Source organism: Megalops cyprinoides, chromosome 2 (assembly GCF_013368585.1).
Source record: "Megalops cyprinoides isolate fMegCyp1 chromosome 2, fMegCyp1.pri, whole genome shotgun sequence".
In the NCBI taxonomy this organism is placed as follows: domain Eukaryota; kingdom Metazoa; phylum Chordata; class Actinopteri; order Elopiformes; family Megalopidae; genus Megalops; species Megalops cyprinoides.
Genome location: NC_050584.1, coordinates 53,081,492 through 53,225,670, shown reverse-complemented (window position 1 = coordinate 53,225,670; position 144,179 = coordinate 53,081,492). Strand labels below are relative to the sequence as shown.

Sequence of the window (144,179 nt, the reverse complement as noted above, 5' to 3'; positions counted from 1 at the left end):
AAGCCAAACCATTCGTTAAAAATATTAGGATAACCACAACGAAATACTTCTATATTTCTATAAGCAAGAATCTGGCGGAAGTAGGCGAAGAAATACACCCGTTAAAATAAATGTGCGTGTAACTAACTCGTTACTTTCCTGGCTGTTAGTATTGAATATTCGTATTTTATCCATCAGGGTATCACAATTCACAACACTAAAAAGCCCCAAAGTGTATGAAAATCGGTGGTGGTTCGGAACATTTTTGACCACATTTTTTTTTTAATAAACCAAAGTGAATGGTAAACCTAGAGTAGTATTTTGCCCAGCTAATACTGTATATTCGGTTTCTTTCAAGCGCGCCGAGGGAACAAAAGCGTTTCATTTAAACTGTCCTTACCTCAGCAACGAATCCACTTTTTCACGTGGGGGAGCGGAGTCCTCGCCTACAAAATATATGTCGAGAAAGAAATTTTAAGCCGATAAACCCCGAGGTCCTATTGTTATCCACACGAGTTCAGAGCGCGCTATTGTGTGTCGTCCGAGAGCCCCGTGTGTAGTTACCTATCCCTTGCCAAGCCAACACAGAGCAAGATCTATCGTTCAGCTGTACGCCTGCACCGTATGGCCCTCTCTACCAGCTTTGGAGTCTTTTATTTAAACGGTTATAAAACGCTCCTCTCCATACGTCCCTGCTTCCACTTCTGAATTTCGGCTGAGCGAAATGAAACGCACGTCTCACGCGGTTAGGGTTGACAGCACATTTCTCCTCAACAGACCGGAGTTTGGCAACAGTTCGTATTTATTAGCGTTTGCCTTGTTTGATCTGATCCTTATCTGTTTTTTACAACAATAATTGCGAATATATTCGCTCATTTTAACCGATCGAGAAGCACATATATGACACCGCGAGTATCAGCCTGGCATTAATTCAAGTGTATTTTCTTCCAGCACCCAGACTCAGCCTCCGGTCTCTTTCAGTGCTTAAGCATCGCTCTAGCTTGCATTGTATGCTCTTTCTGTAAACGAAACCAGTCTGTTCGCTGTTTTGTAATCAAAATAAACAGATTTACGACGAGAGGGAGCTGGCAGGATCCCGCAAAGTAAATGCATGGCGCAAACTGAATGGCGAGATATTGATAGCAAATTGAGTTTAGACTATTTTTGTTGTAAAATATATATGTAGCCTATACAATAATTCCAGATGTATGTTAATATCTGTGTATGTAAGAAAGTCGACGTAGATTAAGAGAGAACCTCATATACACATGCATTCATAATGTTCATGAAATTGTAAAACACGAGTGAATAGTAGAAAGGCAACATACACGTAACATTTAGCTTGAAATGTGTCGTTTCGCTCTACAGAAAGTTCCATGTGATTTTTAGGGCACATTGATTCTGTAGACTTGCAGTAGCGAGTCCTGGGGTAACCTTTTGTTCAAGGAGGAGTCAGGAGACATGGTTCTAGTTCAGTCCCAATAGCAAGTGTTCTGAACGGAAGAGTTTACAAAGTTGTTCGTTCCACCTCCTAGGGGAATGTGCCATATACTTAAAATTGCAATAACACATTTGAAAACTGCTCTGTCATTGAGCAAATTATGTTGATGGAGATAGCCTACCAGGAAATCCTTTGCATTCATACTGGTTAATCTGTAAAACACACTCTCTGGATCATCACAATTTATTCACGCTGTGGTTTGGATACTGTCAACGCAGCATATACAAGCCTTAAAGGAATAACACAAACTTTGAGCAGACTTCGAGAGCTCAACACCTTGACATAAACTCAGTTCATAAACTGTAAAAGGTAACAGTTCCTTGACAGGTATTTAGAAGTGACAGAAAGATTTTACCACGTGTATCAACCCAGATAAAATACAGTTAAAATTGAATATATATATTAGTTGTTACACATTATCATTTCTACGTAAGAGAGGAGAATCGAAAGTGACTTGAGTTTATCATAAAACGTCATAATCATCCCCCTTGGTCCACAGGGAAACAATGTTGGCTAAGTCAAAAGCTGGGTGCTATCACAAAGTTCTTTATTTCGTCGTCTCAGTGTAGAAAACACACACTGAGATGACAAATTAAAGATTCTAATGAAACCTGACATGTGATGTAATATTGCATATGCGTATCCCATGGAGACTGGCACAGTCAGGCTGCGTGCACAGTTCACTTGAACGGCCGCATTCATCTGAGGTCCCACGAAGCATCTCGTGCTGAGGGATGGCAGACAGAGAGATGACTTAACAGTGGAGACGGAGTGTTTTGTCTCTGCCACTGCCAGATGTGCACGAAGTTTGTCCCAGTGCTGTAATCACCCAGGGTCAAACTCGCTGGCTGACACCAAGCATCGTCCCACTGTACGTGATTACTGTACATGCCCTTTTCCAAAGGACCGTCGCAATGGGTTATTGCCCACCCTAGGACCCTGATATCACTGGCTGATTAAGTCTAACAGAACTGTAAAGGAAATGTTTTGTTTTCCCTTCGCCCTGCATGTAGCCTGCCATCCGCATACTGTTATTAATGAGATTCCAGCTTCTCAGTGATGGCAGTAAATCTCAGCAGAGATGCTAATATAAAAATAGCTCCAGCATTAAACAATTGTCTTTTAGTCAAGAAAGACTTTTCAACTCATCTTTGATTTCTGCCACCCAAAAGACCATGTTTTATTATGTAATTGTTGTAGAGCTGCCATAAATCTTATCTTTTTTTTTACAGGCATTGCAAATGAGAGCAACCAACAAGGTATTATTGATCAAAAATATTTTGTATTAGTACTAAATTTAATATAATATTGGATTTGGGTAGTTTCCATGTTTAGTACAGAGTGTTCATGTGTGCTTGATAGAGTTGTTCTGTGTCTTTTGGCTTAAGTAAAAACTTGAATGATGTTTTCCAGTGCAAACAATTCCACAAATCTGAATGACGAGGTACTACATCTCCCCCCCCCCACAACCAGAACCAGAACCAGAACCAGTTTTATGTACCCTATAGAAAAATAGCAAAAACAACAAAAATATTGGAAACGTTGGTATACTCATTGGAAATGACACAGGGAAGTGAAGTTTCGGTCAACGAAAGAGAGGGAGAGAGAGAGAGCGAGAGAGCTGCATGGCATGAGCAGAAACAGAGAGACAAAATGATCTGATCATCTTTTTTAACTTAATGACCCTGATGATGTTGGCTATTATTTTGTTGATTTTTGCAGTCATCTCTCAGTGATTGGAATCGTTGATAAATTCTATATTTTGCGTCTTGTAGACCTACATTCTGAGTGCTCCGATTCCCTAAATTGTGCGTGGACACTCAGGTTTACTACTGGCTTCACCACTGCTGTGAAATAAATGTATTATCTGATTTTGAAACAGTAGTCTTGTGTTGTTGTTATTTAGCCTTTCAGAGGCTACTGCATGGTTAAATCAATGAATTTCATTAAACCTACCACCAGACCAATTGTAGGTGGTAACCTGGCAATCTGCCCCCAAATTTCATATTATGGCCATAACGCACAAACGCATGGAAAAGGTAAGGTGGGGAATTGTTCGCATCTAGTCAAAACGCCACTATATTGCCGCCCGCAGGATGAAAAAAAATGCAGAAATAGGCGTAGCAGGATGATAATCTACTGTTTTACTATATAAAAAGATTTGCCCCCTCGCCATTTTTAACTGCCCCCTCAGTCACTTCATCCTGGCGCCGGGCCTGCTACATCTGTGGTCCTTATAGATCAAATGTGATGCCATTTAAATTGAACCCGACTCATTGTTCTCCAATAGCTGTGATTCAAATGTCAGGTGCTGAAAGGATGACCAATTGACTGTAGACATTGTTCAATATGTCAGAAGCTCCAGATACAGTAAAATCAATTTTCATTTTTCTGGGAAATTGAGTAAAATTGACAGTCTTTGCCCTCAGATAAACTATTTTAGTGTTGAACTACTGCATTATGAATATATTTCCATATCCATATTCACAGGGCAAGGTTTCATGCCTTTAAAAAATAAAGGCTTATTTATTCCCTTTGGAAAATGTACTGTGTGAGAGTAGGTGCTTGCTGACAGTCTTGATTGTAAAAATGTCTTATAGGAAAAAAAAAATTGAATTTTCACTTCAGATGTGAACATTTCAATGCATGGGATATTAGGGTCACTGATGCCCTCTCCAGCATGCCCTCTCTCTGCATTTAGCCCTCATGTCCTTTACACAAACTTTGAGTGGCATAGATCCTTTCAGCTGATGCCATCTTCCCTACAAGTGCAACATTCACTTAGACTTTGGGAGTGGAATTCAGTGAGATTTTCTTCTGGTCTGAAGCTGTTGTTCTTCTGACAGACTGTAGCATGTATCACCATTGCCACATTCTCCAATCTGCATTAGATACAAAGTAATCTGCCTGACTTTGAAAAAATGAGCCATCCTGAGAAAGATTATATCCTCATGTCATGTCAGATGGCCACAGGGTTTTCATTGCACAATACCAATATTATTAAAATATCATGTCTGCCCATCACAGTTAATATTGTGCCAGAGAATCTTTTGATCTTTGTGAAAATAACCATATTCTACGTGATTACAACTCAAATTGGAAGACAGGCTGTGTTTTGTGGTAACAACTAGAGTTGTTATTGCTAGCCTGGGGTGAACTGTGTCTCTGTCTTCTTCGTTGTCCTGGAACATTGTGTTCCTTGTCAAAAGAAAGTGATAAGACCAGTGAAGTATATGAATTGTATATGAATCGCAAGACAATTAGGGGAGGCAGCAATCATTGGAGAAAGGGTAGATACACTAAAAACTGACAGTTTTCCACAATTCCCTTTGGTCAACCAGACTGCATGAAACAAAAAGGCAGCCTCGCTGATTGTATATTTTTCCATACATTTTGTCACAAAGTAGAGGCAGTGAGTTTTTTTTACTATCTCAGAAGCTAGAGGATCTGACAGCAGCCTATAACATAACTGCAATAGACCTGCTGTACACACAGGTGGTCAGTACTGTGTATTTCCTCCTTTTTCCTGTCTGAGTTTATGAGTCACTGTGTTTAGGTCAGAGGCTGAGAGGCTGTATGAAAGCCCCCAGGGATGCACTGTTCAGCACTGGATTTACTGCTTAAGTAACGCCGCTCTGATTAGGAAGCAAAGCCATCTGGTAGTCTGCGAGGGGAGACCACTGCCACCCACTCACACACATACACACACACACACACACACACACACACACACACACACTCACACAGAGACAAAGAGAGAGAGTGATCACACTCTAAGCCAAGAAGCTGCACATTGTTTCAGCTAAACCGTGACACAGCTTTTCCATTTGCACTAACCTACATTATTGACACAGTAATGCTTATAAATCCCCATTATCTGGCTTTGCAAAGAATTTTTTTATCCTGGGGGCCCTGCGTTGCAGGTGGCAGTCACTTAAATGTAATGAGCGAGTCTCTGTGAAGTTTTTTAAGACTTTGTGTATGCATGTGTTGCCAGCCAGTTTTGAGTCTGTGCAGGGTGCACCATCTGTCTTGCATGCTACGTCATGGTAAAGAGTAGACTTACCTGTCAAAATGAGGCTATTTTTCAAGCTGTTGCCTGGCAACAGTTTTTTGTGTTGGAGATACGTGGCTTAAACACTGGATACTTGCTTTAGTGCCCTTGCTCTCTTCACTTTGTCACACTTCATTAAACCATAGGCTGTTTTACCAGTCCGTACTGGAAGAACATCTCACCTACTGGGAGAGAGTGTGGGTGTGACAACTAATTTGTTGTCACCAAAATCCAAAACATGTATCATTGTCCCACAGGATATAATTACACGTCCTGTAAAATCAAGAGGGATTTTTCATAATCAAGGCCCTTGGGAGTGTCATCAACGTCCTCAGCAAACAAAAGCAGCTCCACCAGACACATACTGTCCACCAGCTCATTGTACAGTAAACTTTTAACATCTTATTCTATTTGAGCAGTAAATTATGGATTGTGTAAATAGGCAAAGCAGGTAATAGGTGCGAGTTCTGTGGACCTGCCTACACAAAGCACTGTCCATAGCTGAACAAGCCATTCACGCTGACCTTCAGACACATTCAGCATGTAATTGAATAGCTCTAAACCAGACATTACACAGGGTCACTTGTTCACCTCAATTATTCCAGTGCACAATCCTCACGCAAGGCCATGTGATTCTGTGGAGTCTGTCCTAATGTAATCTAATGCCTTCCTACATTTATGCACTCTCCCTGAAGTTAGATGAAATTTCATCACCTGCATCCCCTAACATCTAAATACAGTGATGGAAAAGGTGGAAATAGCCCTGCATGAGCTACAATATGCACAGAGCACATGCTTAGTGACAGAAAATATTGCATTGGGATTCTCTGAATGAGGCTTGTAGGTTCCCCTAAGACCCAGTACAATTGTTCTTGTCCAGGCTGCACACTGTACATTACAGGCTTTTATTTGTAATACTGGCCTCCATAAACAACACTTAAATGAGAAGCAATGTGTATGTCTGTTGCTGGGTCTGAAGCCTTAATGGGAGAATTTACGATTGTAATTACATGTCTGATATTCACATAAAGCATTGAGTCAGGCTCAGTTCTTATTATTAATTACAACAGCAGGAGATGATTAGATCAATGGATGAGAGCAATGAATGTTTGAAAGTTCCATTAGGGGATGCCGGGTAACAATTTTGCTTCATTAACAAGGGGAAGATTATAAAGAAATTGTCATTCATAAATTGCACATGAAGGCATCTATCTGAAAGCATGTATGTATGTTCACTTTCATAATGCCCTTAGAGAACTTCAGAAGAAATGACTCTACAAATGGTTTGAGCTCTTAATATCTTTGATTACTAAAGTGGATTGAGAACGAGACAATCTAATCTAAAAATAAAAATGGAACAGACAGCAATAATAAATTCCAATATCTTTGAAATTAATTTAGTTCAACTGGTAAGTGCCATCCTATCACTGTCGTGGAATACATCCTAGAGTTACTGTAGGCTATTGTTGCTCAATAGTATAAAAAGAGAACATTCAGTATATTACTGGCAATACACAAGTCAGGGTCCTTGCATCACCCAACACATGCATTCAATATTGCAACAACCCAGAGCACTCTGATTTTCACATTAAAAATCAAAGGGCCCTGTTTAACAGCTGAAAGTGGTTTCACAGTTGACTGAATGTATAACAAAGAACAACAAAAATGCTGTGAGACAGTGGCCCTGTCTGTGTCTGTTGCAAGTGTCTGAGTGTGAAGCCTGCCCTGGCAGATTTGTTTAAGAAATGGCACATCAGCTGTGAGACGCTCTGAAATATTTACTTGTTCCTGTGCAATTACTCTCTATGGGGATCCTCAGGGGATGTGGGACTGAACAGTTATAACACCAAGACCCCTGTGCCAGACGTCTCCTCACCCAAACTGAGAAAAATTACTGAGGGTCCTCCTGCTCTTCCCATGAATGTTTCACAGACTCATAAACACCACTTCTGGTGACATTTATTATAATGCCTTGAGCAATCCTGAGCCTCTATAGACAACTAAGTGTGCTATAGGAAGCATTGAGAGCTCAGTCATGCTGAGGCCCCATGGTGTAACTGCAGTTGTATACGGCATGTTGCACATAGTGCTGTACAGCGTTCTGTGATTCTTTTGCTTCCATTGTTTGCATGTGGTGAGAAAGACTGAAGAGTTAAGGAGACTTTTGAGAAATAATTATCATATAAAAATACAGCTTCTTTCCAGAGAATAACATCATGCCCACAGTGGACACGGCTACATGATGCACTGATTCATATCCATAGAAACCAAATCACATATCTTTCCTTTTGTTTCATGACCATGAAATTGTTGCTTGGTTCTCTGTTGTTTGGGAAGACTGTCAGTACAGAGTGGCCAAAGCTTTCCAGAATGCAGGAATGGGATTTATTATGCTATACTAAACTACAATAGTAACACCTTCATCTTCAGCTATTAGTGAGTCTCAAAATTCATTTGAAAACATATTGTGTAGAACTGTCTCATGTATATTACATGTTTTTAATTCTCTGTGAGGTAACCAATCCCACAGGCTAACGATGTGAATTAAACTGGTCTCAATAAACAGATAGTAGAAAGTGTCTAATTAATTTTCTCTTTGCAAAGAACATTTGTTAGAATAAGCTGATCTTTCCAAAACACCATTCTTTTGTTCTGTTCAACTGGGAGCCTTGTAATGAAAAAAAAACATATGTGAATAGATGAATGAATATCTACTAAATGGCTGAAACTTGAACCGGCAAGCTTAAATAAAATGCAGATACACTGTCAATACTATTTGAAATGCTATGTATTGTAATTGAAGATTGAATTAAGAATGCCCTAAAGCAATGTCTCCCAAAGCAGAACATATTCACTACTCTTCATATAATGGAGTATGGTGTGATATAATTACATAACTCCATATAATAATAATAGTAATAAAATCCATTATTTGTGAAAAATAGGACTTTGTTCATATATTACATTTTTTAGCATTTTTAAGTTCTTTAAGCAGAGGAAAATCAATATGTTGATTTTTTTTTTCTTTTATAGCATGTTTTTAGTACACAGTCAGGATTTAGACAGCAGGGATGCGTTTTCAAACAAGTCAATCACCATAATGAAGAACAAATTCTTCAAGTTTTTTTTATTTGCGCAAACATTGTTTGCACCACAGGATTTCAAAAAACGGATGTAAGGTGTCAAGTTGCCTTGACAGCGTTTAGCAGAAAACAACATAAACACAGGGTCGCTTGGAGACTTCCTGGAGAAAAGTGCAGTGTCATTAGGAACACAGCGGAGCCCATCATCTGTGATCTGAGAGGAGTTCCCGGGGGGGGGGGGGGGGGGCGGGGGGCTGAGCAGGTTCTTTCTGGAAGGACAGGAGCGGGTGTGAGTGGATGTGCAGACTGGAAATATAGATACAGCCTGCTCTGTAAACAGGATGCCACAGTCTACTCCTCTGTGACCATACTGTGTATTACCGTGATCCACTTTAATGTAATTCACCTTTGTTCTTTTCCCCCTTCATTGTGATGCAATTGCAAATGAAGATGATTTCATCGACACCAAATAATGGTCCAAAAAGAGATCAAAACCAATTTGCACTAAATTTGGCCAGCGTCACGGTAGTACTAACGTGTTGCCACTAAGCGAGCAGCAGTACCTATTGGTATTATTTTCAAGTGTTCAAAATAATAATAATAAACTTTATTCACATAGCACCTATCATGCACACAGCTCAAAAAGTTTTACAATCCAGACAGAAACAAATACCAAGACAGAAACAAAAGAAGAAATAACCACAATGAATTAAAATACAATAAAAAAACAATACAATGTGATAAGTCATTAAAAGCTAAGTCACAAAAATTAGTTTTCAAAAGTGACTTAAAAGCAGACAGACTTTTCCAGAGTATAAGTGCGTTGACTGAAAAAAAACAAGGTCTCCCTTTGTTTTAGGTTAGATTCTGGAATAATCAGGAGATCTTTGTTAACTGAACTCAGTTCTCCATTAGCAGAATAAGGAGTTAAATGTTCCTTAATATAACCAGGGGCCAGCTCATGTCTTGAAAATCACCATAAAACAGATGCATGAAAATTTACATAAAAATTTGCATTTGCATTTTTCAAACCCTACAAACTGAAACAGTGTAGATAGTTAGCATAGTGCCCTAAAAGGCCTTTGCCCTCCCACATAAAAACTTCATGTCCATATAAATCTGTATTCCAGAAACTCCACCTGTTTTTTTTTATATAAAACAAGATATTTATTGTATGTAAATACTGTATATATATATATGCTGCCATAGGGACTCGTGAAGAGCCCTTCTTACTTCCATTGATCACGCCAATAGACCCTCCAGTGCCCTGAGCTTCAGTCAAAGAGTAGGAGTGACAGACAAGCGTGTGCGTAGGGACTGACCCTCTGACTTAAGCCATCGGTTTCAGTGACAGATTGTAAGGGTCTGCCTCTGAGAGATGAGTGTCCCTGACCTGCCAGGCCTCTAACAGAGTCTGGTCATTCCACACTACACTGCAGATCCCCGTTGAAATAGAGACTGGTCTGTGCCTAAGAGCTACACACCTAGTAGGCACCTTGTCCTGGATCTGTGTAATCCAATCAGGTAAGCCCCTCACTTTCCTTCTTAGTACCACCAGTCTAATGCCCCTCAGAATATCCATGGATGTCATTACAAAATCATTAAGCCTTTGCAAATAAACATCTATACCCCACTCTCTGTGTAATATGTATAATTAATACCAGCGGCTAGGGGCTGGTAAATTGTTCCTTGCTTTAATGACCTGTCCTTCTCGCATGTTTCTGTGTTGCTTCTTCCAGACAAGCAGATGCTGGAGCTTCATGTAAACAACTTCTTGCACCTGCTGTGCAGATGACCTCTTTGACATCAGTGTTACTGTAAAACAAGAGATTACATTGCTATTCAGAACAAGGCGTGACATAGAATCGGTATCTCCGCAGAGATAGACCCTCCACAGAGGCTTTCATGGAATTAAGAAAGTTGACCAGACCAGGTTTGATGTAATGAACTAAAATGGGCTTTTAACAGCTTTTGCAGGCTGCCTATGTGAGACGCATCGTGAATCTTTTTTAAAACTCTCTAGTGATGGAAAAGACGTTTAATACTTTAATGGAAGTTTGTGGGAGAGGATAATGAGTGAAGATTAGGAAGCCCATCTGTCACCATGTGCTGAAGTTATTATCAGGGTTTCTGGATCTTCCATGTTGCATGACCGTGCACACAGAAAATGCAAGTGAACTAAGAAGGAAAGGAAATGGGCCTGTCTTGGCAGATACAAAGGCCTTTGAATAGATTTCAGTTTGCCTTGTCTGTTTAAAACAGTCAGCAACCCTTGTTTTTCTTTAGGGAGAGCTTTTTTTCATTGCAGTGAATTACAGATAAAGGCTGAAAGGAAGGAAACTGTAGACAGATGTACTGCAGTACTGCAGTATGTTGGCACTGCTCATGTTTATTGCCCATTTAGAAAAAAAGAGTGATTAAAAGCATAGAATATTTTTTTTCATCTGCTGTAGCACCACTGTGTACTTTTAACATACAGAGCTACGCATGAATTGAGAGTATGTGGAAAATAATAAAAAATGTTTTGTTTTTTTTAATACATAGCAGTTGTAACTCACGTTGTTCAAATGTTCAATGTCTACCTAGTGAACCTCATCCATAATGGTACAGATACCATTTATGTCCGATGTAAGAAAACCAAGAGGATAAACAGTCCTATCAGTGCCTGAGTGTCCTGCCAACAACCTCCTCATTCCCTCTGATTCACCTCAAAACTGCCGCCACTGCACTATTGATGGGGGCCTCGCCACCTCAGACAGCCCTGCCAGTGTAGTGATCTTCACGTGGCTGAGGGGGAACTCCCCTCCAGTCTCTCTCTCTCTCTCTCTCTCTCTCTCTTTCTCTCTCTTACACGTACGACTCAGCCCAGGTTGCGATAATTCGTACTCTCCAGCGGGAATCCCGGCCGCTCAGCCAGAAAGTGATGACTACTCTTGTTGAGTGATGCTCTCGGACTCTGTGCTGCCTGAATAATGCATTTATCTCCAGGTGAACACTCACTTTGGCACCATGCACAGTGAAGTTGATCTGATTGGGTTTTCTGAAGCAATGTTAAAGGGAGAATGAAGCACTAAATTTAACAAAAATAAAAAAACAAACTGCTTCAAGGGTACCAGGGACAGTGTGTTTCAGTATGACAAAGGAATTGTTAAATATAAAATGGCTGTTTTTTGGCGACTGGAAAAGCCCTGGTTATGCAATACTCATCTCTCTATTGAAGAATTTATACTCGCTTTGCGGAAAACAGTCCTCCCTCATGCATTATTGAATTGGCGCTCTGTTTTTATCCTTCTCCCTCAAATATTAAACAACAAGACTGACATTTTCCACCATGATAAATAATCTATCCCTAATATGTACATGTGTGCACATGTAGGTCTGCATATGAGCATTGACCCAGGAAAACTACAGCAGTTGAGTGAATGAGTCGACTGCACGCTGAATGTAGCTTTCAGAGGACTAACGTTTGGTCGGGTCAGGAAAGTCAGAGGAAACTGCATGTAGAACCCCACTTTGAGACTCACGCTGTTGAACTGGCCCCACGCTCATCCTGCCTCTGAGAATGAGCCGCGGCTCAGAGGATTAGCAGACTCACTGACACACTCTCTGTGTAGAGGTTACGTAACAGTCAGAGGCTCTCAGGGAGCCAGCTTTCTCTTATCAGCATGGGCTTTTCAGCAACATCTGGGGCCCTGTCTTCGTCTCTCAGTGGCCTGAAATATTGATGTGAGGCCCATCAGAAGTCAGTTCACATCAGCAGCACGAAGTATAAAACCAGCATGCATGTCCAAGAAGGGCTTCCTTTGGCCCATTGCCAAGCATGATATAAAATTATCTGGGTATTGTCTGCCCCGTTCAAGATTGCTGATAATTCATTCCCATACCTTTTAGCTGCTCCAGCACCACTTATCACAGAGAATGGCTACACTCAGCTGCACTTAACATACTCTCGTAAAGTCCCAAAATTTGATTTCATTTGAACTGTCCGTGAATTTGCTGCCGTGATTCAGCTCCAGCATGGGATCACTCTATTCTATGTATCATTTATCGTGGGAAGTGATCACGGCTTTACATAATTCTTTTTTGGTTTGTCATTTCAATTGTAATACTGATCACAGCTTAGATAACATATTGCAGGGTTTGGATGTGAAAATTAGTCTGTTGAATCAGCTAGTACCCCCAACCGGTGAGATGAGGGGTAGAGAGAGAGAAAGAGAGAATGTAAGAAAATGAGAGACAGACTTGCACCAGAGGGTGCATTACATTACATTTTCATCATTTAGCAGATGCTCTTATCCAGAGCAACCCACACGGGTTATAGTTTTTTGACATGTTATCCAATGATACAGCTGGATATTTTCTGAGGCAATTGTTTACATTTACATTTACATTTATTTATTTAGCAGACGCTTTTATCCAAAGCGACTTACAAAAGTGCATACAGTAAGTACAGCGACAGCGACAGTACGGGGACAGGATGTGCAGTTCCACAATGAGACAGTTCTCAGCTGAGAGCAAGGTCTGTTTGAGGACACAGTACTATCAGATTTGTACAATTACAGCCTATAGGGCAACTAATATGATACACTTTCAAACGGCAAACTTCAACAACTTCAGACGGCACAATGAGCGTCAGGGTAAAGGCGGCAACAAGAGACAAATTTAAAAGCACAATTTAAAAAGCACAGCGATTTACGACAGCACTGATGGGCGGGGGGGGGCAGCAATTGTGTGTTGGGTCAGTCCAGGTAGAGTCTGAAGAGGTGCGTCTTCAGGCCCCGTCTGAAGGAATGGGGTGAAGAAGCTGTCCGTAGCGAGACCGGGAGTTCGTTCCACCACTGGGGAGCGATTGTGAGCTAAGTACCTTGCCCAAGGGTCCAACAGCAGCGCCCCAGCAGAGAATTGAACCTGCAACCTTTCAGTTATGAGCCTTGCTCCTTATGCACTATGCTACACTGTTTTCACCACAGTGGAAGGCCATGGACCAGAGGGTGAACCGTATGAACTGCAGTTTTCAGCACAGTGGCAGGCCTGAATCAGTGAGTCATCCATAGTCTTCAATACAGTTACAAATGTTGAACCAGCAAGTGAACTGTATTTTTCAGCACGGCGGCAGAGGATAAAGGATAAGCCATCAATGATGAACTCAAGATTCCTGGAAACATGTTTTTGTTTTATCTATGTAAAAATCATCCTTGGCAGTTTAGTCATGTAAATAACGGTTTATGATTTATTGTTATTGCTTGAATAAATACAAAATCCATAGATTTTGCCAACAGCCATTGGCAGATACATATGCTTACTAATGGTAATAGCATTACATGAAACAAGATCACATAATATTGATTAAAATATATTAGATTTGATTCATACATACACAGGCATAACCAGAAAATTATCATAGCTTTCTACTCCACAAAAGAATAAACTCCCCTGTAAACACGAAATCTCCACGCACAACCCCACTTTCTCATTCACTCAAATTTAATAACAGTTCTTAGATAAACCCCACATCTGTACATGTACCGACTGATTGAATTACGCGAGCAGGCCATCTGATCCCTCAGGTTCAGCATTCCACTGGCGAGCCAGGTTATGATTACAGTCTGCTGTAACATCACACCGCCAGGGACGGCAACCTGCCGTCACGCTCCCCGACTCCAGCGTTAAGGCGCATGTTTGGAAAAGCCTCCCATGCTGTTTTTGCCTCTCTTAACGGCTGCCAGCTGCTGCGAAGGATTTCATTGGACGGCTGAATTAGATGAGCGTCTACACGGTGAGCAGCAGTCTCTCCATGCTCACGTGTTCCAAGGACCACCCCAGCACACAAGGCAACTCACAACCAGGAGTCTTTTGCAAAGCCTGCACAGAGCACTCTAGCACTTTGATGTTCAAGGTGCACCTTGCTGGGCAAAGCCTCAGGATTCAGAGGTCACGCGGCACGCAGTCAACAGCAAACATTTGTACCGTGGTGGGTACATTCAAGCCCCATCGATAGATTCGTCCTTGTATCCCTGCTTTGATATGTATGAATGGTACGGGTCCAAGGAGGTGCAATCTGTTCAGGCCTGCAAGCTTTCAAAATCCCACAAGCATGCTGAAAATGTAGAATGGAGTGCACAGATTTACGATTCTAAATTAGGGACAGTGAGCTGCATGTGAACAGGTGCATTGCTGAGTGATTGACATGTAAAGCAATGAATACTTTTGTGACTGAGCATTTTATTTCATCAAATTAAGGAGCAAACAGCAATTATAACCGCCACATAACAGCATGCTAGCGCAGCATAAATGCCTCCTTAAAACTGTCAAGATCAAAGACAAGAGGGAACACAAATACCAAAGATGATGGTTTTTCTGAAGAAGTGCAGACATGTTCCAGATATTCTTTTCTTACCTTTAGTTTCACCTGCAGCGAAAAAAAAGAGTAAAGAATGTGCCGGGTTGTCCAATATGAGAGAATAGAAACCAAAGGTGCAAGTGCACTGCTCCTCTGTTGATGGTGGACACAGTGTCACAGTAAGATTAGATCTTCTTCTCATGGATCAGAAACTTTGAGAAGTGCCTACAATGCCTGTGACAGGAACCAGAGGTGAATTATCTGTTATGACCTGTTTCTGTGGGATGTCTATTTCTGACAAAAGTAGTTCAGATCTCAGCAGTCTGCCTCCCCTGGGAGTGTGTTCTTGCAGACTCCGGTCCTGTACCATTAACGTCCTAACTTCCTACAGTGAACGATGCTCTAATTAGGGCTGCACCGATGCGTCACACGTTGCAACAAGCAGAAGGTCACGTCTAAGAACAGTACTGATCGCTAATGTGTCAGTTCACACCTGAGAACATAAGGGCAGAGCCCTAAGTAGGCCTAAGAGTCTGAAGTGGAGCATTAAAATTGGTGTAAACTTTTGAATTTTACCTGTGTCTGTTGGTGGAGATTCATACTGTCACGTCTTTAAAGATCTATTCCCATTGGCTTTTGGAAACGTTAACACTGGTTTAACCCTGGCTTTAAGTATACATCCTTAGCCTAATCATTTTAGAAACCATCCTGAAGAAAGTATTGCAAAGAAATATTAGTGCTTATAACCAATAATGTTTTTGAATGCTTCCATTTCATGTCTCCGAGAGCAGTTGATATTTGTTCTGAACAGGTCTGAGTCCTGAGCAAGGTCTCCGGTGCACATGGGACTCCAGAAATTATGCAACCAGGGCAACTAAACAAACCCTCAATATTATATGGACCGTCTACACACTGGGTAGCCAGGTCTTTGTTCTGTGCAGCATCATAAATTACTCTGGAACATGTACTGAGCTCTGGTGAATGTTGCCACACATTAACAGGAAACCTGGAAGGATTAATTCCCCCCCCGCAAAGAAAAAGAACAATAGAACACCATTTTGCTTTGCATTTCACTGTCCTCAGGGGTTATTTTGTTTTTTTCCCAAACAATTAAATGAATGGAATAAAGAGAACAATCATCTTAATCAATCCAAGCTGTGTCCATGTTGTAGTGGTCATTTCTACAGATGTATAAAACATTAAGGGACAGTAGGCTATAAATGCATACAGGTTTAGCTAGATTCATGAATTAATGAAAGGCCAGATTGTTCACAGGTTCTGGCTTAATTGGTATAATAATTAAGAATATGTGTTTCATAATTACTGAGACCTCAAAAAATGGTCACTCACCAAAAAGTCCTTGGAGAGGACACCATATGGTTACTTGCAATATTTTTTGCTCACAAATCACAAAAATGTGATAAACACTTACACTAATTATGCAATTACAACAGGAGTTTCATTTCTAAAAAAGTTTCACACCCCTGCTGGTTTGTAGACCCCTGCTGGTGGATTTCAAAGAAATAAAAAGGCCCACACACATAATTGGATCCAAGAGACACCTGAATAATATAACCAGTAATGTCTTTTTTAATGTTTTCACATTTTCTGTTATGGAAGACTCTTCAAAGCAGAGGAGAATTGATGATGATGCACAGCGCCCTCTACAGGCCATTAAAGTGTGTGAGGTAATTCAGTCTGCATTTCCAAATCATCGCAATAAACAGTAATACCTTTTAAAAATCATACTGAGGAAGTGACAGCTTTATCAATTAAACCTGACAAAATAATAAGGTAATTTATTAAAAACATCAATCTCACATTATTGATACTAGCTATTCTACCAGATCTTGTCTCCTTCTGTATGTAATCACCATCCTACAATTAATTGCATTAGTACTACTATATGATCCCTAGCTAATGTCCCTACATTTTCAGGTCAGAGAGGAGGTTATTTACTCAGTTAATTTCTCTCGCATTTCTTGTTGAGATAAACATCTGTTCTGACCCCACATAATGTAAATACTGTAGCTTCTCTCTTCACATCTGTTCCATCATGCTGGGAGGAGTTGTACTTAAGATCTATTTGCTTTTCATCCTGTGCCACAGTGAAGGTTAGCCTGTTGCTTCTGTATAATAATGTAAGTACTACTGGTCTACACATTACCAATCACCATTGCACAAATGTATTCAGTGAATATCAGTCAGATACAGTAAACACCATAGACACAACAATAGGACATGCACCCACTGCTGGAAAGGCTATTGGCTCATTCCTTCCTTTGGGCAAAGAGCAGCAGGACAAAGCCTGTTGAGGGCAACTCACGCTGAGGGATAAGGCCATTCAGGTTTAAAGTTTAATGTACTAGCTCAGCGTTTCCCAACCCTGCTCCTGAAGGCACACCGTCCTGCATATCTTCTATCTATCCCTGCTCTACCTACCTGACTGAACTCATCAGTGGCACTTTTGATTAGCTGAGCACACCTGATTTAGTCAAGCAGGAAGGATACATAGAAGATATGTAGGACAGTGTGCCTCCAGGAGCAGGGTTGGGAAACACGGTACTAGCTGACTGTGAGGAGAGAGAGAGAGGAACTCGTGAAAAAAAAATGTATTGACAGATAATGACATTCAGTTGTGAATTATTATTATCTACATTTACATTTAGCAGATGCTTTTTTCCAAAGCGACTTACATAGGTTACAGTTCTTTACAATGTTATCTATTTATACAGCTGGATATTTACTGAGGCAACTGTGGGTTAAGTACCTTACCCAAGGGTACAGCAGCAGTGTCACAGCAGGGATTGAACCAGCAACCTTTCAGGTACAAGTCCTGCTCCTTAACCACTATGGTGCACTGCCGCCCCAGCTTTACATAATACTATTAATAATACCCTTGGAAAGGATATTACAGTCCCCCCATTAACCCACTGACAGAAAACTATATATCACAGTTAATCACCAAAATGCAACTACAATGTCTTATGAAATAATATCTGGCAGCCTGTATTCCATTTTAGAAAGAATGTAATAAATAATGTTGATGAGAATATATTCTAACAAAAAGTCTGGCGTTTCAATCTTATTTGCTTTTTCATAGAATTTAAATTCTGTCAAATCAGGACTGTGCTTTTCATTTCTCTACTTGCTAGGATTGCATAGTCTTCAGATTGCATAAACCTTTGGCGGGATTTACAGTAATTCCATAAATAAAATATTAATATAATGTCATACAGTGTGAGTCTTATTTGCGCACAGCAATCTGACAATCAGCACTAAGACAGCTGCCTCAAGATTTAATCTCAACCTTTTCTCGCTGAAAATTCATTAAGTTAGCACACATCTGGGGATGATCTTCTCTTAGTATGATGCAGTACTATGGAGACCCTTTCTTTGCCATAATCATGTAGGCAGTGGGCAATTCTTTGAATGGATGCCCTTTTACTAAGAGAGGAGTGCAGTGTCAGCTGGACAGCTAAACACTGTTCATGAACATGTGTGCTCAAATTGCTATTTCCACTCCTGTTCTTATTTCTTGTGGTGTGTAAAGAAAACTTTTTCTCCTGTAGTTCTGTGTCGATTGTTCAAGCAGTTTTAAACCTCCGTTAAGAAAAAACCCACAAATGATAAATGTCCAAAAGGTGGCAGTGTTTGCTGGAAAATAGGTAACAGTTCAGAAAAGGAATTCCCACAAACCTGAACTAAAACTGAGGGGACACATTAGTTGAAATGTACACCACTAAAATGCATAGGACACAGGACTGCCAGAATCTCTGGAGTGCAGCCTGCCAGGGAAGCTGGCCAGAACCACTGTAGGATGGTGCCATGAGGCCCACGGGGAACTTTCTGGAGAAGGAAGAGTTCAGTTGGGGCCACAGGATGAAGGCCTTGGAGCCCTGGATCTAACAAACAAGGACATAAGAGCCAGGAGATTGGATGAGTTGATGTGGTTCATGACTGTAGGAAGAGTTTTTAACAATTTTTGGTATGTTATTGTTACTTTTTTCCTTTTTTCGTGCAATTCGGAATTGCCGATTGCAATAAAGTACGTCTGGCTCTTCACACACTCCCTACGCTGCCGCAGGTCACAAAAGCAAGGCAAATGCAAGTGCAATCCTCCAATACACCCAGTGGCAGACAGCAGCTATTTTCACACTGCAGTTCCCACAGTGCATCACAGGGGTGCAGGTGCCGACTGGAGGATGAGCACTACTCCATTGCTGTAGCTGAGGAACTTCACAGATGTGTAATGTGCTGTTAGAGGGTGCCACACTATGTTCTTTGAGTCACAATGTTACTCACCACCTGAAAAGCAGTAAAATGGACTATGAGACACATACCACAGCATGCAAACACTTACATCATCCTGACGTTAGAATTGTATTTCAAATGGAGGGTGTAACCTTGATTTTATTAAGGTTGGAGGTGTCCTAAAATCAATTCAGTGCATATGTTCCTAATGTGTTTAACAGTTAATTCAATGTTCTTCCTCAAGAACAAACTATTTATTGTGAGAGACTATGGTGATATTCAGCAATCTGTCCTTTTCTCAAAGTGTTGAATACGGTATATAATTCCTTCTGCGGGTTCTCTTTTGTTAGTGAAAAACAAGGCTGTCCCACATGTGCATCCTCATTCTTGTATCTTTATTCTATTCCACTGCAGTTTCCTTGATTGACTCTGCACTGCTTTCATTTCAAAAATTCTGCTTTAGAAAAAAAAAAACTGACAATCTCTGTCTAATCCCCGGAGATCAGCTTTGACTGGCAGACTACTGCTCTTGTGTCTTTCCATCTTCTCTCACAATTCTACATCACCTTCTTCTTCCTAGCTCCACAGTGGTGGAATAAACTGCCCAATAACCTAAGTGTAGTCAGTGTACTTATAATATAATATATAATTTCCTAATAATATATGATTGAGTGTCTCCAGTTCTCCTGTTTTTGTCAGTATTCATGCCTCAGTGCTCAACAGAATGCTGTTTATTTCACTAAGTGATGAGGCCTAATATTGCTTTGCCGGCAGTTAACTTACGGACTTATTTTTAAATGGACTGTTTGTATTTTTTAGCTCAGATTGTTCTGAATCTAGGTTTTGACATTTATTACAATGTTTTGTTTTTATTATAACTACACATAAATTAATATTTGCTCTGGATAAATCAACATAATTATAATATAAATACCCTTGATAGCAGAAACTCAATGTTCCCTAAAGGCATCAAACTAACAATTATTCGTCATTCAACTAGCAGTTGACACAAATACATTATGATTCATCACATGCAATACTGCAAAAGATCTTCTTGTGATCATGGCTGTGGTACATTTGTCTAAAAACTAAAGCTTACTGTCTCAAGAAATGTTTTTTTTTGTTTTGTTTTCTTTTGCTTGCTGTAAGCATGTGCCTCATCTCTGCCTCCTCACAAGGACAAACATTTCTTCTCAGAGGTGAGTCAGAGAGGCACCTTCTCTAATCCACTGGCATTGTACCGCATTGTCACTCGCATTATAAAGCCTTGTACTGAAAGGTTCAAAAGGTTCCACTCTGAAATTTCTTGATACAGGGACATCTTATTTTTTTTTACTACATTTTCTTTCATCTGTTCAATGCGACAGTATGCATCGGGAACATCGATAGAAAAGAATGCAACATTCAAAGTTGAAAATCCCCACGCGACATGTTGGCAATGAATGTTTTCTTCCTTGGCTAGTTCTCGCAAATGTTTTCTAACATATCGAAGCTATTGAAAATCTTGTCCAAACTGGACTAGTTTTGAAAAAAATGCCTGAAAAATCATCTACTGCCATGGAGCAGAGTTCAGGTAGAGATGATGAAACGGGAAGAATCTGTTTGTAAGAGAAATACAAATTAGCTTTCTGGTGCATCACCTGCGATTTTAAATAAAAGCAGCTTTAGACTTTTTCCTCTATCAATGAGTCAATAAAACCGGCAATAAATACTTTATTTTAACCACAAAAATATATATGCGAAATCTTTATGTACACTCATTCAATGTATTTATCAGAGGCACAGTGCAACATTTCTGTCATCAAAGCCACTTTTTAAATGTATCCTTGCCATTTTTGTTTTGCATTTATCGACTGATTTCAATACAAAATAGCACACACTGAAAATAGATGGCACATTTTTACGAACTATGTTTGCAAAGACATGATTGGTAAAACAGGAAAATACACATTCAGTTTTTTTAGGGTTTTTCTCCATGCGAAAGGTTTAGAAGCACATTTCCAACACAATCCGTGTCCAGCTAATAATGAGCATCATGCCTCCTACATGAACATTAGTGGGCTGCCATTAGCACCAGCAACACCCAAAATGTGCTTATCTTTCACAGACTGGTCTGCTAAAGTGCAGTCATTCGTTTGGATAAAGCCCCCCCTGTTGGCTTCATATACTTTTTTTCACAGCATAAAATTTCCATATGGGTCTTAAGATTTTTCATAAAGCGCACGAGAGCGACATTCCTTCATCTGAAATGCGCAAAGGTGGGATGTCAAGTATGGACAGGCCTTGTGTAGCCCTTCAGTCCAACAGCAGTTCGGATGGAAAGCTGGCATGTGACCGCCCCTGTGGGAGGGCTTTGTGGCAGCAGCATGATTGGCTCAGCGTGTGATGAGGGTCTGGCCTCAGAGCTGGAGGGTTTCCTCCTGATCTGTGGCTCGGTGGGGCTTCCTGGTCGCAGTTCGAAACTGTGGCATGTACAGCGGAGGGCTCTTTGCCGCTGTGTCAGTCCTGTCGCATACAGACTCCAGGCGGCCGAGCAGAGGGCTGCACTCCACAGGGAACTCCTCCCGCCCACCAGGGGTACGCCCCTGGACCTCACCTCTCAGGAACCTCGCTCCCGCCTCCTGCTCTTCCTCTCGCTCTTCGTCATCCTCTTCCTCGTCCTCTTCCTCGTCCTCGCCCTGTGAGGTCATCCCCAGGTAATACAGGTCTTTCTCTGTGCCCGTTCCGTCCAGGTCTTCGTCCTCCTGGTCCGAGGTTTCAGAGAACTCCTCGGCGGAGTTGTAGCAGCAGGAGTGGCGGGGGTCGGCCCCGTTGGAGGGTGGGTTCTCCAGCTCCCAGAGCCCCCCGGGGAAGGAGCCGGAGATGTCCGAGTTGTTGGCGGAGAAGTTGCCCTCGTCGGAGGAGCTGCTCAGGCTCCCTTGCTGCTTGTAGAGGAGACCCGGCTCCTCCGGGAGCAGCACCGTGGCGTAGCTGATCCTGGAGTGGGCCGAACCGTTCGGAGAGCCAGGGAGAGCGGGCGTCTCTGGGACCAGAGGCTCCTCTGTGTCCCTGCTAAGGGTGGGAGTGGGGGGCCTCTCCCCCTGCACAGCTCTGCTCAGGACACTGTCTCTCTCCTTGTTTTGCGCCAGAGGTCCTGCCTTTTCCACAATAACGGCCTCGGATATGTTCTCTGACTCCAGGAGAAGGGGGCAGGACAACAGTCGCTCGGGATGTCGGAAAAGGCTCTCAATGGTCTCTGCCTAAAAAAGTGCAAAGTGAGTCATAGTTAGAACTGTGTTGGTAACTAACCACTTCAGCTGATTAACATCTGCAATTATATTGTCATTAATGTGCACTATAATTAATGTTAACAATAAATTGCTAAATTAATAGTCCCAGCCCAATCTGAAAGCATCATGCTAAACTGAACTATAAATCAAACCTCAAAGTAAATTCTTACTTTTCATATAATTTAGCAAATAATGCAATAATGTGCACTTGGATACCAGTTACAAAGTGTTTTTCACGGTTACAAAATAGTTCAATGTTTAACAATAATATAATGATATAGGCACACTGCCTACTAAGCACCTTTCTACAAGGAACACTTATAATGCCAGCTAGAATTCTGCAGGACTTACATTTAAAATCATGTATGCTATTCAATATTGATCCTTCTTGAAGGCTGCAGCTGCTACCTGTATGTGTTTGCAGTGCCTTCATGATTTATGGAAGAACCACCTTCATAGTTTATTTATGCTACCATAGAAAAAAAATCATTTGCAATCACAATTCAACCTTTCCTGGGCTTTCTACACATCAACTTGTAAGTTTATTAAGTCACATCAAAATACTGAATCAGCTACGCTGAAGAAAAGCTTGTTAGTATGTAAATTTGATGATAATTTACTCCTGAGGTATACCCCTGCCACTGTCAGCATAATTACAATGATCTTCTTACGCCCTGTGTCCTCTGAGATTATCCATTTGGAAATGACATGTTCACTCCTATTCAGTTACAACTGGCAACTTGGAACTCTGACAGAACGCGTTTCCCCTATAAGCTGATCTTTTTGCCCAACAGCAAAAGAAATCTCACCTTCCTGAAATCGACCCCCTGAGCCCAGGAGCAGTTGTTGGGATTGGGGACATCCTTCCAGACCAGCTTCCGCATCCTGTGAGAAGTGAAGAACATGAGCATAGGAAGAATCACTCTCCCCACGGGCCACTTCGCTGTTCAAAACTTCATAAATGGGAGCATACCCTCCAGCTGTCCCCCTGTTGTCCGGATCCCCCAGCCCCTTCCCGCATGATTACAGAGGCCACTCACTGAATAATTGAAAACCCGCGACCTTTTGCTCTGTGAAAATGTCATGCCGAAACAGCTTCATACTGACAATCAATTTCTCGGTGAGAGGGAGATCAATATTAATCACCCGCTGCTAGAAGAGATCAACTTTGCTCTGCTAAATTTTTCACAAGATATAAACTAAGTGGTCATTAAGAGTACAAGAATGCTACAAGAACGTTAACTGACATCTGACATTTGACAAAATAAAACGCACCAAAATGTTTTACAGCTAGTCCATCTGTGCAGACAGTATAATCTGACATCATTTGGAAAAATAAAGTCAGGTAATTCTGAGTGTGGGAACCTATGACTCTCTCTTTTGTTGCAATAGCCTTGTCTCCTACACAAATGTGTCACAAACTTTTTTTTTTTTTTTTGCAGGGATATTATGCATAAGTTCTTAATCATTCAATGAAGAAATCTGTCATGGTTTTATACATACATTTTGAGCACTCAACTCATTTGTGAAAAAAATAAAGTTAGGTGACAAGCACAAATTTAGTTAGAATTCCTTGCCTTCAGGAGGGAGCCTTGCTTCAATACATCTTGTATTTATTTTCTCTAAACGACTGACAAACCAAGCATTTACAACTGCTTTCTTCAACTTTTCACTTACTTAAATAAAGCTGCTTATGTAATCATTGCTAATAAATATTTTCCTTCTGTACCAGATTTTCTTACCCTGATATGTATGTTTCATTTCAAAACGGTGTATTACCGTGTATCTACAAAGTGCATCATGCAGTTCTCCTAGCTTTACGACCACTGGAACACATTATGTTAAAACTCGCATTGAGAGAGATGTTGCAGAAAATACTCAAAACGACAAGAAAGAGCTCATACTGGTTCTGGGAGACGGCAAGTGTCACAAACAAGACCACTGACAGGAAGGTGATTATCAGCAGAAGCATGTAGGCTGCATGATCTCCCCTGGATCGCCCTCTGTCTTCTGGAAAAAAAAAAATCAACAACCAGATTTAGAAAACTAAACTTGAAAAGTGTTCCCCATCTGAAAAAAACGTTGTGTACGGGGCTTGCCTTTGGCGTACACGGGCTCCCCTTCTCCATCCTCAAATATTGGATACAAGATGAACTGGTATTCTTCAGAGGCAAAGAATGTTTCTGTGGACAGTTACAAACACATGTCAAACGAACCACAGACAATACTAGAAACAAACTGCATGTCTGATATTATATATTACATCACCCAAACAACAGGGCCCTAAACCACTACTGAATAAGTAATATTGGTGTATTTTATACCTTTGTTACTGTTGAAACACAACATTTTACATATTACACTCATTTCCACTAGAGGGAGCTCACTAAAAACTAACAACTCCTTGGTCCTTTCGGTTTCACCACAAGGCTAGGGGCTTCGAATGCTGTGCAAAAACATCCAAACACATAATTTCTATATGTACACTGTTTTCTCTTGGGAAAACTGTGTCATAACTGAGGCAAAAATAAAAATCAAATCTAAATGAGTCACCATATATGCTAGAGTCAATAACAAAACCACTGTTTTATTAATGGGGTTATGTCATATTTCTTGGGAGCCTGGTGGAAAAACAAAATTATGAACTGGAAACTTGCTCTCTCTGCCAATGCATGCCCATATAATGCAATCCCAACTTCCTCATCGGTGCAAACAGTTTTGTTTCACAGCTTGAAACAAAAGGGAATGACTTACACCACTTATTTGAAAACAACAAATGGTTACCCTTTGAAAAACTTCAATGAAAAATGGCCTAACTGACCAGAACTTTTTCAATACCTTCAAGAACACTTTTAAAACAAAAATGAATGTGAACTATACCAACACCTCTGCCTGAGAGACTGAAAGCAATTTAGAACTCAAAGAAATCTCCATCTCTAAATTATACTCACCACAGGCCCCAGAAGATAGCCACTCATCCATCTCTCAAACAAATAGGAAACAGATCTAGGCATTTACACTGATATACACTCTACCAAAAAAAGATCTTTTCAACATCCTCTAACTCCAAAGTCCAATTTTCCTAATATAAAGAAATCCACAGAGAACTCTTCCCTGGAAAAAAAAACAGTTCAAAATTGGATTTATGCACTGCAGATCTAAATCCCTGGGCATATATATATAGAGTCCCCATGGCTTCGCACAGCCAAACACCAATTCTGGAACTTGGTAATTGAAAAACTAGGTTGCATTTTGGGTCACAGCATTTTAACTCTTGCTTTATTGTCTAGGAGATCTATAGATCTTCCCTCCAACATGCACCGTTCATCTACATCTCACTGAAAAAAAGCTAAGAAGGTCATTTTGTCAAAGTGGAAAGACAGGGCCAATTTCCTAATGATTGTACCTTTGATAAGAACCTGCCACATTGCAATAACAGATAGTGTGAGATCAGAACAGGGTGGAACTATTCCCTGTAACCTGAAAGTACTTAACATGTTTTATTTGTATACAAGAGAGGTGATGCTAAGAATCCCAAAATGACTATACTCTCTCCACCTTTTTTTAACTTTTACTGTACCTCCATATTCAGCATATCTAATGTCACTGTAAACCAGCTTTTACTATGATTTCTCAAACAGACTCTCACGTCTTTTCCTCCCTTACTGTCCATGTTTAGACACTTATCTCATCCTTATCTTACTTTACCTTTCACTGTAACTATAATTACCTGTCTTCATAATTCTCACGTTTAACCCTCCGTCAGTTTCAATGTAATTTGGTGCTTTTTTGCCATAACAGGGCTGACATGTGCTAGTGGTCTCTGCTGTTTGGTACTGTAATGAAATCAAGCATGTTCATATTGTGTCAACAAAATCAAGGTCACTCTGTTGAGATGGCCACTGGATTAGACGTTACATATAGTATAGGGGCAGCAGTGTGGAGTAATTGTAAGGAGCAGGGCTCATAACTGAAAGGTTGCTGGTTTGATTCCCCTCTGACACTGCTGGTGTAACCTTTGGCAAGGTACTCAACCCAGAATTCCCTCAGTAAATATCCAGCTGTGTAAATGGATAAAACTGTAACAAATGTAAATTGTTATGTAAGTCACTCTGAGTAAGAGTGTCTGCTAAATGATAGTAATATAATGTAGTATATCAGACTTCACCACTGTCCCATCAATTGTAATAGAAGGGTTAATGATAAACAGCAGTAGAACACCTACAATGGCATGATTTCTCTTACTTAACATGGCAGCGGACATGGTGCGAATAAAGGCATACCGTGCAGATGAAAGGTGCGGTCGTTGGACGGGACTCGAACCCACTTCACTCTCTCGCTCTCCTTGTCCTTCCCTCTGCCCCTGCTCTGGCCTCTCCACTCGATGACAAATGACACCGGAGCAGAGCTGTTGGGGAACAGGCTCCAGGAGAGTGCCACACAACTGCTGTTTATCATCAGTGAGGTGAACGAGTGGACGGACTGAGCTGGACACAGGAGGAAAAAGGGACAGATTTACTGGAGGAAACCTACAGCAGGGGCAGCATCTTCGACTGGAAGAGTCAGGCAGCAGGTGATGAGCTGAAATCTAAACGTCTGTGTGCCTGCTACTAGGAAGAGAATGACACAAAATAAAGAGCTTTCTTCCCTTCTTTTTAGGCTAATTATAGATTTTTTTTCAACCAGCTAAAAAGGGCAGTTCTGCCTGCCAAACAACAAATAGCATCCATTTGGGGGGTTTGCCATTAATGAGTAATGATGGAAAAAGCAAAACAACCCCCCTACTTCACATCCTCCATCTCTCCACCTTGCAGAGGGAGATAGAGACTAATCCAAATACAGTGAAAGGGTGTTCAATTTGACCTACTTTTCCATGTCAGCACTGCTGTTCCCTAAAGCCAGACTGAACATGTATTTTACTTCTCCCTATGCGACCACTCTTGTTTGAATGGTTGTGCATTTTTGCAAGGATAATAAAATCAGTTATTATTAAAAATCCCCCTTCAATGTGGGAGATGATTCAACATATGCTGTTAAAATATTTTGTATTACGTTTGACCACCCTAACTCTGCAACCTCTCTTGTAATGATATATTTATCCATGATACTCTACTTTAAGTAGACAAATTAGTAACTTGTGTCATCACAATTCCAGTAGTCATACATCAGAAGTTATGTAAGAAACAGACACTATGAACATGAAAATGTCTGTCTATGTCAGCCATCATAAGGCACATTTTCTCATAACTTTGCATACTTTTGGAATACCTAATGAAGTTAGTCTTCACATAAAGGCAACTGGTCATCTACCACACATTCCCAGCTAACATGGGTCATGGGACACAAAAAGGATACCAGATAATGGATCTTTCACAGCTAAATGGGTTCAGATGTTTGGGACCAATAAATGTGTGTGATGAAAGGAAATATTGGTTTGGTTTGTTGATACAACTGATAGAAAATGTAAGTATTTTTAGAGAAAAAAGTGTGGATGTTTCTCATGCTAAATATATTTTGGAATAGATATTATTTTTTATGTAGTTCTCTGTTTCAACAGTAATTAATCAAACAGCTCACGTTTACTGCGTCTGTTCAGTATCATGTTGCTGTTCCTGGATGAAGTCCCAAGGGAATTTCTGGCCAGTACGGTGACAGTTTGGACATCTTTGTGCCAGGGGAAGGTGTAGGTGGAGACAAGGCCAACACTCTCTGACCACACAGCACCCCCCGAGGTCTGGTGCTGAACTACAAATCCCTCCACACAGCAGAAGTGCTCCTCTCTCTGTGCAGGCTAGAGAACAGAGGACATCTCTTCCAATGCACCATAAACACCTCATTACACAATGAATCATTGCAGTGTATTGTTTCTTGTTTTTTTCATAATATGCATTACTAGAAAGACATATCTACCATGAAGAGAAGAGTGACATTTGTCTGATTCAATCTGGCATGTTCCTGAAGCACTCTCCAGAAATCAGGTCCCCGCTCAGGTGCTGAAATCAGAAGCCTGACATTTAGTTTCACTCATGAATCTCCTAAAACCATCTGAAAAATATATGATATGGGTAATTACTTCTGGCACCCATCTAAATTCAGCTTAAAAATTAATATGTCAGCCTGAAGTACCATGAGAGATATGCTCAAAATATGCATTACTGTCAACTTTAAAAGCCAGCACCACTGTCAGAGCTGACAGTCTTTAACAGCCACAGCATATCATAATAATATGCACTTACCATTGGACCATTCATCTTTTGGCTATCTATCTCGTGGCTACACAAGCTAGACTATGATACTAAACCGTAAAAATGAAAAACTGTTTTGATATACACATCAGCCAAAAAAATTAAAATGTATATGCAGTTTATAAATATTGTATTAATTCACCTTTGACGTTCTGAATGGTGGTGTGGAAGGGGTTACTCCAGTCACTCCAGAACCCCGGTCCATTGAGGCGCTTGCAGCGTACCCAGATGACATAAACCGCACATGGATCCAGCCCTGGAACCACACACGACTGATTGAACACGGATCCAAGGACCTGAAAAAAAATCCCATGCGCTGTTCATCATGACATCTGCTTCACACCGCAAAAGAATAAGTAACACATTGATCGTCCAGCAATGGGTCAGCGCACCGAGAAGAAGCTGCAACAGTTACACAGTTACAACCAAGGATTCACTATCATAATAAAGCAGAGAATGTCTACAGAAAGTGCTGGCTTAATAGTGTGTTGCCCTCTAAAAATGACAGAGAAAATGTATCGGTTTTTGGTCTGCACCCCCCGCCAATTTGAGTACTTTTTGATTCCATTTTGTTCAATAAGGTTTTTTTCTGCAATTCATGCATATTGAGAGCCCTGCAGCATGACTGCAGTGGAACCTGTTTAGCTTGTGCACAATAAAAAAGGCACATCATTTTCTCTTCACCCACACAGCTGCGACCACCCAGAGAGACAGGCTACCTTGTGCTGTGTGCCATCCCTGTCCCCTGAGTAACGGACATCAAACTGGAGCTCATAGGCTGGCAGTTCAGGCCTTGTCCAGCGGATGCTCAAATTTCCATCTGGTAGGGTGACAGCGTCCAGGTCAAACGGAGGATGAGGCTTCACTGGAGAGAGTCCAGAGGGAAAGGATGAGATCACTGGTTACTAGGCGGTGACTCATTACTGTCCCTGGCACTATCCCTTAAAGGATTATGAAACAAGGACTTAACAGGAAATTAACAGGAATTAACATTTCTTATACAATTCTTACTCATGAATTCATAAAAATATTGCCTGAAGAGACGCCATGGTACACTGCACTAGACTCACCCAGGTCCATGGGCGTGACATAGATGGGGTGGGACTTGACTGCACCTTCCTCTTTCCTGAGCTCCACCCACATCTTGTAGCAGGAAGTCAGAAATAAAGGCTGCAGTGTGCAACTCTTTGAGCCCCGCCCTCCAACAGGACACTCCCTCACATCAGATATGTCTATATTCTCTTCTCTGTACACTGCTTCACAAGGAAGGTCATACCTTCTGTGAATACAGAGGCAATGTATTATTATTTCATACAACGTCCTGATATATATATATATATATATATATATATATATATATATATATAAAACATAGATATATATTTTTGGTAGCTTACCTGTAAAAGAACTTGATTGAAACCCATTGGCTGGCATTCCAGCTACAGGTCATGGCATTAAGGTCCCCGTTGGTCTCACAGGATATGTCAACATTAATATCTGTTCAAAAATTATTCACAATGTTTATGATGCCAGTCAGGATATGGTGATGGTTGATCTCAGAAAAGCACTTACAAAGCACACACAGCAAGCACACAAAGCACTTATCACAAAGCAGCTTACCCTTAATGTAAATCTGAGCATAGGGGTAACTGCACAGAGACTTCTCCCCTTTGCGCTGGCAGCAGTGCAGGATGTCGTATCCTCGTTGCCTGGATGGCTTGACGTTCAACAGAGAGACGCTGCTCACACGGTCATTGATAACGTTGTACTGGCTTTCCGGAACTTTCACGTTGTAGTTCAGCCACCACTCCACATTCTTAGCATTGTGGCTCCGGTTGTTAAAAACGCAGTAAATTGTCACATTCGACCCCGTGCTGGCAAATAATCTTTCGGGGAGATAACTCACTTCTGTAATAAACATAAAGCATAGACATACCAGGAAAAATGGCCGTCATTTCAAGGTTTATGAAGCGGAACAAGAATGAAATGAGCATTCAGAGAAGACAGCGAGTGATCCACAAGAAAACAGATGTGTAAAAAATGTTTTTTCTGGGCCTGACAGATTAACTGACAGTTCGAGCCTGAGGCTGTTTTGGTTTGCTTCCACTGGACTATCCTGCGGATTTCTAATTAGTTTCTATAGCAACTGGACACAAGGATCCCTAGAAAGCACTTAAATACATCCTGCATATGACAGAAAGTACACCATCAATAAACAGTGGCCAAGTCAACAGTTAAGATCATTTAAAATCATGGCAGATCAGTTAAAATATATTTCTTGTGGGCAGAACACATTCCCTGGCACTGCCCGCCCTCTGAATTAGTACACTGAAAAACATTTTTAAAATGCACAGCACTAGGCATGCAAGGCCACTGAAAATGGATGCTCGCATCTGTGGAAAGGGCCTTCACATCTGAATGACTTATGCCTCCACCTTCTGTTGTGATGACAAAGAGCGCATACAGAACACAGCACGGCTTTTGACTCACGCTGACCATCCAGAGGCAGCCCAATAGTTTTCTTACAACTGCAAGGTGATTCGCTGGCCATGTTATTGACCGCTAATGGCTTAAAGCCAGGAGTGATAAAAGGTAGCAACAGTAATTAAAAAAATAATAACAGTGATGAGGGGCTGGTAAGCCTCGTTTTCCATTCCTGATCTCCACGTGATGAGACCATCACTGAGCATGACTCAGTGAGAGGCAGACAGCCACCATTTCGCTGTGTGTGTTGTGGTAAGGAACGACCTTAGGGATCCCACCAGACACGCACATTAGCCATTGCGGGCGAAATTAAACATAGCAGGACACAGGCTCGTTCATTAAACTGTTGTTTTTGAAAGGACAATATCAATGAGCTGTGAAAATGGCTTGCCTTTCACCGCCATTTATGCTCCAACGCTGGGTACAGTATATGAGAAGAACAATGAATGAGAGGCAGTTCAAGAACAAGTGTTATGCAGGGCAGAAACCACTGAGTTCAACCTGTGCAGTGCCAAGGGAAAGCTTGGATGCCTGCAATGTGCTCATAATGAAAGGGCATCAGAAGAACAGAACACATACTGTGCCATTCACAGCACAACAAGTCTTAAGTGGCTTCTTCTTACAGCACTGGCTTAATTGCAGACCCATTATATAGCTGCTTGAGTGAAGACTCATAAACATACCTCTTTTAAGTCCTAAAGCTGAGCTGTTTTTACATGAACATATTAAAAGAGATGCATAATGGCGAACCCATGCTGCTGTATTAAGAGTAAATCACTGAAACATTATGCAGGTAGACACCCGACCCACATTTCCACATTAACATCATAATGGGGAAAAAATAACATGATGAGAACACAGAAAAAAAACTAACCAAACATCTCCATGCTCTCCAGTAAGAGCCACTTCTTTAACTCGGCACTCATATTCAAAGGGAAGTTTCAAAATACATAATTTATTTACTTTTCTAGTGCCATTAAGTACACTACAGCAGGGCTGTAAGCCAGTGGCCTCCTGCTTACCATGTAGGTAAACGTAGAGGGGCTGACTCCAGTTGCTCCAGAAGGCCTGCTCGCCCGGAGTCTTGCAGCGCACCTGTACAGTGTAGTTGAGCCCCACGCTGAGACCGCTCAGAGAGACCCTCTGTACTCCCACTGCACTCAGGTGCTGCGGAGACCAAAACACATGGATAGCATCAACTAGGACACGAAAGATGACAGACTGACGTGTGTCATTCCAGAGACTTACAACAGGTAGCAACAAACACTCTCTGTCATAGTCTTTAGCTTACTTAACAGCACGTAGGTTGTTTATAAGCCTGTATTGAAACAATTTCAAGTAAAAAGTGCTGTGGAGTTTACTTTTCCTTTCCTTTACTTTACTTTCCCATAACCAATGATGTAGAATTTTTTTTAGTTAGGTTAAGGAATGAAATTCAAATAACTGGAGCCAGACTTTACAATCTAATCATCTCATGGCAGCCTCCACTTCTCCCTTGTCACTTTCTAGGTCTTTCCTTGCATAGCCATTGTGTATGTGAGCACGGTGAGTATGTCTTACCACCCAGGAGTGGAGGGAGCTGTTGAGGGTTTGGCGGATTTCATAGACGAGGGGGCCGGGCACGGCCTGCGAATGGCTCCAGCTCAAAGTCAGCTCGCCGTCCGTGCTCATGCGGTACCGCAGGTTTGACGGGGGGGCCGGGCCCACTGGAGAACACGCAGTACAGCACACGTTGTGAAACAGCGGTGGGCGGCGCGCAGCAAACACAAGAGTCAGAGAACTCAACTTTTAAATTGATAATGTACCTGTTTTTGTGGTTAAAAAGCTTGCCAATTTTAGGATCATCTACCAGCAGCCCATTCCCTGTTTTTTTTTTTTTTTTTGCGTAATTGGGTTTAATGTGTGTCTGCGTTACCTTAGTGCACTTCAGGTTTACAGCAAAGAGACAGGGTTATATTAAATTATTTTGACTACAAAAAAGAATTAGCTTAAAACCTTTTTTGTTAACACTAAAATTATTTCATGCAATGGGCAGAAATGCAGAGCTAGGGTAGCTGAAATCGCAGCAAGAAGGAGACTGGTGGCTAATAGGTCGCTTTGTTTCAGCTGCCGTGAAAGTTACATCTTGCATCAATTGAAAATACGTCCAGGACGACAAGCAAATAAAGACATCTTCTATACTTGTAAATGACTGTTCACCATTGTTCACCATTGTACAATAACTGATATTACGCCTGCAACATTCAGTCAATTTATTTGTTTCAGCTTTTGTATGTATTGGAATGGTAGGTACGCTATCCACCAAGTTACAGGATTCGAGGTGATAGCCTATATTTATACAGTGCCGACGCTCTGTGGGGTTTCCTACAGATGTAACTATAATGATTCTGACTCATAACAAACATTCACTTATTTCAATGCCCAGAATTTGTGCACAGCCCTTTGTGTTTCTCACATCCATCAGATGACAGGCCAGGCCTTCTACTCAGTAAAATTCTAAACATGCCATGGTTACTGCTCGTTCTACCTCGCCTATTACTAATGCAAATATGTCATGTATTTATCAAGCTAAAGAGCTAGCTAACTGCCCAGGGTCAAAGTAAGGGGAAGAGAACAAATGTGGAAATGTGGACATTATGGAGACCGTTGCTTAAATCTTATGTTTCAGACAGACATACGTAGCTCTAGGGAGTTAAGCCATGACACAGTATTGTAATTCAGAAGCCAGATAGTTGGCTAATTTCACTTCCTGCCAATTATCAACCTCACCACCCCTGTGGGAAGTGTGAGCATACATATATGGTCTTCATGAAATTTCTAACGATGAGGGAACCATTCAAAGTATAATCTAAGATAATAAGTTCTAAGAGCACTGTAGTTTGCTAGCATGCTAATCAAAATAAGTAGAGTGTGAACATTCTACCTTGTGCACATTACTGCACATTCTACATTGCCTATTACTGATTAAAATCTGTCATGTATTTATCAAGCAACAGAGCTGCCCATGATCGACATAAATGAAAGACATCCCCATAAAAATACCTTCACAATACAAAACCTGCAAAGATCCTCTGGGTCTGCTAAAAGGTACTGATGATCTTTGATGTCCTTAATTTTTTTTTCAAATCTATGGTTTCATGTACTTATATCTCTACCAGCTAGCTTATGCCTTGGCTGGCCAGCTATTGAAACTTGGTCATGCATCACTTATAATATTGTTGACTCCTTATGTGGCTATTTGCTTGTGCTGTACTCTGCCTCACTTGTAAATTGATTTGGATAAAAGCGTTTGCTAAATGAGTAAATGTAAATGTAAATGATGTCAAATGATACAAAGTTGCATTAAACAATTTGGGCAACATAATCTTACATGAATGGAACAAGCGCTGTTCCAACGCAAACCTACCCAATGTTCCCCTCATAGTTCATTGCAATCTGGTCTTGTGTCTTTTATGATTCTTGTCCATTTCGCGTAAGGTAATGTCCCTGATTAAATGTGACTTCAATGATGCAGTGAGCACTGCATTGCTGTGGTGCTTTTTTTGCAATATAATGTTACTGATGTCCATTTCCAACTTTCAAATTCCCCCCCAACCTGCCTCTCTCAAACCCACCATGTAGCTCAAGGACACATGCGATGTTAATTGGACAAACACAGCTCACAGATGGATTTCTTTCCAGTTCCGGAAACCTGCAGCTCATCGCCATGGTTTTGGGACTTGTGCAAACACCTGTTTCTGTGCTCTTAATGCCTCTGAGCACATTTAGGACTCTGGCTCTGCACCTACAGTAAGAGATGCACTGATCTGTGTACAGTGTGATAACCTGCTAACAGTGTGGGCAAACGCTGGGGGCTACGGGAGCCTTATGTTTGTCTATCTCAGTGAGAGCATGGAGTTAAACACAAAGTTCACTGATTTCACTCAAAGAGATGCATTCAGTGGTTTATACAGTACATCTACAAGTGTTGAATAGATTTTAAAGCAATTTAGTGCTGCACAATACTATTGCTTTTGCAACACATTCTCTACCTGACTCCATAAAATTAAAAATAAATTCACTTTGATTTGTTTAGATTGTAATGCATTAGACACTCAAAGAGCACTGTATTAAGCCCTGAACTTTTCAGGGATGAATAGCCTATAGTTCATAGTTATAATATTTGAACACTTTTCAAGGCCAACGTGCCCATCTTGGGCAAATAACAAATGTTTCCATTCAACTATGATTCAATACTGTTTTGTCATTTTGCTTTCTATCATAATTCTAAATGCCACAAAGCTTCAAGTGTCGGTAATGGATGCTTCTGAACAGAACACGTCATCAGGTCTGGCTTTAAGGAACATTATATAATTAAGCAGCATTCCTCGTCAGCATTCAATCATTTATTTCATTGGTACCACAGACTGAGAGAAATCCTGTCTGCATGTCTTGCATTGAACTTCTCAGTTACACCCAGTTACAAAGTCACACCCGGTGACACACACACACACACACACACACACACACGCACACACGCACGCACGCACGCACGCACGCACGCACGCACGCACACACGCACACACGCACACACACACACACACACGCACGCACACAGAAAACACATTAAAGTGAGATACAGTTAAATGATACCAAGAATGGTAATAGCAGCCTTTTAAAAAACCTCACCAATCATCATCAAAGCTGATCCATTACTAAGAAAATGCAAGGATTTAAACACAAATGCATCCACAAAATTAACAGTAGGTAAGTTAGTAGGTAATTAAGTAACAAACTAAGCTGCATCCAATATCTTACAGGCATGCAAGCTGTACTGGACTTACAAAGACTTTGCGGGAGGATGTGCATCACTGGTGAGAACACAGAGCTGGTGCCGTTGGAGATGATGACCATCAGAGAGACTGTGCTGTTCACTGAGTGGAGAGGTACAACACATGTGCGTACATCCCCTCCTTCACACCTGCTGTTTGGGCTGCTCTCTGTCACTTCGACCGAACGCAGCTGTGACCTAGAACAGACAGGATGCAGAAATGGCTCCTTACAAACAAAGGAAGAGGCAAGTGTGCCAGGACCAGGGAGGGAGCAGAAATGCTGAGGCAAAGGTAAATGAAACACTTTATATGCGCCATTATACAGTCCTGACTGGTTAGGGCTTTGGCAATATTTTCATACCCTTGTGGTGGCTAGGCCAGTAGTAACAGGCGTGAATTTGATAAGCAGTGATCTGTCAGGCTAACAAGCTGCCTGTCGGTGTCTGCTGATTTTAGTAATCACAGGGTAATAATCTCAGGTCGCTCCAGAGTGGCTCGTATTACAAAAAGTCCTCAGCCTTGTCTCTGGTATGTGGACACCGGCCACTAATTGAAGAGCTGCATATGTCTTCACTTGTACCCATGTCACGTTGGCCATTGAGACAAAGGCACAACAAACCCTATTATTAAAGGGATACTATAATCAGCCAGGGGGGAAACTCGATACTCACGGCAAATGCTGCAAGTTAATTGTGAGGAGCCTGCTGGTGTCTGACAGTCCGATGTGGAGCTTTAGACTACAAATTAAATTTTCCAGGTTCCCATCAACCCAGCACAGGATGTTCAAACAGACGACTGGAAAGAGATTCAATTAACACGTAAGCTTCAACACTGTCCCCAGCCAAATGCAGTTAAGAGTATCTACAGTAATGGGGCGATTAGGAGACTGTCACAGCAATTCCCAGGTACAATTCTTAAACGCCCGGTAGCAAAGCAAGAAAATAAAAAGACTGACAATCAAATTATGTTTTTGCTATGCGTTCATTCATGCACGCTTAGTGATTCTGTTGATTGTGTTCCTCCACAGCATACTATATGCACGATGAATAACAGAGCACTGAAAGGAACGCTCTAATAACAGAGAGCGGGCGTCTCTTCAATACTGGCTAAGCAGACTTCTGATTTCCAATCCAGATCACCTAATTATTATTCTCTGTACAAGATCAAGAGCAGGGGGTAAAGCACAGCCATTAAAATGCACAGCACAATCTTTCTGTTGGATCTAATGAAAACATATTTGCGGCAACCTTTGCCACAACCCTCCTGCACTTCTCATTAAAGCACAACAAACTACAGAACACAAGTCACCCCCTCAATTAAAAGGGAGACATTTCATTTTGCAGTTGAAGAGGCTTCCCTGGTGAGGACTGAACAGCACCGGGTTGCCACGGTTCCAGTTGTTTGTTCTGAATGGGCAAGGCTCAGCTGAATGATCAGCCTCACCGCAGGCACATCGGGATAACAGGCTTATAACGGAAACGACATTACCTCCATCGCTCGGGCCTTCGGTGGGAGACGACGGCGAGCTGTAAGGGATGAAATGACACTGGGCTGCATCTGCGTTTTCGGAGGCAGATGGATGGCCCCTCACACTCAACGGGGTCCCGCTACCTTCTCCCTCTCTGCTCCCCTCTAGGTGGCCGGCACGCAGGTCACAGCACAGTGCTCTTGCCCAGGGGGAGCCGAGGAACTGGCTGGGTGCTCCATCTCGAGGGGCCGCCGATAACACACCTGAACACCAAGGAGAGGAGTTTTACAGATTAACAATTCTTACCATATTACAATAATTCAGTGCCATGCGCTGTCCTCCAGCTGCCTCACACAATGGAAAGGAAAAGGACAACTGCTTGTTGTCATACCCTCTGGTCTACAAGTAAAAATAGGCTCAAATAAGTTTCAAAGTAATGAGAAGTAATTCGGTCCATGACCTTGGAGGCTCTCAGATTATTATGAATTTCCTCACTTTAACACTGCAGACCTCATTGGCATGAGCACTGAATAGCAGTCCTGTTCCTCCAGCGTTTACCTGCAAGCCATAGAATGTTCAAGGATGCAGGCAACACATTGTTAACTGACAAAACACAAGAGAGGCTTTTATTCAGAATCAATATGCACACACTGTACTTCTATGCAAACAGTGTGCCGCAGATTTCATAATACACCTGCATGTTTACGGAAGATTATAACTATTCACATGCAGAGAATAAAATTAAATGATGCCGAAATTAGTGATCACGTTGTCTGTCCTAGTGTATGTATAAAATTTAAGTTTCTGTCACAGAAGTCTCTCAGAGATTGCAGCTTTCAGCACGCACGTGTGTCTTTGTGTCTTTGTGTTTGCAGCCGAACTGGAAGTGGGCGTTAGGGGGGGGGGGGGGGGGGGGGGGGGTATGGATGAAAACCCTGGGATGAATGAATGGCAGAACAGGAGTAGGTGGGTTTTGGAGGGAAATGTGATCGTTTGTTAGAGCCTGCGGCAGTCAACACTCCCCCCCCCCACCCCCCCCCCCCCCCCCCCCCCCCCCCCAACCCATCCAAGGAGCCAGACCCCCGCAGCCTCCTCCAGAGTGTGATTCACCCTCACCAGCATTCCCTCTAATGCAGGATTAGAGCAAGGCTATAAGGGAGACGCCAGGAGACCTGTTCTCCAACACTGTGCCCCAATGAGCTCACCGTGGTGGTGCTGCACTGTACATGTTTCATGGGTGAGCTTTATAAGTTTACACAGAGGCAATATCTTTTTCAGTGTTTCCAGCTCAATAACAAAGGTCCACCGAGGGCAGGAGAGTTATGAGAAGGCACTGTTCTTGGGGTTCTCTAAAATGTAGGATTACAGTCATGTCCATCAGGGAAGGGCTGATAATAAAGGGAAGGTACAGCCCAAAAGACAACCAGGATCCAATTTAAATGCTCCATATCACACAGACAACAACATAATCTGCTACCTCTGAAATAAAAAATGGATAAAATTTTGATTTATTTTGATGTATGTTTTTTTCATTTGAAACCATACCAATGCATGCATTTCCCATACTCTCCCATATTGAGAGGAGGAGGAACAGGCAAATTCGGCAAAGCACTGCAACTTGATTGATAATCACTGCATTACAAGCTATAGGAACGAAAAAACAGCCACTTAAAAACAATAGATGCTTGGCAGGCACAAACTGATAACGGCTCTTGGAGAGGCCCAGAAGCAACGCTTTAGGTTCTGAGGAACCAGAAACACCTACCATGTGAAGCCAGGATGATACAGAGAAGAAACGTCCCCATTCCAGAAAATGGCCTGAAGAGAAGAGAGAATGTTAAACTTCTGGTGTACACACGACATCTTTGCTTGCAGGAAAACAGAAGAGTGATTATTTTTATGGATTTAGTCATCAGATATACTGACTAATGTAAACTACGGGCCCATTTCATCTGTGGGCATTCATGTGAGGCAAGACATCAGGGTGTAATTCGGTTTGATGTAAAATGGTCTCTTGTGTGTTTCTTGTTTCTTTGTCTGTTATACATTTCCGTCAGTAGTCAGCTTTTATGAAACTGTGCATGACTTGTTTTTATGCATTGCCTTCATTAAAACAGTGACTTAAATGGCAGTGTCCATGGGAATATCCAAGAAGAAAAATTATTCATGCAAAATATTATTCACGTACATGCCCTCGCACATAAGATGATATTGTACCATCTTCATGATCAAAAGTGTATTTTCCCAAGCTGCTATGAAGTTGTCTTAAAAGTAGTACTTACATCATTTCATATGTAACAGAGCATGACCCATCCAGTTGTTATGGTATAGCTAACCAAGACAAATGCAGAGGGAGAAATATATCAGAAAGAAAGCAATTCTGATACAGACACTACAATAATTCAAGAATGGGGGATAGCATTTATTCATTAAAAGTAACAACTCATATATAGAGTTCATTAAAAGTCACTTTCATGCTTGAATGATTTCTGCAATGCTGATAATATTACCATTTATTTTGTTCGCATTGGGCTCCATCATAAATGAAAAAAAAAATACATTCAGTATTTTTTTCTTTCATTCTTAATTCAACTGGTTAATAACTTCATTCAAACTGATTTGTTGACTGTAGACTGTGCATGTTGGATATTTGTTTGAATTTTTCCAAGAAAATTACAGTACAAGTAAGCATGTTTGTCACAATAACAAAGTTACCATCTTATCCAGCACATACATAGAAATACACAAATAAAACAATGTATTCCTTAAAACAACACATTCCTTTATTCCTTTGCCAGGAAGACATTATATACATTTACATTAGTTAGCAACATTAAGCCATATCCTTAATATCTTTTGTGTTTCATGAATGACACACATTAGATCCAAAACTGAAACATTTATGCTTCCAATAAACAAAATAATGTAGGTAAAATTTAGAGCAAAGCACTACCCTTACAGCCTTGTTGCTTTCCTTTTATCAAGACTATAAATCCCAGCATGCACCCTGATACCATGAACAGATGCCAACAACAATCTGGAGCCACTGCACCTGAATCAATTGCATAAATTAAGGTTATATAAAATAGTAATCAAAATAGTGATAAGGCATGAGTGCCAGGCAAGTGGCTACTCACACCTGTGGAGCATTTTCCAGGAAGGCCCTTACCAACACATAAAAAACATTTCCTATTGATCATGTATCACATATCAAAACAAGCCAAATTGTACTCTCCAGGTGACAAAAACAAAGTATCTGATTGTTACCCAGTGGCTAAATGAACAGCAGTGTCATGAATGTGAATCACGCAAATGTCCATATGAATAAATGGATAACTTTCTGTCCAGATACCTCACTGATACACTCAGAGGGCTGAAGTGCAACACAGGTGGTTAACTGACTGCGAGTCAACCCATTCAGAAGTTATGTGGTCTTATGCACAGTACCAAGGTTACAGTGACATCCCTTTTATTCACTCTAGAATTTATATTCTCTGGCTTCATATAAGCATTTACTGATCAAATGAATGAATGAATCACTACACCTGAGGAACATGAGCCAACATCTGCTCAAGAAAGAACATGTTCATCTCATCTGCAAAGAAATTTCCATTCCATACTTCTTCAAAACAGACACAGATCATCATCCATGAAGAAGGCAGCCAAATCAAAGCCAAGTAAAAATTCCAAGTAATACTAGTCTATTCCCCTTTTTCCTCCAGCAAAAAAACGGAGCATTTAGGAGAGCTGACTATGGATCAACATTTCGGTATGTTAACCAGTTGAAGCTTGACAGAAGCTTCAAGACTATCTTGAATGTGATGTCACTATAATTATATCATGACTGTTAAAAACCGTTAGCAGGCACCGTTTTACTAATAAAATACAGACCACAAGTATTCAGAGAACGCATTACCACATATTTGAGGGATGATGCCTCCAACCATTGGAAATGTGAAATAAGTATTTTGGGATACACCGCATCACATGCACACACATGCACAAAGAAACAACCAAAAAGGAAAATACATTGAAAAGATAAAGAAATGTAGGAATGTTTAAAGCTAATTTAATAGTGATTTTTTTCAATTACTAATATCCTGGCTTCACAGAAACACAATTATGAACAAGTTGTTCGTGCGATGCGAAGCGTCTCGCTATGAAAAAAAAAAAATAAATCTCGAGTCATTCATACAGCCCGGTTCCTTCTCCAGCTGCGCTCATTCTTGCAAAATTTAAGAAAGTAACTGTCTGAACACAATATTTCTAAATAATTCTTTCTTACCTAGAACAGTTTTTTCCTCGAATCGTTTGTGACTGCCCGGCTCCAGAGGCACGGACAGCTGCAGCCCTTGAAGAAACTGAATGGGGAAACAAGCGTGTCAGGGGGGAGGACTGAGCGCAGGGCGGACCGAACCAATATCGTCACACTTCTGCCGTCGAGTCGTGGAGGAAACATCTCCTGTGTGGAAGTGCTTCACTCAGGAATTTGAACGACCCTCAGCTCCTATCGATAGTTTTAATTATTTAGTCTTTCCTAGAAAGTAATACAGATGATCGAGGCATTTTAGCGTCAGCCAAGATACGCACAAGATTTAGTCCTCATCTACTTCAAAAAAGTGACAAGAGTTTATTTTTCACGTTTTGTAAGTTCTTCATCAAACCGAGGTCAGGCTGATATAAACAGTGAATTTACTCCAGGTATTTGCAATGCGAATGGTACTCACCCTTAAGGATATCCACAGGCACCTGGCAATTTCACCTCAACATTTCTTTCTAATACCTTGAATAGGTTCATATTAATATCAGAAACAACTGCCATTAAACACAACAGTTAAGAATTTAAGTGGATGAATGACAAAGATGGGCTTTCTCTCAGAGTATTGCAGGATCACCAGTGTTCCAGCGCATCATCTGGATTACATCATCATGATGACTTCATTGCATGAGCAAACATTCCAGGCCAGGGGGCACGGTGAAGGATTACTGTTATAGTTGAAATACCCTGCAGGAGCCAACAAGCATATCACCATTCTACAGTGAAGTTACTTATAACCTGTCATTTGTAAGGTAAAACCAGACAAAATATGTAGATAGCCACCACGACTATAAATGAGATACATATTTTTCTTTTGATTACTTCTATGCATATTGAGCAGAGCACAGCCTTTTGTGAAGTAGACCTATTGAAAATGAAAAAGGCTGGCTGAGGCAGCCCACATTCATTATAATTTCATAGAAAGACAAATTGCTGTACTCATGGGCATCATTGTTGCTGCATGTCTCCAGTCAAGACTGGTATTGACTAATGATTCTGTGTTCACCCCTGTGTCTGCCTAAGCATGCTTGACCAAATGCTTGCTTATGGGAGAGAAAATACAGCATGTCTATATAATTGTTCATTGAGGAAGGTATTCTGCCATGTTCCTTCCCTGATTTTAATGCGAGATGTGCATTGAAATGCCCTGTTATAGACAAGGTTCTTCCTATCAATAAAGAGACACCTTTTATTTGAATTTCTTGAGGCCCAACAAGTGAGACACATCATCCAGATTAAGAGTGTGCAGCTGTTTGGGAAAAAATCAAAAAGTAGGTATCACGGGAATGACAAGTATGCCCTTTCAATTCTTCAATTCAAATTCTTCATCTCACTACAGCATTTAAAGATGTATCAAAAAACCTAGAATTTATGGCTTAAGTGACAGGCAGCAGGGAAAATTGTTTCAAAATGTCCTCAAAGACAAAATATGCATTTTGTTCACGTAAATAAAAGCATATGCCCAGCTATCTTTTAGCACCAAAGGGAACATCAGTGAGTCAGAGTTTAAATGCATGGCACGGACAATTGACTGTATTATTTAATTTCAGCACTGGAGCTCCAGGTACCACTTCAAAATCACTTTACCGGGACACCTCAAAGGTTTGGTGAAGTCAAAGTACAAATGAGTTAGCCTTCAGCTAGATCAAAGCAAGCTCAATGTGAATGGCATGGGACCACTTTCACTCTCCAGGATAAGAGAGGAGTAAATGTTAAGATGATAGCATGTTTTTATTCCTTTCTGCTCCATCTCACTTGCAGCACAATTGTCTAGCAGTGATCACCGTAATGGTTTCCTGCAATAGTGTTTATGACAACACTGACAAATTCTGATTATTTACTTTTCGAGTACAACAATGACACAAATCAATATTTCGCTCTTTGATGATTATGAGAATGTGTAAACATCAATTGTTTGTATGGTTGGCAGGTATTCAATGAATTTTCCTGGTGCACACACACAGCAGTAAGATGTCACAGCAACACGTGTTGCTGCATAACTTAATTTACATTACATTATTATCATTTAGCAGATGCTCTCATCCAGAGTGGCATACATAGCTTACAGTTTTTACATGTTATCCATTTGTACAACTGGATATTTACTGAAGCAACTATGGGTTAAGTACCTTGCCCAAGGGTACAATACCAGTGCCCCAGTGGGGAATTTAACCAGCAACCTTTTGGTTACAAGCCCTGCTCCTTATCATTATGCTACACTGCTGCCCCTAGCCAAGTAAAAATTCAAGTAATTTGTCTTCAGCTTGCTTGTCCCAAAGGGTGCAACACAGAATTCTTGTACTTTAACTGATATTGCTGTTCTATGATAAAGCTATTACTCTCCAAGGCACTGAGAAAAGTCCTTGTAATGAGGACATTTGCTATGAACCTGCAGAAAGCTGGCGCACATGCAGGGTTCACGTGCAGACACGAGGAGCTAGCTATGCCTACTGAGACTCTCTGCCCACAAATTACCGAGGTGTAAACTGTCAGGTGCTGATTAATGACTCCTCGCTGAGTCAGTGAGAGGGGGACAAGGTGGTCTCTGTCACTGTGGGGAGGTGAGCGGCGTGGGCGGCAGTGTTTAATAGCGAGTGGGACATTTCCATTGCAGGCCTGTTTTATGTTCCAGTGGAAGGGTATCGCAGGACAGAAACCTTTCAAGCCTGTGGGTGTGTGCGTGTTTACGCAGAGAGCTGCTGTCTTTGCTGGGTGGGAAGACGTCATAAGAGAGACTGCAGAAAGGCAGTAGAAGTACCCTTGAACATGTGGCACTGGAGAAATACACTTTAACCACAAGACTGAAGAATTACATTTATACTGCAGAAGGATGCTTACCACACAATAACTACAGAAGAACACCAGGTACAGAAAATGTCTTGAAAACATTTAATACACAACTTATATCAAGCAGGGTTACATATTGTGTTGTAATTCATAGATTAAATGCACTGTGCATGTACAGACATAAACAAATGGCATCAATGCATGGCTTGGATAACTTACAGTTATCAGCTCTTACACCTCCATCTTAATGAGCCATGCAGTAGTGCTCAAGTACTCCTGCAACATCCTGATCAAGCTTCTGATCCACATGCTACCACTGTGTCTTCAGCATGTCTGTCATGGGGTAAGCGCTATACACACAACATTGTACTGGAACTTTGGATCTACTGTATGTTTCAGTGCTTGTGTTGGTTAGGTTTTCATGTCCAGACAAAGCAGTCAATCTTCTTTAGCCTTTGGTAACCTTATTTGTGAAAGGCTGATCTCAGATCTGGAATATCTTCAGTGTTGTCCCTTAGTTATAAGTCAGAGTGTGTATTTATGACATCATACATCACGCCAAGTAGGAAAGAGTCATAAGGATAAGGCTGAGTCAGTGAGAACAAAAGAAGCCCCTGGGAGGACAGCATCCATTGGCTGTTGTATTTAAAATAAGCCTGGCATCCACCAGGGAATGGAACCACTCTGCAGGCACATAGCTCCCTTTCACCACCACTCCCCTGGTTCTGTTACAGATGGATGGATGACATCATTCACAAGCGATGTCATTGTCTCAGGAGATCAGTCTCGTGGCACTCCGATGAAATATTCAACATGGCTTTCCTCATCGTTACATCACTACTCGTTGGCACTTTTAAACAGCGAGGGAAATAATCTACGCTACTGATGAAAGTGTCGTCTGTCATGAATATGTTAATTGAGGCACGTTGATTTATATGTCTGTGACCAATGGCTCCGTCTCTCTGTTGTATTGTGTAAACAGTGATCATTGCCCAAGGAAATAAAAGGCCCCTTCTCTTTATTCCAGCCAAGATGTCTAACGGGCCTGTTTACATGGTGCAGAGGACAAAAGGAAATTTATTGGCTTTGATGGCTGCGGGTTTTCCCTAGCATACAGGAGCCTGAGCATATGCACCAATAAGTCTTGAAATGGGAGCAGTTTTTCTATCTGGTCTGAAAGATCTAATCATGGGGTGTGGGAGATTTACTGTCCCTCTGATGAGAGCAGCGCTATCCAGAAGGGGGAGCAGAACATGGCTCATTTCACCCACACTGATCCCAGAGCATTTCCCTGCTGGAGTCAAGCGCTCGCCACAGCCTAAAAAGATCTCTCGTAAACTAATTTCCTCCCCACCCCCACCCCGTCCCCCCTTCTCTCCCTCAATTCTCTCACACTGGTGACTTGAAAGCAGTGGAAAGGTCAGATTGGAGATTTAGCTCTTTAATTTTAGAAATTAAATGATATTCTCTTGATTAGTTTCCAGCAGCCTTTGGCCCAGTTTAGACACCTTGCCAATTAGCCCCACAGACCCATTACCGTGAGGATAATGAATTGGCAATCATTAAGCTGTTTAGTGTGGCAACCCAGGTGTAACTCCAAGAAGCTGTTTGTATTCAAGCCTTGATGCAGAAAATGACTGTGCATTAAAGCTTCTTGTGGTACGCTGACGGAAAAAGGGCCAGCATCTGCTCAGTCTTGTCTGCTTATTGTCCTTGGCATTGTGGAAAGGCTGTTTTCTCTTTTCTCAAAATGACTCAGAGTTGGCTGTTGCCTTATGTTTGTGGAGCTTCATTTGTGTGTTCAGGCTCTGTCTACTTGTTTTATATTCTTTGGCCCTGCGCCTCTTCATCCATCCATTAACAGATATGTTCTTTACCTGCTGTATATAAACTAGATAATGATTATTCACTGAGGCAAAAAATCGAATCTTCCCACATTCTGCTCAGGGCACACAAAAATGCCATGAAACACAAACCCAAACTAAATTCATGATCCAAAACTATCTTTTGTCAATAATCTTATTTTCCTGGATGCATTACATACTTTTAATACTTCTTACAAAGCACCTTTCGAGATTATAGTCATAATACCCATTCTGTGGGTGTACATACAGTAAAATGTTCTTTGGGTGCATTATAGAAGGATAATAGGAACTGAAGAAGTGGTAAGGAGATCTGTTTATTTGTATTTATTATTCATTTTTAGTTTTAAAACACAGACCTAAATCAAACAACACCATTTATGACCAAAGTTTAAGCAGTTAAATCTTAGAGAGATCATTAACTGAACTGGAATGAGGATATTTTAAAATGTCGATAAGTAAGATACAGAACATCCTGTCAAATGGCAGCGTATAAGAACGTTGCACATATAAAGGGGTTGCTTTTCAGAAGAACAGATATGTAATGTGCATACCTCCTTTATAAAAACAGACCATTGGCACCTCCAGAAAGTACAACAGAAATGATAACTGCACAGCTTACATAGCGAGTATTAACACATCTCCAGTACTTTGCAAAGACAGCCGTTACTAATGGAGTCAACAGGGCTCATTAATGAGGGGCCTCTTTGTTGGTGTACAAGGAGCTGCCAGTCAACAAAGGCACTGATTGTTCTAGTTTCTGAGTGCACGTCTCTGGTCCAAGAAAACCACACCGTTTTGGCATGGCAGCTGGCAGGCCTGAGAAACCGCACATCTTTTGGCATGTCAGCTGGCAGGCATCTGCCCTGGTCAGCCAGCCAGAGAACTGATCCTGAGACTAAATTCGTCATTGCCGCCAGAATTACTGATGGAGCAAAATCCGGTGGAAATGACCGGAGGTGAGCCGAGAGTTCAGGTTACTCATATGTAAACACCAAATGGTGACAATTGTTAAGTGAAAACATTATCACACCAGATAATTAGGGTTATCCAAGTGCTATTCCCTGTATCTGGGGGTGAAAGCAGAGCTTCAGTGAGTGGACTTAGTGTGGAGGTGGCATATCTCTGTTAACAGAGACAAATAGGCTGTGGTCATGTCAAGGAGAACCTTCACCTTTCCCCTAAAATCAAATTGTTAAATTGTTGCTTGTTGAATGTATACGGACTGTTATCTTCCATTTCCAACATTGTAAATAACTGACCTCACTCACTGTAACGGAGTGCATGTCCATTACATGAACTTAGGTTTACATTTACATTTACATTTATTTATTTAGCAGACGCTTTTATCCAAAGTGAGGTTAACTAGGTTAACTTAGGTTAACTAAGCAGAAGGGCAAACATATCATGGTACCATCTACCATCTCCATTGTATTTCACCGGCTCTTTTGTTTGCCTCCTCCCAAAAGACACCCAAACCACCGACTGTATAAATCAAGAAGGACAGGTGGAATGTCTTAACATGCAGGGTGGCCAACTGAATGTTTAAGCATTTCTAATCTTGGACAATATTTTTGTCAATTGCACCTCTTTTTTTTTAATCAAAGAAATGTTTGTGGTTCGGGGGGAAACAGGGCCTGCCTGAGCATCCAAGGGCACCAGCAGGATGGACTCCATCAGCCAAATGACCTGAGGACTGGGGGCTGATGGGACTTGTAGGTTTGGGAGAGAGCAGACAAATGGGGCTGACCAACATGAGAGGTGACTGTAGGGGAGTTTCCAGTGATTGCCGGTTAATCTTTTATGATTTAATTGTATTGGTTTATAAAGAGCAAAAATATCCAGGAAACAATTTTGATGTGACAGAGTGATATTTGTAAGCCAGTATTTATTGGATTATGGCTTTTGTTGAGTAACTTGATTTATTTTGTTCTGAGTAGTTCAGTCCAAGATGGCTGATTGCCTTTATAAGAGCAACACTCAGTCAGTAGGGGGGGCTGGCAAAGAGTATAGAGAGAATCACAGCATAGTTGATGTGTTCTCTTTTGGCCTGCTTAGGCAATTGTTGTTTGCATTTTGTTTGTTTGTGTTATACTTTTTTTTCTTTTTTTTTCCTTTCATGGTTAATTTAGTGTTATTCATTGTTGTTACTTACACTAGTCACGGCTTGGGTGAAATAAACCACCATCACCTCATCCAACCTTTTGACCTCATCAGTTCTTTTTAATGCCTCTCGGTCATCCCACGACACTCATCAATTCCATTTTATACAGGATAAGTTATTTGGCAAGTGATAATTGTTTTTGTCTATGTGAATCAGCCCATTGGTTAACAAGCCACACCAGCCTAAATACAGTGGCATGCAAAAGTTTGGGCACCCCTGGTCAAAATTTCTGTTACTGTGAATAGCTAAGTGAGTAAAAGATGACCAGATTTCCAAAAGACATAAAGTTAAAGATGACACATTTCTTTAATGTTTTAAGCAAGCTTACTTTTTTACTTCCATCTTTTACAGTTTCAAAATAACAAAAAAGGAAAAGGGCCCGAAGCAAAAGTTTGGGCACCCTGCATGGTCAGTACTTAGTAACACCCCCTTTGGCAAGTATCACAGCTTGTAAATGCTTTTTGTAGGTTTTGAGTCTTTCAGTTCTTGTTTGGGGGATTTTCGCCCATTCTTCCTTGCAAAAGGCTTCTACTTCTGTGAGATTCTTGGGCTGTCTTGCATGCACTGCTCATGAGGTCTATCCACAGATTTTCAATGATGTTAAGGTAGGTTGACTGTGAGAACCATGGCAAAACCTTCAGCTTGCACCTCTTGAGGTAGTCCATTGTGGATTTTGAGGTGTGTTTAGGATGATTATCCTGTTGCAGAAGCCATCCTCTCTTCATCTTCAGCTTTTTTACAGATGGTGTGATGTTTGCTTCCAGAATTTGCTGGTTTTTAGCTGAATCCATTCTTCCCTCTACCAGTGAAATGTTCCCTGTGCCACTGGCTGCAACACAAGCCCAAAGCATGATCGATCCACCCCCGTGCTTAACAGCTGGAGAGGTGTTGTTTTCATGATTCTGCACCCTTTTTTCTCCAAACATACCTTAGCTCATTGCGGCCAAAAAGTTCTATTTTAACTTCATCAGTCCACAGGACTTGTTTCCAAAATGCATCAGGCTTCTGTCAGTGAATTTTGTGGTGAGGTCACAGGAAAGGTTTTCTTCTGATGACTCTTCCATGAAGGTCATTTTTGTGCAGGTGTCGCTGCACAGTAGAACAGTGCACAACCACTCCAGAGTCTGCTAAATCTTCCTGAAGGTCTTTTGCAGTCAAACGTGGTTTTGATTTGCCTTTCTAGCAATCCTACAAGCAGTTCTCTCTGAAAATTTTCTTGGTCTTCCAGACCTCAACTTGACTTCCACCGTTCCTGTTAACTGCCATTTCTTAATTACATGAACTCAGGAAACGGCTACCTGAAAACGCTCTGCTATCTTCTCATAGCCTTCTCCTGCTTTGCATTTTAATTATTTTAATTTTCAGAGTGCTAGGCAGCTGCTTAGAGGAGCCCATGGCTGCTTATTGTTGGGACAAGGTTTGAGGAGTCAGAGTATTTATAAAGCTTTGAAATTTGCATCACCTGACCTTTCTTAGCGATGATTGTGAACAAGCCATAGCCCTAACAAGCTAATTAAGTTCTGAGACCTTGGTAAAAGTTATCTGAGAGCTCAAATCTCTTGGGGTGCCCAAACATTTGCATGGTGCTCCTTTCCCTTTTTTCCACTCTAAAATTGTACAAAAATAATACACTAATCTTGCTTAAAATGTTGAAAAGAATGTTTCATCTTTAACTCTATGTCTTTTGGAGATCAGTTCATCTTCTACTCACTTAACTATTCACAGTAACAGAAATTTTGACCAGGGGTGCCCAAGCTTTTGCATGCCACTGTAAACGCCTATTAAATATGGGTGTGTGGCTAGAGAGCAAGAGGCTCATTTTGTTTCTGCTAACGTTTTTTCTCAGCCTGGTTCCTTTGATTTTTAAAACAATTTTTTGGAACTTTTGCTCTTTCTGCTCATTTTTGTGAGAAGTGTTAGCCAGCTTCACCGCAGGTCAGCATCCTTTGATCTGTGCACTTACTGGTAGTGATGGGAATAACAGCTCTTTGAAGGGATCTTATGGCTCCGTTCCTTTCCGAGAGCCGTTCAAAAGAACGGCTCATCGTTCTTTTTTTTTTTCTAGGGTGCGGGGTTTATTAGGTTTACCTGCGAAATAATCATATATCATTATATGATAGGGTAAGATGATAGGGTAAGAGGAAACGGTGGATAAAAGCATCTGCTAAATAAATAAATGTAAATGTAAGATTTGGATCAGAACTCGTATTGCCAACCGCCATGAAACAATCAGGGAAAAAAAAAACCACCCTCACTCTCTTCCTGTGCGAAGATTAAACCAGCAACCATTTGGTTGCGACCCCTGCTCCTTAACCACTATGCTACACTGAATGGAATTAGAGCAGGTGGTGAAATTTGGTGCAACAATAAAAAGAATGGCTCTCAAGTATGACTCAGATCCCTTCGCTCGTACCAAAGAGCCATTCAAAAGACTGAGATCGGTTGTGAATGTTACATCACTACTCACTGCACTCTCACCAACATCACCATGAAAATACCAATGTGAATTTTCTCAATTCTGAGCTCTGTGTGCAGTCTTAAAACTCACTTATGCAGGCCCCCTGAGCTCTGACCCTTTCCTCTTCCAACGCTGTGGTAAATGCTGGTAATTCTAAAGCTAATGGTGATTTAAGCATAGAGGATAAAAGCTCACTGGCGCCTTTGCAGCAGGGATAAACATGTGGTGGTGATACCAACTTCTGGTGGTAGAAACATGGTGGCTGTAAATTGGCGGTAATAGTTTATGGCTGTGTGCCCTCTTACAGCACTGCTCCCCTTATGGCAATGCTTCCTACAATAGCACTATATTTCAAGGAGGCATTGATGATAATTGCCTAATCTTATTGAAAACACTTGTTCAAGTCAATACATTACACAAGTTACCCTGGGTGAGAGTGCTTGCCAAATGAATAAATGTAAATATAAATATCATCCTCCATTCCCTTGAGCTCTCCCCATGGCCTCTCCCTCTAACCTCTCCTCCTTAGCTTTCCCCCTGAGCTCTGTCTTAACCCTCCCCCTGTCCTCTTCTTATCAGTTCTCCCCCTGAGCTGAGAAACCGGGTTGTTGTCGCACACCACCAGCAGCAGAGTGACGCACATGCGTCATTCTGTTTTATTGTTGTTTCAGTTAGCCATCCAGAAACAACATTAAGGTAATGATGGGGGTCTTTGTCATTTGGCAAGGACGATGCAGCAATGTGGCGTTCATGATCCTTTGCTTATAATCTCCCCTTTGTGACCAACAGCGGCTTGGACAAGCAAACATTTCTCCTTTTGTTTGCATTTTTTCAAAGAAGAGAGACAAAAAGGAGACATTAAAATCCACTGAGACATTAAATCTAATTACTGAGCCATTCAAAGAATCATGGATTGCCAGGCTAATGAGAATTTTTGGCGTTGCTTTTTTTCAAATATTTTCTGTTGAGTACCTTTGGGGAAAGGCCATATGGACAGGAAAGTTAAATTGAATCTGCAATAACTGAGAAAATCAAGAAAAACAAAAAAGAAAAATTCTCCATTTATCATGTCCAAGGGCAAGTATGAAACCTTTTACTGGTGACATTTTGAAAATAAAAAGTTGGAACTGATGCAGCACACAATTTGTCATTGGTATAACTAGAATTTAGTTAAATACTTAAAGTTTTGGCTCACAAGTCACTCAGTCAGCAAAGTGCTTACTTCAAGCACTGGCTGAGTGCTATGGCCTGGGTTCGACACCCGCTTTGTCATCGGCTGACAATGACCAGGAACCCACAGTGGCAGAGCAATTGGCTTCATTCCCCTGGATGGGGGTGGGAATGTCAGCGGAGTATCCTCATCTCACCACTACTCAGGCACCTGCGAGTTGCTCAGATGATGTCAACAGAGAAGGGCCTGCCTTCCATTTGGCACCCACTTCACTATGGTGCACTGTAGGACTTCAAGTGCAAAAAACAGCTGTTAGCTGTGCGCAGGTGTGTCAGGGAGTTGCATTCAATTCACTACAATGTTACATGATTGTAATGGTTTTTTTGGTGAGATAAGCCTAATGTACAACTGAGGAGAAAGGTTGTAAGAAGAAAAACTATAAAAGATTGAACTTCAAATAGAAAAGACCAACCAACCACCAATCAAAAGGACAAACTTAGGTTTTGTGTCAACATAACTGGCTGCTGAAATATTACAGGACATTGGCTGAGAATTGCTTTATGATGACTGACCAACAAGTACAGTGTTCCAGTTAATTAATATGTAACAGTGTGGAGTAAAGAGACAAATCAATGCACTTTCCCCAACCAGTGAAGAGAACCGTACATATACATAATGAAACTAGTGGTATTGCCTTATCAGCCTTTTGCACATATTCAGTTCTCTTCTTACATACTGTACTCGAGCTGATGACACTATCATCCCAATTGGTTATGATCACCCTTTAAATGTATAAATTACTATATAGGCAATATCCACCCACTGTCTTAACCCACTGTCTTAAATATAATGGCCAGTTTGAATCTACTTACAGTTGCAATTATGCAAACTCAGTCAAATTTTCCAGCCATCATTACTTTTTGAAAGTGTCTTGCCTTCCAACATCAATTTGAAGCTAAATGATTTTAACTTAAAGAACGTTACAGTCCTCATTATAGGAGTTGCACTAAAGGCAATGCTGAAGTATCAATGTGATATAAGTGATTCATTTTCAGTGGAGGAGGGCACAAGGCTGCAATATCCTTGTGGATATTGCACTGATGTGAATTACCACTACTCTACAGAGACACCTGGGTGTACCTAAATATCAGTATGAACTGAGAGGAGAATTTTTTAAGAGCAACATGATTATTACATATATGTAGCTAAATTTGTGTCAGGGCACTATAGGGTACAAATAATACCTAACACATATGGACAGTTTTTACTGTGTCTTATGCACCAAGAGGTAAATTAAGTAGCAGTTGAACAAATGTTAAGTAATGTATGCGCCAGTCATACTGAACACTTCCTTCCTTAAACCTCCCAGAGCAAAACGTATTGATAACTGCAGGTACGCACTCAGGCAAATAAAAGGCCTGATGAAGTTATATGTTTTAGTAGTACTAATTGACCATTAGAATAAATCAGCCTCCATTTTCCTGGAACCATCATGCAATCACAAGGCAGACCTCCAAAACAACAACAACAACAACAACAACTTCACTCATTGTCCTGGAGTCATTAGTGTTAATGTGACAGAAATGAGTGCTGTGCCCGTGGACCAAGTGCGTGACCCTTTCTTCCCACCAGCACTTTGCAGCCTGCGTGCCCCCAGAAAGCTCAGTGGTCACGCCGAAGCCGGGGGAGAGAACGGATACTCTTTTGCCACCTGCATCTAAATCAAGACCTCAGAACACTCTGTGCCTTTAGAGTCCGAAGAATCGCCGTGATGGGCTACAGAATTAGAACAGCGAACCCAAGCCGATTCACGAGTATGTCTCATTACTCCGTGGCCATCAAAAAGAGAGGGGTAACAGAGACTTTCTGCGTAAACAAGTGTCGCATCTTGAGCTTCATTAGATGCTGCAAGCGAAAAGCACAGCCAGCTCTAATGAACCTAATTCTGTTTTCAAGAGAAAAATGACATGTGTCTGCCAAAGCCTTGCCGTGGCTACGCTCTCAAGCACGGGGACGTGTTCAGTTGTAGTGCCCGTAGTCTGACTTTGAGAACACATGTGATTTAAAGCTATGAAATATTAAAGCCCATAATAATTCATTTTTGTTCCTCAGAAAAGTAGATTAGAGCAACTGCGAACTGCTGTTGGAAGGCGTGAAGCACAGCTGGATCGCATGATTTGACTGAAGCGTACATTCCTGCACGTGGCTGATGGAATGAAAACCACGTCGTTCACAGTCAGTTAGAGAACTCAGCACAGAAGTGACATCCAAATGGACGTGCTGCTCATTGCTGCCATTTGGCCAGAACTGCCTCGCTAGATTTCAAACACACCTGTTGGCACATCACAGACTTTGCTGCTGAATGCTGCTAGATAAAAAAACAGACAACTGCCAGGATTGCATCCAAAATCACAGGCAAACCTCCATCTTATATATAAAATGCATATAAAAATGTCAGCTTCTTACAATAAACAGAATATAAATAATAATATAATGGAACTGGGCAAAAGTAAGAAAACATCCAAAAATAATTTAAATTAACATTTAATGAAGCTTTGAGTGAGAGTAGAAGAATGCCTGTTTTTGGTATAAAAATCAGGGTCTCAATGATGATGAGAAAGTTGTTAGTCTGCCATGTCGCAAAATGATTCATGCAGCAAATGGTAAATGGCTTTTGCACATTGAAAAGAAATCCAGTCTCCCTGACTAATAGAAGAGGTTCTGTTATAGAAAACACACTCACACACATAAACACACCCACACATACTCACATTTTGCACATACACACACACACACACACACACACACACAGACACGCACACACACGCACACACACACCACATACACACACACACAATGTGTTCTAAGTTAAAAGAATGGGAGGAAACTGGCTGTCCCAAAAGAACTTTCTTTTTTGTTAGAGCTGCCAAGTACAAACCCAACACCAAAAGAGAAGATAAAATGTAGCACTGCATTATACCAGTACCGGGAGCCCTGCTGAGGCTTGTGTTCTTTCTTGTATACAAATTCGACATTTAAAAAAACTTTTCCTATCTGAGGGGGACCCAAAGCTCCATCTTCAGTTGTCACACTATCAGGTGCCACAGAACACCATTCCCCTTCTTTCTGCCCTAACATTCATACACAAACATTCATCTCTCTGAGGAGTGGGGAACAAAGTTATCATTCAGAAACACACAAGTCAGAAAAATCAGAACGAGAACGGTTCTCACGTTTCAACTGATAGCAATGTTGGCAAACTCACCAGTTCTTGGACAGGATACTCACATCACCGGGCGAGTTGGGGGGTTAGACTGGCAATCAAAGCCCCATTTGTGGTGCAGGCGAGTGCGTCTGGGTGTCAGGGGGCGATCGACTTGCAGACACTTTAGCTGCCGCCTGTGGTCTCCAGGCAAACATGTTACTATTCTGAGATCCCAGCCAGGAATACACACCAATCGTGTGCACCGTGCCCTGAGCTGAGAAAACACTGGTGTCTGTGTGTCCACTGCTCCTCAGAGGATGGGCATTGTAGACACGCCCCAGTGCCAACCAACCAGAAAACTTTCCCCCCTTTTCACAGTGGATCGGCTGGGAGTGCTGCTGGAAAAGAGGGCTGGGCAGAGCTCGGCCTGCCCCTCCACATGGCCCACACTGGAGACAGCCTTCATGAGGAACATCTGTTTGCAGGCTTGGAAGCTGCCAAGCCTGTTGGGTATTGCCGATTGCTCCCCCAACACTTTGGAGGGATATGCATTGACACCAGTCCAGACAGTGCAGAGACCCCAGGAAAAGGAAACTTGGACACTGGGTGCATGGATAGCATTTTCCCTGCTGTCTATCATATCCCTGCAGTAAAGTAAAAAAAAACACTGGCAACCATCCCCTTTCATAAGTGTGAGCAGTTCCAGTATTTGCAGCAAAATAATGGTGTGGTGAAGCAATCTTAATGCCTGATACACTCTGTTTAACTTAAGATAGAGGTAATCAGATAGATAGAGGTTTGTCAAACCGAACATATTCCACTTTCTCATGATTTATGGAGAAGAAATCAGGGAGCAAATCAACCTAGTTTATTTCAGACACTGAGCAAGGTAATCTGAAAAGTTTTCTTTTATCATTCCTGTAGAAACACCCATAAATCACTCACAAATCCTGTACCTAAACATTCCAATTGGAAGAGAATTCAGTCCACTCTAAGTTCTCATGTACTAGCTCACATGAGCATTTTCAATAATATCCTAAATAATTTAACCCAATTTAGTTTGGCGAAGCCACTTGCCCATTACACAATGTAGTTTGACCTTGATTTTGAATAGCAGATTTAGAAAATACTGACAAATACAAAGTAGGATACATATGCTACTTACACATACATTTCATTTATTTCAGGTTCACTGTCAGCTATGACAAAACGTGATACTGCCTTTGATTTTATATTAGAAGTTTTAGACTGAACCAGTTTTCTATTAAACAAAACACCCCTCAACAATGCCTCTAAATAGCGTTTAAAATGTTGTTTGTCAAATACATAAATACTCAAAGTAAAAGATGTCAGTGACATTTTTCTGGATATCAACAAAGTTGGCACTTTTTTGAAGCATGTTTATAGGTAGTGTGGTAGTGTGGTAGCCCTGCCCACCTTTTCCCAGTGCAAATGAGATGTCAGTCTGTTTGTCAGTCATCTGTCTGCCCATCCATGCATTGCAGATATGATCCATGCTCAGATCTCTGCTGCCCACCTCTCACAGTAACACTGCGACTGCTTCTCAGCTCAAGGTGCTGCTCAAAATTCTTAGCCTAGGTTCAGACTTTTCAGAGGTTTCAATTAGTAAAATTACCCAGAACAAAGGATTTAAATTTGTGTGCTTAACACAGTTTTAAACTTTTTCCACATGCTAATTTGGGTGAAAGATCGAACACTACATTGGCCATTGTTTTCCTAATTTACACTTTGACAGGGAATACATAGAATAGCCCACGTACACTTTCCAGTGAGCTCTTTTATTTCCAGAGTCACAGCTGTACCAATCTAATCCTGTGCCATATTGATAGCTCCCACCTGTCAGATCACCGCTGAGCCAGTCTATATTTAACCTTCCTGTAAGGTGCGCAACAGACTGTCTGACTGACTGACTGTGTCTGCCCTAAGTCAAAGCCACGCCAACAACAGCACCTTTCAGCCAGCAGGTGAGGTATTTACTGACAGTACATGTAATCTTTAAAGAGACTCAGAAATTGCTGGAGTCTTTGTGAGTCTTCATGTGTGTCATAGACGCCAAGACTATATCATCAGCTCAGGAAGAGGCAAAAGTGGGTAGGTCAACAGTCACATATTCATTAGTCTTAAATCTAGCGGTCAAACACCAATGAAATCCAAGCTGCACTGAAACATTTTTTAAATGTCTTTTCCTGTACTGATGATATGAAAAACAAAGACTTAATTATAAAAGTTCCTGGTGATAAATACCATGAATAGAATTGCCAGCCTTCAGCGAATTTAATGACACAACGTCCTTATAGTACCTTCCATTTGCTTTAACTAATATAGGACAAACAGAATTAAATCAAATACATTTACGAGGGTTACAAACTATTTTGGTCCTTGTGGCGACTCCTGTTATCCTGTTATACTGCTGAAACTCAAAGTACTGTTTATAATTGTGCTTATAAAAACTGTGGGAGTGCAAAGACTGTCCATCAAATTATTAGATGAATTAGATCAATCGGAGAGACGCGGTGCATACAGAACCATTTCTGACTCAGAAAGGAGCTATCATCTTTCTGATACAAAAACAACTTAACCAAATTCATTCCATCCTCAGAGAAGATGATTCCTCAGATATGAAAGTGCATATGAAAAGAGCAGGACGGAAAACACGGGGGAAATTAAACACTGGAATGTAAAAATAGGCACTTCATCATAATCAACTATCATGTTCTGTATTTTACAATGTGGAAAAACAAAGCAGAGACAGATTATGTATTCCAAATGCATAAAAAGCCATTGTACCATCGCTTCCAGTTAAAGTACTTAAAGAGTGTCTTGTAAAAAAGACAATGACAGAGCAATGACAAGTCAGAAATATATAGAAAGAAGTACTGCATTTTTATTTTAAATGTTGCAATGTAAAAGATTTTGAATATTGTTATTCAATTTGCATTTTGCACTTCTTAGAAAGATGCACATGTGTCTTGGGCAATCTAAATAATAAAACATGCAAGGGATCTTTATCATTGAACTGTAGCTATATGCCTTCAGAAGTAATTTGCAGTGTAAGGGTTAAAGGCTCTCTATATTTCTATACATTAAAACCTGTCAAGCACTGTGTAGCTTAAGGGACTGACAAGTGACTGTCGTAAAGCACCTTGCAAACGTCATTCCTGCTGCCCACACCTCCACATTCCACGCTCACAAAGTTTTAATGGCCAATGCCTGCACATTATCTCTTTATGGTGACTGCAATCTTGAATCATCATTTATATAGCCACAGCAGCATTTTAATTGTCTGAAAAGAAACATTTCCTATGAGCTGAACTGCATTTCCCCAAAAAGATGACATTTTACAAACAGCACATTTCTCTTCCTTCAAAGTGCACACACATTACATACTTTGTGGGCCATCATAAATGCATTTTTGAAAGTGCTTAAATTAAGTTATTAAGCACTGCATTGATTATGCTGCGCTGAGTAAGTGTGTCCCTTATATTACTGCATAGCTCATTGAAGCCACACAATTCAGCATCTTTCCGTTAATGTCATCTGCAGTTAATCTACATGAGAATAAATGCTATTGAGCAGCGAGGTGATGTACAGTAAGAGTGAGTGTTCGCCTGTCTAATGAACACCTCAGCCTCAGTGATGTCTCAAGGATAATGGAAGGATCGGTGGACTGGAGGGAGTGACTCAGTGTGTTTCTGAGTGGGTGGGCCCATCCTGCGGTCCTGTTGCAAGCTGTCTCTCTCATGCCTCTGCTCAGCACAGATGTGCTAATTCTTCAGCTAATTCTGAGGGTGCATTCAATGGCATAGTGATGCTTGGCGGGTTCCTCCTCACATACTGGGAAATGCCCCTTGTTCTTGGTCAGGCTTCATACATTTAAAAATACATTCAGTCATTTATAAGAAGCTCTTATCCAGAGCTACCTACAAAAGTGCATTTTTGGTAGGTTAGGTTAAGAGCATAGATAATATTAAATCTCTCTCACAATGTGATAGTAGTAGTCATTACAAAGCATGTCATATTCTGCAAAGTACCATAGTAGGTGCAAAGAGGAAGTCTGAGGGTACATCAGATATGTATGAGGATATAGCATAAATATTTAGACTTCAGTGTTACTTGAACCAAGGCGCAGTCCAAACAGTTGAGTTTTTAGCCTGTGGAGGATGATGATCAGCAATTCGTTAGGTCAGACTGTTGAGAGGAGCTCGTTCCGCCACTGGGGGGCAGAGTAGAGAATACATGTGACTAAGAAAATTGACCCTTTCGGAGAGGGCTGACAAGGCTACCATAGGTTGCAGAGTAGAGTGGTTTCACAGGAGTGCATGGTGTGATAATGGATTGAAGGTAAGGGGGTGCAGCTCCTGAAGTCCTGCCACTGCTCATATCTGTACCAGCTGTGTGGTATTGTTGTCAGAAACAATGCTCCAGCATCATAGCCATCAGAGCAATGGCAGCTTTGACCCATAAAGCCTTACTGTGACAAGTGTTAAACCTTAGGCACAGTTTATACTATCTTCCTAGGCCCAGAGATAATGTTATAAATATCATTTAAATGCAAGTTTCAGTGAAATACAATTAATTTCTTTACCCTATGATGCTGTACTCAATATACTGATCACAAAACCCTGTTGTGCTGAAGCCAGAAAACATTTTGCCATTTGAAGCAGACCTTTACAGAGTAATGATGATGTTCCTAATGATGTTCCTGACCATACAATGTCCATGCGAACATGACCTGCCATAAAGTTGGCACAGCCCATACAACACTTTCCGAGAACTGGAAAATTAGAAATCTCAAGGTTTCATAAATGTTTAAGGCACCCTTCATCCTTAAGATCTTTTAAGGTTTTCTTTTATTGTAAGGACACAAGAATAAAAAAACAACTTTTTTTTCAAATCAGATCTTCTCCGTATACATAAAAAAAGAAAGACCTGTGGGAAAAGACAGAATTGGTGTGTCCAAACTTTTGACGGCTGCTGTATATACACAGACACAAAAAAATATACATGTTGCAGTGTGGAAGTGTTAAGGGATGGATTTAGCACTACGGAGGATATTATGCAGCGGAGGAGCATTATGCTTCTCTTAAACTGAACAACTTCAGTGTGGGCCAGAATCCCGTTTGGAAGCTTGAAGGTGATGTGGAAAAATCTTTGCAGAAATACCACTCTCACCCCGGGGCCTCTTTACAAAACAAATCAGATTACAGATGGCTAAGTTGTGAATCCATTCATCCTGTGGGACTTCTGCCAACACAGCATGTACCAGTGTTTCTGTTGGATGAGAACATACATATTCAATGTTTACCGAGTCCAATCACCTCCCCTGTCCCACCCACAAAGCATAGTTACAGCTGTTTATGCTGATGTTCCACTTGAGGAACATTCTGGCGAATGAGGTTTAAAAGGTGCTTTTTTGGTATGGTAGATATGTAGTGGAAAAAAGGTTTTTTTTGTTGTTTTTTACGAGGTAGAAGAGAGATGAAATATTGATATGATTTCTGTCCATGGGCATGAGAAAAACAAGTGAGCGTACCTCGTATTTTTCATATGGATTCATTTTCATGATAGGTCAAAGCAATGCAACAAAGGAAACCTTGCTATTTATGCCTCCAGGTGTGGGGCCTCTTGACAGGTGAGGGTGTGCCTTTATTCTGCCACTGCCACTGGCACAGCAGCTGGTCACACCAGCTGGTTGGTCTTCTGCAAGGTAGATCTAGTACTTATATTTACATTTATTCATTTGGCAGATGCTTTTATCCAAGGCGAATACTTACGAATCCAGTAGCCATAGCATAGCATTTACCCTGTCTCACAAAGACTTACACATACAGATACATACAGACTTACACGCATGCATGCAATACCAGTCAAAAGTTTGGACACACCTGATTGAATGCATGTTTCCCATTTTCTTAAAGACATTTTGATCTAAAGACTTGGTTCTTAGATAGATATAAATAGTAGCTTATTACTTAAGCCTGATCCAAATACCCTGAATGAAGGTGACTTTCAATGTAAGTGTCAACAGGCCAGTGACAATCCAACTTTCAGCTGTATAAGGGCAGCAGTGTAGCATAGTGGTTAAGGAGCAGGACTCATAACCGAAAGGTTGCCGGTTCAATCCCCGCTGGGACACTGCTGCTGTATCCCTAGGCAAGGTACTTAACCCACAACTGCCTCAGTAAAAATATCCAGCTGTATAAATGGATAACATTGTAAAACAACTGTAACCTATGTAAGTCGCTTTGGATAAAAGCGTCTGCCAAATGAATAAATGTAAATGTAATGTAAATGTATTCAGGTGCCAGGTGGCTCCATTAACTGCATCGCTCGTGTGCTGTTGAACTCAATATCACTTCCCGTTTGAGCTGCAGAAATTAACGATGCGCCTCTTAACACAATTTCCGTTGTTCATGAACACGAAATCAGCAATGAAGGATATCCATGCAACGTTAAGCTTTACCAGGTCAGGCTCACTCTGTATGAAGAACCTTTATGAGCCATTTCATGGAGAATTTTCCACCCTGCCTTGCGTCTGGCTCTGAGCCCGGTGAGATGTGATTTCAAAAGGCCAGGGAGAAACAGTGAAAAACTCACTCTGACTCAGTGCATTAGAATGCTTGTAAATGGCTGCAAATCTGACAGATAAAGGGCAAACTGAACTGGGCACTTCTGTTTGACGGATGAAAACAGGATTTTGTTGTAAATATAGACTCCAACAGCATGAGCCTATCCATCCATCAGAGCCCTGCACACATAGCTGCAACCCGAAAAGCCTCTATTTTTGTTGGATGCACCTCTTGTTTAATAGCTCTTGCCCAATCTACCTTTAAATTCACTTAATTACTTATTTCACTTCCTCTTGTTTCCTCTTGCCAGTAGAATAGTTCAGATAGCACAGAAAATATTGTCAGCACATGGACCTCAAGCAATGTATTGCTGCAGTACAGAACATTTATGATTTATGACTGCTGAGATAAAAATGATTACAAAAGCAGGCTGGTGAGAGGCTGCCTTCATGGGCAGAGAAAGAGAGCACAATTGTTAATGAATCTGGCAAATAATCAAATATCTGGGCATCAGCAGTTTTGCTGATCATTTTTTTAAACGGCTGTGTGTGCCTCCCTTAAACCTCAGCTTTTGGGTATTTTACATTCTCACCACACATACGCAAAAAGAATCTAGAGTCCGATGTTGGTGACAAGCTGAGGTTGTTATCAGTACTGGAGTGTCACCTGTGCCCTTAATTGTAAGATCTCCACAGTCCTACTATCCCTGCACCCATCCCAGATTTGCCACTCAGTCAAATGGTGTAATATGGTGCAATATAGGGTAACATGGTGGATGTATGAAGGAGATGCGCTTGATAGACGTATGTGTATGCAGTATGCAGTATGGGCCACCATCCTGCCACTGTCGGCAATCCCCTCAGCAGTGTGTTGTTAAGAGGCCAGTTACCCACACTGCTCAGTGGCACAGCCTAGCATGAGGAGTGTCAGCCCAAAGGCACAACGAAAAACAGCCCCCTGACAGCTGGAACAGAGAGCACAAACCAGTACCACCTCCAAGAGAGGCTGACAGGGAAAAGCACCATGCTTGCAAATGATGGGGGATTCATAACTGCAAAAAGCTGCTAAGTGAGACAGACTCAAGTCCTGACGTGGACTGAGAGAGGTTCTGTGTTTGACCTTCTGCTGTCCTCTAGTGGAGGAAAGAGTCATGCACTTGACAGATAGCCTCAGAAGCCTTTCCAAACAAGCTAGTAAGGCATACAAAAATGAAAAATCACTGACATGTAGCAAAATGTTAAGATTGTTGGAATATACAACAATAAAAGGATGAAAAAGAAGATAACTCTCAGGTATGGTAAGGCATTATCAGCCTCATTTTCAAAACTTTTACATTTTCAAAATTAGCAGTTTCACATCGACTCTCCTATGCAACAAAAACCCCACATAATTTCACGTAACATTCAAACACAAATCAAAGCGTACCCCAATTTCAAACTGATACCTGAAAGATGCCATCTGGTTATTCTGAATTATGTTATTAGAAAGGATGTCAGCGCAAGGGAACCTTTTTCTACCGCTGGAAATGATAACACTTAAGGACTGGGTGAGAGAGCTTGCCTTTGGGGAATAATACATTGAAAAGTGCACTAGATTGATTATGGTACTTTGTATTCTCATTCTGTTCAGTCTTGGCAAGGTGAAGCAAGAGCTCCTCCCTTGGCAGAGCGCACAGGATAAACCACACAATTTCAGTACACAGTTGATTGCTCCTGTCAGCAGACAGCCCTTATATACCGGGTACCTGTACACTGTCTTGAGATTTATTTTAAGATAAGATAGCAGGACTCGGAAGGGGTTCAGTATGATGAATCGTGCTCTGCAGCTCTAATCTTTTCATTAGGCGGAAGATAAATCGGGTGTTTAAGATCAGAGACTGCCTTTGGGGCTCAACATTGGACACAAGAGCATTCGATTGTCCAGCCAATTAAAACAGTGCAATAAAGTCAGTATCTTTGGCTGTTAAAAATGAATTTACTGTTTTAAAACAGGCATTCAGTGTGATCACATAGGATAATATCTGGAATTATTTCTGGGCAGTGGCAGGATACAGGGGTCATCATCAATGCAAAAATGGGTAACTGCAATGCTGATGGCACAACACAGACTACAGTTAGACCACCATGCAAAGTCGCATAGTTCTACCGACAGCCATCACTGCATCTATGTTTGTGTTCACGCAATAAGCACCTTCATTTTGGTCTCAGCAAAACACTTAAAATCAAGCATTAGGAGAGATCTTCAACATTCTTTTCAGTCTCTTTGATAAAAGGCTTAATAGCACTAGTTCTTGGATTAAAGCAAATTGTAGCTACCTAACTTTATTGACCAGGATTTACACAAGCTTGTCTGAAGTGCTAAGACACAAATCACCATGCCCCCCCTCCAACCCCACCACACACACATGCACACGCACAAACACACGCACATGCACACAACACGCACACACATTATTTGGGCTTCACAGTTGTTGCTTATTCATAACAAGCAACCTCATTATTCTTATTATTTCAATCTTCCCGTATTCATTACTTGCACTATGAATACTAATACATTATGCTAGTAATACCTTGTGATTTAGCTCATTCTGCTGGCACCACATCTATCATTATTTTTAGTACTAGATAGTTCAAGCAGAAGTACAACAGAAATAAAATAATTGCGCTGAATAACTGACTCAGTGTCTGTCTCTGATTACTAACCTCCAAGTGACATAAAACAAAAAAAACAACATAATTAAAAACATGTAGCTGACAGCTGATTTTTTTCCCCTATCCTGATTCTTTTTTCAGTTAGTCGAAATGCATCCACAGGAACACACTTCAATCAATTTTTCACCCTATAATGCAGATGTTTGAATAGATTATAATACCCCAGGCAGTACAAATCCCAGAGGATGCAGCTAATGAATAGCATACAAAGGAAGAAAACAGGCACAAGTAATGGGGGTTTATGATTTTTCTCTCCCTTTTCCACATTTTCGTTTATTTGTGCATTGCACATTGTTATATATACAGGTTGGAATGGACAACAGAACCAACATATCACAGAAACATAATTCACATGTCAGTAATACTTTTACAGCAGACAAGCAAACACATAATTGTATCCAAAAACTCACCACTTTCTCACAACAGTTTCAACAGCGCATGTCCAATATATAAAGGTTAGCTTCAACATTGCCTTAAGATTCTGTATGGACAGAGGTCCCTTTAGAGGGGGTTGCCTTGCAGATGTCACTTCAACAAGTACAATTTCCATGTTTTGTCACCATTTTATGTTGTGCACTGTTAAAACAATCAGTTAGTCCATAGTTTCGTGAAGTGTTTTCACAATGAACATTGTAGTACTGTATTCTGTATGAAACAGAGGAGATTTGCAGATACGTCCAAACCCATGCCATCACAGTAGGTTCTCTTTCCCCTTCTTTCATACATTGTACTAAGAAGTATTCCCTATATTGCTGACAAAACGTCTTTGCAACGGAATACTGGCACTGTATGCAAGTCCAGGTTAAAATCTTACATGTCAAGTTTGTATACTTATCACACAACCAAAGTGCCACCAAAAAGGTAGGTAGAGGTGCTCTCTGATATACATGTCTTGCACTATTTTTAATATCCTACTTATTTCCCCTTTCCATATTGCTGTTAGAAGTGTTGAGATAGCCAGATGCAGTTAAGATAATTCTACCACCTAATTCCAGCATCAGTGGAAACCTGGCAAAGTGCCATGTATATTTATAAGACACAGAAGCACAATTGTTGCTTTTGGACGAACAGTTGTTAATCCTCTTGACTTTCGTTAAGCCTTACACATAACCCACTGTTACTCCATAACAGATATGATTTCAGTCCCTGCTATATCAGACAGAGATTTACGTATTTAAATATCAAAGCAAAAGTAAAAAGGAAATATGTTTTTACCAAGTGATGCAGTAATATTATGGTATTTGTCATATCCAAAAAGAATATCAACAAATGGTCAGATGCATTTATGTAATGCAAACTACACTGCACTGTCATTGTGTGAGAGCACCTGGCTCTTGCTGTCAGTAGTTGTGAAAGTACTAGTTAGCTAAAACATCCTTTTAATCCAACAGAAATACTATATACTTCTCTTTCAAAACTAAATATATCTCACTAAATAAAATAGCTTCTAGGATTCTAAAATAATTTAATGCATCCTTACAGTGTGCTTTTGGTACAATTACTGCAAACTGGAAAAAAACAGTCATTGAAAGAAACACTGAAAAGATGATATGACTTTGCTTGTGTCATAGTGTAAGTTTAGACCAGACCTTGTAAATGGGATTTTTCAGTCAAACACAGATACTGGTTTGATATGTCCTTAGATATTGATTGATATATCCCTTAAAACCCACCTGTCAATATGTTTCTACACTGACAATTACTCAGAGGCCAAAAGTGTCGAAACTGTAATCAGAAAAACTGTATTTGTGAACGCCAGGGGAGAGTTGCCATTGTTTCTGATTGTAGGCTGTGTATTAGGCAGTTACAGAAGAGGAGAGAACAGCAGGTGAGAACTACACTGTTCCATAGCTCTGCACTGTATCATTATACTGGCCTGCAAAATATCTCTATGTGGTACGGTATCTCACAGCTGTACTGTGATGTGTTTTCATTAGTGCAAAGCATTCATTAATAACCAAGAGCCTAAAATAATTGCACCAAAGCCCTTCTTTAAATTCTGCCAAAACATAGTACTTATATTACAAGTAAAAATGATAAGACCTACATATAAAAATTAAAAATTAACAAGTTTGCGGGCAGCAACTCTTTCTCTAATATACATCATAATATTATGCTTTTTTAACAGTTTTTTCATTGGTCTGATATTGAGAACACATGACAGATTTGGAAACAGTGCACTTATTTTAAAAAAATAACCACTTTTGTTCTGAACCACTGATGCTTTGAAAAAAATTCTTAAAACTATGAATGGAACAATATATTTGTGTAAAACTTTTGTCATGAATACAGCACATGCCAGTATGCAGACTGATCACCACTAAACATAAAAATTAAAACACAACGTTCTTTCAAAGTAAGCAGTAATGACTGTTAAAAGCAAATAAAGGAAACTGACCACAGATGAGACACAGGAATGACACCATGTTCAAGAGTATTGTTCTCAAACTGAGGATACCTCATGTAAAACAGAAAGGCATGCGAAACAGCTAATCTGAGGTTGCGCCTTGAGGTAATTTCCACTTTTGATGTGCTTTCAGTAAGTGAACGCAAAAGCCTTTTCTTCTTTCAGACTGTGTACATAATAACTCAATGGAGAATGGAGGTAACGCTATCAGGCAGTGAACACAGTTTGTTCTCTGAAAGGAAAACAGGTAGAAAGATGCACTGAATCACCTGCAAAGTCCTCAAGTACTGCTAGTCATATGAATGACGCAAACAAAAAAGACTCTATGGGGCTCTGACAGCTGTATTTACCATGGACACACATGGGCCATGGCGCTGGGAGCTCCACAGGGTGTGCCACGTAGCTTAGAGGGCACATCTGTAAACTGAACAAAAGCCTGGGTCACATACGGCACATGATGGGACCGGGTCGTCTGCAGGACACAGTATGCGTAAAATCGGACATGGGTGACACTTAGTCGCGCAAGCTTGAGTGGCTGGTGCTTTACTCAACTGTCTCGACAGTTTGTCTCTGGACAGAGGAAAGTGGTCAGCTTGGCCAGATTATAATGTGTCCCTGCAGTTTAACATAGGCATCCAGCCATCATCAACTGCAAAGGCAATTCCCTCAACATTTGATATCACCTCTTTCACCAGGAAGTACTGCTGTTTGATGATGTATAAAATCATTTAGGAGTATCACATCAAAGACTGCTGGGCACAGATACTCCTTCATCAGCGCCCTAGAGCAACACTACCAACACCTTGGGCATACAAACAATGCTGAAAGCCCTGTATCTCTTTTAATACACTAAATAGATACTGAACAAATAATTTATAGGTCAATATTGTCAAAATACTCAATGTGCGGTAAGAGCAACCAATAATGTAATCTGAACAAATTCAATCACTTTGGGATCTATTTAAATGTCAAATGGTAGGCTAAACTAAACAACGGGTCATGAATTTCTCAAAGGACAAATTATCTGGAATCTGGTAACAGATGGAACTGGAAATCCAAGCCTCTTCTTGTATTGTAACTGTTTATGCATGTATATTTCCTGTGCGAGACTACAGTCATTTCTAACTCTGATCAAATTCCAGCTAATTTATGCTTTCCAGCTAATTAAAATCACGCTCTTGTTAATCTACCCCGTAGTGTATATTTTGTTTGTGGTTATTAGGCAATCACTGGTTGATAGATGGCATTTGCTCAGCTCATGTTCAGCTCTCTAGATATCACAATCTCATTTAAGACTGGACCACTCTGCTCTCCTTGGTTGTGTGGGAAGTTAAGACTGCTCAACATGTAAGAAAAGTTCCACATCTCCCATTGGATACTGTGCACCAGGTAAATAGGTAAGTCCTATGCTTACACACCTACACAGTAAATCTGTATATTAATTTTTTCTATGGAAAAGAAATGTTGCAAGTGTGACAGTAAGAGCGGAGGGGATTACAGCACACATCTCAGGAACATTATTGGTTGAGGGGGGTCACAAGGAGGGGAGGAGAGCACAGCAGAAATTCTCTCACATTTCAATACAGAGGTTTTTGTCCTTGACTCTCAAATTCTGACCAGGCGTCATTCAGCTCCATAAAAATCATCTTGGCGTACTGTTCGTAGGGTTCCCCAGTGGCCTTGAAACAAGAGCAGAAAGAAAACTCTGTTATTATGTTGTTGTTATTTGGTCCAAATCTGCTCACACAATGTCCAGCCTTGCCGTTGTAATACTTTGACGCTCACGCAATGCCATTTTCGGAGAGATATCCGAAAGGGCTGGAATTTAATTTGCAATGGAGAGGCTGTTCAAAAACCCAAAGGTCTGACACATCTGAAATCTTGATTTTGGGGTGTAATAGTCCAGTCAGCAAAGTCCGGACAATGTTCTGGTTTCATCTAACATACAGCCATTATCATCTGCTACAGGGTGTGAATAAGTATTTTACTTATGTTGTCCTCTGTATTTTTTATTATTATATTAATAATATCTATAATACATATTAATATATATTCGTTTTTTACCTGTATTTTATGAAACATTCAGGCTACAATTGCAAGGGAGATGCTAATATGGATTAACATGCAAAAAATCTTAAAAAGAGCTTAAAAAGAAACTCACTACTCTAGTTATGCTTGTATGTTTTTTTTATTTCTCCTGATAAGAGAGGAATATTGGTATGATGAGGGTATCTCACCTCATCACCTGCGCCTACCCATCTCTTTAACTCAGGGTGTAAAATACAGCTTATGCAGCTTATGAACGTACACAATCAGCCCTAAATGATCAATGTATCAACCAAAATATTTAATCAATTTTGTGAAAATCGAATGATTTGTTCATTTTGATGCTAGGTTTATCATTGCATTACATCACCACCTTCACTATCATCATCATCAGTCTGAACATTGCCATCATCATCATCATCATCAAGATGTATCTTGATGCAGCGAGGAGCAATGTAGCATAGTGGTAAGGTGCAGGGCTTGTAACCAAAAGGTTTACGGTTCGATTCCCTGCCAGTGAACTGATGCTGTATCCTTGGGCAAGGTACTTAACCCCCAATTGCCTCAATGCATATCCAACTATATCGATAAATATGTAAAAAAACATATAACATATGTAAGTCACTCTGGATAAGAGCGTCTGCTAAATGGTAAGAATGTAAATGTAATGTGCCTGATTGAATAGGTCTTAACTGGCTGATTGTTTGTTTGTCCTTGCTATGTGCAGGCATACGTAGAGATCTGCGCTAGCCAGCTGAACTGTGGGCTGCAGCTGTGGAGCACTACATGCCATGTACGGCAGGGGACTCACTTTATCCGGGTGGACCACCAGCACGGCCTTGCGGTACACCTTCTTGACCTGCTCCGGAGTGACCAGGTCAGCCATGCTCACGGGCTTCCAGCGGGTCTCCCCCTCCCACAGCACCGTGTGCATGGTGGAGAGCAGGGCTCTGATGTTCCGCTCCTTCCCCTCGATCCAGTCCAGGATCTGAGAGAGACGGCACAGTCAGACTCTCCCGGGCTGCAACCTCACAGCACTTTCCTCTACCCTTCTAACCCTTTATACCAATATATATATATTGGTAATATATAATATATAATATATAATATATAATATATAATACCAATATATATTGAGCTTTACGCTCAAGTTACACTCACCTTCAGCTTCTCTGGGTCCATCTCCTTGGCCATCTCCTCCTTTCTCATCTCGGCTATAGTCTTTGGGCCCTTCTTTTCCTTGCCACCGGCGAAGCCTTGTCCCGACAGCAGGTCATCAAAATTAGCGTCAGTCATCTTGGGTTTGGTTCCTACACAAAATGAAGACAGTTCAGGGAAAAAAACCCGTAACTATCTCCATAGCAAAGACTTCAGTGAGATCCCAATGTTCTGGCAACCCTGCTGATGACTGTTTCAGAGACTCTTAGTCATTTAGTCAATAAAAATATTAATAATGATAACGCTATTCTGATAACACACGGCACACCTTACAGCAAGGCAGAGTGGAACGCTACAAAGGGTCTGGGTTTCCTTGATGACTTGAGACTCACCAAAGGTTTGGGGCTGTTTCCCAGCAGCACTGGGGGCAGCGCCGCCCATGCCGGAGAAGCTGACATTGTAATTGGGCCGATTCTGCGGGGAGGAGTGGGGCATGGGCGGGGGCGCCGGTTTACCCTGCTGCTGCTGGGGCTGCCACTGCGTGCCCCCGCCCTGTTGCCAGGAGGGGAAGCCCCCGCTGGGCTGCCAGCCCCCGCCCGCCGTGTGCTGTGGGGAGGGCCGCTGGGGAGACCCCATCGGGGGGAAGGTGCCCCCCGAGCCTGTTGGGGTGGTGGGCTTGCTAGAGAATCCAGACCCCCCTGACAAAACAGAGACCCGAATCAGTCATTTGAGAACTTATCTAAAGAGGATTCAGAGATACTTCACTCAGAATGGACAAGAGAAAAGAGGGGAAGGCCTGATGCACCTCACCTCCCAGACTGGCCCCCAGAGAGCCAAGGTCAGCAAAGGGGTCCAGCGTGTTAGGCTTGGCCTGATGAGTAGGTGTGTTGTGCATAGACCCTGTGGGACTGGTGCTGGCTGACCTGCTTCCCATTCCAAAGCCTGCTACATGAAAAACACACAACATAGTCAAGCCACCACTGTACAATGTAAGCTGTATAAAGATGAGGACCACATTACTTCTGAAATAACAGCCCACAAACAGGAATAACCAGTGTGACACTGTAAAACACTTCAGGTTCAATATGGATACAAAGCAGAACCGGCTCCACACTGGTGGAATGAGATTCCTGCCAAGATTCATACAACAGACTCCCTGGGCACCTTCAAGAGAAAGCTGAAAGCTCATCTTTTCTTGCACTGCACACTAGTTTAGCACCTAACTCAGTATCTAACTGATTTCTTGAAAGACTTCTCAATAACTACTCTTAGCATAGTGATGCACTTATTTGGAAGTTGCTCTGGGTAAGAGTGTCTGCAAAATGATGTAATGTAATGCAACATAATGTAGAAGCACACCCAAAGTTTTGCAAGACATTGACTGGCAGAATATAAATAATATGTACACTACCGTTCAAAAGTTTGGGGTCACTTAGAAATTTCCTTGTTTTTGAAAGAAAAGCAATTTTTTGTCCATTAAAATAACATCAAATTGATCAGAAATACAGTGTAGACATTGTTAATGTTGTAAATGACTATCGTAGCTGGAAACAGCTGATTTTTAATGAAATATCTATATAGGCCCATTATCAGCAACCGTTAGGTCCTTGTTGTGTTTGTTAATGCAAGTTTATCATTTTAAAAGGCCAACTGATCATTAGAAAACCCTTTTACAATTATGTTAGCACAGCTGAAAACTATTGTCCTGATTAAAGAAGCAATAAAACTGGTCTTCTTTAGACTAGTTGAGTATCTGGAGCATCAGCAATTGTGGATTCGATTACAGGCTCGAAATGGCCAGAAACAAAGAACTTTCTTCTTAAACTCGTCAGTCTATTCTTGTTCTGACAAATGAAGGCTATTCCATGTGAGAAATTGCCAAGAAACTGAAGATCTCATACAACACTGTGTACTACTCCCTTCACAGAGCAGCGCAAACTGCCTCTAACCAGAATAGAAAGAGGAGTGGGAGGCCCTGGTGCACAACTGAGCAGGAGGACAAATACATTAGAGTGTCTAGTTTGAGAAACAGACAACTCACAGGTCCTCAACTGGCAGCTTCATTAAATAGTACCCGCAAAACACCAGTCTCAACATCAACAGTGAAGAGGCAACTCCAGGATGCTGGCCTTCTAGGCAGAGTTGCAAAGAAAAGGCCAAATCTCAGACTGGCCAATAAAAAGAAAAGATTAAGATGGGCAAAAGAACACAGACACTGGACAAGATTGGAAAAAAGTGTTATGGACAGACAAATCTAAGTTTGAGGTGTTCGGATCACAAAGAAGAACATTTGTGAGACGCAGACCAAATGAAAAGATGCTGGAGGAGTGCTTGATACCATCTGTCAAGCATGGTGGAGGCAATGTGATGGTCTGGGGCTGCTTTGGTGGTGGTAAAGTGGGAGATTTGTACAGGGTAAAAGGGATCTTGAAGAAGGAAGACTATCACTCCATTTTGCAACACCATGCCATACCCTGTGGACGGCGCTTGATTGGAGCCAATTTCCTCCTACAACAGGACAATGACCCAAAGCACAGCTCCAAACTATACAAGAACTATTTTGGGAAGAAGCAGTCAGCTGGTATTCTGTCTATAATGGAGTGGCCAGCACAGTCACCGGATCTCAACCCTATTGAGCTGTGGTGGGGGCAGCTTGACCGTATGGTACATAAGAAGTGCCCATACAGCCAATCCAACTTGTGATAGGTGCTTCAGGAAGCACGGGGTGAAATCTCTTCAGATTACCTCAACAATCTGACAACTACAATGCCAAAGGTCTGCAAGGCTGTAATGGCTGCAAATGGAGGATTCTTTGACGAAAGCAAAGTCTGAAGGAGACAATTATTATTTCAATTAAAAATCATTATTTCTAACCATGTCAATGACTATATTTCTTATTCATTTTGTTATATTTCCTATTCAAACTCATTTCATGTATGTTTTCAAGGAAAACAAGCAAATTTCTAAGTGACCCCAAACTTTTGAACGGTAGTGTAAGTAGCAAAAGAATAAAAGAAGTTTTCTAATTTTGCTTTTATTTATGTCAGCGTTACAGTATTTATCACACTATCCTCAGGTAGTTTTGAGTGTCATCGTGTGCAGCCTTCTTTTTGTCATTTATTTTGTGTTTGAGGACCATGCCACAAGAGGTCAGTATTGAGCAGTGTTCCCCATCAGAAGAGCCATGTCTGCATACCGTCAGTAAGCTGTGAAGGTCAGAAAGACACACAGCGCACCCGTTGCCTACCTGGAGCTGCAGGTTTGTTCCACTCCCACGCTCCCATCGGGTTCTGCTGCTGAATGTTGACAGTTGGGGTGGTAGGGTGTACTGGAGAGTTACGTCCTACAGGGAAAAGAACACAGTCAGGGACAAGGGTGATAAAGCACAGCCAAAGCAAAACCTCGTGCACTCCTACCAGACGCACCCCGAACCCAAGCCACACTGCTGAAGCTGGGAGCCTGCATTCAGAGCAAACCTGAGAGAACGAGCCGCGCATGCACAGTTCTCTCCCACGCACGTCGCACGATGCCTCATAAACACTGAACGCAAGTCGGACAGCAAAGCGCCGCGCAGCTGCATGCCTTACCCATGCCTGTATTCTGCATAGTGGGTGACGGGGACCGTGCCACATGCAGGAAAGGGTCCGGCTGCCCCACATTACCTGGCCCCAAAAACGAGCCCATAAAGTCCTGCGGTTTGGGGCTGGATCCAGACCCGAAGGGGTCGAAACCTGTAGAAAACAGAATAAAAAGTGCCGTTTGTGTCCAAGCATACCCGCGAGCCTGCCGGGTTCACAGAAGCAGAGCGCCGGACGCCCATGAGAGACTTACTGTCGGCAGGGCGGGGCGAAGGACAGGGCGAGGGGGAGGGCGCCGATTTCCGGGGGGTGGAATGGGCGGAGGTGGAGCCGCTGCCCGGCTGAGGGCTGGCGCCGAACAGGTCTCCCAGCAGGTCGGTGTTGGTGGGGGGCTGGGGGGAGGAGCAGAGCGGTTCCTCCGGGTCCCCGTCCAGCCCCAGCAGGTCCACGTCTTCGGCCGGGGGAGGGGCGGGGGCGGGCTGGACCTCGGGTTTCTTGGCCCCTTTGGGCGTGGCCTGGGCCCCGCCGGGCTTCTCGTTGCTAGCGTTGCTCTGCTGGCTGGACAGGGACAGCATCTCGTCGTCCGACGGCTCACTCTCCTCGTTGCCCTGCCCCGGGCGGCCATCCGAGCCACCGAGGGTCCTGCCGGGGTCTGTGGAACACTATCAGTCACATCTCAGCCGGCCAAGTTTAAAATGAGCAGAAAGAATCCGGGGGCTTCTAAGATATGGCTTCTAAGCATTGCTTCCCAATGCTCTCATGTTGGATTTTTGGTTCTAATTTTCAGCCTTCCAAAAAAGGCTTAAATGCTGAAAAAAAGCTTGCATCAAGATTACACAGATGGCAGCTGTTTATGCAAAGAGGTGTAACTATTCCAAGCAGCATCACCAGGAGCCAGAGTTAGAGCTGACTCATGTGATACGGTCACTGAGCTCTTCTGGATGACAGGAGTACATATTTTCTTGTAACTGCAGCTGAAATTTTCTTGCTTTTTGTCACTGCACGACATAGTAGATCCTCAAAGAATTATGTACTTAATACAGGGATTTCCTTGGTTCACAATAACCAATTGTTTCCCATTCAGAAGATCCCTGGAGATAAAAATCATAGCACAGAGCACCCATTCACCTCTTTGATAAAAGGGAAGCCTTTCTGTGTGCTGCATGGTTAGCTGGCCAAGCTCTACTGACCTCAGAGACTGTACACACATCTACTAGATCTGCCACAGACAAGTACAAGTTTTTATGGGACTATACTATGGGTCATAAGGGGTCTTTTTCTGCACTACACCTTACCTTCGAGATCCAATCCCTCCATTTGTTCTTGTTAGGAGAGAATGAGATTGCATTAAGCTGAAGTATTTACAGTAATGATCCTGATACTTATTCAGCAAAATCTTGGATGGGCTAATGGTTTTGTTTCTCTGGGGAAACATATTCTGATCCTTGACCTAAATGAACACCAATTCTTCTTGCACTTCAAACAATGAGATAACTTCTCAATCTCAACAAACAGGTAACTGCTTAAAACGTGATTTTTTCAAATCCTCCTGCCGTGCAGAAAGAATATGCAGGGGCAAGTTAAACCGTCCACCAAATAAATAACCTTCCACTCCCCCCTCCGCTGATTCCAGATCAGTGTGTCGCAGACTCCCCGTGCCCACCTGCAATGGCCAGGGCGTCTTGGTGCTCCTGGTGGCAGGAGAAGAGGACATTGGGACTCAGGTCCTTGCTGGGGAACTGTTCCCAAGGCGGGGTCAAGTCCTTCTGTCTGTCTGCACTCTCCACCTCAATGTCCAGCACCACATGGAACAGCTGGGGGTACTTCTCTGGTGAATCACAGGCATCCAGCTCCGGCCTACACACGCACGCCCACACACACACAAATACAAACACAAACACACACACACACACACACACAAACACACACACATACGCGGACATATACAAGAACACACAAGCATACACACACACACACACAAACACACACACATACGCGGACATATACAAGAACACACAAGCATACACACACACACACACACACACACACACACACACACACACACAAACACACATACACGGACATATTCAAGAACACACAAGCATACACGCATACACACACACACACACACACACACATTAAAAGATTCAAGCACATACAGACAGACACACACACACGCGCACCCATGCATACATACAGACACACACACACACACACACACACACACACACACACACACACACACACACATACATTCAAGCACATACAGATACACATATATACACCTGTTACCCTAGTAATAAAACCACATGTAGATTAAACAGAGAAAGGAAGATTGACTCACTTTGTAAACTTTAAGACCGTGGTGCCTGGAGAAATAAACCCAGTGTGGAATTGTAGCTGGAATATCTGTGTGTTCGTCACCTGGAACCAGACATAACAAGGAATCACCAAGCACTATAAGAAATGCAGTCATTTATTTTGTGATTCACCTTAATTAGCAAGCATTCATTTAGAGGAAATCCATGTTTTCTTTTCCCATCTGTGCCCAATAGAAACTGAGAATGGTGTGAATACATGCTAATGCCCTCTACCTTGGCCTGCAGCCGCCCCCCGAGGGTGGACCTCATGTGATAGACGGAGACCACCACGTCTCCGTGCACACTCACGCCCAGAGGAAAGACCACCTTGCCCTCTTGGACCCTGTGCTCTCTGGGAAAAAAGAAGGGATACCACAAGCAACATGCCCCTGAATACAGCTGTGGGAGCTACATTCACCATTAGGCCAAAGACCAAGTGCACTGGTCTGAGAGAATATCATCACTTCATGTGCTAAGAGTAAATACAAAGGAGATTGATTTGCACTCCCTATACAAACTGCTTTGCCGGGCTGAACAGGATGAAAATACAGCGATCCATTTTTATTCACAGGTTTGAATATGCATGCTTGGCACCACTTCCTCTCCTCAGCTGCAGTAAACCTGAAGTACAGCGTACCACATTTGCAGATTTCATATCTGCAGAAATTTCTGGTGAGTATGTGTCTCAATTAAGACAGGATTACTGTAGTATCGTTAGCCATCTGGTTGATTTCAGATTAGTCTCTCTGTAAGCATTCACTATGACAAACACGGGGAATAGATGAACCCACGCAGACAAAAAAAGGATATGTGTGTGTGTGTGTGTGTCTGGGGTGTGGTGGGGGTTTCAGGGAAACGAAGCGCTCTTCCCACCTCATCCTCTCGTAGTCCTGCGCCGTTGAAAAGATCTTTGTTTCCCCGATGAGGATGTCACAGAAAGGCCGGCAGCCGCTACGCTGTTTGTTGAAGCAGGGCACGGGGCTCATTGTGACCGCTTTGATAACCAGGGCTTTGGTGTGGGGCAGCGTGGGCTTCTCCGACACCATGCTGCACATGTAGCCAATGTACCTGAGCACGGGAGATGACAGGTGTACTGGGGACTGCTATGTGGAACACTTCACACAAATAGCAGAAAGCGCAATGTTCTGGAGCACTCAACAGATCTTTTATAGACTATAAGCTTTTACATTTACCAAACAGAAAATCAAATCATCATCACCAAATTAATTCGAATTAAATGTCTATATCATAAGGCTACTTATACAAAATAAATCTTAATACCGTGTTTTCTTGTTCAGCTATGTGCATGGCAAACAAAAATAATAATAATAATCTTTTTGTGGTACCATGTTTTATGGTACCACATTCTGTTTTCTCTTGCATTGGATTAGTTAGTTGTTTTCCCACAGTTGTTCAAAATGACACAACTCTAAAGCCGCTCCAAAGCCGTTGGGATTTTCCATTATAACAGCAGCCTCATTTACCATTCATGTGTGACAACACATCTGGTGACAACCCTGAGACAGTATATACACAAACTCAGATGGTTCAAAAGCAGTGAATGATTCACCTGTTCAATCAGCATGCAGTAGGTGGTTCTCATTAAAAAATCAAGGCTTGCGTGTGCAGCAAGCCAGTCTGGGCTTAAGACGCAGGCCTGAGCGCGGTGCTGTTAATCGTCTGATGGCCAACGCGTGTCTCACATGCTGCATAGGACATATGCAGTTTAGGTTCAATTATATCTGCAAAACCCCCTACACAAGCTTACTCACAACACTCTGGCAGAGTGACACATGTTCCCCACTGTTGTCAGCGCTGACATACACAGGTGATCTTGTGGGAACCAGCTTTGTCATTACAGTTAATTCAGGTGTATTATCGCAGCATTATGACTTTGTCCCTCTGCCCTCTCATGTTTTCTTTAGATTTGGAACAATCGCATCTCTGAGACGCTACACTATACCTTTACAAAAGCACACAAAGCACATTCAAATCCAGAACAATGAATACAGGAGAGAGCCGAGTATAGGGCCAGCCCTGGATTTTTTTTTTTTTTTAGTAGTAATTTGAATGATCACAAGTCATATGTCTGTTGTTCCTTAAGGCAGTTTAGATAAAATGCTAAATGGATTGACGAATATTTCTTTACTTCATTTACACAGAAATCGCATGGAATACTGTATAAGCAGTGACAGAGAAATCTTGTCATTCAAATAACAGGACTAATGTATTTTCAGTTTTAAAATCTCAACAGCAAAGAACTCTACAGTGACTCAAATTATACTTGAGCCTTAAAATCTGTCACAGGAAATAAATTATTGAATTACTTCCTTTTTGATCAAAATGTCAAACAGCTTTGGCAGTAGGCTGATGTAGTCATCACTAAAGTTTCAACCCCTGAGTACAGACTTTCGCTCCGGTGTCATGCTGACAAATGTTCTCATGAGAGATGAAACATCTACTTTACATAAAGTGTCACGTTGTACATATCTCGGAGCCATGTGGATAAGTCTCTTTTATGACATCTTGCTGCATAGTCTGGTCATATCCATAGTTAGGCATTCACTCAAGACTGAGAAAAGCACAGACCAATGCCCTCACTACTGATGGCTTCAGACTGAACACTGCTGATATATAGTACATCTAAGTGGTGGAACAGCTGAATGTTTAAGCAATTTAAAAACATATTTGCTGAGATTTTCAGTTATTATTAACTGTATGATTGCAAAGTTTTTCCTACAGAAGGAGGTGCAACTACACCTCCAGAACCACCGTTTCCCATATGCATGGCAAATAAACGTTTCAGCTATGCGCTCCGGGAACAATGGGGTCCCGCCTTAACTTGGAATGCTTTCAGCTGGGAAAATAAGGAACATGTGGCAACAAGCCATGCTCATTAATGCAATCCGGGGTAGCATGCGCATACTTATCTCAGTTAAGAACACGGTTTGTCACCAGACGTATGGAAGGCCAGGCAGGCCTGACACACAGACAGTAAGCAAGGGCATCCTAATGGAGGATATAGGCAACAGCAAATCATCTCCCGCTCGTGTGAGCAGCGAGGCTCACAGACCCCCCCGGATCCCTACCTCCTGTGAGAGGGCCACAGCCCCGAGCCGGGCCTCTTGGCGCTGAGCAGCTGCATGGCGGGGACCGGGTTGTTGAACAGGTGACAGAAACAGAACATGGCACAGACCAGGACACCTGAGGGGGCTCGGCCATCCTTAGACAACAGGAGAAAAGAGCGGGGGATCAGGCTGGCACAACAGCCCACAAAGGGAGGCGCTGTGGGCAAACACATCCACTACAAACACAGGCTGTGATTGTAAAAATGTATCACGGTATGTGTGGAACATTAGTTAAGCTTCATTTCTCATATCATTTATCTCATTTGCAGCCAAAAACTATTAGTGGGCATAACGTGCAGATAAAAGCAAAAGGAGGAGAGTACTTTACACGACACCAAAGTAACCCAGGTTGCTCAAAACTAGTCACCCTTCAATGATTACATTTATGCACTGTACAGTATGGCTTAAACATTTTATGAGTTCTTCCTTTGTCAGATATAATCATTTCCTTTTAATCTTGCTGGACATTCACATCCATCACGCTACTAAAAAAAAGTTACACTGCAGTTAACAGACAACTTCCTTCAATACAGCTTTGGAACAGTATTTGTTAAATAAACACTTCCAGTGTTATAAAAAGACCACTTCAGGGTTATGTGAGGATATTGTTTAGATGGGATTTGTCTTGCAGCGTCACTATGAACAAAGCTGGTTTAAAACAGCTTTGGGGAATTCATTTGAAGAAATTCAAACTGCAGGGTAACCAAAAGTAATCCTGCACCTTTATTTGCACTACGTTTGGCCTCAGATGAAGATAATGCCATCAACAAAGACCTTTCAGCAGACAGACAATGTCCCAGTTTCTTTATTTTTACTACAACTGAGTGGAACATCTGTCTTGATTTTCCAGTGAACTGTGTGGAAAGTCAGATCCAAACTAAACAAATACTAAGCAAAACATATTCTGAAGCTCTACTTTGTTTAGAATAGGCCACATTCTACAACCCCTGCTGCTGAAAAGAGCTGTGCTCTAACAGACAGGGCAGGAGACAGGTGGTTTATAGGAAGGCGTGGGTGGGAGAGGCCTGTCTGGTCCTCCCCCCTCTTCTTACCGTGCAGGTAATCACGCAAACATTCTTGGGGTTTTGTTTGAGCCAGTTGTGCATGTTCTTACACACAGCAAACAGGTTATGGAGACTGGGGGCCTGCCGGGAGGGCCAGTTGCACTCAGAGACCTGGGGAAGTGGGACATGTGGGCGTGAGCAGCAACACAGTCATGTGACCATAAGGCATTCAACAGCGTTCTCCTGTGTGCAGATTATGATTTGTCATGGTGAGTCAGTGTCATTGGAGAGCAATAAGAACAGCTTTTAAAGACGGTAACATTTGCTCCAATGAATACTCATTATTACATTGCATTATTGGCATTTAGCAGACACCCTTATCCAGAGCAACTTACATCAATTACAGGTTTTTACTATGTTATCCATTTATACAGCTGGATATTTACTGAGGCGATTGCGGGTGAAGTACCGTGGCCGAGGGTACAGCAGCAGTACCCTGTGGCGAATCGAACTAGCAACCTTTTGGTTACGAGTCCTGCTCCTTAACCACTATGCTACATTGCCACCCCTTTTCCAGTACTGTGTCTCAAAAATGTTGTATTTTGACATGCACTGTAGGATGCAACAGCCTAAACTTTGCAATCATCATGCCGACAGATGTCTGAGGAAATCACAAAGATCTTACAGCATCAGATACTGTAACCAGTGTGATCCAAGTGGAGTCCAAAACCAAAACAGGATTAACTCACTGCACTAAAGACCATGATCCCTCACACAGGCGACTAATTGAGCTCTTAATTTGAGTCTGATGGATGATGTCACTGTCCATAGCAGACTCACATACACGCTGTGATCTGTAACATTACCCTCTTCTGTACAACTGCAGCATCTGAGTCACAATACCAAAGTAACCACAGTGGTCAGAATGAAACCCTTCACAAGCACACAGAACAGCTCCCCAACAAGACAGACGGTTATTTTACTACAGGCAACAGCAACATTTAGTTAATCTAGGGCATTTTGAAACCATGGTTGCCACAAAGCACCACACAGAGGTTTTCCAGAGGGAACCAAAAAAATACAGAAGAAAACCCAAGAAATCACCTAACTTCCTAAAAGGGGCTGCTAAGCTAGATTCTAACTCTCAGGAGTTATGTCACAGTGTGCAGCAGGTTGACTTACACATACAGCAGAGCCACACAGCTCAGATATCAAATTCTACCACAGCCCAAGACAACAGCAGGGCTATTGCTGTCAGACACAATGGATCAAGTATTAAAAATGAAGGTCTTCATTGGAATAGGCCACATTCTACGAGCTCTACTCCTGAGAGGAGATGTGTTAACAGATTCCCCAGACAGAACAGATGAAGGATGGGACACATTCGTGTTTTGGAATAATTTCCAAATACTTCATAGAGTACCATTAGACAGGACAGCTGCAAGTCAGAGATTATATAAAATATATAAATATACAGGCATATGCAAAAGGAGAGCTGAACTGGGAATGTGGAGCACACATCTGAAGAAAAACATTCAATGTAATTCACCCATGAATTCCAAAATGAGGACAATCTAGAAACACTTGGTATAGATGGCTGATGTGTGATAGATGTGAAGATCTGCAGAATCTGCAGAACAGCCAACAAGAGAAAAACCATGAAAGACTCAGGCTCCACACAGAGGCAAAAATCTTGAGTGAAAGACTCACCATGATAAGTCATCTAATTACAGAAGAGAGCAGTGAACCCCGCATCTACTAAGGAAGCATCAGCTCTAATTCATTTATTGCTGGTGCTTTATCACCCCATCCGATGAAAGACATAACTGCAAACTAATAATCACTGCCTCTGAAGATGGAAAATTTAAACAAGACATGACTATACAGCATTTCATGGTCCTACCTAAGTAACTAAAGATCGGAAAAACTGTACCTTTTTACAATAACTTTTAACCGGTAACCAGGAGGTAAATGAACAATGTTCTGTCAACTGTATGTGACTTCAGAATGCGTCCATACTTCTTTTATTGCAATAATGTCATCCACAGGCTCATGCACTATGCCACATGCCTCCATACTTCCTGGACAGATCCCCACTTGCTGCTCTCACCCTGTTGGAGAACTTGGCCCCGCGGTAGTTCCTCTGGGAAAGGTTGAACACTGTGTAGTGGTCCGGGTGCCGCGAGTCCAGGAAGGAGCGCACGTCTTCGATGTGGTTCCTGTAGCCAATCTCCACAGCCTCGGCTGGGTATGACATCACTGCCAGGGAAAAGAGAGAGGGGCTCAGACACTGCATCTGAAAAAATCCCTGCAACCCAACTACATTGTGGGAGAAATTCAACCTGGCGCTCATCGACTGGGTGTTGATGTCAGTGAAGGGCCTCCTGTACGAACTTTGACCCCTAGTATGAATGTGAGCAGTAAGTGTAACGACATTAGGGTCAGAGGGGAGACAATATCCCATAATAAAATCTACTTGAGCTGCCAGAGGAGAACAATCTGTGTTTTAATAACCAGTGACTGGCATGTGGAGATAACGCAGACTGACAGCTCCAGAGGAATGTGTAGTGATGGTGTGAGTCACTGGGGTGTCACGTCAGCCATGTCTCCCAGAGCAGCACAGGGACTGGGCCCAGAGGACACTGTTTTACAGGCCCCTGCACAGCTCCACCTCCTGGGGTGACTGCCATATCCATCAGGGGAATCCAGCAACGGTCAGACAGCCTCCCCAGACATTTCCATAACATGCAGTGATTCTGAATGATAACACCACTGCGCCCAAACCAAGAGAAGAGCCCAATACACAGGCATGAAACAGGAGGCCAGGATTCACCCTGAGCATGAAATAACTACAAAATGATTGGAAGACTTAGAGCCAATGAACCTACAGAGACAAACTCATTCCTAAAACAAGCACTTCCATTATATGAGAAAAGAATGTCATGAGGCGTGACTTTCCAGCCAACGTGCATGGAAATGTGTTCATTTCAGACAACTAGTCCCAGGGAGCAGCCATGCAGTAAATTAGAAATGGTGTAACACGTAAAGGAGTCAAGCAAAATCCTTCCATACCGATGATTCGGGAGGTGATGTAGGCAATGTCCAGCTCTCCTTTTGTGTAGCTGCAATGAAAACAGTTGGACATACCCAGTATTAGAAGTTTGTAACACACAGACCATTACATCCACTGGTTTATATTAGGTCAGCTTGCTATGATATAAATAATAGCATTTGTGACAGAACATCAGTAAGTCAGCTCTCCATTAAACAAGCAGTGCATGATCACATGAATATTCATAAATTATTCAGTTTCATTTGAACACATCCTCTTTACAGCAGTCCTCTGATGTGCCTTCAGAGAAGGTAGAAGTGAAGGCACTTTGTCTTGTTTGGGAACTGCTGCGTTTGATGGGACGTAAGCAGTCTCTGTGTTGTTCTCCTGGTGTTGTCATGGCTGTGAGGTGTCCACGTCGAAGGCAATCCTGTGCTTAATTATGTAAGAGATAAAGCGGCCCTTTAAGCTGTTAAGGACGGTAAGACGCTGTCTGTAAGCAGTCTTCAAAAGGAGATCACTGGGATACGGCGTTCTATTTTAATCTGGAGCGCACACAACACTTCCGCGCTTCCCTAAATGCAATCCATCCTCTGGCACAAATGTGGCTGACATGGAGTCAGGTGTCACATTTTAATGCCTGAGGTCCCCTTGCGTATTACATTAAATTTCTGCCCTGCAGCCCGCGCCCTTTGCCAGCTACCCTCAGTTTCCCTTCATCACTCACATAAGGCTAGTGTTCAGGCTTTCAGAGGCCTGCCATTGTGTGGCTGGGGATTCAGTTTTTTGATCAAGTCTGCCTCCACACATGTGACCATTCATTTATGACACCACGTGTTGCCACCAGGAGGTTTTGGGTTAAATCACGATACAGTCATGCGAGACTCCCTCTCAGAGGGAGTATACGGGTAAGGAAGATTCACTTTTTCGCATACTGAGCCATGCTGCAGGCAGCAGAAGTGAGATTCACGAGGATGCTGCCACTACGAGATCCCTTCAAACCCTTCTTCCCCACTACTCAAGTCTGCTATTTTTAATCCCCCTCAGTGTCAGTAAGATGCCCTAGGCCGACCTGAGTCATCCAAGTACAGCACTGTACTGGGAAGAGCAGCATAACAATAGGACCTCAACAGAAGTTCATGCCAGCCAGAGTTAAAGTCTACTGACTCCTCCTACTTCCTGGGTGTGATAACTGACATGCCACAGGCAGGATACCTGAGATACACTGAGACATGCGAAGCATGTGCCTCCTATGCACACAGAGGGCGAAGGCTCTTTCCCAGGCCCCTGTGACCCACACTGGCTTCAATGCACACAGGCATGGCTTCTCACACCCATTTCCTGAAATGCACAAAGACTGACATAAATCAGAGCGCTGAAGCAGGCCAAGGACACTTGACTGTCAGAGGGAATAATACATTGACAAACGGCTGTCTGTTCATAACAATATGCTTGGCAGAAGAGACATGTTGTGGTTTCCAGCTAGTCCGTAAATTTGGTACAAAACTTTTGTTGAAATACAATACATTCATGAATATGTATGTATGTAATATGTATTTTACAGAAATATTTGTACCATAGACAAAAATCCACTCTTACATGCTAACATTAACACACTGGATCTCCTTCTGGCTCTTTAATTAAAACCAATATACCTGTAATATTAGTACTGTTATGTGAGTCTATAAAAATATGGCACTGAGCCTATTGTTTGGAATGCAATGAAACAGTATCCATTGCTTATTTTCAGTGAGTCCTTTTGCCGCCTCACCCTTTTTCAGCAGAATGGTGTCATATTCATATCTCTGGCTACTAGTCTGAATCTGTCCCCTTCATGGCCTCGCTCTGTATAACAGCATCTGCTAAAAAATGCCAATAATGGCCTCTCTCCAGTCAATTCCCCCATATCCTCAGTGCAGACCCCATTATTTTAAACAGCATGCGAATGCCGCCGGGGGCGGGAAGGGGACTTTGCAGCATGTCGCCACATAACACAACTCCACGGATAAACATACAGCCACAGGGCCTTTGGTTGCACATACTGCTCTGTGCTGAAATGAATCCCTCCGTGTCACGTGGTGGATATTTGGCATGAGAGGCCATCATGAATAATGGAGGCCCATGAGCACAGCAACACGCCGGGGCTCGGTGTCTCTCTTCCCAGCCCGGCCGGATAGCCGTGCTGACGGAGCCTCTGGAGGCTCTTCTCACTGTCACACGCACACAGAGTCCTCTTTGTGTGGCCTGCGAGACGCCAGTGCAGGCCAGCGCCCTGCGGGGCCCCCACACAGTCACAACTCTCCCCCCACATTTCTCCCAGCTCTCCCTTTCCTTCATTTTCACTTCTGTTTTTACCTTCTGCGACAGAAGTGTTTTCAGACAAGTTTCTTCTTTTTTTTAAAAAACCACCTTAAATGCAGGTATTTAGAAATGAGTCAAATCTTTTTACCATGTGTGGACATTTGTAAATCTCAAAATGAGTCAAGCCTACTCTATCTGTTCAGAAAACACAGATTAAAACATAGGGGAATCCAGATTCAAAGGTCACACAGTTGACATGATGTCATAATTGTGCTGGATTTATCTATTAGGCTCTAACACAGCAGGCAAAGTAACAACTTGGCATTTCGTTAAAAACCGATCTCAGGTTTCAGAAGAAAACACCCTGGTGGCTTCAGATGGAACACTATCATTACAGGTCAATGGCATTTTCACGCTGCTGTCCAAACACATATCAGTGTACTCAGCTGACCCAGCCACACAGCTGGTCTGCTCTGTGGTCTGCCCTCTGGCAGGTCCATTGCTCATGATGAGTAATCATAATAAGAATTCCAGGAAGGACGCCGGTATGCTTTCGCAATGCCTTATGAGTAGAGAGCACAAGGGATTACACAGCCAATTAAGTTCAGAGGGCATGATTGGGGGGCCAGATTGAGAGTCCCATTGGGATTTTAGCTAAAATGCCTTTTCTCTAAACGCAAAAATGTGCTCTTTTGGTAAGTGCCATGAGATCTTTACTCATCACAGTGGGGGAAGTTCTCAGTTTCATGTCTCATCCAAAAGACAGTCAGCCAAAGCTACATCCAAGATGACAGAATGTATAATTAATGTCTGTTAATAAAATACCTGTCATGTTAGAGAAACAAAGAGCAGGAAGCAGTGGGGACTTACGTTGCCACCTGGTGCATGACTTTGGTGGAGGTGTCCTTCAGGGTGTCTTTGAGGTTGTCCTTAATGTTGCTGAAAAACTTGCCGGCTCCCCCCTTGACCATGTCCAAGAGACCCCCGCCATAGCTGGCGTCCATATCTGGAGATGAAGCACCTTCAAGTGATCAGATTTAAGGTCTTACAACACACACACACACACGACACGGACAACCACAAACAATTCACAGCACAGATCATGCACATGCTGACCACATCCCCAATCCAGAGACATGCAGTCAAGCACAGACTACACCATTGTAATACATTACAGTACATTACATTACGTCATTTAGCAGACGCTCTTACCCAGAGCGACTTCCAAATAAGTGCATCACTATACTAACAGTATAGTATATCCAATACATCCAATGCACGCTGAATTTTTATTTGGGCAGCAGGCCTGAATTTTTACTGGGGCAGCTTTATGAGAATACAGCAACAGTGGTCACCACTGGTTCTTTACTTGAGGATGACCAGTGCATTTGCAGGTGTGAACTGGTCTGGAAGAGCTGACACAACACAGACGCAAGCACGAAAATTCTGCTTGCAGCCTGCCTGCCTGGGTCCTGTCGGGAAGGGCATCTTAAGAGAGTACGCTTCAGGCCTGGACCAAACCCAGAGTATGTGTCTGACTCATCCCCTCAGATGTCTCAGCACTCTGCACTCCCTGTCAACCCCCCCCCAAGGATACTGTACGATTCACAAGGAAACGGTCCACTAAAACCTGACGGAAACGTTAAGGCAAACCCGCTCATCTTCATGTTCTAGCTGCCGCGTCTGCAAGTTTCACCACCCAGAGGGACGGCCAGACAAAAAGGTCAAAGCTGACTGATTGGTGCCTTTACTGTGCACACCGTGTGGGGTTTTCACTTGCAGGGAGGCCTTGGCACTGGTTGTACAGAGAAAAACACTATTATGAAAATTATACCAACGTAGGCCAAATGTATATTCTATCTGTATACTACAGAAAAGTAGCCATGCCATGAATGTAGCCACAAGCCATGAATGCTTAAACAAGTACAAATATGATTGTGATAACATATGTACACACACTTCAATGACACCTAAGGTTTCCAAGTTAAAAGAGCTGATGATTCATTGAATTGCACCATACTCTGACTGTTGCAGCCTGAAGCCATCTGAACAAATTGTGGTCACTGGATAGAATCATTGTGCGTACTATTGCTACAATACCTGTAACCCTCTGGTTAGTGCTACATGAAAAGGAAACTGGCATCACTGTTTTTAAAATATTCAGCATGGCTTGGCCAGGAAATGTCACAATTTCAATGTGCTGATCAAACGGTTTTAACAAAAGGTGACTCTACATAAGTCCTCTGTAAGTTCACTTATTACACTGCATTACATGCATTTAGCAGACATTCTTATCCAGAGCAATTTCTGGCACAATAGAACATAAGTGTATCCATTCAAATGAAATGAGCAACAGTGTTAGACCAGGCCAACAACACTCCCAGAATTGAGTGTGTGAATGTAGCGAAGGGCAAGAGCAGTCACCCCACCTGGCCTCAAACCCGGGTCTACAAGGTACCAAACCAGCAGCCTGACCGCAACGCCAAAGAGCCAGGCTCGTTGGTATGGTAGTCAGAGCGCATACTCAACCGTAGTGACAGCACTCTGTCACAGTGAGCATAACACTATTCAAGCCCTACCACAAGTTAACTTGTGCAATCAGACAGACACCAAGTATACTACGATACAACAGTCCCTAGAATCAAAAGACGTAATAGAATCACAATACTACACACAAAATAAACGTCAAATACTAGAGGTAGCAGGTGTTAGGGGGCAGGGATTGAAGTGGGACTGAGATGCACTCTGAAAAGGTGGGTCTTAAGTCTGTGTTGGAAGATGGCCAGTGATTCCCCTGTCCTAACCTCTGTGGCGAGTTCATTCCACCACTGGGGGACCAGTACAGGGATCGTGTCTGAAAAGAGTGATGGGTCGGGACAGTCAGTTGCCCTGTAGATGCAGAGCACATCGATCTTGAGGGAAAATAGGGTTTGAAGAGCGGTCGTAGGTATGAGGGATCTGTGCCATTCATTGTCCTGTATGCCAGCACCAAGGTTTTGAACTTGATGTGAGCGATAACAGGAAGTCAGTAAAGTGAGGTGAGGCAGGGAGGAAGGGAGGCTGTAGACCAGTCGTGCAGCTGTATTCTGGATTAGTTGTAGAGGTTTGATGGCACAGGCAGGAAGGCAAACAAGGAGGAAGTTACAGCAGTCCAGGCATGAGAGGACCAGGACCTGCACTAGGAGTTGTGTGGAATACGTAGTGAGGTAGGGGCGGATTCTTAGGATGTTGTACAAGAAGAATCTGCATGCCCAACTCACTGCTGCCACCTGAGAGGGGAAGGACAGTTGGCTATCAAGCATTACACCAAGGCTTTTTACAGTGCTATTGGTGGTAAGGCTTGTAGCATCTAGGCTGAGAGAGAGCTCTTGAAATGAGGAGGACCTGGATGGGAAATTTATTATGAAAAAGCAGTGTCCCTTGTTGAGACCTCAGACAAATACACAGAATATCTGTGTGCCTGCAGCCAGAGTGAAGCAGTGGAACAGAGGAGCAGAGTGAAAGAGTGCTTCAGTCATTCTATACTGTATGTGTTTGATTTGACAAATGGAATTTAGATTAGAATCAGGGAGAACAAGGCCGAGAACATGCCTTCACCAAAGGGTCCGACATTCAAACCTGTCAGTGGGAATCAGGATTGCAGAGGTGAGAAAGTAAGGGCTTTAAAATGCCTCTTTACAATGCACCAGAAACATACGGATTCACCCCAGTCAGATTCTTCATCACTGCTTGAAAAGCGAATATGCTCAACACATCCTTACATCAACTGGCTCCCTGTCTGTAAACACAACAGTTCCTCCCCTGTATACACATTTCTGAATTTTTAACTGAGACCACACAAAATTAAAGACAGTTGCAGAAGACTTTTCCCTCCCCCATCAACAACCACAGCTCTGTAGGCACTGTAGTCACTAGGAGAGTCTGTCTGCCTTCAGCTGCTGACATTTGTCTGGAGACACAGATTGATGGATCTTAGTGGGGTTAGCTGGAAAATATCTGTGAAGACAGTTTCACACAGAGAAAGCAGAACCACAGACACTTAAACCTACACAGTGCATTTAGAAAGTAGGGGGGACTGCTTGTCTGGCCACGAAGCTAAGATACAGCAATAACGACTCACACGATATGAGTTTAGCACATTCCAAATTAAACTCAGCAAATTACAGTTTCAGCAGGATATCCCCTTATGGAATCTTTCCTGAACCTGCACTTTTACAAGCTACTATCATTTTTTTTAAATGATCAGAAGGTATCATTACAGGTATATATTAAATCTGACCTTTAAGGAACATTTTTGTGTAAAAAGGTAAGAAATTATTTGGTTTTATGTTGGATTCATCAAGCACATTGCACTTAGAGGACTGATTTGCATATTCTTGGCCCATTCAACCAAATTCAATCACTTTTATTATCTAATAGAACAACCAGAGGTGCCTTTTAAGTCCTCTGGCGCCATTGAAGTTGTGCCTTGGTGAGAACAAAAGGCACAGCAACAGAAATAAACACTGTGGCCTTCTTTTGGATCAGGGTCGGTAAGCTTCAAAGCCTGCAGTGTTAAAATTCTCATGGTTACCACTCTGAACTCGCCGACCCCTTTTTATCCTCGCAGCAGACACATCTCTGATGCCTTTGTGAACCCAAGAGCCCTGCTCCACATCAGACCCTCCCAGCTGACTTCAATAAACCATCAGAATACAAATGACATGAAAGTTCCAAGAATAACTATTGCTTCCTTGTCAGCTGTTGAATTTCTGATGGTTAACTTTGACCTGGCAAGGAAACGGAATGGCTGCGGATCCAAAATATGCTGACTAGCTGCCTAGAAGTAAGATACAGTACGCATGACGGAAACCGTTATTGTGCTGCAAAATAGAATGCTTGTCTTTAGCTAATTGGAGCTGTTCCATTGCTTGAAAACTCTCTTTAATAATTAACTGTATTATATGAAGCGGACACACAACACATGTTGACTTAAATCACAGGAGGACATTAATGACTGTCTGAATGTGGTTGATATTACTGCCTAATTGCAAGTATTCACCAGAGATGCAATCATAACAGTTTGTCCATGTTTCTCTCACTTGCTTCATGAAAACAAATCCTAATTTTTTCAGATGCGTAAATGGCATCAGTAAGTTTTGACAGGTAAAATTCAATTAGTTCTCCTCCATTTAACCCTTTAGCATTTCAACCAACAACAACAAAGTAAGCTTATGTTTTGAAATACTGAAAAAGACACACCTTTTTTCATACAAAGCAGTCTTTTTTTAACAAGATTTAAGAACTGGCTGATATCACGTGCTGGGTGGATCAATATTGGGAATCACCATCAATCTCAAAACGATATTTCTACTTATTTTAGGGCGATGCTCTAAAGCCAAAAGAGCAAAAGTTGAATCAAGGAATTAAGCCTGAACATAGCACAGAAGAAAAAAAAAGACTAAAAACCTGTTTTTAAGAAGTGATCACAATATTAGTTTTTTTGATTAATATGTTGAATGAATAAAGACATTGTACAATTTAGTTGTATGACTCTAGTTTCCTACACACTTTGGATTGCGCTGGATTGACACAAAGTAACACAACAGAGAGCCGGTGCATACGTTCTCAAACCCCTTCAGCCAATCATGAGGCCTGGCACTGGGCTGACCAATGAGAGGCCAACAGGATGTGCTCCACATAATGCAGGCCATAGCAATTGACAGGGAGGCTGTGATGCAGCTGCAGTTCCTTTCATCAGACTTCCTGGCTGGTTTGCACATTTTGGATGTGGCTGAGCTCTGGGCACTGTGTACTGAGCTGTGAACACCACAGGTCCACCGGTGAAGGGTTACAGTAATTGCTCCACACGGCATGAAATGATTGCAGCAATATTCAAAGGGAGAGAGGGGCCCACCTGATACTTCACCCTTTCTGAGACAACCTCCCTCAATTTTTTTCATTTCCAAAGGCCCGCTTGCCTTTCCGTGCAACAGAAAGGCTAATCATTATTGCTACTTCATGAGGCTGTGGTGCTCCCCACTACTCTACCTGTACCAGTCCCCTAGGTCAATCCAACCAATTTCAAACATCTCTCAAGGAGATAGCACCCAAAAAAAGCATATTTTTGGGCATGTTACTGTCATGGAGCGGCAAGCAAGTATGAAGCTATTGAATGAGATTTAGGCTAGTAGTAGGCCATGCCAAAAAGTGAGATAACAGCAACATTTATTAGCATTACAATTAGCAGCACAATTATTTACATTGTACACTAACGTTTTTTTTTTCTTTTTACTATGAACATATAACATGCAGTGAAACCACTCGTATTGACCACCACCATACCAGACAGGCCATCATCAGAGTCCAAACTGCTTAGCAATATCAGGTAGGCTAGTATCTTAACATGCTGGAGTCATCACATTTAGCACATGCAGACAATGCTAGCCAATTCACGTATAGCACATGCATTGTAGCTGTCGTGAGTACAATCAATCATATTAATGTAAAAACAAAGCAAAGGCTTTGCATTCTTAAAATTACCAGTTTCTCGTCCAACAAAGGAACAACGGCAGCCGTGGTTACTGATGCATTCACACCCATGCAGCATTACACCCCGACGAAAACGAAACGGCTCCCCTGTCGAAGGCTTTACCTGAGCTGTCCATGGTGCTGTAGTCGTCCGGTGTCACTGGGCCTGCCTGCGCTTCGAGGTTTGCTGGTGTCGGGCTGCCGCCGTGCGCGCTTCCGCCTCTCTCCCCGTTATTGAAGTCACCGCTGCTATCGACCAACTGCAAAGATTCATATCCATCGTAATTGCTCTTTTTCTTGTAGCCACCCAGCAAGCTCATGAGCACAGCGCCAGTGTTTGTCAATCACATACAAAAAACAGCCCAGAAAATGCACATATCCCTTCTGACAGATTTTTTTAAATAATCCTCTCAATGCTGGTTACTATGTTTCGGCGTTTCCGTCTGCCAATGAAAAGAGGCCGTCATCCGAACCGCATTTGCAGCCCTGCACAGAGAAAGCAGCCAGTCTCCGTGCTGAGTTAACGGGTCCTTTCAGGCTTTCTCCTGGCTCCAGGCCAATCCCTGACAATACTATGTCGGCAATAGGTGACTAAGGATTGCCTGATTGTGAGGGATTTCACCGTTACTTCTCTTTGTTTTACCGTCTTATTCTGGCAGTAGATGATTATTATGTTAAAAAGAGAAACGTGAAACAGGAAGAGACATCATGAAAATAAATGTCTGAAAATCTTTTTTTAAACAGATGTTCCTTGTTTTTTTTTTTTTTTTAAACATATATTCCTTGTTTTTTTTTCTTTTTTTAAGCCAATATTGTGGATGCTGTAGATTCACATTATTAATATTAATATAGTCGAGTCAGTTACAGCACACGGCCTGCTCTAGAGAGATTACATACTTATACACGTATATTGTAATCTGTAATGACCAAAATGAGTTGCAATTACATCATTCAGACAATGTAGATTAAAGAATGCCTCATGCACCCAGTATGAAAGACAGACTTTGGGTAAGGTGATACTCTCATGTCTAGGGAGTATTCTTTAATTGATTTCCTATCATATTCTGGAGCATAAGGGCTCGCTAGATTCAGAGTATTTATAAGGTAGTGTTTAGCATAACAGGGGGAAGCACAATTCAATTGTAATTAAAACAACAATGTGAAATAGACTTGAATAGTACAGGTCATCATGCATTATGCTCTGGGATCATTTTTGCATAAAAATGTTTAGCCTGACTAGCATTGAAGGAAAAACTAAATGACCTTTCAATTTGTGCATAATACATTTATACAAATTTTACTGTCATTACAAATTAACTACAGGAGTGCACATTGTTTTATTGAGTGACTTTCACTGAGAATAGCTCATGTGGAACATGCACATGTATGAACTAGTGTGGATATCTAGTGATAGACACCTAAGAATCTGACTCCTAAAAGAACTAACCCTGACACAGTGAAATAATGGCCCTTCAATGCCATTGGTGTCCATTAGAAGCAAAACATATTGGGTCACTGATTATTATGAGGTCTTCTATAACTTACTCCTGTCTGCCAACTCAATTTCACTCAGTGATTTCAGCAGTTAAACAACCGCACTCTGGTCTGATTTGAGTACATCTTGTCTGAAGGGGGTCAATGTATAGCAGTTGACATAAATGGATTTAATTATGATTAGTCTTCAGTATGCAACTGCATCAAGTGCTTTGTCAGTATATCCACTTCAGTTGGATGCTAATTAAGGTGCTAGACGCCCCAACAGCAACTAAGTCAGTTTCTTGGCCTTCTATAACATACTTTCTGACATGGCTTGAACGCCTGGCAACAGTGGAAGTTCATAGTTTCTCAAAGGATAAACAAAGGCAGAAAATGCAGCTGCAAAGTTTAGAATTCAGTGAGAAAGAAAAAGTCCCAAAATAAAACATGTGCAGTACTGCTACATATTCATACTCACTGGAGGTACTGTAAGACATAGCTATGATCTTTTCACTTATAAATTACAGCCATAAAAATCACTGCTATATCAAAGCAAAACCACAACCATTGATAAACATTAATTTATTGCTATAATTAGACATCTGAATTCAGGCATCTTGCTCTGTACTTTGGTCTCAACTTAGAGTAGCACATTTGAGGAAACATTACTTAATAATCAATAATGGGGTCATCCTGAATCCTTACATAATAACCCCCTTTCTGCATAAATCAACCTCCAAATGTCTGCTTATGTCAGTCATTACATTCTGGGTGTCACACATAAATTAACACTTCCTTTAATGTGTTATTCAATGTTTCATAAAATCACAAAATTAAGCGAAGAATAAATTCTACTTTCATATCCAAGTTTAACTGAATGCAATGTTCTTTGAAACAATGACTTTTTCCAGGACCTGATGGTCTTAAATTGGAAGCAGTGGCATTCCAGCTGCTGCTGATAACTAGGTGCTATTGTGTTGATAAGAAACCACTGAGCCGCTGATAGCTAAAAATGAAATCACTTACCTTTGCAACACAATACGCTATGATATATGGATATATACTATGAATACATAAAATGTCATTTTACATGTCATTTCAGCATCACAGTTTCTTTTCAAAATATGGTGGGTTTACATTTATACTCTTCCATGTGTTAAAGTACTATCAGTTAACAAGCACTGTAGGTACATTCAATTAACAAATATTTTATCAATGTTAGACATTTTAAAAATAGATGTTTACATGAGCATAATCAAATATAATATGTGTTTGTTTCTATCAACCTACACAGAGCAGGCTGTTTAAATAATACAGTGCAGGTACTGAGTAATTCACAAATATGACTTGTATCTACAGCTGTATTGCATGTGATTTTTGTCATGCATACAGTATACTGTAATACAGTAATATTTGGGTCAACATAACTTGCAAAATTCAAATGTACTCATTATAAATGATGGAGGTCTAAAGCTTCCCATGAGATTTTAAAAATACATGAATGGATGCTTCTCTGATTCTTCAGAAAACCCATCCTTACTTCATATGGCAGTTTTTTTTTCCTATTCTACATCTTGATAACTGCTTTACCTGACTAAAAGGGTGGATGCAGTTCTATAAATATCAAAGGTTAAGAGCCTTTTTTCAAAATATAAAATAGCAATTAAATACAATTCCCATGACATCATCCTATGTAAGGTTACAAGAACTGCTAGTAATTATTTCACAATATCATTTAATGTTAATGACTATTATCAAAACTGGAGATCATCAATCATTCTTTAAACTGGTAGCATGTCAACAATAACCACTTTGTTGAAAATCAAAGGAGCTGCCTGTTTTTAAAGCACAAACTCCCAGAGCAGTCCTCAGGATACATTTCATGGACTTTCCACAGACATTAAGGATGGTTAGATCTGTATGGATTTATCATTATCCCCTCTGGTTAAAGCTTTACTGACTTGCAGTCTCTGTTGGACGTGGGGCATTTACATGATCTGACCTTTGTATATTTTCCCTGCAGCTGTTGTTTTCCCTCCTAATTCTCGGTGTAATTCACCCTGAGAACCTCGGTGTAATGTACCAAGCCAGCAGACTTCGCATTGTGTAATTGTGTCAACATTTTCAACTTTTCTGTTTAGGATGAATATACTGTATTTGAAAAAATTCAATAATATTTAGACATAATCAAAGAAAAATGTATTCTCCTTAATATGTGTGCAATGTTTTGTGACATTGACATTTAAAGACATTAGTCTCCTGTAACAATGGAAGCATTAAGAATTAATGGTAGGATCACTGGACTCTGGACAAGAGGACCCCCTGTTCTACAATTCTGGATAGGACATGGCACGCCTTCAAACGATCTTACCATTGCTTTGCAAAGGGGGTTACATAGCGCCTGATGTAAAAGTCTAAAACTTGTTCTTCTGGATAAAGCCTCTGCCAAGCAAAGTCGTTACCGAGACGAACCTGATGCTAGTCAGTTTGGGAGCGCATCTATACAAAACACGTTTAGAGTTTTTGTGTGTGAGTTTCCGGAAACTGATGAAGACCTTAAATTGACTGAACACTCTTCTTCATATACGTCAGCACGAGTGAGCGTCGGGCTTAAGTGCTGGCACAACCTGACAACATTCATCGCCATCGCTTAAACTGCAGGGATGGGGCAGAGCACCGCCTCCATGGAAACCGTGGTTGCTGGCTGGAGCATCCAGCATAGGCACCGCGGGTGTCAAGGAAGTCTCCGCCATCGACTACAATCATACATTACAACAAAATATTGGGAAATTAAACATTTTTCGTATATGATGCTATCTAAAATTTGACTTGGATAAAGTAACCACGATATAATACGAGTAATAATTCTAGTTTTCCTTTTAAATATTTAACTTAAGCTCAGGCGACGTACAGCGCACCTAGCTTTTTACCATGGAATTGAAATGAATGCTGAACGTGAAGCTTTAGCTGTCCACCCTACTAGCACCATACAATAAATGAGGTGGGTCTCAATGAATAACCTAGTTAAAAATCCACTGTTTTCATGGCGTATATCGTCAACCACTTACGGGAAAAGTAGCAACTCCTTCCCCAGCGTTGTCATTTTAACATCTTTAGCGAATTCTGAGGGGTATATACACTGTTCTCTAGGGTGACAGTTTTTATCATTAAAAGGACTGAAATGCGACAGAAACAGGGTCAATACGCTAAATCTTATGAATTCACTAAGCGGGACGAAGATTTTAAACAGTCATTGGCTACGTGTTTGTCTCAATATAGGCCCAGTGGTTACCAGAATAGCATCATCTGTTACTAAATATATGACCAAACACCGCGGTCAAAGGTTGAAAAATCTGAATCAATGGTAAATAAACGGCAAACACATTCTAATAATAAGCACGAATTATCCCGTATGTGAAAAACAAATGCAGATGAATGATTATATTATGTAATATTCCAGTCTCTGCGAGGAACGCATAGCGATGTCACCATGGCATGCAATAAAGATGCATCTATTTTACGCAACCTCGGGGTCTCCTAAGGAACCTAAGGATTTCCCTTTCTCATACCTTTTTGTGCGCTTTCGTTCATTCTCCACACTTATGTCTTCAGTTGCGGAGCTGCAGGATCCTCAGCTGATTTCAGAAATGCTGACCTTTGATTTGTCATTCACAGCCAGTCAAAGGTCAAAGTGTGCTTTCCCATCAATCGTGGATACTGGTGGGCAAACCTGGACGAGTGCGCATAGGACGATTCCGGGATTGTAAAGCATCACGTTCTACAATCACGACGGCTACTGGTTAAAATTTACCATATTAACATTTTGGGGGAAAACGTGGTATGGATTTTTGAACTGGACTCACTGTACGTCGAGGCTAACATAGCAAATATGCGCTCGTTTTTTCAGTCTAGGAGTGTATTTTTATGTTTGCATTGGTGCAGCAAAAGATGTGGATTTAAGACCGTCGGATGGCAAAAGCAGCACCACAAGAAACGGAAATACCAATTGGGGCTGCCGATGATTCCATGATCCTCAAATTCAGTCCATGATTTGCATCTCCTTCCACCTTTAGCGTTGCTGCAGGAGCACATATGACTGCACTGTCTGTTCCGGTTCACTTGGGGATTACAGACCGGTAAATATGGTGGAGAATGTACGCTCCATCCTCGCCTTGTAAATGGTACTCTCCACGGCCGGCAGGTTTGGCTGCTCAGACAAGTTGGCTGAATTGCCGCTGATTTAACACTAAACTCTTGGATTTTGATTTCGAAAAAAAATCATGCATTTTGAGTAACAACAGCAAGATGGAATCGTTCCTTAGATAAGAATTGTACATATTCGTGTTTCCACATTGGTTTGTTTGTTGTCAGATGCCAGTTGGCAATCGTTGGTTTTTTATTTTTCACCGCAGTTATCGTTGAGAGTTTGGCTTTTACTTGCGGCCTGCAACGCTATTGTTTTACCCTTGTTTGACCGACATACTACATAACACCAGTATAAGATCACGATCATTTTTTAAACACTTCTCCCAACTGCTGTGGGATTTGCTGATCACTTGATCAGATTAGTACTGCCCAATGTACCAGGAAAGAAAGAGGCCTTGTGGAACGCAACAAGGAACACGCAGAAGCAGGCATTATACCGCACTGTCATCGGATTACACTCCATGACTAAAGCTGCAGTATGGCAAAGTTTAAACTTCAGTAACGGTGAAAAATAACACTGAAACACACATGCCACTGTTCATTTACATGCAAACCCATAAACAAACCTGTTCATTCGTAAAGTGTAAGAGAATCAAACTAAGTTCTTAGCAATTTTGTTAAAGCTCTTTAAATGAGAAAAAGGCAGCGCTTCAACATTTCTGAGAAAATAATTTTATTTTTTTTCTTGGAATGCAGCAGGTTGGCAACAAAAGTACTGGAAGAAAACATACAATTGATTATAGTATTGCACACAATAGAAGGCTTTGGAGATACATAAAGCTTTACTATCCATTGGTCCATGACTGCACATTATCCTTTCTTCCCGTTATTCTGCAATATAAGTGCTTCACAAATACAAAAGCAACAGAAAGCAAATTGCGCAGGAAATGTTGGGATCCTACATTCCACTGAATCATTGTTCAGTTGCTTTTCCATTGGGCTATACAGACAGTAAGAGGCATACTTTTCATGATGTTCTTTGTCAAGAAAACTAGAAAATTATCTTGGAAACTAAGTATTGCTTAGAGCTATGTCAGTGAACGGCAGTCACAAGGAATGCTGAAACCAACAACAACAAAAAATCAACAGTTGTTCCTACTCTCCTCAAAAGCTTATTTGTTAAATTGCCCATTTAAAATGTAACAAATTTGACATCAGAGTCAGGGTCAATTTCATTTAAATTCAGTGAGTTCAGGGAATGAACTGAAATTATATTCATTCCTTGAATCAATTGAACTTTAACTTTATGCCTATAGTACTTCAAAATGTACATTTTTCAACAGGATTCCCTAAAAACGCAGCACTGCATTTGAAATGATTTTCAGATTTCTCAGATTGTTATCTGCATGCTATGGCATAACTCAATTTCCAATTGCGGTACTGATCATTAAAAGTGCCTGATTTCGAATAATGAATTCAATACATTATAGGGAGCGTACAAAATTTTCAAGAATCCTGCCAAAAAGAGAATTAATTTTTTATGATCAAATCAACAAATTAAAATATATTTGTTCAGTGTCAAACATATTGTAAAAATAAGATATTTTTGATCAATTCACAATAAAACCAAATGCTCTCTGTCAAAATGATTCGGTATCCTCCTTGTCCACATTATCATCTTTGGTCAATTTTCTCACCATTTCTCTTTCTCAAAATTCTGTCAACACACAAGAGTACCAACTTTCTATATCTGGATAACTGAATAATATCTGAAAACCCACAAATGTTCATTTTTATCCATTGTAACTGATGTAAACTCTTGCACAGATGGAATACTTCTGATTTTTCATTCAGCTTCCCTGTAGGGGGGCGCACAGGAAAAACAGGTGTACATTCTGAAATTAGCTTGGTAAAATTCAAGATAAAATCATAAGTCGTTCAACAGCACATTGCCATTGAAGTGGCTGAGTGTACGTGTGTGCGTTTGTGTGCGCGTGTGTCAGAGAAAGAGATGGAGAGAGGCCACAGACATCTGCTTCAGCCACTGATTCCATTCGGCTTCCCTTGTAAGGATTTCAGACACTATGAAACTGTACAGTACAGTACCTGTAGAGACTCCCGGTACATGGTTCAGAAGTGACTGTATGTAACTTCAATCCACAAAGCTTTGAGCTTTAATAATAATATACTTTGAATGATTTGCCTCTGGCCTCCTGATAACATGTCAAGCTGTCACGGGACTTTGGTTTTGAACTGAGTTGTTAGTCTTGCCTGTGCTTCCACATATTAGGTCTCCTTCACAAAACTGTCCTCACAGAAATCCCTCGCTGTATGCAGCTGTGCAGTCGGCTACGGCCGGACCTTGGCGCTGAGCAGGGAGCTGATGTAAGGCCAGATTTTATCCGTCTCTGTCCCTGAGAAAGTGTGCAGGATGCCTTTAGCCCTGAAGACAGAAATGAGAATGACCAATGCTAGCGTCAGTAACAGGTGGTCCAAATCAACAAAAGTCCGTACTCAATGAAACTACAACTCGATATGAATGCTTGCAAAAAAGAACTCCTCTGGCCTTTTTAGGATGGTGAGGTTTTGTCTCCTCATAGAAAGTTGTTTTGAACAAGCTCCACAGTAATCATTAGGTAGTTCTGAAGCACCCACTAGCCATCTATCACAGAGTGGCCAAAGCACAATATTACATAGCAATTAGCAATTACATAACATAGCAATTTAACTTCATTTAAACAGGTGGATTTTGACTGAGGCAACATGGTACCTTTCCAAAGGGTACAACAACAGTGCCCCACTGGGGAAGAGAACCAATGAACTTTTGTTTGCAAGTCCTGTTTGTTACCACTGTAACACATAGCTGTTGCCGTTAGTGGTGTTGGTGGGCCATTGGGTAGAAAACACTACATACTCTCTTCTATCTCATTCAAAAACATTGCCAACAGTGATGATTTTTTTTTCATAAAATTTATCATCAGGATATTTTTCAGGTGACAATGGAGTCACTTATGCACTTCATTAACATGTTTTACCGTGGTGTTTATATTACCTTGAACACTAGTCACATGGTCAAAAAGACACAAAATCACTAGTATCACTATAATAATAATTACTGGTGTCATTCGTGTGATGAGTAATACCTTTTCCAAAGAACACATGCTGAAAGCATATCTGTCTCATGCTGTAGCATATCAATACATCAATACATCAAGCAGTCTAGAGGATGTGACGTTTAATTACAACAGGTGACAAATAATAATCACCATCGGGAGTAAAGCATTTGTGGTCATGGTTCTTCACATATTACCACTAAATTTGAAATTAGTCTCAGTTCAGTTTGTTCTTGCGGTTCATACGTGTGTATCAAATGTCAGTGCAATTGCAACAGTTGTTATTTTAAATCTAATTAGCATATTCTGTAAATGCTACAAATTCACTGACTGCAAGTCACATGTCCAAAGGCAAATAAGAAATTGGTATCATTTTTTAATATCTCAAAAATCTCTCAAGTGAATATTTATAGCACAGTATGAGATGGATGAGCATTAAATGTAACTTATATATGATTTCAGTAATGCATATCTATATGCATAGGCTAGATTTACTTAATTATATTCAAAATAATTACATTATATGTACACATACACACCACAGGAATGTCTACTCAAGTAAAACTGGTAAACACACACTCTCTGCATTAAACTTTCTTATAAAATAACATGATGAAAGCAGGAAGCTTATGAATGGATGTACACAGGGGCCCAGCAGTATCAGGGGTCCTTAATAATTGAAAATGTGGCAGACAACCCTAAATTCAAGATAGAGGCTGCTCAGAACATGTAAACTCAATTATCAGTAAAAATAATCCACAAGTCAACTGGCGCTGTCCTGTAAAATCGCAGGAGCATTACAGAAATGTGAATATTGCACGTGTGTGTGCGTGTGTGTGTGTGTGTGTGTGCATGCAAACCAGGAATTAACCCTAGGTCTGACACTGTTTGAAAAACATAATAATTCAGCATGAACTACACTGGCTCCTTTCAGCTGAACCCAGAAATGAGAACACATAGGAGCTAAAAGAATTGTGACCTGGATTGAAAACAGAGAGATATCAAGCCTATAAACACAAACATTTCCACGGTAAAGATGAACTCGCTGCTGAACAGAAAACATCAGAATATCATGCCCAAACATGATCCTGTTTAACTACACACAGACATTGCACATCCAACCAATACCGCAAGTAAAAAAAAACAAGTATCACTACTGTACCTCCTTATTTAGATGTTACATATTAACATACACCAGTATGAATTTACAAGGGTTTACATAATGTTATCCAATTATGCTAAACAGCTACAGTATATGCATTCTTTAGTGTTAACATTAACTAAAACCACTTTGGAGATGTATGTATAATGCACACATAAGTCTGAAAGCAAGAATATATTAACTGGCAGCTCAGCTGACATTCAGGCAGATGGGGGAGAAGAACAGGGGAAAGTTCTGTGTAAAATATGTAATTGATCCTGCAAATAGCTGTTAATGGTCAAACTCTGTGAATGGAATATATAAGAATTCACTAAATATGTCACAACAGCAATTGGTGGTCTCCCTGTTTCAAATGTAAAAAGCTCACATAATGCAGAAAGTATCCAGAGGCTATCATGTCATCAAGTGAGCAGTTTCTTACAAATAAGAGCAATATGCTTACAAACACACATTATATTCATTATGAGGCCAATTCAGACATTAGACACACATGTGTAAACTCCACTTAAGTGCTTCCTAGAAGAATTACACTATTATATTACTTCTACATGAATTGAGAACTGTCTACTCATGTACCCCATGCAGTGAATACACATGGGGGTGAATTTGCCAGAAATTAGGATATGTCTCACTCATTACCAAGATTCATAGATTCTGACTCAATAGCTGTCTCTCCATGACCCTTTGTATTCACAAAATGATGGGATAAAAATTGCACCGGAGTGGTGATCATGTGTGACATCAGCATTATTTGCAATCAAATAGGCTACTTGTAGTTGAAGTAAAAATGGAAACAAATACTGAATTTTTTGTTTTGAATACAGTTCAATGGAAACAAATACTGAATTTTTGTTTTGAATACAGTTCAACAGACCCGCACAATTATCAAGAAAATGTTGCCCATTTGCTTTTAAAAGTGACATCTTATTGTCTCTGCAGTATGAAACATGTACTATAGATAGAGGGGACATGAAATGCATCAGAGCTGAAGTGGTGATATTTTTTTGTGAACATGGTTTGAACCACTCATGCTAGTGGTGCAGACACCTTTGCTGGTGGTAGTAAACTAGTTGTTTGGTCCAGTTATCCAGTGTTGTGGAACACAAACTAAGTGGTCCATCACAGTTTCCTAGTGGTGTGTCAGCACTATGCTGTACATGCTCTCCCTGTCCTGCAAATATTTTAACATTCTCGCTGATATCTTTTATATAGAATCTTCTTGTATGAATTGGTACAATTAATCCAAATATCTGATACTGACTTTTGTAACTTCTTCATTTTATGAAGAAATAATGAACATGTTGCTCATGGTTCCAGCACTGCATTACTTTCTCAGAAATACTAGCTTAACCTTCACAGATACACTTGTGAGCGTTTTGTAGTTGGGCTCAGCAACGAGGACCAGTGGCTGTAATACAACTCCATGTGAATATGCATTAGCCATCAGGCTTTTGGAAAAGAGGTGTGGGTTTCCAGGGTAAAGTAAATTTATTCAGCGTGTGTAACTTTGTACCTCCCACTTAAAGAGATACACACCTGCATAAGTTAAGCCTGAATAGTTAAAATCCACATTAAGTAGAAAAAACACTCAGCATTCCTAAGTCTTAATGAGCTCATGAATCACTGACTTATTAAGTAGTTTCACTGTAACTTGTATTTCACGTTAGGCAAACTGTTTTAAGAATACTCAATGTGTGAATCAGGACAAACTGTTAAGTGTTATGCCCAAATGGACTTGTAAGAAATAATTTTGTTATGCAATATCTGTTTTAGGGGTAAGTAGTTGTATTATAATTATTTAATCTAAACCCTGAATAAAACTTTGTATTTGACAAACAAATACAGTTACTGTGGCCACTTCCCACAGTAATAATTATCAAATGTTTAAGGACCTGGCATTGTACTCGCCTTATGAAGTTAATGTTGCTCCATGATATGCACGTGTTTGGTTGACTGTCACATGTTGAACAACCATTTTTAATGTTTAAACTTTTACTGTACTCTTTCATACAACCAGAGTGGGCTTTGGACTTGCAGCTGAAGCCATGCAGGGCTGACTTTCTGAAAGGAACACTGTGCTGAGATGAACAGCCCTTTGTTAAAGCAAACCAATAAAAAATACATCTATACATTAGATACAGAATGTTTCAGATATAAAATGGACCAGATAAGTCATTGCGGACAGAGTCATCTATTAAGCAATAGGTTATAAAGAGAAACCTTTGAATTGCCTTATACTCACTTGTACAAGTCTATTACAGGCTTGGCATTGTCTTTGTAGTGCCGCAGCCTCGCCACCACTGCTTCTGGCTTGTCATCATCACTTTTTACCAGGGGCTCTCCGCTGATGTCATCCACACCCTGAGAAAGCATGGGGGAAAAATCTGTTAGAAGTACCCCCCGGAATTGAAAAGATGACTCGTAGCGAGACTTTTTTAATGAAATGAATTTGGTGTGAGAGAGTTCGGCTTTTGGACAACGTCAGGAACATACCTGTACTTATATTACAGGATATCAGGCTCTGAAAGTGTGGTTGTGAGGAACAATCTGGGTTGCCTTATTTGACATGTCTTCAGTCCAGGAGGAAGGCTTACCTGAACACGAGGGGGGTTGAACTCCATGTTGTACACCCTTCCGCTGGCTGGATGGACCCACCTGTGGCTCAGTCTCTCCTTCAGTGTCTCAAAGGGCACATTCAAGCTGACAACCACATCCAGCTTGCATACGCTGTTTAGGGCATTGGCCTGAGCTAGAGTCCGTGGAAACCCTGACAGTGGCAGCAGACAGACAGCTCAAGAGGGCATGTCAGGACATGTTTGTCTCTTTTTTAATTCCCTTTTAATTCCAAAACTGACAGATTTTTAATTTTACCTCTATACTATAATAACATAGACCATTAACAAGCAATTTAAACACATTAAAGATGTATTTTAGAGATCACATATTTTGAGTGTTTTCATGTCTTTTATAAATAACTTTTTTGTTTTTTGGGGGAAAAAAAACCAAATGTAACCAATACAACACAGTCTTCAGGTCCCTGATTTAGAAATGAAATCCAACAGCTAGAGATCGGCTGTTTTTGTTTAAACTCCTGCTTGTTTGAACTTGTTTCTGTGATGAAACAAACAGCTTAATTCAATGTTTGACAACCAGGCCCCAGGGCTGGTTGCACCAGCAATGTTTATTCTTAGCCTAGTTACAACATGAGTAATCAATTGAATTTACACAATACTAAATTTAAACAGGTTGCACCACAATAGTTAATTGCAACATATAAATGCACAACTAACTTTAAGGAGGTGCAGTGAATTGCCTTAAAGTTATATGGAACCAACTTGTCAAAACACACATAGTTTGCACACCCAGGGTATTGCTACTTCAGAACATTGTTTGATACAAGTATTTTGATGACATCAACCAACCTGAAATTTCTGCATATATTAGCTAAACAATGAAAACAGGAAATGATCCGCATGATTGCCATGGTTACTTCAGTAACAAAGCCCTGAAGACAACATAACCAGATATTTTGGTTTGTGTTCTTTAAAGATATACAGGTCCTTCTCAAAAAATTAGCATATAGTGATAAAGTTCACTATTTTCCATAATGTAATGATAAAAATTAAACTTTCATATATTTTAGATTCATTGCACACCAACTGAAATATTTCAGGTGTTTTATTGTTTTAATACTGATGATTTTGGCATACAGCTCATGAAAACCCAAAATTCCTATCTCAGAAAATTAGCATATCATGAAAAGGTACTCTAAACACGCTATTAACCTAATCATCTCAATCAACGAATTAACTCTAAACACCTACAAAAGATTCCTGAGGCTTTTAAAGACTCCCAGCCTGATTCATTACTCAAAACCGGGTAAGACTGCCGACCTGACTGCTGTCCAGAAGGCCATCATTGACACCCTCAAGCAAGAGGGTAAGACACAGAAAGAAATCTCTGATCGAATAGGCTGTTCCCAGAGTGCTGTATCAAGGCACCTCAGTGGGACGTCTGTGGGAAGGAAAAAGTGTGGCAGAAAACGCTGCACAACCAGAAGAGGTGACCGGACCCTGAGGAAGATTGTGGAGAAGGGCCGATTCCAGACCTTGGGGGAGCTGTGGAAGCAGTGGACTGAGTCTGGAGTAGAAACATCCAGAGCCACCGTGCACAGGCGTGTGCAGGAAATGGGCTACAGGTGCCGCATTCCCCAGGTCAAGCCACTTTTGAACCAGAAACAGCGGCAGAAGCGCCTGACCTGGGCTACAGAGAAGCAGCACTGGACTGTTGCTCAGTGGTCCAAAGTACTTTTTTCGGATGAAAGCAAATTTTGCATGTCATTCGGAAATCAAGGTGCCAGAGTCTGGAGGAAGACTGGTGAGAAGGAAATGCCAAAATGCCTGAAGTCCAGTGTCAAGTACCCACAGTCAGTGATGCTCTGGGGTGCCATGTCAGCTGCTGGTGTTGGTCCACTGTGTTTTATCAAGGGCAGGGTCAATGCAGCTAGTTATCAGGAGATTTTGGAGCACTTCATGCTTCCATCTGCTGAAAAGCTTTATGGAGATGAAGATTTCATTTTTCAGCACGACCTGGCACCTGCTCACAGTGCCAAAACCACTGGTAAATGGTTTACTGACCATGGTATTACTGTGCTCAACTGGCCTGCCAACTCTCTTGACCTGAACCCCATCGAGAATCTGTGGGATATTGTGAAGAGGAAGTTGAGAGACACCAGACCCAACACTGTGGATGAGCTTAAGGCCGCTATCGAAGCATCCTGGGCCTCCATAACACCTCAGCAGTGCCACCGGCTGATTGCCTCCATGCCACGCCGCATTGAAGCAGTCATTTCTGCAAAAGGATTCCCGACCAAGTATTGAGTGCATAACTGAACATAATTATTTGAAGGTTGACTTTTTTTGTATTAAAAACACTTTTTTTTTATTGGTCGGATGACATATGCTAATTTTTTGAGATTTTTGGTTTTTCTTTACTTTTTTGCCAAAATCATCAATATTAAAACAATAAAAGGCTTGAACTACTTCAGTTGTGTGTAATGAATCTAAAATATATGAAAGTCTAATGTTTATCATTACATAACAGAAAATAGTGAACTTTATCACAATATGCTAATTTTTTGAGAAGGACCTGTATACTGTGATACTTCATTAGCCAAAGGGGCCCATTCTTTTTCAAGGGATCTCCTTTTAAATAATGATGACAAATCTACAATAAGCCAATCCACACAACATCTTTAACTGCTGTTTGGCTATCCAGTATGAAATATCACTCTCTGCACTAAGCAATGCATACATTTATAAGCAGTTAAGTTAAACCACATATTATGCAATTGAATTCAATGCTGCAAGTTTATTAATTAACTAGAAACAACTAAGGATTAACTAGGTGAAAATTTCATAAAGAACTAACATGTTCTAACTGGGCAAAATTAATAAACTGAGGACACTTGTTACACCGGTTACATTCTGCACAATGCTATATTACAACAAGTATACCGAATAACTCAACGTGACAGGTTATATAATTACTCATGATGTTGGATTGTGATATTTGGCTTAGTATTGTCACTGCTCTTATCTTAACCTCCTTGTGTGCACACATGTTAGTGACTCTGGATAACAGCTTCTGCATGATTAAATATCTTTATGACTGCATGACTACGACTAAATGTAAATGTAAATGTAAATCTTCACTGCAGCTGGGGAGCACATTCCAAAGTGAAAGTATACTATATAAAGGAGTATGTGAGGAGTCAATTCTGAAAAAGTATGCACTGAATTACTCATACAGTATAGTTTAATATCCCTTGAAAAACAAAGTTACGGTTGTCTTCTGAATCAAAAAATGCATAAAACCTGGGGAAATATGAATAGGTTTACAGGAAAGGGTTAAACAGCCAGGTTAATATAATAGTGTTATGTCAGGGTTACACAAATGGGTTAGGTTTGGGACATGCCATGCCATGATCAACATAAGAGCTCTACGTAAGTTCAGGAGTGGCCTGTAGCATTGACGCTGATTGACTCTTATGCTATATGGCCATTTTACAGAAATCACCTGAGGAAATTTATGCATCATAGCTGCATATTAAAAAAGGCAGGAGTGCAAAGAGTCTCACTGTAACGCCTGCCTTTCTAATCACAGGCTTTTGGACTGTCTATGGTGGATCCCTTCTCAATCTCTTACCGTCCAGGACCCAGCTGTGCCTAGTCATCTCCTCCAGCCTGGGGAGCAGGAGACGCGTCATGACGTGATCGGGTACCAACAGGCCTTTGTCAATATACGACTTTGCCAAAACACCAGCCTCTACAAAGACAGACAGAAAGGATGTGAATGGATCACGCAAGAAAGGAGAGCTACTCAAAAGAGCTCAGTCACAGCTGCCAGCTGAGAGGTTGTACATTTACCCTGCTCTCTCTTAAAGGGTCAACTTTAACACTTACAATCCTCAGACAATCCTAAACCAACTCATCAATAATTGTTTCATTCATGTAACATCATTGTCAAAGTCATAGAATGTTTGTTCCCATTTACCTCTATTCACAGGTATCCAGAGTGGTTAAGAGAAGACATTTTACAAACACTTACTGAGAAATTACTTACAAATTTCTCTTTTATGGTAACAAGTACCAGGTAATAGTAACTAGACACATGAAATCGTGGTTTTGGCCTATAATCATGCTCTGAAGCTTGAGGAATGTATCCTAAATTTAATTGTGACCATGCCATGTGTTTTTGCTTACCCCTACCACAGAAAATGTATTTCCTGAACGAGGCCAAACACTGTTTAGCAGAACTGACTAACTGAAAAGACGTCGACCAAAACTAGTACATGAATTCAGTAGGATTCTCAACTCAGAATGGTCTGGAAATATTGATAAAATGTGTATAACATACGACTCACCGGAAAACGAAATTAACAAGTTAAGTAAATATGTCAGTTAACCTGGAGATAAAATGTTGCACCCAATTTATTTTGTTTGAAACAAAATGCTGCATTTTTACATTTGTCTGCGCGAACTAGAGTCTGTCCTCAATATCCGTTAATAAATGACTGACCAGTTAACATCCAGTATAAAATGCAATGGCTCTCCATATGAATTCCGTAAAGGCGTGCCCCAATCCCTAAAAAGTTCCATGTAGTATGGCACAGTGCCAGCGAGTACTCTACCTTAACTGAACCCTCAATCTGCATTGTATCGCTGGTTGTTCCTAAAAACGTGTCTTGAATTATGCTGACCACCCACACCCATAGTTCGTTAAGTACGAAACTCAACGATAGGTGAATGGCACTACTCGGATATTGGTGTTGCTTAAGTAAAGTAACTGCTGGAAATAAACCATGACCTGTTTGTTGAGGTAGCTCTAGCAGCAGTGGAGAACCGCCACCCACCGGTGTTCGCCGCTATGTTCTCCCGAAGAAAGTCGCCGCTGGACAGATGTTGAAGGCCAAAGCTCTGCGCAATTCTGTCAGAGATAGTTCCTTTGCCCGAACCTGGGGGACCCATTATCACTGCTCGGAACAATCTGTTGGCCATTTCTTCTTGACAACAACCTGAATGTGATCTTGAAAAACATAAAACATCTTCAGAAACTAATACAAACAGTACATTGGTTAGTCTATCTGGTTAAAGCTTTGGAATAACGGCAATATTATCATTACTGGAGCGGTTATATCGTCTAGCTTGCAAGCAGCAAACAAGCTATACACTACAGTATCCCACTCCGAGAGCGCTTTTTAAGTGAACATGATGTACATGTACAGTTCAAGACTAGCTACCGAGATTCAAAAGTCCACGTCGAATCCAATCACCACCTGGCAGTCTTGTAGGAAAACTAGCAAAACTGATAACAAGCAACAAAGCTAGCTAGCTACCAACTTTTGAAGTAGGCGTTAGCTTAGCTAAACTACATTTATAGCTTGCCAGTTAACTCAGTCAGGAAAACAGAAAGACTGTCTGGCCAGCTAGCCTGCAAGTCAAGAACCAAGTCAAATCTGAGCTCACCTCTGTTCTGTATATTTCTAGAAAATGGTGTTTACTTTCACATAAAACAGACCAAGTTAGTAAAGGATTATTCTCCGCCCACAGAATTACTGTTTCACTGTATCTTTAAGAAAGCAGGCTATTTTGTTTGCAAATGAATGGGGGGACCAGTCCCAACGCCCTACATCTGAACACCCCCTTACACATCATCAGGCAAGAATGCGGACTCTGGTGCGCATGCATGTTTTCTGAAAGAACGCTTTGAATTGTGGTAGATGTCGTTTTTGGTTGCTCCCATGTTTAAATTTTTCCAGCTTGAAATATATTGATAATAGTCAAGTACTGAAAGTTTGCTTCCTTGTTGAGCAATGCAAAGCCAAACCACAAAGCGGAACAATGGAACTACCTATCTTGAAAATGTATTAGATTTCTTGTAATCACGAGCTGCGTTTTTAACTTGCTGTAGAGTTAGCCAAGATGTTTTTTCCGTCAGTGCAATTCAACTTGTTTTCCTAAATTCGTGCCTTCAGAATGATATGGTCGGCAGCTACACACTGAGAAATTTAGCTATCTTTAGTAGTCTATCTGTAGTCCTTTTGGCGCGGGTGGTAAAAAAAAAAAAAAAAAAAAAGACGATCCTTTTACCAACACTAACAAGTGTTAATAAGAGCGCGCCGTGAATTAACTTCCCAAATAGAAGATGGATTGAAGCATGTTGAAGATAGTTTTCTGCAAATTAAAACACAGTTGCTAGGGGAGCCGATACTTAACAACGCAGGGCGAGAAAGAGAAAACGGCTACATGTAGCCTACTAAAAACTACTCTGATTAGTAGGTTCATATGCCCAATTGCCTCTCAGAAAGATAACTATAATGATATAAAGATAACTATAATGACATGATGTTTTGACGATTTTGAGGGTGGTATACAAAACTTACTTTGACATTCATAAGACCAATAGCCTAAACCATCCCGTTATTTTCAAAATGTTATAATTTTTAATTCTATTCATTTATATTTATTTCTACTAGCGTATAATAATATCAGAAATCTATTAGCTTTAGATGTTTTCAAATATATATTTTGCCTTTGGTGATATATACACATACATATACAGACAAAATAAACTCATTTTTGCTATAGCAATACAGAAACTGCAAATAATAATAATAACTATAGTAAATATTAATACTGTTTTCGTACTACTACAATGAAATTACTATAATTAAAAATATTCAGGGTTCTTTTTAGTTTAATGAATTCATGCGCAATGAAATTCAACTGGGAATACAAAGAGCAGGCAGTTCTGAGAGCAATGACTTTCTTAATTTTTACCTCTTCAACATACAAGTCATACTTAACTTAGATGTCAAAAGTAGACTTTCCTTCGTGTTGGCATAAACGACAGTGTAGCATTTAATAACAGCGCATCTGCTCTTCAGTGGATTGTCTCCAAACGGGTCAGTGCTACGCACACCAGCCACATACACATTCTCTAGCTTGTAGCGGTCCAAATTATTTACTGTATTAGTAGCTACGTCGGTGGCAGTTTGTTATGGCGAGCTAGCTGGCTTGTGCTGCAACATTAAACTGTTTGTGTTCAGAAGGTTAAAGTATAAAGAACCTTGTATAAGAAAATTTGTAGACGAAGGAATGGTATCATTTACTTGCTAACTTACTAGTTTGAGACCCGGAAGCTTGGTTTTTTATTTTGTCACATGGCTAAGAGATTTCAATAACAACAAAAAATGGCGACAATCACGTTGTTCAATGTGGTCTTGCTGCGTCATTAAAAATATTCATGTAAACACGGAGAAGAAACGGGAAAATTGCAGGTAAGCTGTACTCAGACTTGTCCAACATGCGTACTATCTAGGTAATAAACAAAGCATGTTAAAATAATATTACGGTGGATCTATACGTGATGTTTGTTTTTGCCTTGAAAGGGGTGTGTGGTGCTGGGCGTTAGCTTTTGGCTGCATGAAAACAAGGCTTGCGAATGCATGGCTATGAGCTGCAGACTGGTTATTTTAAAATACATACACAGGGCAGGGTGTAATATAAATCGTGCACAAATAAACTCGATAGCGATCATTTTTATTAATGCATCGTAATTTTATGTTGTTATCGAGATTGATATTGTTTATCGTGAGGTTGCAATAATGCTGGCTAGTTAGGGAACAGTATATACTACATGCATAACTATATCATTAATTGGTGTTGTTTTCAGTCTGAACATACGCAGAAAATGACGATGTATTTCGAAAGCAGACTGACTCGCGCTTTCGCGTGCGGTTTGTTAAAATATATTTGCAAAGCTTGTGACTTTTACAAGGTATTATGAATAGCCACCCATTTAGCTAGCGAAATACGTATGGTTTAGTGCAACGAAGTGGTATGCTTGGTGTCATTATGCCCTTGCACTAACGTTGCGCAGATGTTATTTTTAATAATTTTGGCAGCCTTCCCCTACAGTCCTGTGATAGCAAACAGCTAATCGAGTTGTTTACATGAAGCAGGCAGAACGGAGGGCGGAGCGCCAATGGGAGGAGCCCACTCCAGCAGGCAACGCGACTGGTTTGCTGGAAAGGAACCGAGCATTGAGGGTGGAGTTAAAACAAGTCTGACGTATGTGTTTGGTGGTAGGTATAAATTATGTATTAAGCACACTTTCATGTAGCCCAGTGACGTCCACGAAAATAAATGCATGCTATTCTGCCAAGTACACCAATGTCTTAAATGGTGTCGCATCTATACATAACCTTTGAAACTCGTCGTAGTGTACAGTAGCGCCTAATCTCTGAACCACATTTTATTCCCAGGTGGGGCAGTGTTGTCCTACCCTTGAGGAATGAACTTAATCTGAATGGTTTTAGTACGTATCTAGCTGTTGGCTATGTAAATTGCCCAGCTCATCTGATAGCCAAACAATATGGTATTGATATAAAGTGTATTACATGACAATACACTTTATATCAATACACATTACAATTTTTATGATTGATTTGTTATATTACGTTGCGGAAAAAATCAAATAATTGCATGAAAGAATTTACTTAATGACATCTGCATTATAGGCAGTAAAAAGTGGTAAGTGAAAAGTCAGATGTGAGTACATAAGACATCAGCATAATTCAGGAGTGTTCCTCTTTTACTTATGTCTTTGGCATTATAAGGAAATGAAAGACAGTTTCTTTTTGAAAGAATGCTGAACGTGAGCAGTGTCTCCAATTCAGTTATGTATAATTGGTTGTTATATTTTCCTATCAAAAATAAGTTACAAATACTTTCTTCATACATTTTCATATGATTGTTGTTTTAAACTGGATAGCTATTCACTTAAATGAGTTTTGCAAGTCTCTCTGAAACTATATTCTATGGTTTTCCTCAAATTTCTTTACGAAAATTAAAAAAAAAAAAAAAAAACATTTGCTTGGTGGTGTTAACTGTGGGTTCAAACATATTAAAAGATTTTTTGTCCTCTGTATGGATGAACAGTGCAGCTGGTTCTCAGCGAAAGGGAATAACAGCAATGTCATGTTTCCAGATGTTCCCAGTTCCCAACTTAATAGTTCTTGGACACCAACGTATTTTCTCACTGCCTGGGATGTACACAGTGCAGCTATTTGGGGTGATATTTTCCATAGTCCTGGCAACCGCTCATGAAGATGGATGGCACCAGGACCTGGTGCTGAATTGCCCAATTTCACAGGAGATGAGGCACTGCTTGATGTGACAGGCTGCCCTGGTTCAGTTATCACAGTGCTGATGCTGTCCATCTTAAAGGTACAGTACTGTGATAACTGAAGGATGGCAGCCATCTTGACAGCATAGATTCCTGACCACTACAGAAACCTACGGAAAGAGGAAGCGCATAGCAAATTTTTTGCTAACATGTATATAATATATGTGCCAATATTTAAAGCAAGACAAATATTTTAGGTTATTATGAAAAGAAACAGACTGAGATTTGTTAAACCATTTTGTGATATGACTGAATGCCCCATGTAATGTGTGCTTATTAACCAGTGTTTATTAAAAGCTGCTACTCAAAAACAGACATTTGTGTTTTGTTATCATGTGGTATAGAAATTTATAAAGCATGTTTACAAATTACAATAATTTCTCTTTTAAAATTTTAACTTTTCTTTTGTGCTTTATTTAAATAAAGGTAGTTTAACAAATGAAATGAAATGCAGTTTTTTGTGAGTGTGAGGAGCTGTGTTACTGTAACAATATATACTGTACATTAAATTATGTAACAATACTATGAATTTCAACCCGATTTTATTTCCCCAAAACGAGCAGTTTGCAGTGGAATGTGCATTTTCCCAATTGCCCTCTGATATGAAAGTCTTAAAAGCCAGTTGAATCATTTTGAGGAAGTGGTTTAAAAAATTGAAAGGACCCATTTGACTTGAGTTTAATCTGACTTGTGTTACTTTTCATGTCACTCATGGTGGGAATCCCCTAATGGAAACGATGAAAGGTCACGGCATCCAGGTCTCTCTGACTACTTTTGCTAATATCAGTGTTCATCTGAACTGCAAATAGCTTCTAATATATTCTCAAATGCTTTGAAAAAGAAAGGTTAAAGATGCCTGTTCTGCCTGTTAACTTAAACAAAGATGATTACACTTTGTCATCTACAGGAAGAAGGGTCATTTAAATTTATTACCATTTTTGTGTCAAACTGCATCCTTTGAAGATAAGTAAAAGTACATTTGTATAAAACATGTAAATAGAAGTTTGAGGGAAATATATTTGTGCTATTCAAAAGGGCTTTCTTTCTCTCTCTGTTAGAAGTCACCAAGTTCCTCTTCCCTCCTAAAAATGATCCTCTTTTTCAGCATTTTTTTTTTGCCAAACAGGAATCTCGATTTTGCTTTCATCCCCACAGAAACTTACCACAAGTAAGCAGAAGTTCAGTGCCTCTCATTCCCCTCATTGTTTTCTGTGTCCTATAGTACACAGATATTTTATTATTATTACACTTGCGTGACAACAGGTTGTTCTTATTCATTTATAGCATCTTTGGCCATACGATTTCACATAAGTGTCTCCTCTACATAAATACTGTATCACTTGATAACAGCATTTTATGCCACATTATCGTAATGTCGCCCACATGTGCAGGTGCTTCAGCAGGTAAATTATTAAAACTAATTGATTCAATAGTCAATTATAAAACTAATTAAAATGATCACATTACATTAATATATGACTGAATTTTAAAGACTTTTACGTGGTGAACAAAATTGCAAAAAAGGCCAACCGTTTTAGTAACAACGGTGGTGATTTTTGGAATTACTATTACGTCAATATGATTACGCAGTCTTAGAAAATAAATAAATAGTGGTTTTTATAATAATTACCTCTAGTTCAAGAAAATAAACGTTGTATCATTGTATTTGTCCCAACATTCAGCACAAGAGGGTGCTATTAATGACCACGCTGCACCTCGATGAATGCTGAGTAAACATTATTTGTCTTCTCATCAAGCACAAGGGGGAGCCATTTGTGCTTATATATTGCTACGTGACGCAGAATAGTCTACATTTAAAGCGCTCTTCACACCCAGTTTTCTTTGGAAATTACAGCCTACGGTTTCCGGCAGTGTCGTGATGGTTACTCATCGGATTCAGCGAACGGGAAATCCCTCTATGAAGGCAAAATAGCCATACGCGACGACGACGCTGACCAAAATCATCAAAAATACCACAACGTGTCGATCCATTGTTCCGCTAAAGTTGATTCATACAAAAGACAAATAAATATACCCTCATATGTATTCGTAAAGCACTTTGGACTTTCGAGAGTGGAAACTTTTCACAGGAAAGCTGTACGCGAAATTGTAATATTTAACCGTTAATATTCACCCTTTACTGTTTCATGTTAACAGGATAGCCTATCGAAAGTATGAAATAAATAATAGTGTGTTGTCAACAATAACCCGTTCAGAGCAGAACACTCATTCAATCTAGATTACTCGAATCTAGGTAACATGATAAAAATATATATATTGCTATTAAATTATTAAAGTATGGCTGTTTTTATTCATGATTAACTTCACTTGGTCTTGATACATAATCCTGGGGTAATTAAACTATTATACGTGGTTTCATAATATGGCCAAAGAAATGCTACATATAAGGCTTGTTTACCAAATCACTCCAAGATGTAAATTTTTATAAGAGATTAGCCATGTTTCAGGTGAATATGGTGTAATGACACACAATCACCTCAAGGTGCTCTGACAAAGTTGGTGGTTTTGGTTGCCTTTTATTGCCCAGTTTTTCATATTTGTAAAATTTTGATGATGATGATGATCCCATGATGCTGATGGTGGCTTAAAAGTCAACAATAGACACATGGTGTTTGGCAGTTACGACACATTTCATCCAACATATTCCTGACAATTGTGTAGCTACTTAACAAACCTCAGGTGATATTTGGCTTAAGGTTCTGATCTTAGGGCTGTTCTGAACAGTGAATTATATTTCACATAAATTAATCAATATCTCCAGTAATCCATTTTGGATAAAATATGGATATGTCAATGCTGCTTGTAAAAAAAGAAACAAGAAATAAAAGATATTACTGTAATTGTAAGAGGACATTGATTTTTGGAAACCACTCCTTGCAAGTGGAATGTTAAATGCATTTTGTGTAATTCAGCAGATTGATATTGGCCTAGATCTTTAGATCTTACTTTCAAAAAATGATATGAAATCTCATAAACTTGACAAATATACCAGATTTTGTGCTAATGTACTCTTTAATCGGTTTTGAAAGAAATGTTTTATTCAAGAACTTTGTCTCAATTTTCCTTCTGCATTTTATACATGCAATGATTTAGATGAACTCACAAAGCTAACAAACTGGATTATTCAATTACAAATTCTAAATTGGAAATGTGCATAACTGATGCACAAGTTTCATGGATTACTCTTGTCAATTAGTGTAAAGTCTCAAATCAGCACTTCATTTCATAAAAAGCAGGTGGCCTCTGACCTAATCAAGCAGTATGTTGTGTGATGTTACCTGAAGATCAGATATATTACCGTAATTATCTGAATGATAATGTCCACATCTGATTTCATCTCAATATTCAATCTTTCGTGGAATCCATCAAAATATTTTTATTTTATTTATGTATGCATCATTTAACTAGGTGGGTCATATTATGTCTTTATGCCCTATCCAAGTTCCACAACAGTGAATCATCAGAGTGATTACAAAAACACAGAATACAAATCAGACATTTCACAATATCAATATTGATATTAATCTGTTCTGAAACAGCTAGATCCATCAAAGTATTAATTTGATATCTAGATAACTACTCTTAGCACAGTGATGCACTTATTTGGAAGTTGCTCTGGGTAAGAGCGTCAGCTATATCATGTAATGTAATGTAATTCCATTGCATGTGATTCTCATAAGTGGTTTATATTTTCATCTGGTGATCCAAATAATTTTCTGTGTAAATTATGGTTTTATTGCAGATGGATATGTTCTCCTGTAAATTCTAAAATGGGATCCAAAGGGAATGAGATGAATGTGTCACACCATATCTTCGTGTTTTTATATATTGGATTTGAGGTTGAAATCCAAAATAAATTCTAATATTGAAAGGCAATATACCCATAAATGTACATGCAGGTATATTAAACATTTTGTGGCTTATATCAATAAGTCATCTTATTCTGTTAAAAACTACTAAATCAAAATAGGAAAGTAAAAAAGCTAAAATTATTATGCAATACACACAGAAGCCTACACCTATTACTAAGTAAATTACGCATTAATTGTCTGAATGTGTTCCAAAGAAAATCGTTTGTAAAAATACAAATAATTACTTTAAAGCTTGGACGTTGACGTCTCGGGGCAGAATTTTAATTTCACCCCTGCCTCGCCATAGAATAATTTCACAGCGGTGAAATTATTCTAAATATAAATATGAAATACACACTTATGAAGTTGCCGTATGTTGGGATAACGAGTAACAGTGAACCATCGTACCTGATGCCCTCAATAACCAGAAGAACGCGCCGGAGGGTTAACGCGATTGGTATCCCCAGACTGAAGAGCAAAAGAACCAATCAGCAGCGCTTATCAAACACAAAGCTCTTGCGCTTTACTTTCGGGAATAGACCCTCGCTTGACAGGAAAGGTGTACAGATGTACACAGCCTGAGCCCTTGGCTATGTAAAGAGATCATCTAACTCGCGTCAGTGTTACTGGAATATATTAAAAAGAGTTTCTGTCCGGCCATACTTGGAAAGCAGATCCAGTCCGTGTTACAGCACGAAAGGTTTCTGGGGATGTTGTAAAAGTTGCCCATGGACAAAACGACACGGAAGTGCTAGCTAGCTAGGCTGCTAACTGGCTTGGTAAGCTGTTTTAAATTCTTGATCTACAGTATGTAGACAGCTCCCGTAGGATAGCTTGCCGTCTAGCTAGCTGCGGAATGTGTTCGGGAAGCTGGGTGGTTATGTGGTTGGCTTCTATAGTCTTTATTATGTTATAGTTAACCAATTAGCTAAAGAACTATCTGGTTCGCAAAAGAAAAGCTTGGCTATACAGTCTAGTTTCATCTGACTAATCTGACTATAACAACATTAAAATGGTTATAAGTTTTGTTTAGCTGGCTGATAAAATAATTGTAAAAGTCGAATGAATCTGTAGGTGGTTATTACCAAAGGTCACAAGTTAGTCTAGCTAAATGAACAGTCATATAGTTAGTTAGTTGCAATTAGTCAGTAAACCCAGTTAAGTATTGATTCACGTTATTTCTGTACGTGTGTGTCTTTAAGGTTTAACTTGTACAGGTAACACGCGAGCACACGACATCTAATTTTGTGTAAATATTTGCATGAAATGTAGCTAGCCAATGTCAGCTATACTGTAGGCCAATGTCTGAAAGCGCCTTCACACTGAAATAATGCTGTATTCGAAAGATAGAAGAGCTAGCTAATTAGGTAGCTAGCTAATAAAAACTTTGAACTAAATGTAACGTTAGTTAACATTAGCTAACTCAAGTTTCTACGGCTGCTAAACTGTCTTTTCGGTTTATCGTTGGCTATCTGCCACCGCCCGCAATTATTACTAAATTAACTGGCTGGCTACTATATTCTTGACGATTACCAGTAGAAAGAAAAACGGTTACAAACAGCACAAGTCTATAAAGTAATTCTCGATTCGTTTGATGCTAAATATCATCATACTGTAATTTCAGTGGCTAGTCAGCTACTGATCACTAGGCAGCTGGACTGAAAGGCATCGCGGATATATTTCTCCATGTTAGCTAGCTGGCTAGCTATATCGCAAGAGGAAAAGACTCCATTTCTGATCTGGATTATGTAAATGATCGGGGGAAACCCGCGGCTTCAAACTCTTCCTCGAACTAACGTTACAGGACAGCGCATTTCGACAAAAGCTTCCTGCCCATTTGGTTTATTTCTCACAGTTCCTGGCAAAGAGGTGTCGACAGAATTCACCGCCTTAGCTAACGTTATGTACATTTACCGTTGCTTACTTAATGGGTAATTCTGGCGAAATCCATAGCTGGAAAGAAAATAAATGAAAACAATAACGTGTAAATCGGGTTTGGGATCAGGTACCAGTCTGCAATTATCAGGTTTAGACCGGTTCTTAGACTCTTGCTAAGAAATTGTTGCTTTTACGTAATTGTTGTTTTACTGAGTCGAGGAAAATATTTGTTGTAAGCTCAATGAAATTCTCTGTCTTTACCTTTGTCTCAGTGATTGTCTAAAACTGATTTGAAGATATCTGTTCCCAAAATGTTACTGCTGGGAAATTTTACATGTTTACTAATTTAAAAGTCTATAATCTGTTCATCGTTAAATTCCAATGGTCTCATAGTATGTAATTTTAAATCAAATGGCAAGTTGTTGTACTTGTAATTGTATGCTGATTAGTATATTTGCATTAAAAGTTATGCTGATCTAGGTCACAAATAAAAACATACTTTTTAAAATAAAAATCGAAGATGGCAAATCCTCCCAAGAACAGCAGAAATAATCGATGAATAACTACAGTTTCAAATGAGACATTATTATTAGAGCTACGTATGTATCTCTTCCACATGACAAAGTGTTGATGTCAGGTGTAAAGGTGATTGGCATTGGTAGGGCTTACCACATGCATAACTTCTCAGAGTGTTACGGGTTTGTATCGTTGCTCATTGCGTGGAGGTAAAACCAGCAGGTATGCTATAACATCTTGATTCCTAGTGCATTCTCCCTACAAAGTTCTGTGAAAGTCAAAAGAAATAAGCAAGCACAAGAGCTTCATTGCCAGTTCAGTTTAATTCTGTTAGATAAGATTTTTTTTAAGTATGCAGCAATGAAAACAGTTTCAGAGGATGTAAAAGTGTGTTTGTAAGCTATATTATCTTTGACTCTGGGTAAGCCCATTGCACTGTGTCAATGAATCAGCTTTCATTTAAGCCTGATGCATACGTTACACTTTCCAAAATCAAAAATGGAGTATACTGCAAACCTCTGAAGCTGACATAAATTAGAGGGGGGCTTCTGCATGATTGGGGATTGGGGAAATCAGGGAGTTGTGCTGTGTTACCGCCTCTGGACATGGCAGCAAGTGTAGAGCCATTAAGCACTGCTGACTGGCCACTGATGCAGCCCTATAAGGTTATGAAGAGCCTACCGTAACTCCCAAGATGCATAAAGTCAGCAACTGCTGCTGTCAAACATCCATTCTGTCCTGCATCCATGGTTTATAGTGGCAACTGTTTACAGACGCATTCAGTAAACCCTTTTGATCTGGCCACAGGGTGTATTTTCTGCTTGGCAGTCTCATCTTGTGCATTTTCTTTCTTATTTCACAGCACTCTCACTGCTTCTTGCTGCAATTCTATGTTTTCCACATTATTGAATGATTTATTATGTTTTTATGAGTTATTCATTCACTACTTGTGGAATTCATTAGTGAAGACAAATCTGAAAAAATGTTGTGACTGACAGATATTTACTCGTGTTCCATGTTCTACATGTCCTAAGGTTTTAATATGAGGTACAGTTGCACAAGCAACATTTCACCAAGAACCATGGCAAACATGGTAAACTTGCAAAAGCAGTATAAAATGGTTCAATCAGAGCAAAAAAATCATAGTGTGTGTGTATGAGACATTGGATTCTGTCACATCAATATAAGTTGCACACATTAATAGGTTCAGAAAGCTTAAATGCGAGAGTTGGAAAACTAGACATCTCAGACACAATTTGGCCTCATCCACTAATAGTCCTTTAGAGTGCCTTTAGAAAATTAGAGAAGCTTCAAACATCACCTTTCAGGTAAATGACTTCTCAAACCCAACCCATTCGATTATAGGTGTGTGCTGTTGGGTTTTGTTGTGGCGCCGTGAGGTTCATCCATGCGTACAAGCGTCTGTGATGGGGACTTCATAGGCTGTGGTTGGTTTGATGGCTTACTTTTCAGCCACAGTAAAGGTGTTTTATATGCTCAAAGACAACAATAAATTGAGAATTGGTCAGGTACAATACATCAGTTGAATGAGGAAGAGCCCTGTAACCAGTTTTGTATGTACATTAAAGATCTTTCCCTTTTCCCCCCCTCTGGATTTTTTTTATCTCTGTAAAGGAAAGAAGTCATGCGGAACTCTTTGAATCAAAGGCTTTTCAGGGGCTGCCCCTTTTGTTCTTTTTTAATTTAAAAACGTAGTCTTACCTTGAAGTGACAAATGGGTGGTGGTAGACTCTGCCTATTTTGTATATGATGACCCTCAGCTGGATGGAAGTATGTTCTGGTTTCACTACATTTCTATAATCGGTCTGTAGTACGTGCTGTGTACAGTGCATCACTGTATTGGATATAAATCAATCATTTAAACCTTAAAAGCTGCAAGCAGTTTTTAGCTATCAACTCAGAATTCAGCTGCTGAACAATCCGCTCATCCTACCATATTACATCTATATAATAGGAGTGGGTCAAGCATAACAGATTTCTTCATGGCATTTCCTTTTGATCATAGAGCACGTAAGCTGACATAAACACCATTTCCTGGGCCGATGACAATTGGGACATTGTACTGCTCTTCTCAATTCAGCAGGATGAGCTTTATCCCAGAAAGTACTTCATAAAATCAAGGAAACGCCATTGCGCCAGGCTGTTGAGAATAGCGAACCGAATATTGCATGCCAGCCTTTTCAAAGCCTTCCCTTGGCAAAATTACAGATGGTCAGATAATAAACCTACTGTTTTCTGAGATGGAGCCATCCGTATGTCCAATGCGTGCCTTTCATGAGACAGTTGCTTTCTCCTGATTGACACCAGGAACAGCAGATATTTGATTTAGGGGCAGATCAGGGGACTGGACTCACAGATTTTATAATTAACGGGTTCTTGCATTTAAAGGGTTTGAACAGTTGTTCTGCCATGAGTAATGTCGTCATTAGATGGTAGATGGAGTTGTAGTTTAGTTGTGGAAGGAAATAAGTGAACCCAGTGATAGTTAGTTGTTCTTTTACCTACTGGATTCATTAAAAGGGTGTACCACCTCTTGAGATGCAGCCTCAAAATTTCCAGAGCAGTTGTGTATCAGAAGGCTGTTCTGTAATGCTACAATTTATTGAGGTCTATTTGCGTCGCCGTCGCTGCTCTGTGGACCCCCACGTGTGGCACGTTTGCAGGGAGCAAGAAGTGAAGACATGTGTGACCAAAGAGGTTGAAAGCGAGGGGGGGTTAAAAGTGTCATGTGTCGTGTCCATCAGAAATAGAAGATGTTTAATCTAGACAGTGTGATGCTTTGACCTATGGGGAGTGGATGATCCATCAGCTCTGTGTAGCTTGAGTTTGCATTTTGTCGGTATAGTTTACGCTCTATACTGCAGAGTAGCAGTAAGTGTCAGTATTACCTGAAAATGGGAGTCTTTAGGCAAGCTCATGAACAAATCTTTACAAATTTGTGCTTAAGGTAATCCTTAAATTCACTTTAATGGTGTCATGGTATTATTCTGGGCCAGCTGACCCAAGTAAAGACAGCAAACATGTCAAAGGTTTTAAAGTTTTCAAAGATTAAAAGCAGACTTCATTGAAATTATATTAAGTTTTGCAGAGACATATATGCAACAAAAGTCCATATAGGCTTGCATGGTAAAGAACAGAGATATGACTCATGTCCCTATCTCTGACGACTCCCCTCTTTACTGAATACCAAGAAATGCATCAACCTTCAGAGTAGGAAACGTGCCCAAGACAGTACGCATCTTACGTATCTTTCCTGGTGCGGTGCCTTAACAGACCTATGCTACATTCTTCACAGCCAGGAATTGAGAAAAGAATCTCTACACTGAACATTTAAAAGAAGGGCCAGAGTGCCTGTCATTCAATGTGGATTAGGGAGTGATGGAAATTACTTTCAGTCAAACTCAGCCAGGTAATTTTTGAGGAAGAATATGTAGTCTGAGTGTAATCTCCTGCTTGCATGACTGACTTTGTAAAAAGGGAAGTTAAAGCCTGAGATCTCTGTCCTATTATTTGTGGTTTTTAAAAGTCAAAACCACAGAGACGCACAGCGTACCTTTCTTTCTCTCTCTAAAGGCCATGTTCTTTCATTTGGGGAAAGCCCGTCTCCAACGCTTGCAGTGGCTACATACACTGTGCGTGCTGATCTGATCAGACTGTGATACAAAGATATCCCATGAACACAATGTTTTATTTAAAGGCTTAGACTTGGGCTAGACTCAGCATTTTGAAAAAGCCCTCTACTTTTTAAAAGAAGCTAACTTTACATGCAATTTTCAAATCCACATTTACTGGGAGTGAGAGGTAATTTAAGAACACCGAATAATTCTCAGGAGTAGAAAAACGGTTGATTCATGTGAAATTTTGTATGACTAATCAAAATGATGGTAAAATCACAAGTTAGCCAAGTTTCATTTTTGGTTTTTCTGTATGAATAGAACACTGTATACATACTTTCTACTTTGGTGACAGATCATTTGAAAATTCATGTGGCAGTTATACTGCTAATTGAGTAATTTGTTTCTTACAAGGTTTTATTCTAAATTATATAATTGGGAGGCAATGCAGTGACTTTCGTGTGCGTTTCCTTTATCATATAAACCTTTTCCCCTCTTAATTTCAGATCACTGCCACCAGATTTATAACTGTCAGTTTAAGTAGGTCTGTAGGAGAGATTGGAGTAGCTGTTCGCCATAAATGGTTTTCATTCATATACCAATTTTGAAGAACCTATCATAAGCACGCCTGTGGGAGTACTCCTTTTTCTACCATGTTTTACCATGCAAATGTTTAGGTTTCAGATTTAACATGCCAGGCATGATGTATTTCCTCTGTAGATGATGACGTAAGTCATGCACATTTAAAGAATGTGATGCTTGATGTTGTGCTCTGCCACTGCCGCAGAACTGGAATCGATGCGCCTCAGTGTTGTTGTGTGATAGAGCTTGTTATTTGCATACCGCCGTTAATCATGAGATTGTACAGAATGTTCCCTTTGCATGTTCACACAGTGTTGTTTCTACTGTAGCTACCATCATGTGTGCCACTACGGCCCTGCATTTTATAATATTGATTAGAGACAAGGGGATACAGGCTTGTTGCCTCTCAAGTTCCATCCAATGAATTTTCATTACAGTTTCAGGAAGCACTGTGCCATTGGTCTGAAATCACTCTATTTATGGTCACCTACTGCACCAAGAGACTATGACCGCTAGTCTATTGATTACTTTTGTCTTCTGAAATCACCAGCATATTGAAATTGTGGGTATATGATTGCATTTGTCTACCCGGCTGTGAAAGATGTTTAATTGCTTGCACTCAGATTTAAATAACATTTAAAAAACAGCAAAAGGGAAATATTGCGGATGATATTAACAGCGCAAGCTCTGCAGGAGTAAAGGGCTGTTGAGAATGTGCTCCACCAGCAGAGCAATCTGCATAACAGAACCATCTAAGGTGCGGTGAGTCAGCTGGGAAAATGCTGGGGAACACTCAGAGAGCTCACTCTGATCCCTCCCTCCCTCCCCCCCTTTCCCTTTCCTTTCCCTTTCCCTTTCCTTTCCCTTTCCTTTCTTGTCCACAGAGTCTGTATTTCGGGACAAACTGGGATGGACCTGGGCAGGCTGTGTCGGAAAATGAGGATGAGCAAAAAGGGCGACGCCACCTCCTCTGTCCCGAAGAGAGGTTTGGAGGTCCAGTTCTATCTGCCGATCAGGCAGCTGCACGTCCTGAAGGACACCCGCACAGCGGAGGATCTGTGCATACAGGCAGCCAGGGAGTGCAGTAAGTGGGCCTGCGCGCGGGCTGCCATTGCATCTGTCATTTAACACGCTGCACTTTATGCACACAAGAGCCTCCTCACGGCTGAGCCAGCATGAGCCGGAGCTACAGAAACACATTGTGATGATGCTCTGGGAATTTTTAGGTTTTAATACATCTCTTCTTAGTATAAAGGGGATCCCCAGGCCAGCCAGGATTACACTATTGCCGTACCTCAGAAATCCCCCCCCCCCCCCCCCCCAAATATCTGTTATAAAGAGGGTTGTACTGCAGGACACAGCTAGCTCTGGGATGCACATCCTCAAAGACTGAGCACAAATAGAAAAGGAGACACCATGACCACTGGGGTCAGACTGGGGATTGGGATTTTATGGATCTGTCTCATTGGGCACATTCAGGTGAACACTACTCTGTCAGCGATGTTTGTTCAAAATGGTTGCTAGCTAATTTCTTCAATAAACAGGCATGGAAACTAAAGGGGACTAAATGAAATTGCTAGATTTTGATAATTAATCATAAAAAAATATTGTTAATTCTAGTTATGTTTGCAACAATGAAATCCGACCCAATGAGCTTTTGAGTGTCAAATGGTAGTAGTACGTTTGAATAATCTGGAAATAATAAATCTTTTCAGTGTAGGTAGTCAGGTGAATAATGATTAATGACAAGTTACATTAATACTCTAATAACATTTTCTTGATGGCATGAGTGCTGAAGTTGCACCTTGTGTTTCTAGCTAGCTTGGTTCTCCACCACTCTGTCCTCTTCTAAGTGGCATGTGAAATTTTCACTTTCAGTGCCAGCGCAGCTAGACGAGAGAATGGGGAAATGTCAAAATCCCGAAAGCAGCAGTTATCGAAAGATTGCTCCTCCATTTTGTGATTTCTCACTCTGTTTATTAATGGGAGCCTTATGCAAATTTAAACACCCCTCATTCGTCATTCCACTAGAATGATGCAATGAACACTCGTCTTCTGAAAATCACGTCAGCGAGTGTGAAGCCGAGCGGGCGGAGGCTGAGTCACGCCCAGGCCGAGGTGTTCCCGCAGGGTGCTGCTCTGCACTGTTACGAGGCAGAGGGAAGGAAGGAAGCGTGTGAAGTTCAGCAAGAGAACGAGTATCTACCAGCCATCCACGAGCAAGCTACTTAATAGACAGTAACATGAAGTTTTGTGCTTTTGTATATAAACGAAAACTAGGAGAAAAAAACTGGGGATATTCCTAAAAAATATCTCAAAAGGCATGTCTGGCAGCACTGGTGAGAGAGGCTCAATTGCTGACATGATTTCTGAATGTGAAAACAAAAAAATATTTTCATTTTCAAAAGTGAGCTCAATATGTGAACAACGATTTACGCATGGCTGTCTCCTCCAGACATTTCTCCTCTTTGTCACAACCTGTTTGCCCTCTACAATGAGACTGAAGATATCTGGTACCCGCCGAATCACACGTTCCACATCGATGAGGGAGTCTGCATGAAGCTGCATTACCGCATGAGGTAAGCCTGGGTTGGGATTGATGGCGGAACCCCATCCGCATAGACAGGAGAAAAGTCAGCCCGTGAGACCTGCTCTCCTTCTGAATGCTAAAACTTCACAAACAGCACCTTTGTGTAAATTATCGCCAACCATGCATGGCTGAGGCGAGAGGATGAGATCACGAAATTTGACAAAGCGGCGCCTTCCATGAAATGAAAGATAAGCGAATACTGCAGATCAGGAATGTGTCTGCAGGAATGGCTGATCTTTTACTAAAAGTGTGTCCAATTTGAGGCCACTTGAAATAGTATTTACAGGTTACTGAGTGTTTGTACCACAAGCTAGCTGTTCTGGAAAGCCTGCTTTGCTTATTTGCATGGATAGCTTAACTTCAGACAGCATGTGTTCACAAGTAGGCAGGTCAGCTGCTTGGTAGGGATTCAAACAGTATTTCAAACAAGCAGCCTCAGATCCCAGCTGTAGGTATCTGTGTTATGTATTTTTAAGGACTGAAACAGCGGCTAGCCAGCTGCAGACTTTGGTATTTATTTTTGCCTTGGATGTTCTCGTAACACCTGTTGCACGTACGAGATGGCGTAGATGATGTGTATTGAAAGGGGGGAACGAAAGTGAGCGAATGTGCACATGGTGTACTTTCGCTCACTGTAGAACAGCTGACTGGACGAGAGACTGCCGTTTGACTCAGACCCAAGACGTATAACTTACCTGAAGTTGTGTTTCACTTAGTCTCAATAAAGAAGAACTACAGAAGCCTTTTGATAACGTCACAGCATAAATTTCACTGACAGGTCGCAGTTCCCTAGACCTCCGACGAAGGATTGTGTAGTATATATGTTCATAAATGTAAACTATATAAAAGTATCTTTATTAGCATGTCGGTACAAGGTACAGAGCGATGTAGGAAAAACATAAATGCAAAAAGAAAAAAAACAATATTTCCAATATTCTAATATTCCCAATATTTATATTCCTAAAACAAATAGCAGTGATAAACAGTTGTCAGGGAAAGCTGCCTTTCGCTGGACGCCGTTGGGCTGTCATACATCGCACCTGTTGTGTCAATAAACATATTATGGTTAACCTGTACGCACGCACACTCTGTTTAGTCAAATGAAACCTTTTCGTGATGTGGAACTTCCTGTTTACCATGATCGTGTGCTGCAGTGACAGCAGTGAGATTGTGATGTAAACTGCAAGATGGTTCAAATTGTCCCAAATTTTAAAACCTCCTAAACCTCAGCACCTGGCCATCCTCCAAAAGCACAATAGAAATGCGAAACATTGTGGTTTGCAGTTTATTATGGTTTAAAAATAGTATAGTGGAAATGTCACTCTGTCCTTGGGGGAGGAACATAAAAAAGCTTGAAATGTGAGAGGTCTTGTTTTTGGTTTTTGGCTTCGAGCCCCCACTCATCCTTCCATTTTTAATCTCTCCTTTGTTTTGAAACACATAATATTTCTCTCACAGACAGAAAACACACACACACACACACACACACACACACACACACTGTCGCCGTTTGGCCCTGCAGAAGGATGACCGCATGTGGTCTGTGTCCACTCAGGTTCTACTTCACCAACTGGCATGGCACAAATGAGAACGAGTCTCCAGTGTGGAGACACTCCCTCAGCAGGCAGAGAAACGGTTCGCAGCGGGGCCCTGAGGGTACCCCGCTTTTAGATGCCCCCTCCCTGGAGTACCTGTTCGCACAGGTGAGCATGTCAGAAAACCTCTGTGCACATACCAGACTCACTGCAATGATGCGTGCCGCCCTTGTTAAAACTGGCTTCATGGCATTTCATAAATATTTTGGCCATACAGAGTGCCAAGATTCCAAGAGCAGCCAGGCTTAATATCTGAGGGTCTTGGCTGTGGTTTTATGTGTGTGCGTGTTTGTGTGTTCCAGGGTCAGCATGACTTCTTGAAAGGTTGGGCCCCGGTACGCAGCCCACAAAGTGAGGGGGAGATTCACGAAATTGAGAATGAATGTCTGGGAATGGCTGTGCTGGCCATCTCGCACTGTGACATCAACAGACAGCACCCCCTGCCCGGGACATCCAGAGAGATCAGGTAGCCCTCCTCCTGCTGTTCCCACAGACCGCACTGCAATCACTCTCCTGCTCAATCACCACACCCCCTGCCTTGCTGTGATTGGACTTGCTTGAGGACAAAATGTACAGTAAAATAAAACCCACTTCTATTATTTCTGGCCTTTGAAAAGTGTCTTGAGTAAACTTGTTTGAATCCCGTGTCAGCATTTTGTCATGAGGCCTCCTGCCAAGATGGGATAGTCCACCTCAGAGAACTCCTGTTTGCATGCATTGCAAAGAAATTACACATGACATTCATTTAGGAGATGCTCTTATCCAGAGCGACTTCCAGTACAAAAGAACAGAAGTGCATCCATTGAAGTTGATTGAGCAACAGTGTCAGACTAGGCTAGCAGCACCCCCAGACAAGTGAATGTGAGCATAACTCTCTACTACAACTCTCCTACTACAAGTTGCAACCTGACTAGACAGTGGAAGCCAAGTGTACTACCATACATCACAGTCACTAGATCACAGAATCCAAAGCACATCAAGATACTACATGTAAAATAAACAGTAAGTAATACAAGTAATACAAGTAGCAGGTGGTAGGGGTTGTAAAATGGGCAGTGATTCCGCAGTCCTGACCCCTGCGGGAAGTTCATTCCACCACTGAGGGACCAATGCAGACAAGGACCGTGCGACCCCGAGAGGATGGCACATAAGTGAGTAATCCAATCCTGTCGTGCCCCCCCCCCCCCCCCCCCACTTTCCCTCAGCTATAAGAAACACATACCGGAAAGCCTGAACAGAGCCATCAAGCAGCGCAACTTCCTTACCAGAGTCCGCATCAACAACGTCTTCAAGAACTTCCTCAATGAGTTCAACAGCAAGACCATCCAGGACAGCAATGTGACCGCGCACGACCTGAAGGTCAAGTACCTGTCCACCCTGGAGACCCTGACCAAGAACTTCGGCTGCGAGCTCTACGAGCCCCGGGTGCTGCTGATCTCCTCCGAGAGCCAGAGCTTGCTGGAGTACACCTACGACGAAATGAACCCCCTGGTGTACGAGGTGCAAGTTTCTGGAAACAGTGGGATCTCGTGGCGCAAGAAGCCGGCTGATGTAAGATTCACTTAACTGCAGTGCATGTACCCCTTCCCAGCCAGCTACACAGTTTTAACAGCAGCTATCCAAAATGGCCAGCAGCTTGCTTTGTATTTGTGACCAGGTTTTATTTAGATATTCCAGGTGCTTTAAAGGAATGCAGACCAGGGGAATTCGTGTATGGTCATTTGATTTACTTGATTCTTTTTATAAATGTATGTGTTTGTTTAGAATTTAGAGAAGGTAAATCTTGTGTTTTTGAGCATGCATTATTTTTATGAGATTATTCCTCTCTGCTTTGTTCTAACCTGAATGCTGTAGCAACATGTGCTTTGTATTCATTTCTCCTTTCCATTTCTCTATTTTCATAAAAATGTAAACAGAACGTGCCAATGACAGGCAATAACGGCTGGGAGCTGTTTTCTGACTTCCACGAGATCACACACATCGTCATTAGGGACTATGCCGTCACCGTCTACAAACAGGACAATAAAAAGATGGTATGATATTCCCACTGTTTGCAAGCTCACAAAATGCAGAACTAGTCTCATGACATAGTGATGTTGGTTATAATCAAGTGCTTGTGATGTTTCATAACCACTCTCTGCCTTTTGAGGAAATCAGAGTCTTGTCTGAGCACATTGAGTGTGCTAGTTAAAATCAGACTGCACACCTTAGCTCTGTCAGTATTTAAATAAGGAGCAAATATTTGCATATTCGTGCGGTGAGTTCACAAATAGATTGATCACAACTGAAGATTACCACTTGCCACAAGGTAATAAGAGGAGAGGCAAGGTCAGGTCGGAGGTAGAGCCACACAGAGGAGTCATTGTTCTGTGTGCTTTGTGTAACAGACACCTGCCTCCCCTTTTACAACTTGCAAATGCCGTCACCTTATCTGTGAAGGTTGAATGAAGCAGGGCCGGTCCAAAGCACGAAAGCAGACCTGATACGACTTTGCCGCGAGTGCATTGCTTTTGCGGCGTCACTGTGCCGGAGGCGTAACGCTCCGCTGCGCTGCCCCGTCTGCCCCCTGCAGGAACTGCACCTGGACACCGGAGCCAGGGCGCAGGCCTTCGCCGCCCTGGTGGACGGGTACTTCAGGCTGACGGTGGACGCGCATCACTTCTTGTGCACGGACGTGGCGCCGGCCTCGGTGGTGCAGAACCTGCAGAACGGCTGCCACGGCCCCATCTGGTGAGCCTGGGCCTCCCTCTCTCTGCCCCTACGCCCCAACGCCCCTCCTCCCCATCCCTGCACTTCCTCCCTGCTACGCTGGGACAGACCCTGGCGGCTATATCTGAGAGCAGCTGCAGCCCTGCTCCTGCTACCATTCACACTCATCTACTTCGGCACACTTCCTGGCTAGGTGTTACTGCATCAAATGCTACAAGCCCGACAACTTTAGCTGAGCAGTTGTGTGTCAAAGGCCATTTGCTGGGCACTGCAGATGAGAAAGCTGCAGCTCTTCTCACCCCCGAGCTGCTCCTTTAAACACTGGTTATTACGCATGACGCTGCTGTGGTCTCACCCCTGTGCCCCTCTCCCTGCAGCACGGACTACGCCACCCAAAAACTGCGGCAGGAGGGTAACGAGGAGGGCGTATACGTGCTGCGCTGGAGCTGCACTGACTACGGCCATATCCTCATGACTGTCACCTGCAAAGAGGTACCCGAGTGCCACCTCCAAAAGCATGCGTTTGGTACAGGTGTGGCGGTCCAGGCTCACCACTCTTGTCATTTGACATTACACTTAAGCCTAATGTAACTGACACTCCATCAGAAACAGATTACCGTATGCAGGACTTAAGCCCCAGACTGGCTGTAATAGGAGAGGGGATCTCTCACTGGGGACGGACCAATGTGGATGAACCCCTTTCTCAAACACTGGTAATTTTGCAAACATTAAAACATGCGGTGCACTGTGGTGCACAGCCGTTCAGGCCGTTACGTAATGTTAAATGTTAGCCTCACCACATAGTGGTTAATTAAACAGAACTTTTACTGTAAGCATTTAAATAAATTGTCCAAGTACAAGCTGAATGGAATGAAGGCAACAGTTTGGAGGCCAGCTGGACAGCAGGTGCAAAGAGGTTAGAGATTGGAAGTTGAAGTTTTTGGATATCCAGCACAGAAAAAGGAGCCTCTGTCTCAGCAGCTATGTACGAGACTCCTACACCATCCAGTCCAACCCTGAAGGCCTAATGTTTCAAATGCATAGTAAGAAGAATGAAGCTGTTGCTTAAAAGTGGAAATGAATTGAGTTCATCTATTCATGGCTTCACAGACAAAAACACAGCGTCCAACTCATCAACTGATAATCATTTCACCGGCAATCTCCTGTCCTGACAAGAAGCACAGAAACACAGAAACTATGCTCCCACACAGAAGCAGCTCAGAGCACTTTTAATGAGGACCACACAAAACAAGCAGTCTCCTTGAATTGCATCTCCCCCAATAGGGTTGTCACAGTGTCCTGCCATTTTAATGGCGTGGTGTTAGTCAGTGACCGTTTTGTCTTCCCTCTTGCTGGCGTTCCTTCAGGACGACCCTGTTGAATCCAGACAGAAGTGGCAGCATAAGAACTTCCAGATCGAGGTGACGGCGAATGGGTGGCAGCTTTGCGGGACAGACAGCTTCTGGCCCTCCCTGAAAGAGCTGATGACGAACCTGTCCGGGCAGGTCCTGCGCACCGACAACGTCAGCTTCCACCTGAAGAGGTGCTGCCCGCCCCAGCCTCGAGGTAGGCCGTGCCCCTCTGACCAAACCCATGCCCAGGCTCTGTCCAACAGCCTCCAGAAAAGCCGGGCCTCTTTGTCTCTGCAGGGGTGAATGAGTCTTAGCCTACAAAAGGTGCTCGGTCTTGAAAGGAGTTTTGGCTGTTGAAAGTTGTTTCCACGTGCGCATGGATACAGGTGAAGTGTGTCAGACTCTTCCTACAGTGGCACACAGGCGGTTCTGCCCTGGGCCACACTGGCATTTATTTTACCACGTCCATGTTGGTTAAGGCAGATATATTCTTAGAATTTTCAGGTATTGATATTTTAAATATCAAATTTGCGAAAGTATTTAAATAAAAGTAGATCTGGCAGCAATTAGCAAGTGCTATCGGGTGGGAGAAAGTATACATAGAAATCCCTGGCAGTCTTATCTCGTACGGAGAAATGTCAACTGACGCAGACAAAGCCTCATTTCAAAGAAGTACTTTCTTCACAGCTGATGCAGTGGTTAGTGCTCTGCGCTTCTGATTACGTGGAAGGTCAGTTATTTGGAAATGGCTCTCAAGTGACAAGCTGAGAGCAGCCGAATGCGAAGGTTTCACAAAGAAGATTTTTTGCTTTCATGTCAGAAACAGGGGTATTAATGACTTCTCTTTTGCCCGCACACCTGTTTTGTCGGCTGGGATTCGTCACGTTCCCCGGCTGACAGCCTCGCACATTGACCATCTTATTCAGGGCATTAAAGTGGACTCCGCCAAATGCACAGTAGGAACACAAGGGCGTTTTTTTAACTCCTGTTGTTTGTGGGAACTCATTCCGCTTTTCCCTTTAAAGCATCTCTTAATGTCACATTGCCCTTTGAAAACCTACTCAAACAGGCCCAGTGGACAGCACATCCTGTTTTGGCTGGACTCGGTCAGCTGACTAAAATTCCACATCCTCATCGAAATATTCATCATTCGCTTGTTCGGTTGAGATATTGACACTCGCTGACGAAATGGACGCTTAGCAGCAGGCGCCCCGAGATGGCAGAGAGAAAGTGAGTGTGTGTGTGTGTGTGTTTTTTGTTGTCCCAGGTCAGTGTGCGTGCGGGGGTGGTTGAGCGGGGCGCGTGGTGGGACAAGATGTGTGGGGGATATCCGCTCTGAGCGGAGCCTGACCTTTACGCGGCTGTGCGGGGCAGGCGCCAGCGCCGGGGCCAGGGCCGGGGCCAGGGCCGGGTCCTCTCTCTGCAGCGCTGCCTGCCCCCTCCCTCCACCTCAGCCCCCCCCACACACACACACACAGAGGCTTTGGGGACCGCAGGGGCGGGGGTGTCCAGCAGCACTCCACAGTCGGGAGCGCCAGCGTTCCTCCACTGCCTACACACATTGCCGCTGGTGTGCGCAGATACTGTGTCAGGCAGGAAGAGTATGTAGTAAATGTGGTTTTCCGGAGACAGGCGTTCTCGTGTCTGTTTACTTCAGAGATAGTGTTGTGAAACGTTCGCCTGTTTCAAGCAGGCGAGTTGATTGAAAGGGCCCGTCTTTAACTATTTTCATTACTGTTCTTTGTTTTTCTGACTGTGCCACTAATTTAGCTGTTAGCTGAGTCAGGTGGTGAGGAAGAGTGCCTTGGTTTAGGAAGCACGCTGAAAAGTGTTGAGGGTCTTGTCCACGGCAGGGTTCCATGGCTGACACGCACACGTACATGCTCTCATAGTTTCCAATCTGCACGGTGACATGTTTAAAAAGCCACAGCTTCCTCTCTCAGAGCTACACTTCCTCATCCCTTGCACACATACACACACACACACACACACACACACACACACACAGACACACACAGACGCGTGCACACAAACGCACCTGCAACACCAAACACAATACGCTCTGTGGCTATTTAAGCTGTCTGACCAACGTGGTACCACGTAAAGTAACTTACTTTTCACATCCACACTCTAGTGGGTCCAATATATAAGTTAGAAACGAGCCATAGTCTTCACCTGATTGTAAACCAGTATCTGTATGTAAAGATCCTGTCTGTTGTTTGCTGTGAAGTCATTTATGCGCTGTGTTGGTGAGGATCTCACCCAATCGGAAACGTGCTGTTCATTTCAGAGATCTCCAACCTGCTGGTGGTGACAAGAAACAGAGTTCCCGAGTCCCATAATCCCATGCAAGACTGTCAGCTCAGCTTTCACAAGATTGACAACGAGGAGATAGTCCAGGTACTCTGTGTGTGTCCGTGTGTGTGTGAGTGAGGGGGTACGCGCGCCTGTGTGCATTTTACCTCTCCCTGCTCCTTCACCATGTCACTGACCCATCTTCGCCTGCCATTGCCTCAGGACGAGCACCTGGGCACGGGGACCAAAACCGACATCTACTTGGGCTGGCTTAAGATGAAGACCGAGGAGGACGGTGGATCGCAGGAGGTGAAGGTGGTGCTGAAGGTTCTGAAGCCCAGCCACAGAGACACGTCCCTGGTGAGCCTTCCCGACCCGCTCGCGTTTCGCCCCGCCGGGTGTGTGTGCGCGCGCTGCCCTGACCTGACCCTGCCCCGCCTCTCCCCACAGGCCTTCTTCGAGACGGCCAGCATGATGCGGCAGGTCTCCCACAAGCACATCGTTCTGCTTTACGGCATCTGTGTCCGCAACCTGGAGAGTGAGTATGACTGTGACCTTTTACCTGCATACTCTAACGCTCCGCTACTATTACCTTCCATACAGACCTTACTGTACTCTACTCTTACCTTCCATATCCACCTAACAGCCCTTACTATACTACACTCTACTGTTACCTTTAACATCTTTCTGATAGCCATTAGTCTGCCGTACTGCTACTTTGCATATGCATTTGACAGACCTTACTCCATTCTACTGTTACCTTACATATCCACCTGATTGCCCTTACTGTGCTCTACTCTACTGTGTCTCTTACCTTTACTGTCTGTCTGATAGCCATTAGACTGTCCTGCCACTACTTTCTGTATGTGTTTGACAGACCTTACTCTACCCTGCTGGTACATTCTGTATCCAAATGATCCAACACCGTCTCTACCTTCAGTCTGTATCCGACTGGTCCTACACTGCTATTACCTTCTGTGTCTATGGGACTGATGACCTATTGTATTGTGGTCCTGCTCAGACATCATGGTGGAGGAGTATGTGGAGCAAGGCCCACTCGACGTCTTCCTGCACAGGAAGCGTACTTTACTGGCCACCCCGTGGAAGTTCCAAGTGGCCAAGCAGCTGGCCAGCGCCCTCAGCTACCTGGTAAGACACAAAGCACGTGCCAGTAAGTGAGACACACGCTGCCTTAACACACCGGGCACCATGTTGTTTTTGCCACAGTATAGGGTTACCTTCCTCTGTGTGAAACTTCCCCTGTTTCTCCATAATGCGGTAAATTTCTGTAGGTGGTATTTATCTGCAGAATGTAATCGTGTTTCACTCCATTGTGTTGCTTCCCCTAATAGTTCTGATAGTCAAACCGCTGAGGAATGAGAACTGTCCTGTAAATAATGGTTGGGGGGGCGGGGGGGTAGAATTAGGTGTCTGATCCCTGCTGTTCCACCCCTAGGAGGATAAGAAGCTGGTCCACGGGTACGTTTGTGCCAAGAACATCCTGCTGGCACGGGACGGCCTGGAGAAGAAGGGTGGCCCCTTCATCAAGCTGAGCGACCCGGGCATCCCCGTCACCGTGCTCTGCAGAGGGGGTAAGGTCTGCCTGGCTTTGCAGGCCTCTGAATCGCAGGGCAGCAGTGAAGCTATGGGACGGAGCTGGCTCAATGCCCAAGGATGGGAGCGATGGTCTCCAGACAAGAAATAGACTTGCACTAGACTTGCAGCCCAGAGCATTTGGGGGTTCTCCATGAAGAAAATGTGTGAACTGCTGAAAAGTCAGCATCAATCCCAGTAACTCTAGCCATGAGCTGTACTTTCTGGCCTGTAGTGTAGGGAAAAATTTCATCTCATCTCCCCTCTTCACCTATAAAATCAATGCCAGTTAATAAATCACAGTGGGTGACGCAACACAGCACTACACAATAATGACAGAGGCCAAAGACTTTTATTGCAGATCTGCAGGAGACAGTCTCATAGATGCACACTCAGCAGCATCAGGGAGAGTATCTCAAAAAACATAAGGCACTAAGCTGTCTTTTGTATAGCACTGAACAAACAAAGAGCCCCGATATTTGCAACCACCCCTCACAGAGTCCAATTATTTTTTATCTTATACTCAAGGTCCATCTTCTGCACAATGTCCGGACAGTGTCTCCCATTTTCCTCCCCAACAACAGGCCTTACTTTGTAACTTACGGCACACATGTAGAATCATTTTCTTCTCTACTCCCTCTCGGTTCTACTTCAATATATCTCACAGCTTCATACCTTCCCACAGTCTCCTGTACACTTCTGACCCTTCTTTTTTAGTCTCTGCTCACATGCATACAAAGTATAAAAGGATGGATATATATATATATATATATATATATATATATATAGTTTGTTTAAGGCTAACATACTGGATTGTCTGGTTCCCTTATACACTTCCAGACCTCCATATGCATAGTAGAGATAGAGTAAATGGCTGATATATCAATAACTTCAGTTAATATGACAATAACTGTGGTTAATATAACAGTAATCGTGATTGATATGATTATAACCGCGATTAGTGTATAAAAAGCATTAAAAGGGGGCAAATTACCTCGACAGTAGCAGGCTGCCCTGTAGCTGAGCACTGCGTGTTGTTCCTGCAGACCATCTAGAGAGGATTTCTTGTAGCTTGGGAGCAGTGTGTTCCTGTAGGTTGCGTAGACAGGATGTTCTGTGACTCAGAACTGTGTGCTGTTTCCACAGAGTGCGTGGAGAGGATCCCGTGGATCGCCCCGGAATGCGTCAAGAACACGAAGGACCTGAGCGTGGCGGCCGACAAGTGGGGCTTCGGCACCACGCTGTGGGAGATCTGCTACGACGGCGAGGTGCCCCTCAGAGACAGGACGCTGCCAGAGGTACGGTTCAGCAGTACGGTAGATGTTCAGCAGCTCATTGTGTAGGAGCAAGTGGCCAACTTCTTTACAGAAACAGTCTCAGTCTTCTCTCCCATTTGAGTATCTTGCTAGCAAAACTTGATCTGAAGGGGGAATTCTCCTCCCACAAGTCCTTTCTCTTGAGCTACCACTGTTCAAAGGCGCTCTTTGAATCTGCTCAGAACGTTTCGTAGAGGCGAGGCTTTACTGATCTGCTTTCTGTCGTCTCGCCCGAGCGTCCTTGAGACTGTCAGAGCTCCAGACATGGCGCAGGTGTTTAGTTTGACGAGGCGGCAGAAAGAGCGCCTGTAAGGCTGAGTTTTAACGAGTCGGTGTGTGAAGCCCGCGGTGTGTGAGGATCCGACTCGGAAGACGAGACGCAGGGGTGCTCTTTGTGTGTGTCGCGCAGAAGGAGCAGTTCTACGCGGCCCGCGGCATGCTGCCGACTCCGGAGTGTGAGGAGCTGGCCAGCCTGATGACGCACTGCATGAACTATGACCCCCGCAAGAGGCCCTTCTTCAGAGCCATCGTCAGGGACATCAACATGCTGGAGGAGCAAAGTAAGACGGCCGTTCCACAGCCTGCCCTACCGCCATTCTCATCCGCTTCTATTCTAAATGCTTCCTTTGCACAGGAGGAAGTAGGATATCTGTCTTTCAACGCCTTTTCTTTAATGGCTGGGCTGTTAAATGGAGTCCACTCCCCTTAAATCACATCTGTGCACATTTCTTTTTCCCCTTATTTGAGAATGCCCTTAGCTATATTCTTCAAACGTTGTGTGTATAGAACAAAGCACATCTGAACACGTATGGTGTTCTTACACGATTCTTCATTGAATACAATGAAAACAATGCGGCTCATTAAAATATTCCAATGTCACACTGCAACAATTCGGTGGCAGCCAGCAGCTGCAGTCGGCAACAATACTGCGGAGAAGTCCGCGTCCTTCTACACTCAAACAAAGGAACTGGCTTGCACGCGTGTATTTTTCGCCTTGCCGGTCTGAATTTGTTTTGTCTCCTTTGTTATTTATGACACTCTCTTTCAGGATCTTAGACGGTGTAGGCTGTGGAAAGCCCATTTTTTTAGCTGCATCTCTCTGGTTGATTATTAGACTCAAAAAGGCAGCGCCTTAGAGGAAAGTGTCATTCTTCTTCCTGCCATGTTGTTGTTGTATCCAGGCTGAACAGCATAACTTTTTTTGTCAAAATATTTTCATTACTAAGTGCTTTGGTAATTATTGCCAGATATGAGCTTTGCTTTGTGCAGATTCTAAATGGCTCTATTTTATCCCTGTATGTGCTGCTGCAGTCGTTTGGGCATTGCATTACATGTTGCAACATGTTGCAATACATGTTTCTAACAATATGTGGTGTTACGAACACCACATGAACTGAGTTAACAGTGTTATGAACTGAGTGTGGGAACTGGTAGGTGTGGGAGGTAACTGTCACTGTCTTCACAAAGACGTTTTTCCCGAAGAGGCCGATTAACTTCCTATGGCCATTTCTAGATTCACCGCCACTCACTACTGCCACCTCGTGGGTTTAAAAAATGTTGCAGTTCCTCCACTGTACGGCAATGGAATGTGATAGATTTCAAAGTTTCTCATTATTAAGGTCGTGACTGAGCTAGTAACGCAGATGAATATAAGCACAGTATGCTGGCTTGGAGTAATACTGCCACTATCTGCCACACGCAGACCCTTCCATCAAGCCAGTACCTACCCAGGAGATAGACCCTACCATATTTGAGAAGAGATTCCTGAAGAAGGTTCGGGATCTGGGAGAGGTACTGTATGAGGAGTATATGCGTAGATGGTTTGTGTGTGTGCATGCACGGATGGTGTTGAGACAGTGTATGTGGGAGTATATAGTGCAGATGTGGCACTACATGAGGATGGCCTATGTGTGTGTGTGTACAGATGTTGAGTATGAGGAAGATGTTGAGCAGTTTGTGTATATTTTGTGTGTGAGGATGGTGTATGTGTGTGTAAATGATGTGAGGAAGGTGTGTGTACGTGTGTGTGACGGCTGCGTGTGATGCTTGGTGCAGGGTCACTTTGGGAAGGTGGAGCTCTGCAGATACGACCCCTGGGGCGACCGCACCGGTGAGCTGGTGGCCGTTAAGTCTCTGAAGCCGGAGAATAGGGAGGAGCAGAGCAGTAACCTGTGGTGCGAGATCGACATCCTGAAGAAGCTGTACCACGAGAACATTGTCAAGTACAAAGGCATCTGCACCGAGGAGGGTGAGGGATACTGTTCGAACCGGCACAGCGCACATACGCCACTCACCTCATTCCCACACGCCAAAACCTGCCGTTTCCTGTTTTAGGAGGAAGAGCCATCAAGCTGATTATGGAGTTCCTGCCGGCCGGCAGCCTGAAGGAGTACCTACCCAAGTACAAGGCCCAGACTGACCTGAAGATGCTTCTAATGTACGCTGTTCAGATATGCAAGGTATGCCAACTGCTACCGTACGCAGCGAAAATAAAGCAAAAACTGTGCTTTCGGTTTAAGTGCGTAAGCTGTCACAGGCCTGCATGGAGAACAGTACATTTCTGTATCTTATTCTGCGATTTCTTATATCGTAAACTTTGTTTTCCATAAAAAAATTAATTTTACTCTGATGATGTCGTGCACTTTTACAGCTAGCTTGTACCTTGTCTGGCTTTGGATGAAATGTTTGCCAAATGAATAAATGTAATGTAAATGTACCTGCCCACTGTGTGTCTGACAAAGGAGTAGAGATGCGGCATCAGGTGTGTCTGTGGTAACGTGGCCAGGTGACTGTTTGTGAGAGCAAAGATACGTGTGTCAGCGAAGAGGTGATGGGAAGCCTTCCATGCTACACTTCCTTCTTTCAGGGAATGGATTACCTCGGATCCCAGAACTACATCCACCGGGACCTGGCGGCTCGGAACGTTCTGGTGGAGAACCCGAATACAGTCAAGATCGGCGACTTCGGCCTGACCAAGAGCATCAAGGACAACGAGTGTTACTATAAAGTGAAGGACGATCTGGACAGCCCTGTGTTCTGGTAAGGGCCAATATCAGTCAGCTGCAGCGAGTGGCCAGGAGCTGCTGTTGACCTTGAGGAGAGGGTAACAGTCTTATCTAGAGTATCTCATAGTAAATTGCTTCCAGTAAAATACAAGCTATCATGGCAAGATGCCTTTGTCAGGGTTATGTGTCTCATGGACTTGACATTTCAGCATAGCTCCTCTGCAGTTTTCTTAGTCCGTGCAAAATCAGCTTGTATGCCCTGCCATCAGCACTGACTTCATGGAATATGACAGGATCTTTACACTATGACCTGTGAACTCCATTCAAAGTAGTGCAAAGGTACTCAAGAAGCAGTCTGACATGCTGGAAATGTATACCCGTGTACTGTGTGTAGCTGGATCTCTCATCGCTGAGATAACCATGAGTTTTCCAGGGCTGAAATGTTAAAACTGCTTACCAGCAGGATTCCGTCTTAGAAATATGAATGCTGTTCTGTGCATACTGGAGTCAGTGACTCTGCAGATCTCTGATAGGACGGCCTGCAGTGTGACACTCCGTGACCCCGCCTCTCTCTAGGTATGCCCCCGAGTGCCTGGTCCAGTGCAAGTTCTACATAGCGTCGGATGTGTGGTCCTTCGGAGTGACCCTGTACGAACTGCTGACCTACTGCGAGACGGACTGCAGCCCCATGGCGGTAAAACCCCTCCCACTTCAGCCGTCTTCCTCAAGGATTTGCTCTGTCCTAAACGCACGGTAGCAGTCAGGCCAGACCCTTCCCGGCGTCTGCCTCCACAGGACTCCAAACACCAGACTGAATGAGACCACGCAGAACAGATGGCGCCCGACTCTGCCCAGGGTGACAGATGACTCGCCCAGAGGCTGTGTCCGCTTGTGCCAGCGCCTCACTAGAGCCCCGCCCCCCCTAATTGGATCGCAAACCGCCACAATATGGCCTCGCACGCTGTAGCCCCCATAACTTTCTCAGCTAGCGCTCAAGTGCCCTCAGCTGACCTTTGCGAAGGCGCCCGGAAGCTCTGTGCGGTGTGCTCTTGTGTCTATGTGCTCTCGCTGACTCCTGTCCTCTTGTCTGCTCAGGAGTTCCTGAAGAAGATTGGATCCACCCATGGCCAGATGACCGTGACCAAGCTGGTGAATATCCTGCAGCAGGGCTGGAGGCTGCCCTGTCCAGAGAACTGCCCGCAGAAGGTAAGGCTGTGGGCCTGCTGCCCTGCAGACACATCCCTGTCCATGTTATTGCTCGAAGACGTTGCAGTGCGCTCTACACTTGCGGCTCAGCAGCCCTCGATAGCTGTGCTGCAAGACCCTCGCAGGTTGACTCAAGCGTTTTCCTGTCTCGCAGGTCTATGCTGTGATGAGCAAGTGCTGGGAGAACTCCCCGCAGAAGAGGATCGACTTCAAAGGGCTGATCGCGGCTTTCCAGCAGATGCTGTCGGAGAGGCCGTGATCACGAGAACCTGCCTTAAAGACATTCCAATCAATGAAAGTGACCGCCGGACATATGAACCTTTAATTCAGCACTTAATTGTAAATATATCTAAGTAAACATTTATTGTTGTGTCGCGTTTCCTGCATGATTACCACTGGCATTAAGTTTTCATTCTGCTTAGTTTTTGTTCTGTCAGCCATTTAATCCGTCAATAAATGAAGATATATTTGTATGACATATTCCCAGAGGCTGTAAATCAAAGAATAACATAAAGCTGAAGACAGACCGTCCTCACGCATGTGCAGTGATTTCATTACCCTAGGAGACGAGGCACAGCGCTTATGAATCCGTGCGCCGGAGGCCCGCAGGATGACGTGTATGTACACAGCCCATGCTGTGAGCCGGCAGTCATATTCACACACATGCTCATGAGTGATTGGAGCCGTTCATTCTGGAGGACACGCCACAGCGTGCCGTTGTCACGTGACGATACGCCCCATTCCTGCTGGCAAGGCTTCAGAGCCAACCCTTTCTATCTACAGATAAACTCAGTGTTGGAAGTGTTACCCCTTTTAGAAGGAGACTTGCATTCCTACCGTGATCATCTTACAAAAAGTCGATTCAGAAGCATTGGAGTGGCCTTTTCTGGCCTGAATCACTTGGCCACCCTACACCTCCATCAGCTGGGCACCGCTTTAGATGCGCATTTGAACCTATTAATTAACTCGTAACTAGCTTGCTTAAAAGTGATGGAAATACAATAGACCTTCACAAGTGTATAGAAAGACAGCAAAAAAAAAAATCCCCATAGTGGACACTAGGGGACAGTGTTGCCAATGAATTATTATCATTATTATGCCATAAATTACTTTGTTCAAATTTCCAAATTTCTCTGGCTGTGAAACACAAGAAACACAGACACATGCTGGTGATATTCATATTCATAGAGGAATGAACATGAATATTATTTAGAATAAAGATAAGTACTGTAAGTACAGTACTCGAATTAAAGCGATAATACAGGCAGTACAGTGCACCGGCACATACGTGGCCAGAACCAGACTTCGTAGAGGCCAGCAGGACGGCGATGAAGTCAGAGGAGGGAGCCAAGCCAGCAGCTGGGAAAAACTCAGCAGAGGTTATACAGACTGAACAGCCATTACAGTAGAGTCACACAGCGTAACAAGACAGATAAATAAAGGACAACAGGGATAAATGTGCTTGGGGGTTTCAGTCAGTGTTTATTCCGGAATGTAAGAGAGACAATTCCTTAATTTCAAAAATCAAATTTCAGAGGAATTAGACAGGGAAGAGGATGACTGGTGGAAAAAAATGTACATAAATACACATTTAATTAAAATAAATAAAATCAAAGTTTCTGTGTCAAAATCAAAAAGCGTCATACTCAATATCAACTATTGAAAACATTCTTAGAACTTTTATATTACAGCTGTAAATATGCATGCTAAAGTCCCATTGTTCCTAAAAATTGCTTATTCACAGTAAAGCAATATCAACTTATTTGAAATATAAAATATTGCAAAATCTAACTTTAGGTCAGAAAATCTAGACAAATACTTTCAAATGAAAGCTTGCAAAAATGTGTATTTTAAAGTACATGTACAAAGTAAGAAGCTTATATTCTGATCTACTCTACAGACACTGGAACTTCCGTTGTCATGAAAAAAAATTGCTTCAATTTTGCAAAGCTTACACAGAAGAGAGACATCAGCCTTGTTTAATTCATTCAGCATTGAAGGGCTTGGTTCCTTACGTCCAAGCCGTTTTCACCCTGCCATGAACCAACGCTGTCTGTCACCCTTGTTCCTCGTTAACACGGGTCGACGA

The 144,179-nt window shown here is 41.8% G+C and overlaps 4 protein-coding genes and 1 long non-coding RNA gene across 14 annotated transcripts; 1 reads left to right on the top strand and 4 right to left on the bottom strand.

The window, feature by feature from the left end:
* Positions 1-21,276: 21,276 nt before the first annotated feature.
* Positions 21,277-37,296, bottom strand: lepr (leptin receptor). Its single transcript, XM_036519820.1, has 17 exons — positions 37,290-37,296; positions 36,692-36,815; positions 36,033-36,217; positions 32,770-32,915; positions 32,232-32,376; positions 30,346-30,633; positions 30,123-30,222; positions 29,796-30,004; positions 29,445-29,590; positions 28,868-29,021; positions 28,391-28,473; positions 28,058-28,271; positions 26,764-26,967; positions 24,580-24,663; positions 24,385-24,487; positions 23,290-23,365; positions 21,277-22,450 (listed from the first exon to the last, which is right to left on the bottom strand). The coding sequence occupies exons 1-17, from the start codon at positions 37,294-37,296 to the stop codon at positions 21,611-21,613; spliced, it is 3,108 nt and encodes a 1,035-aa protein (XP_036375713.1). The 3' UTR covers positions 21,277-21,610.
* A 231-nt stretch (positions 37,297-37,527) lies between these two features.
* LOC118773823 lies at positions 37,528-55,635 on the bottom strand. Of its 2 annotated transcripts, none has more exons than XR_005004749.1 (4): positions 55,514-55,635; positions 39,771-39,819; positions 39,254-39,306; positions 37,528-37,751 (listed from the first exon to the last, which is right to left on the bottom strand). It is a non-coding gene; the product is annotated as an uncharacterized LOC118773823 (long non-coding RNA). The 2 variants fall into 2 exon arrangements; XR_005004750.1 differs by lacking the exon at positions 55,514-55,635 and adding an exon at positions 41,774-41,832.
* A 12,810-nt stretch (positions 55,636-68,445) lies between these two features.
* On the bottom strand, positions 68,446-97,530 carry dnajc6 (DnaJ (Hsp40) homolog, subfamily C, member 6). Of its 5 annotated transcripts, XM_036522064.1 has the most exons (19): positions 97,344-97,530; positions 92,423-92,558; positions 86,659-86,794; positions 83,508-83,557; positions 82,546-82,694; positions 80,484-80,606; positions 79,393-79,526; positions 77,177-77,371; positions 76,538-76,655; positions 76,288-76,367; positions 75,607-75,800; positions 74,197-74,595; positions 73,953-74,096; positions 73,613-73,708; positions 71,176-71,310; positions 70,758-71,063; positions 70,369-70,517; positions 70,019-70,195; positions 68,446-68,840 (listed from the first exon to the last, which is right to left on the bottom strand). In XM_036522064.1, the coding sequence occupies exons 2-19, from the start codon at positions 92,433-92,435 to the stop codon at positions 68,739-68,741; spliced, it is 2,700 nt and encodes an 899-aa protein (XP_036377957.1). In that variant the 5' UTR covers positions 92,436-92,558; positions 97,344-97,530; the 3' UTR covers positions 68,446-68,738. The 5 variants fall into 5 exon arrangements, with proteins under 5 accessions (XP_036377957.1, XP_036377953.1, XP_036377954.1 ...); XM_036522060.1 differs by lacking the exon at positions 97,344-97,530 and having other exon boundaries at positions 92,423-92,820; XM_036522061.1 differs by lacking the exon at positions 97,344-97,530 and having other exon boundaries at positions 71,176-71,307; positions 92,423-92,820.
* A 1,665-nt stretch (positions 97,531-99,195) lies between these two features.
* ak4 (adenylate kinase 4) lies at positions 99,196-112,019 on the bottom strand. 4 transcript variants are annotated; one of them, XM_036522509.1, is made up of 6 exons: positions 111,537-112,019; positions 109,610-109,782; positions 108,403-108,522; positions 104,790-104,962; positions 104,438-104,556; positions 99,196-100,363 (listed from the first exon to the last, which is right to left on the bottom strand). In XM_036522509.1, exons 1-6 carry the CDS (start codon positions 111,554-111,556, stop codon positions 100,270-100,272), a joined length of 699 nt encoding a protein of 232 aa, XP_036378402.1. In that variant the 5' UTR covers positions 111,557-112,019; the 3' UTR covers positions 99,196-100,269. The 4 variants fall into 4 exon arrangements, with proteins under 4 accessions (XP_036378402.1, XP_036378404.1, XP_036378403.1 ...); XM_036522511.1 differs by having other exon boundaries at positions 111,881-111,915; XM_036522510.1 differs by lacking the exon at positions 111,537-112,019 and adding an exon at positions 110,223-110,690.
* A 6,314-nt stretch (positions 112,020-118,333) lies between these two features.
* On the top strand, positions 118,334-143,124 carry jak1 (Janus kinase 1). Of its 2 annotated transcripts, XM_036554388.1 has the most exons (24): positions 118,334-118,597; positions 125,314-125,513; positions 126,885-127,008; positions 128,575-128,722; positions 128,917-129,080; positions 129,820-130,165; positions 130,531-130,647; positions 131,187-131,344; positions 131,701-131,815; positions 132,691-132,889; positions 134,966-135,075; positions 135,193-135,330; positions 135,421-135,508; positions 135,992-136,119; positions 136,427-136,562; positions 137,710-137,861; positions 138,289-138,439; positions 139,582-139,670; positions 139,935-140,127; positions 140,214-140,338; positions 140,746-140,918; positions 141,461-141,578; positions 141,980-142,090; positions 142,245-143,124. In XM_036554388.1, the coding sequence occupies exons 2-24, from the start codon at positions 125,339-125,341 to the stop codon at positions 142,347-142,349; spliced, it is 3,363 nt and encodes a 1,120-aa protein (XP_036410281.1). In that variant the 5' UTR covers positions 118,334-118,597; positions 125,314-125,338; the 3' UTR covers positions 142,350-143,124. The 2 variants fall into 2 exon arrangements, with proteins under 2 accessions (XP_036410281.1, XP_036410289.1); XM_036554396.1 differs by lacking the exons at positions 118,334-118,597; positions 125,314-125,513 and adding an exon at positions 126,349-126,768.
* Positions 143,125-144,179: the final 1,055 nt, after the last annotated feature.

Coding starts and splice junctions, on each gene's coding strand:
- lepr (XM_036519820.1), bottom strand. Junction 30,634..32,231: donor CCTCTACGTTTACCTACATG/GTAAGCAGGAGG, acceptor TGTTTATTACAG/AAGTGAGTTATCTCCCCGAA. Junction 29,022..29,444: donor GGGATGGCACACAGCACAAG/GTAGCCTGTCTC, acceptor ATTTTTTTTCAG/GTCCTTGGATCCGTGTTCAA.
- dnajc6 (XM_036522060.1), bottom strand. CDS start 92,618: ATGAGCTTGCTGGGTGGCTACAAGAAAAAGAGCAATTACGATGGATAT. Junction 74,596..75,606: donor AGACGCCCTGGCCATTGCAG/GTGGGCACGGGG, acceptor AGTGTTCCACAG/ACCCCGGCAGGACCCTCGGT. Junction 70,518..70,757: donor GAAACAGCCCCAAACCTTTG/GTGAGTCTCAAG, acceptor CATTTTGTGTAG/GAACCAAACCCAAGATGACT.
- ak4 (XM_036522509.1), bottom strand. CDS start 111,556: ATGACTTGTATGTTGAAGAG. Junction 109,783..111,536: donor ATGACTTGTATGTTGAAGAG/GTAAAAATTAAG, acceptor ATGTTTTTCAAG/ATCACATTCAGGTTGTTGTC. Junction 108,523..109,609: donor GAACATAGCGGCGAACACCG/GTGGGTGGCGGT, acceptor CTGTCTTTGTAG/AGGCTGGTGTTTTGGCAAAG.
- jak1 (XM_036554388.1), top strand. CDS start 125,339: ATGGACCTGGGCAGGCTGTGTCGGAAAATGAGGATGAGCAAAAAGGGC. Junction 131,345..131,700: donor GGCTGCCACGGCCCCATCTG/GTGAGCCTGGGC, acceptor CTCTCCCTGCAG/CACGGACTACGCCACCCAAA. Junction 135,509..135,991: donor CTGTGTCCGCAACCTGGAGA/GTGAGTATGACT, acceptor GGTCCTGCTCAG/ACATCATGGTGGAGGAGTAT.